Source organism: Anopheles arabiensis, chromosome 2 (assembly GCF_016920715.1).
Source record: "Anopheles arabiensis isolate DONGOLA chromosome 2, AaraD3, whole genome shotgun sequence".
In the NCBI taxonomy this organism is placed as follows: Eukaryota; Metazoa; Arthropoda; class Insecta; order Diptera; family Culicidae; genus Anopheles; species Anopheles arabiensis.
In genome coordinates this window covers 53,519,186-53,641,081 of record NC_053517.1, presented here as the reverse complement: position 1 = coordinate 53,641,081, position 121,896 = coordinate 53,519,186, and the positions used below count along the sequence as shown (strand labels likewise).

Sequence of the window (121,896 nt, the reverse complement as noted above, 5' to 3'; positions counted from 1 at the left end):
TGCTGTCATGCAATACATGTGTAACTTTGCTGTCCCTGGCGCAGATTGAACGAACACGCTGGGTTTGTTGCTCTGCATCTGTAGTTTGATTGCTTGTATGCTGAACATTTACTAACAATCGTTTTATCGTTGGCTGGTTTTTGTTGGACTTTGTAAATATGTTTGCTATCAATTAAATTAGTAAATGAAAGAAAAATGGTCAATTGATACATGAATCCTACGAAAGCATGACATATGTAATAGTCATGGGTTGGTTATTTGTTTATGGTTGTGATTAGGATCGTCTATCCTATTTGGGAAAGGGTTCTAATTTTAACGGGTAGAACATACATGTTACGAGCCCATTTGAATCTACATGTTTACATTGTAATAATTGCAATTTTCGAGAAGAAATACGTCATAATATACGAAACCTTACAGGTATGTTAAAGAGCGGGAAATTTAACGCTAGAGATTATTCGTCTACTGGCAACCAGAGCAAACAATATCGTATGGGCGTGAGAGAATGGGATAATATTTGGTGCGAATGAGAGTTGAAGCTGTTCAACGGTGAGATTTTGTAGCGGGAAGAGTATAGCTCTTGACCTACTAAACCATATCTGATGCCTCAAACGTCGCAACGCAGGTCCCACTGCACCGTTGATAGTGGGAATATGCTGCTTAGTATTTGGTGTGGTGGTATTGGTAACAAGATGTTTACCGGAACGAATACCAAATTGATATAATTGAAGATATATTCAACAAAACCTGACAAAAGAGCACATATTACTGTACAATTTTTAATCTGATTGTTGCTTTTGAGGTTTTTGAAAAGTACAATTTGATCTTAATTTTATATGTTATGCTACTTTATAGTAATCTCATTACTAACTATCAATAAATGTGTCACTGATGTTTTTACATAATTTTGTATATTGAAGAAAAAGGATAAGATGTCTCAAGTCAGAATGTTCAGGAGTTATATTCTATTCACTTTAACACATTAAAACGGTATATGTTTTTCATGCTTCGTTCGGGGTTTATGCTATGTTTACGCTAGGCAATGATTTGAGTAGAGTCAAATAGGGAGGGAGCCCATTTTATACCACACGACGTTTTGTGATTCTTACATATGCAACCAACTAAGCTACAAGCACAACGAAGTGCTGTAGACATATACACTCTCTCTACTGCGTACTATTTGTCATGTGCGCGCCAATATGTGTGCGCGCGCAAACTCACCTTGCGTGAAACTGAAGCGAAACAAACCATCGTAAAGCAACCGCTCTCCCCTCAATCCCTGAGCACGATGCAATAAATACATGGTTACATGATTGAGGAACTGATTTACTCTTCCTCACTTGTCCCTTGTTTCAGAGTATTGATACCCAATTGAGAAAGTGTTTTGAGTTAAATTTGTTATGTCGAATTCGTTAAATGCCATCACTGAAAAAGGTTCTATTTTTTCTTTTAGTCTCTCAGTAATATTTTCTCACGATTATTGCTAAATGTAACCTAGGTCAACGGCAAATCTAGTTTTCATTAATAATTGTACCCTCTCATATCATGATCGCTCTCCCTCTCTTTCTCCCTCTGGCTGGTGTTAGTGAAACCATACCCAACCGATAGCACTTCTTGCACGTCACAACGCACTCGTTTTATGGTTAACAAGTGCATATCATGGTATCGCACACATGAGACACGGTAGAAAGCCACCGTTGGATTACCGTTAAAACGACACAGCAGCTGAACTTCATTCATTATTTACTGTGGCAAGCGAGAAAGAGCATTCGCACGAGTGGAGTGGGACCAAAACGGTGACTGACGGTGAAATAAAACACTGTTATATTATGTGTTTTGTACGCCGTTCCTTCCCGAATCTACTCCCAATTCCCACCCATCGCATCAGCCTTGCGGTGTACCGTGGATAAGGTTCATAAAACATTCACCGTCCGAATAAAAAACAACAAAAAAAAAACGGGAAAAATCGTCAGTGTAAAAACACATATGAAGAAGCTCCGTATCTTTTCTTTTGCTGTGCGGTACGAGTTTTCTTCATATCGTACTGTTGTTGTTGTAATAATGGAAAACTAGGAGATACGTTTCGACGATACAAAAAGGGCTTCCATTTCGGCGAAGCTGGTAAGACAAAGCTGGTTACACTCGTAAGCCTGGCAAACACACATTAACGTACTGGGGTAGCAGCAGCATTACAACGCTTGTCTGGTGGTGACTGCGGATTGATGAGTTTTCTTTCTCTTAATGCGGGTGAAAAACAGCGCGTGGAAAGGGTGGTCTACCTACCACTCCTAGCAACCGGAAAAAACAACGGTGTTGGCTTCATCGTCGGTAGGCAGCAGGCCTCCTCCCCTTGGCCGTTGCCTCGACCTACATTGGCCACATGCGCTGCGCTCTTTCCTGTCGATCTCTTCGTGTTTGTTTGCGTGATTTGGTAATTTTCACCGATTTTTCACGTGCATTCATTTGTGGTCAAAATTATCTGGGCTGCGCGCTGCAAACCGCACTGGGCGAGGAGGTAACTTGCGTTTTGTAGAGGCACAGTTCCGGCCCGTTGTTTCAGAGGATAATAATGAAAAAAAGAAGAAAAATATTGATGCTACGTTTTTTGGTACGTTTTTCCTCTGTTTACTTATACGTTCTTCCGTATGCAAGATTGTGATATGTTGTATGTTGTGATTGTTGTTGATATGTATTTTTGGAATAGCGCTTACTTGAAGGGTGCTATGTCTGTAGCTGCTTGGTAGTATGGCTATCCAAAAATCGAATAACCCCATGTGAAGGGTTTCCCCCTGCAGAAGAGGAGATGGTGACAGTTGTAAGAAAGGTGCCTTTTTCGACTGTACCTCGCACCTTCGTACATTGCTCGCGTCGTCTTAATTGCCGACCGATCGTTAATATACCGTGCCAAAAGTGACAACAATGCAGCAGTGTGGTGGCGTTCACTGCAATCGTCACACACAGGGGAAGGGCCTGCACAAGTGCATTACGTCATGCAATTGAACTAGGTTGGCTTCCTAGTTGGGAGTGAAGTGTGCTGCACAACACCTTTGCTGGTTGGCTTTTTTTCTAGCATTTGCTTGTTTACTTGAAAGTTGAATTGAAGCTCTATAAAACTGTATTGAAATATAGATACTACTTTTTGACTAGTGGGACTAGCTAAAATAGTCGTTGTATTCAATTGCTAACAGGTGCATACAAGCTTCACCAAAAGCAAAATACGCACCAGGTCGTATGATGTTGGACGTTACTTGTGTGTTACTCAATGCGTTAAAACTCGGAGGGTTGTGAAATGTAGTGAAATGCATGATTAATTTCCACGTCTTGCCTGCTATACGTTCAGCTACTCGAGACGGTTGTTTTTATTGTTTATGATAAAATTGATTTTGAAATTGCAATTCATTGTTTGCTTAATGCTCGAAAACAATGCAGCTCAATGCAATGCGCACCACAGACGTGTGATGGTAGCTATTTTTCCACCTGTACGATTTGCGGCAACACAGCGACGTCTGTGCAAGACATCAACTTCCTAGGCAACAGCTGACTTTTCTTGGCAACTTTACGTTGCCGCTATCATGCGTTGCCCTCTACTTGCTGTGATGGTATGCGTGAGTGAACCTTGTAAGCGGCCATCGCCTCCAACAGTGCAGATGTGTGTTGCCCATGTTATTGTTTTTATGAATGGGGTTTTTAGTGCATAAATTATTGTTTTAGGTTTTTATGTTGATTATGTGTGGTTAAAGTGATTTCTAATGTTCAAAAGAGATTTTTACTTTATTTAAATTAACATTATAACGGCTTCGGCCGTATTTTGTTCAAAAGAGATTTTACCCCAAAAAACTTGATACCACTAATTAGTAGTTTTTACCATTGTGATTGAATCGGTCGCGTCGGATGATCCCCTTCCCTTAGCTACAGGACGACTTTTTCACTATAAATAATCACACAATCAACCTGGTACTTGCACACCCCCTGCAGCATTGTTTCACCAATACTAGAACTCAATTTAAATCACCGTAAGCCGCTAGCGACACGAAATTGAATTGGGGAGGGTTGATATTGATCGGTGGCAGTGTGTGCATCTTCATGCGACATGCATGCAGTTTACCAACATTCAAAGCGAAACGGTGTCACCCGTCGGGTACGTCACTGTATCGAACGCGTGATATCCGACAAACAGGCGAACAAGAAAATGAGTTGGTGCAAATTAGCGTCCCCGACTGATTGTATAAATCGATACGGTGTTTGTGTTCTAGTTAGCAAAGCTCCGCCATAATCCGAATGTTTCTGATAAACGCGATAAGGATGTGTGGTAGCTTGGTGCTGCGCTTCGTCAAATAGCGTTGTATCATTGTAAAGCTATCAGCTAAAAAAAAAAGAGTAAAATGAAATAAGGTCACAGAGAACTGAACGACGACGGCGTAAGACAAGGGAGCTGCTGGTGTTCGTAAGATTAGCTGCGATGGCACAAAGAGTACCTTCCTTATCGAGCTCTCATCTACACATTTGCATCAGAGCAAATCGGGAAATTGTGTCGAGATCAACGATTGGTATGGTATGCTGAGCATTGAACTGAACTTGGCCCAATTTGTTGAACCCAGTCTTGTTAAGCTCAGTTTCGTGGTTGATTTCGGTTCGCGACGACGTGTGCGCCCGTCCCTTTTACAGACGCGTTCGGTTGGAACTGTATCGATTAATGGTATTGATTTGAGTCTTGAAATTCGCGAACAAATGCTAAATCATCGAATGTTTGGTTAATGTGTGAAATAGTTAAGGTTGATCGTGATGTGCGCTACCTAAGAACGAAATTTTGCGTCGCAGAAAATGTTTGATTGCTTCCACTTGATTGTGCCTTAGTTACGAAACACTCTGCTTACGATTCATCCGTGTTTGTGCGATTGTGCTTATTCCATTGTGTCATTCAAAAAACAGTTCTTATTTAGAATTCTCGTTCAGTTTTTCTGTATATCAAACTTTACTTACTTTGAATACTTTTTTTTTTGCTACAGGCTAAGATATTTGAACAACTTATATATGTTTTGATGTTTTTGTGAAGAGTTAGTTGCAAATTGCACATTTTGTTTATTTTAAAGCTCAACTAGATACCCTTCTGAAACAGCCAACGAAAACGTTAGTCTGCGTAAATCTTTAGTGATTTTGAAGAATAGATGACGCTGAGTTTATGATCATTTTGCTTATTTTGGAGTTATGTTTATTTTATTCTGATAAACCTTCCCAATTTGTTCTTTGTTTAGTTTAAGTGAACATTAAAATGGTCATCAAAGAGCATGTTCAAATAAACATTTTTTTTTTGTTTGTAGGTTTTTGAATTGTGTTTCAAAAGCAATTTCTGGAAATACGATACGCTTTTTGATGGATCGACGAATGTAGTCTAACGTAGGCATTATATGTTTCATTACTTCGCGTGTAAAGACAAAGAACTTCATCGTGTGAGTGACAGATCAATAAGAACGTGCATTGAACAGTTGACACACACACAGTCACACATATAAAGAAAAGGCACAATCGCAGTGAAGAACATTGACGTTAAATAGATTGATTTTCGTAGTGCAGTTTTCGTAACAAGTGATATTTGAGCAAAAAGAAGGAAGTACACGATCAGCTGCTAGTGCAAATCGGACGTTTAAAAACACTTAGTTGTGAAAAAACGCTACCAAAATGCTGTTTGAATCGGAATGTGCATTTTTTATGTCGGCTGCCGTTGCTGTGTCTACGGCACATTCGCCAGCGTCTCAGTCGGCGAAAGCAACTCAGCAGATACCCATGTCACCATCCCTTTCAAAAGATGGTACTTTTTCAAACGGCTTTTTCGATATAGAGCAACCTCACTTGTTGGTAACCAATCATCGAGAGCCGCAGATACAAAGAGAATATCCCTTGCATCTGTTACCAAATCAAACACTGCCGCTACAAGAAACGCCTCGACCTCAACTACCACTACAAGAACAGAAGCTACCAGAAAGAGAACACATTAAACAGCGGGAAGAGCAGCAATTGATCCACCAGCAGCAGCAGCAGCAACCAGATCAACATATACAACAGAAAGAACGTCCACAGCAGCATCATCAACAAAACCAACAACAACACCAACATCAAAAACAGCAGCATCAAGAGCAACAGCTAAAACATCAGCAGGAGCAGAAACAAGACATTTCTTCATTTAAAAAAGATTCTGTAGAATATACCATGGAATCTAAAATAGAGCAATATCCAGAACAGCTATTACAAAAAGCTACAGCAACTCAGAATGAACAAGAGCAAGATACGAAAAAGAAACGAAGTATTCTAAAACCAAAGCAACAGTCCGCTGAAGAATTGTCCATGAGCTCTAAAACGTCAGTTGGTCAAGAGCATCCCAAGTCTTCCTCTGCTCCAGAAACAGCGGCCCAACGGAAATCTTCCACCAAATCAAAAAGCTCGACCAACGGTAGCGGGTCGAAAAACATCAGCCCGAAAACCAGAAAGTTGTCCCTGAAGACGATCATCTACCGGCAGTTGATGGCCGCAGGTGGCCAAGGCATTGGCGTAGGCATCGATAAGGACCTGCCGATTCCGGCGCGGATACGACCACCACTACGTATTCCAAAAGCTGCTACGGATGGCAACAGTGTCAAAAAGACCTCCAATAAGACGTCTTCCTCTTCTGCATCGAAGACCATCAGTTCCGATTCTTCGAGCGATGCTATACCTGAACATTTCAAATCGGATATTGGAGGAAGTTAGTAGTGTGTCATTTTCCTGTTTCTCCGTCGAAGGGATGTGGCAAGGTTTTGCGAAGGACGCTTTTCAAGCGACCCTCAAATAATAGAGCGAAAGCTAAAGAGTGTGAGGGGTTAACAAGAGGGAGGGGGGGGGGTGGAGGTTTGGCAATGTGATGAACTGTCCTCGGGCACGCGCGTACCTTGCACGATTCTGTATGTCTGGAATGTTGTTTGGCTGAAAGTGTCGTTGTGGACGTGCATTGTTTGATGTATATTTTATGTCACGAAACGACAGATGCATGGGAGTTTCGTGTTGTCTCAGGTAATGGTACAGTTAGTTTGCATGTCCGTTTATATAGTATAAGCTAACTAAGAACTCTCTGTCTTGAGTTACGATTCGAAAACAGAAACTGCGAACCTAATCTTGGGAAGGCTTGGCAGGTTTTCGATAAAATGTATGAAATTTGATAATTGCATGTTTGTTGCGTTGATACGTTTATTGCATTACATGCAATAAAAACAGCATGATAATGCTTCCTTTTTTCATCCCGTGTTTCGAATATTTAGTCTAAAGTAAATGGAAAGCATTCTCAAACGTCATTGGCTTTACGAAGTATGATCGATGCTTATTCAAATCAACCACACAAAAAAACCAAAGCATTTTCTTGCTGCGAATCGTCACTTCCAATGCCGCACATTCAATTAAATAGTGTACAATCGACCTATTCCATTTTGCTGTATTAGAGATTACACCTAGATGCATTTATAACGTTACCTGTTCGTTGCGATGTTAGGTCTTTACCAGGTCGGTTGGTCCGATAATTGATTGTCCCGTGCGCCTGTCCTGAAAGTGGTTGCATATGGTTAAGTTTGACGCTAGTAACTTATTCGTGCGATGAGAGTCTCGCCAGATGGGAAGAACTACCGCAATTGATAAAATGATTTATTGATATAGGCAAAAAGAGAAAACTGATAAATGGAAAGTTTCGTTTGGTTTATTTTGTTGTTGGCGGATTGACACGTCGCACTTACTGGTGTAGGAATAACGGGCAAATTTAAAGTGTGGATCAAATGACACACCGATACATAGTGACAATACTACTCTTGTCGGCAGCCAGGTGCTCTATTCGATAGATGTTTCGGCTCATACAATACCGAACAGATTCCATTCCCAACCGAGTCCGTCCTCTCCTACCAAAGACTGATTGTTCGACTGCGTGGTACTAATAATAATACTCAGATGCCGGTAAAGACAATTATAACCGCGTAGGTTATTACGCTAAAAAGAAGAAGAGAATGTACCCTGTACAATGAGATCTGTAGCTTCAAATATATGCACAGAAGTGGACATCACAACACTTTTGTAATTTCTTCTTCTCATGTGACGCAACAACTGTAGCCACTCTAGATGTTTAAATTATTTAGTTAATCTTAGAATTTGAACTAGTTTGCCAATGATTCGTTCGTACGTAGCGCATCCTATGCAAAGATGTTGTTATATATGTTGCTCCTATACTAGCTGGCTTGAAGAAATGTTTATCCTTATCGAATATAATGTGGTTAAAAGAAAGTCTAAAACATAAGCAACATGTTCAACTCGACGCTGGTTAACCGCTACGTCAGGCGCATGTCTTGAAATAAGAAACTAGTCCAAACAGGGTGCTTCATTTTCTCCGCATTAGTGCTTGCATACTGTCCGCTGTACACTGTGTCAGACCCCCGCCATAGGCGTGTAGGCGGTCAGCATGCTGATGGCTAGTAGTTCGACACGGAGTGAATTCGGTCGGCGAATCCTTGCCACACTCACCTATAAAGGATAGCTGGAGCAACATAATGGAACTGATATGCTTTGCTGGTGCTGTTGCCATCTGCTGTGGCTTGGATCCGATACGACCTGATTTTGCCATGCTGCTGCCTTGTATGTTGACATTAATGTGTCTATGCTGTGTGTCGCCTTGGCATGAAGCAACTTTGCGTGGACGTGGCAGGAGGAACGAATCTCATGCTCTGTGCGGGATAAAACAGTGTTGGCGCCACCAATCCTATGCTGCGGTCCTTGGAAGTCTGGATAGTATGACAATCATACGGTGCTAAATTGTGCTCTGTGCGGACAATCACTATCTCTCGAGTTAATGTTCATTTGTGCATTGTTTCCTGAAGTTTTTCCATGCAACTAGGTATTTGTGATGCCTAATAGAATTTTCAAATGAATTTTTGGTGAATTATGGATTAGTTTTAGCTTTTCTAAATAGTGATCAAAGCTAAATTGTGTTAACTCCAAAACATACTCGTTAGCAAATCAAAATGGTCCTTATTGTTGAAACTATCGAGTTGACCTTCATAGGTAAGTGCTAACATGTATTTGGAAAATATTGTAGGCGTAGACAAATGTAAACGAATCTGTGCAATCTATCTCTAGCAAGACGTGCTGCAAAATCTCCGCATAGATTTGCCTAATGCTCTTTGTGTATATGAAACAGAAGCTCTATACAGATTTCTGCATAAGCACATTTTATGTGACGAAAAACATCACCTCCTCTTTTTACTCCCGACTTGTTCAGCACTACCGGAAGAGGAGTCAGATAAATTACTTAACTTATTTGCGTTATCGCCCACCACCCAGTTCGGGTGGTGCGCTCCTTCGCTCCATTGTCATCATTATCCTCGCGACTTTCATCAGCGTCGTACAAATCCAAACACTTAGAGGTGGCGCTTTTGAAATCTGGAAAAGCACGCGGCTCGCCATCCTCCATCGCGCGGGATTCAGAATCAGCGCTTCGGCGCTTTGAATTATTTATAACATTTCTTCTTGCATATATTCATACCGGTTTAGTTCGGTTCGCAGATACGTCATCCGAGGGAACGATCGTACACACACACACATCCATACCCAATTGGGTGCTTTGCTCGATACGAAAGCAGTACGAAAACAGTGGCCAAGAACCGTCCCGTACTACCCCAACACCCACCCGCTTGCTAATGTTTAAAAGATGATACAATGGTTCGTGAAGGGCTGGGCAGGCAAATAAATAGGTGAAAGGACGTATCGTGAAAAATAGATTACTATCAACATAGTATCATGGCGAATGGAAGTGCTTGGGTCAAAAATACTGCTATCGAACTCAGATACGGCAACGCCGATGGGAATACTTCCTTCGACGGTGTTACGTTTAAGGATAGAGTGTGCTTCAATACTTGAGGATTTTTATTTCACGGACACACTATCGATCAGTGTTAGCTAATCGTTGGCTGTGATTCCAGCAAACTGTAATCTGTAGTGAAAGGTCGTTTTCTTCACGTTAGTTTTTTTTCATTCCTTACATTGCGGTCTACTTTGAGTGTGAAGTTATCGTGTACATCCTTACACAATGGGGAGTTATTTTCTCAGCATCCATTCTGGCAATCGTTCTTCTCCCATTTTCATAGTTTGTGGCTTCTTCAAATAGTAACGAGCGTGAAAAATGGTAATGGTCCAAATGTGTGATCAATTGACTAATTTGAATGACACGGTTAGAGATTCTCCAGGCATTTTATACACCCGTTTATTTTCCGGAACAAAAAACTGAATGAAAACGTGAAACTTATAACATCTCAATGGTTGGAAAGAGTGGAAGTTTCACAGCTATTACTGTGGTAAAAGCCTCTGCATATGACCTAACATTCACTCATGAGACCTACCGTGACCGGCAGAATAAAGTGGCCACTACTTACAATTTTACATTTTTTTACATTTTTTCCGTGAAAAATGAAGTTATTGTACTCCTTTATTTTTTGAAACATTGTTCCTGATATGCTTAAGAATGCGCAGTACCATAGCATGATAAAAATGAAGTTTGCTTCAAGAAAAAATATTTTTTTCCAAAATTGATCAAAATCACTGTACATTCATTATCCGATATACGCTATCGCACGGGACCGAGCGCAATAGCGTATCTCGAGTTTTCGCGTATAGCGGATTCCTATGGAAAAATAGTTTACACTACCGGTTCGAGGGTTGAAATATAGCGTCACAGAGTTTTGCATTGAAGTTTTTTGTTATTTTGTTGTTGTTTTTTTAAAATATTTGCAAAAAACAAATGGAGCTGTCAAATTTAGAGGAATCGCGTACTGCGAATTCGCGTATATCGAGTATCGCGTACTGCGGATAATTGCTGTATCACTTTACATGTTCGAGGATCTTTGCCATAATTTATTTTGTTTTTATCTGCACATATTTGGCATTGGTTCTTCCTAAGAGTATTTCAGAGCTTTAACATATTTTGTTTTTCTTAATCACGTCATTTTCACTACATTTGCATTAAAATTTGCACACTAAATCTCAATTGAATTAAAATTAAGACTAACTGGGAGCCATTAAAAAAAATTTATTCGATTTGATTGAAAAAAATAAAATAAAAAATTCTTCGTGAATAACTTGAGTCGTCGTCTTCCTGTTGTAACATCAATTTATTTACTTACTCCGTATTTTTCACAGAAAACAGATAAATTCACACAGGATGCTTATATAGGTATAAGCTTTCATTATGCCGTCGATTCAAACCATGCTCTCCACTTCTCGTATAGAAATCCCCTCCCTGGTCATCACATTGCACTCTTCATACATATTGGTTTGTTGGATCGCGTCTAGATATTTTTGAACATCAGTTCTAATTTGGACTCATCTGTCCAAATATCAGTTTTTCAACAATCTAACGATATATCTGCATGTTCTTGATCATATTGAAGCCAATTGGCTTTGTTAGTCTTGCTGTAGCTCGGGCGAGGAACTTGAAGGACCCTATCCTAACGGGCAGTAAATTACGAAAATTGCAATGTTGCAGCTAGGGGGTGTTTCTCTTTAGGAGTAGCAGGAAAACTGGTGAGAATCGAAAGTACAACTATGGCTGATACCTTGTTTAACATTCTTCTTCACTACTTTGGGATATTTCTTTTAAGAAAATGGGGTTTGAAAACTAAAAACATGTTCCTACAAGCTAACACAATCAACACAAAAATCATTTCTCAACTAATATTGTATAAAACACCTTGCATATCCTCCATGAAGTCTTGGTTCCATCGAAAATTTGTGGCAGATTCTATGTGCATAGGTGGATAAACGGTGGATAAAAGCGGTTGTAGCGCCGGATAAGTAAGTAAGTAAGGTGGATAAAACTGGGGTCACAAACAAATAAGTTTAAATTTAAAGCTCTTGATAACGCTTGAGAAGAACCAGATGCAAAAACTAGATTCAGAACTAGATAAACCATTAAAAATAATAAAAAAAAACACTCCAAAGATCCTCGAACATATACAGAATGCGAGAGGAACTCATATAAATTATGAGTTTGGTGTTATATTTGTTCAGAAAAATATTTTCTGTAGAATGAATAAAGTGGGCACTTTATTTTGGCACAGTGATTTTGATCAATTTTGGAAAAAAAACATTTCTTGAAGCAATCTTCTCATTTTTGTCATGGTATGGTACTGCGCATTCTTAAGCAAATCACGAACAATGTTTCAAAAAATAAAGCAGTACAATAACTTCATTTTTCACGGAAAAAATGTAAAAAATGTAAAATTGTAAGTAGTGGCCACCTTATTTTGCCGGCCACTGTATAAAACAAAAAATAACAAAAGAAAGACCTATAAAACTAAAAATAATTATTAACTAACGATTATTAAGAATGATGTGGATCGTTTTAGTACCTTGGCAAAATTATAATTTTGGTTTTTACATATTTTTCTATTTTTTACCATTAACCATGTTTCACGTTTTTGCGCCTAAGCCTAGCTGTTTTTTAGTATTAATGGTTAAAATTAAACTTATAAAACATTAATTTTAGTAGGTAGCAGAGAGTGGTAATACATAATTTAACATAATTGTGCCGGAAATATGGTCATATTGATCATTAATATATGAGATAGTGAGATTATTTAAAACTATAAGTGGGTTGTGTGCGCTTTGGACAGTTTTATCGCTTTAACACATTTTCTTTGCCACATCCTTTCGCAATCCGTTCGAAAACCTGTAACTTTACCTGTAGAACAATTTATCGGATGCTTCTGAATATTATCACAGCTATCATTCCGGCCAGCAATCCACCGGCGAGGCAACGAGTTCGTCTAGATGCAGAACAGATCGAACATATGTGTTCAATCTTTATACATCGAATATCGCCATGTAAGCCTTTCTTCGTGTGTAAATCATGTATTGTTCTAATGTTTTTATTAAAGTACTTGTCGATTAACGATGTGCGCAATCTTTTTTTTCATGCACGTCGACAAACACTGATTGATTTTTTTTTCTGGATTCAACATATTGTCAAATATGGAAAAGTTACGATGGTTTTAAAATGATAAGCAACAATGAAAGTTTCGTTAGATTCGATGTTCGCTTTGCTTGAGTAGGAAGAAGCATAGGACCTATGTGACTTTGTGAATTCCACAAGTGTAAACATTGTAGTTAAATCGTTCGCATTCGTATCATCCTCAAAAACGTTAAAGCACGTAATCTAATCATAACTGCGACTACGTCATAGCAATATGATTGAATGCTTGGGAGCATCTGGAATGGTTAAAGATTATATAAAGCATTTTTATATTTGATTGAGAATAACATATTAGCATCTTCTTAGCCCGTTGCACTACTCAACATGCTTTGGAATTCTATATTCAATTTAATTTAATATTAAACATCGATGCTGACAAAACCTTTTTTATATTGGTTACTTTTACCTCAAGTTGTTCTACCGATGGTTACTTACAGGGCTTTCATAGCCAATACGATATTGTAAACTAGTTATTGAGTTTCGTGAAGTGTGACTTTGGCGTCGTAAATCCTTAATTGGGCGCAGTCAACTCTATTCTGATGTTTTGAAGTATGAAACTTTCGTTGTAAAGTTTGAATCCGGCGTACTCGGTATTTTCTAGGGTTTTATTGTTTTGGAACCTTAAAGCTACCAAGGAATTGTTAGGGTGGTTTATAAATAAATGTAATTAAGTAACATAACATAGTTTAATTAATTTTCTTTTTAAGTTATATGAAATATATTAGTGAAAAATCTATGTTTCCGGTATACCTAATCAAAGAATCCAGAAATTTATTTATATAGTTTATTTACAACATATTTTTAATTTGTAATAACTTTTTCGTATTTACATGCATAAAAATAAGTTTGAACTAGTTTACAATATTGAATTGGCTTTGAAAACCCTGTATCATTGCGCTCCTAACATTTTCACATAGCGCCTGAATGTAGTTTATGAAGAAGTACAACTGTTGCATTACGGTTGCATACCTTGTAGGCGTATTTTTTTACGCATACTGAAACGATGAATCGTTGAAATAAATGAACACATCAAACGATTTGCTTCGTGAATATTATGCATGGGTATCTATTTGTGTGTATGTAATAGAATGCCATTATGTATATTCACTAATATTTGATAATTGACTTCATTTTATTAGCCAATTTTGTTGCAGTCTTGCATACTAAGCACAGCTTTGATTGAAAAATATATCCGTGTGTATAATATACTCGTCAGTCAGGCCTTCTGCCCCGTAAGGTCCCAGATTGGAACAGCTCAAAGTTGTTGGGAAATTGTATCAGCTTTTGATAAATTTAGATGAATACACTCGATATCCAATATCTTTGTCTTGTCAATCAGAATACATACTGAATGAGAACAAGCTGTAAGTTTAAATCATTGTTAGACGTAGCCGTCAAAGAGGGAAAGATATTTGGCGATAGCACACCATAGCCTATCAGCCCAGTTTGGGCGTCATTGTTTGGCACTATTTCTGGCTTCGAACTGGTCCTCCAAACTGGCCGTAACCGATCGATCGTGATCCTTTAACCAGTATAAATCTGGAATAAAAGAGTTGTGTGAAAATTAGCTCCACTGAGTTCGATTTGTCCAGCCAATTAGCACCAATCGGTGAGAACAACGATTCTATCATGTGACAGCAATATTCATCGCAGCGTGGAGTATTTTTTGCGCGTAGTATTGTGGTGCATAATCTGAAGTACAAAGTACACAGTACCACAATGCTGATACTTGGAATGGAAACTGTACATCTCATCCAGACTTCGTTATTGACCTCCTTCCGTAGCGTACTTCCATCTCTGAACTGTTTGCTACAATCGTTATCATGTAGTTTTTTTTTCTTTTTATTATTATCCTTGTGTACTCAGCTGAGTCGTGAAATACTACTCTTTGACCACAAGACCTCCGTTGTTGAGGAAATTTTGTTGAACAATGGTTTGTTTTGCAATGTAAAATTAATCTAATGTGAGGCTTGTAATAATATTCCATAAAGAATACTAATAATACAATTTAAATTGCAATTCTATGACAAACCACTGTATTTGTTCGGTATAGCAATGCCATGCCATAGAGTTATACTGCTATTTACTTGCAGGGTTAGCATGAATATGAATATATTTTTGTGGCTAAGCTTTAATGCACTGTAAGAATCGGCATTGACCTTGTTGGAATGTACAGTTTGCCTCAGCTAAACAATGGATAAGCTATCACGAAGAGGAATAAATAAATGACCATCTACGCTAGTGCTCTGGCTCGTGCGCAAGGATGCTCACCTTCAAAGAAAGAGAAAGAAGTTACATGTTGAGGGGCGTATGTTCTAATGAGCCACAAGATATTCTCCTCCACCAGAGAAAACAGAGAAGTGTTAGGAAGTCAAAAAGAAAATGGATAAAACTGAAGGTGGCGCCCAGGATCGTTGCCAAAGGCTTCACTACTGCCTACGATTCTGAAGTAGTGCAAAGACGGCAGGAACGGAACGTTGAAGTGGTCATGAACAAGAGGGCGAATTTGCTGACAGTCGCGTAATAGCGGATGTGCTCCTGTTGGCACGTACATAATGCGCCATCTAGTGGGCGAACTTGGTGCTACGGCAGTATCCACGAGAACAGAAATAAAAACACTTTTCAAAATGACTGAAGAATGTGTGTGGTGTTAGTTTTTTTTGTGTGTCTTACTCGGAAAAGGCATTTGGAGGCAGAAGGAAATAATTCTGTATCTAAACAACTAGGATAAAACTAATGCAGAACGGAGATAATTTTAAGGGACGACAACGATACATCGTACCGCCTTACCCCAATGACGGTGTTTTGGGGGATGAAATTCGCTCTAGTTTGCTTTTGCCCCAGTGCACCATAGTGCAGTTTTCTACTGCAATCAAACATTCTGTCGTGTCCTCTTTATCGCTTCATTCAAGGTTCAATTTCTGCAAGCACATTGCAGCCAAAACGTGAATAGAAATGCATGTGCTAGAATTGCAGAAGACTTCTCGTTGTTTGATAACTAACAGTACCTCTGTTGATTTTTTTTCTAAATTCAAATAGACATATGTTTATATAAGTAATAATTTAACTTTTTCTTTTTTTCTCTTTTCAGGTAAGTTATTACTCTACTGCCAGTTTGATTACTCTAAAAACAAAACAAATGCTTTAGGCACTTGCATCGCAAAGGTAACACATGAGATATGTCTTATGTTTTTGTTCAAGAATTAAGAGAGATGAACTATTTAATATTTTCATCTGTTTGCACTTTAAAACTTCGTTGCTGTGTACACTGCTGTTGTACAGCACTGTTTTAAAGGTATGGCTATTTGTTGTACATTGTTTGACTGCTAAACTACTGATCTCGCATCTGTGGTCTGTGATGGAGTTTTTAATTTTTCTGTACTGGAACATAAAATGACCTATTAGTGAAATTGGGTCCGTGGACAATCACAGGGAGGGATAATATTACATAATTGTACTGCTAATGCTGATCATAGTAGATTGTAGTGACAAAAGCATCTTAGCGCAACAAATCCTCTCTAATATTTCAGCCAGGTATGTAGGTGCGTAACTTTGTATATGGCCGGACATGGACTTTAACAAACCATTTTCCATTTAGACCGTCGCCTTTCGCCATCAGTATCCGGCTAAGTGATAAACATAAATGCCTATAAGACTAACATCTGTAGTCTGACTAACAGCTGTATAAAACTAACATCTCACCGCGTCGGTCATACATAAGAAGAATCCTAATCGTGTTAAAATCATTTATATATGCTCAATCAGTAGAGTTAAACAGATTTCAATCAGCAGAGTGCTAATTATTATGTTTAAGAAAGTGCAACAGTTCTGCAGTTGGTCGCTTGTCAAAAAGTTTAACTACTGATCGGGCTGCTGCTTACCGCACGTGTGAAACAAATCAAACAAACAATATGTTCTCTTCGAACTTGTAAATTGCATCCAGTTGCAAACAAATCGATCATACTGTAACTCACAGGTGCTTTCTTTGCACGATCGTCAGTTAGATCAGCGGGAAAGTTTCACCCTTATCGAGCGCTTCATCTACTTCTGCGTGTTGTGACCATGGACGGAAGTGAAGCGTTCATTTTCGTGGGGATATTGTTATGCATCAGATGTAACCTCGATGAAAATGTGCATGGTATTGAAATGCGAAAATAAAACGGCGCTCATTTCACTTCTTTTATCATATATGTTTCCTGCCCTTTCCATGGGTTGGCGTCAAATGAAGGTTGTCGAACATGATTAAATAACTGCTTCTCACTACCATTAACAAAAGGAATTGCGTGTAACCTTTTTATTACATGGTTTTCCAGGGGTTCTCATAGTTGTGGGACTCTTAGACTTCTTTGACACTTTCCTATTGGAAGTGAACTTCATGTGTTGGAAATTGGACTATATGTCAGCCTTTTCGGACAGGCTCCTTGGAAATTCCTATTAGATTTGTCCAACAAGGGTGCTAGAGAGTCAAATTCCCATTACATTCAGTTCATTTCAGGGAAGAAAGAGTTCAGCTATGAGAACTCATGGAAAACCCTGTATTTGCGGTAACATTATTCTGCTTATCAATCACAGCTATTTTCTTTTAACATTGTTTACCTTTACGCTTTGCTACTTGCCTCAATGCATCTCTCCGTGGAAATGTCGCTACGTGAAATTATTATAAAAATAGAAGCAAAGTTATGCATTATGTCGAATTGTAATGGTTAATTCATGAAGGACTTATGCATACCGAGAAGGAATCTATTCAAACTTCCGGTGCGGTTTCTGTTCTTTCTTGGCCAGCTAGGTCGTATAAACTGCAGTGTACAGGGCTGTGAAAGTAAATTCTGGACAAGGTCAACGCAGAGACCAATTATTTAGAGTTTGCAGCCGTCGTGGAACGTCGATTGTAGGTCAGTACATTCGGTCCCGGTGGTGCACTCTGGAGTCCGTAGGTGTACTATTGGCTCCCGCCCGTTGGGCGTATGAGTTTTGTTGTATCTTGTTGTACACCTTTAAGTTTCGGTGGAAAGCTCTTTAGTATTTCAAAGAGTTATCGACATACTGTACCGTCTTTGCATCGGCTCACGAACGTTCCAGGAAACGAATTTCACAAATTGTTTAACCTGAACTTTCGTTGGATGCCAGCATTCGCTTCGTACGAAACGCTGCCTCTCTCGCCGATTCTCAGCTCGTGGCTCATTCATTACGACTCTCTTTCATTCTTGTTTCTGGTTCGATTGTCTCTCAAGTCGTTTTGTTTGGAAACATTTCGTGCAATTTAGAACCTTACAGTATTTATCAATGCCTCATTATATTGGCGAGAAATTTTACCACACCGTCAGAGCAGATCAATTGATGGGGGGATAATTGAGTGATTGAAGTTCCATCGCACTATCGACCGCGCATTAATCTCACAAGCAAGCTTCACGTTGACGGGGGTTCTCTCGTGCTCTCCAGTATGTAGGTCCGCGCTATTTCATGCACAGCGGTGAAACAGCGTTTGGTCTCTCTTTTTCGCTCACGGTTGGCCCATTGCTTGGAGCCCTGTCTGCTCTTCAGGGGGGAGTCCATCCGGTCGGAACATGGCGAGAGGCGATGGTGCGGTTTCGTACAAGTTCGTACGATTCTTCACTACCCGGTTTCTCTCTCACCCTCTCTGGGATGCGAATGTCAGAGCGAAAACTTCGGAGCGGCTCACGCGAAGACCCCGAAAAAAAAACGACCGAGACCACCGCATAACCGGCGGTGTGTGGTGTCTTGACTGACAACACGGTTCGCGGTTCGCTCACAGTTCCAACGAAGACACGCGTACGATAGGAAGTGTTTCGCGCGCGCGGCCTCTCTGCCTACTAAGCAAGCCGCCCGGAGGAAACAGTGAACCACTTTGACCGCGCATACAGCCACGCAAGTTTTCGTGAACAGTTTGCTTTTCGTCAATGTAAAACGTAAGGTGGCATTAAAGCTATTCAACTTGGAATGTCGCGATTTGATTCGATGTTCTCCATCACAGGGACTCGCAGCAGTACCGCGTGCGTTTGCAAAACTTTGTCGCCTACTTTTGTGGGTTGCAATTTTTCTGTTCCTCAGTTTTTTTTGTTTTATCTAGTGTCTTATTCTTCCTCCTCCTATCGGCACTCCACCGATTGCGATGGGGGAGTGGGGTGAATGGGGAACATTCCTGTTGCCGCCCCAAAAGAAGGCAGCGTGAAAGAGAACGCGAATGCGTGTGATCGAGAATTAATGTGTGATGTAGCGTGCGTGCGCTTGTGTGTGTTTGTAGATGGAAGGGTGGTTGGGAGGTGGAATGGAAAAGCGAAGAAAAAAGTCAACGTCACATACCCCAGTGTCGTCGACGCAGCAGTTTCCTGTCTCTCTTCCACTTGCTCCGTGTGTGCGTTATCCATAGGCGGGGCGCGATGGCTTAAGTCTCGTGCGCTCGTTCCGCGTGCATTTGAAGCGGTGTGCGTGTGTGCGTGACTTATGTGGCGTAAAAATTGGCGATAGAAATGTTCCTTGTGCCGGCGGCTCACATTCGCGTACAAATGTTAATGTCCATATGCCACGATACTGTAGAAAACGTGAGAAAAAAAATGATTAAGAAGGATTTCGAAAGTGATTGATAAGATGAATGAAACACCAAAACAAACTCAATTCTTTTTTGTGTCTGTGCTACTTACCCATCAGTACTTGAGCTTCTAGAAAGATCCAAAGAAGAAATCGGTTTAAATCGTGTGCTATGCTGTTCCAGCGTATCGCACGAAACGTTCAGAGTAGGTCTTATAGCTTAGGTCTTATCTTGCGACTCTCGACTAGACTCTCGTAAAAGGTCACCAAAGTTGGGGATTCACTTGCAACATTCCCCGCGCAGGAGGGTGCGTACATGTTTGTGTGTATGTGTGTGTGTGGGTGGGGAAATTGTTAAAAAGTAAGCCAAAAAATAAAAATAAATGCACGACACGACATGTGGCCATCAACTGTACCGTACCACAATCCTCCGCAGTTCGTTGTGCTAGTTTACTTCTTCATTCTATCTCTTTCCCTCCGCTTTTAAACGAGTCGCTTTACACGCGTTCAGTTTTTAGTGCAAGTGTCACCACGAGAAAAGCGAAAAGTGTTTGCTCCTCGCGATCGCGACATCGAGCAAACGTGCAAAGGTGTGTGCGTGTTCTCTCCGCTACGGCGACGATTACTTCTAATTGTCAGGGGTGTCGTTATTTAATCGGATCGATTTTGTGCCTACTTCATTCAGTGTCGACCGGTTTTGAGTGGGATTCACGTGGAAATGGGAATAGTGTAAACCAGCCGCGGCTACGCAATGAAACAAAAAAAGGGGTTTGTGCGCCAGAGACAGTTTTCACGCGCACATACACATCCGGGGGTGACTCAGCAAGCGTGTGTGCGTGAAATTGGAGTGAACTTCTCTACGCTATACACACCCCACGGGTTTGTTGTGTTTGTGTGTGTGTGTGTGGTCATGTGTATACTATACGGCAATGTTATCCACCACCCGTTCGACCGCAGCGGTGGATCGTGCGGCGTTTCCATTGTTAAGTTCATACATTCTTTCATACGCATGTGTTGGTAGATTTAGGAAGGGGTGATATGATACCGCGCTTGAACGTGGCCTGTGGTGAAATGCATTGAAATGTGCAATGGTATTGGTGATCCGGTGGTGGTTGCCTCACTTTCACTATTCGCCGTGTGAATTGTGCAACGGTTCGTCCTTGAAATAGAAAACAGGATCAAAGGAATATTGATAATTAAGAAAACTCGGACAGTGCCCTAGGAAAACTAAGCATTTATCAGGTTCGAACGAAACACTCCCTCGGTATTACAGTTATCAGTTTATATCTATAAAAAACCCATGATAAGGCCGCGGTTATCCAATCAGGGATTGGTCGACTTTAATGACAACTGTGCAGTCGTTTCTTCTAATGTGCCGTGCGTTATTGACCGAAATTTTTGAGTGATGTAAATATTATAAAAATTAAAAAATGAAATCTCATTTCCGAAAACTTTTGTTCAACCATCTTTGACAGCTAAAAACAAACATCCAACTTACACAAGAAAAATGAACCTTATGTTTCGTTCGCTTGTTCATCGGCAGCTGCAATTCGGCAGGATGGTGACAGGTTTGACTAGGTGAAAAGCAGAGACCCCCATCGCCTATCTGCGTTTAGGTTTTTGGGCTATTTCTTGTCTATTTCATAATCATGCTGATGATTGTAGACGTCTTCCCGTGTTGATGGTACGAGTCACGTACGCACCACAAATCCGTTATTAAGTTGTCGAAAGCTGTGTAGTATTCGGCAACCAAATGTATACCCTAGCTGCTAAAACACCGATAAACGATAGCGTGAATTGACCTCAGAGTGTTTCCTCTTTTCGTCATGAGCACCTCATGATTCGCGCTGCCAGTTTGCAAAGCGATGGGGGGAAACTCTAAATTCGATTTCCATTTTTCCAACGGAACTGAAAATCAATCAGCGCGAATCACATCGCCATTTCTCCCGTTCCTAGGTACACACAGTCCAGGGTGGTTGTGTGTTACCGGCACTACTACCTAGCAGGAAGACCTCAATCAACCGAATGATGGAATAATTTTGCATCAATTTGTGCCCACGGTCTCGCTGCTTGGGAGATATGCCGGGAGCTCCTGATATTGATGTTATTGGCACGATAAGAGAAGTTGGTCGGCAACCTTGAATGCTGCCATAGCTTAGAGCATTTTTGACGTTCGGTCATGACGATGGGATGGATAGAACAATCCACTTTATCTGTCATAATGTCATTTGTAATTCATTAACGAATAGCATCCTGCTGCTTGTGCGGAGCGCTTGGGCTCTGCAGAGTACATTTCTTAAAGCACTGATCATCACAGACTGGCAGGCAGCATTGATCGCTTTTCGATAAAAAATGTTTTAAATTTTAAAACACGATTAATGCAAGCTTTCATTGAACGTAGCGTTTACTTATTTGCACAAAACTGATCTGTTTACCTTCAGCAAAGTCCACAATAGTTTTCTGAAAATTAGATTATTTTGTATTTTCCTGCAAATAACTCGCCAGTAAATCCTTAGTTAACTGATTGATATTGATGAAAAAAAAATTAGTGTGACTTTTTTTAGATTGCCTGGTGTGCAACGTAAGATGTGTTGAACAATTGAATTATCTTCGAAATCTTCCACATTTTCACTCTCTATTTTCATCAAAATGTTAGCAATTGGTTTGAACTAGTTTGAATTTTGTTGTACTAAAAGCCGGTCCCGTGGTACAGTCGTCAATAAGTACGACTTAACGATATGTCCGTGATGATTTCAAGTCCCTTAAGGACCGAGTTCCCATACGCACGAATGACTGACTGAGGATGTTGTATCAATTAGTAAGCTGAAGATAGTATTGAATTCCTCTATGCCGCCTTACGTTAAAAGAAATGCCTTTAAATAGTTATTGAATTTAAATAATTATTGGCCATTAAAATGTTAACTTGTTAACAATACTTAACATTAATATTAATATATCTTATATACACAGCTTCTATGTGACATGGTAGAAAATTCTAATGTACCAGTTAGTGGTTCTATCGGAGATCGTTAGTGCCATTCCATTTTCATCTCGTAAAGCCATTGATGACGTTTAGTGGAATTTCATCATTTATATCTCACTAGCTGCAGGGTTCGGCAAAGTCCGTTTGCACCGAATGTCGCATGACTGGTCCTCTCTTGGGAAGAAAGTGTGTTCCTTTTTAAGCTTCAGACGATCCATCGTCCCACGTTCCACAGATTGTCGTCTGTTTTTTAAAATGCGTTTAAATGAGTCATCCTTCCAGTTTCTGTTTTGAAAGATTGCGTATGGGGTACTCTGGTTTTACATAAAATATATTTTCATAGCAAAATAATGTAGAGTGTGGATGATAAAACATAACCGATATTTATTTATTTATTTATTTATTTATTTATTTAAATTTATTTAAATTTAATTTTATTCGGGCAGTATGCCTAAATAACTTAATGCTTACAGAGTACAAGTTTAAATTATGGCCCTAGAACTAACTTGAATATGCTGACGCAGCTGACTAACGGATTGATTGAAATCTGCTGATAACCCTAACCTATTATACACATCAATCATTTTGAGCAGTGGATCATTGGCACCAAAACCAGTCGATCTAAAAGGGCTTCTTAGTAGCTCTCTACTTCTAAGACCTCTAGAGGGATATGATATGATCGTGTAAAATTTCCCCACGATAACAAAGTACCAGTCACTAAATGGAATGTCTAAAGCATGACGTATGTTTTTATTATATTTCGTAAGATTAGGACCCAATTAATGTAGTTTTTAAATGTCTTCTCGAGCGCTTCTCTCTGCCCAATAATTATAATTTTATGGTGGTGTAGCATCGATTGGTAAACAATTATTTTTCTTCAATATACTGTGCTACCCTATGCTCACCCATCATATAACATTGCTGAAAGCCGGAAATTTACAAGAAGCTAGAAAGAGTACAATGAAACCGCACAATGCATTCACTATTCATTGATAGCACACTTTCCTTTTACTTCGATCATTCGAAGAACAATCGGAGGAGGAAAACATACGATGTATTCTCTCCTCCTTCTCTCGGTTTCTCCTTAAGGCGGCGGGGTCAGTTCGTACAGCTCGAAGTAGTAGCAATAGATGTTGAAAACGAGCGGCCGGAGAGCGTGAGGTTGAGCTGGTGAGAGTTTAAAATAAATCATTCGGCTTGTGGCTGTAAGTGGTGCTAAAAATAGATCCACGGACTGCGAAAATATGTTGAACATGTTTTATGCTCCACCAGGAATGATGATCACAACGGTGTATGTGCTGCACGAGAGAGAAAGGGCGGAGAAACTTTCATGCTGGTGCGATGGTTTGCGAGATTTGCTTGAGATTCCTCTCCAACTTTTGCAACATGTGTATGCGTGTTAGTGTGTTTACGTATGGCGATAGTTTCTGTATTCAATCACGAAAAGCATTTTGCAATGATCAACAAGACTTGATGCTGCTTGATCATCCATTTGAAATCAATTTTCATCGATTGGGTGATCTTTTCATTCAATCCATAGTTTTATATGTAACGCATGATGTTATATAAATGATATCGTTATTCACTTTGATGATGATCTGTCATTGTTGTGACACTTCCCGAGAAGAGAACTTGTAGTTTCGAACAGATAGCAACTATTTTGTCTGTCTAACTCTCTTTCGCTAAGCGTAAAAAAGAAAAGCGATGATCGTTTGTGTCGTTCGTTGACCGCTGCGACGTGTGACGTGCCAAGTCTTACGCATTGAGACACGGTGCATCAAATACGCTTCTGTACTCTTGACACCAGCGCTATAACAGAGTTAAACGATGCTGTTTTAAAGTATCGAATTCTACCATGAAGGTGGGTTGAAGGAGTGGCCCAACAATAACACTGTTATGCAACCAAATGGAAATGGAAACACATTTTCATTATCTACCTGTGGTAGTATAAATGATTAAGAACTAAAAGAAGGAAGGAGAATATGTAGTTCCTTTGTCGAATCGTTACTCTATTAATATTTATAGAAATTTATGCCGTTCTTCATATGCACACCCCTCCGCACACTGTCTTTAATAAGTTAATGATTTCGACATCTTTGTCGAGGTTCGATTTCCCTTATGGCTGAAAACATATGAAGCATTCAATCGAGAGCTGTCGTTTCGTACCTTGCCATGCCATGCAATCGATGATCGCGTATTTTATTATTCGTTAAAGCTTCGTTTTGTTTTGTTCCTTTCCATCGTTGTGTCATACGCGTTTTCCTATTCCGAATGTAAGTTAAGGTGCAGCAATGGTGGGCAACGTCACTAGATTGTACACATTGCTTTGCGAGCAGAGCTTCTCCTTTGTAAGCGGTGGCCACGACCAAATTTTGGTTGCATTAAAGTACAAGAAACTTTGAACCTGACTTTAGAGGCTATGAAAGAAAAAAAATCCTCAATAAAAAAAAGCATTCGCCTGGAACATTCAGTATGTACACCACCACACACCGGTGAGTTTGCTTTGCCGGTGGTGAATTGACGAGCGAATTGTGCCTCCATCTATTTTAAAAAAGCGTAAGAGAAAGGCCCGGACGACCATTTATAAAACATTTAATTAATTTTTCAATCATCCTGCAATTCCACCTGGAACACGGCAATTCGTTGTTATTTTATTATTATTATTATTATTATTATTTTGTTATTATTGTTATTATTGTTATTATTGTTTAGCGCCGCTCAGGTGGGTCTACTTGTCTCGGATCCTGTCAAAGAATCGAAAGAGAGAAAAAAAAATAATCAAAAGCGCGAATACAAGTAACCTTGACGGAGGATCGCTCCATTCGGTGTACTGTGCTGGGACGCACGATGGAGTGCTTCCTCGTCATGGCTCACTGGTCGGCAATCTCTGCCATTTGACGGATACATTGCGCCGTTTGTTCAAGCTTTGTTTGGTGGCTTGGTGCCTTTTTCACCGTTTGTTCAATTCGTCAAGCCTAGGAATTTGGCTGATGCAATCGCGTAACGCCATTTCATCAGTTTATCAGCTTGGCTGGTGTATCACTTAGCATGTTTTATCAACGCAGTGAAATTAAACCCATATACCCTTGCTCAAGCGTACGTGCTCTTGACACTTTTTTTTCATTAATGAGTATGTTGAACTCTTCCTTATCATAAGCAAAGACATCAGGTTGCGGACACGAGTAAGTTTGTGTATCAAGTTGAAATTATTGAATAATGTTCAATATTTACTTTGCATTCTTCATCTGTCGATGATAAATTACGTTACACGAGATAAAGTTATTTGACTCCAAAGAACGACTGCAAATCCTCAGCTTGTTGCGTGCTAAATGTTTTTGATCTTACGCAAAGATGATCCTGCCATCGTGTAAAAGGATCTCGTCTTTCTAACGATACACACACACCGACACATACAGTGGACAATCATCGAAAGACGAATCGCCTCGGATAATAAGCCTCACTTGTTATAAACTTGCTCCTGAGGTGACGATAGAACCGGTTACTGATACATCGTTACTGGGAATAATTAAACGGTCGGTCTGTTGGAAGTGAACTGAAACCACCACCTACCGACCCCCAAACCGTGCCGGACTTGCTCTTCAAAGCGGCGCCTGCTGACGTAGATCGTCGTGTTTTACATAAGCAAAATGTATCATCACTTAGGAATGCTCAATTTGCGGATCGGCTTCCTAAGTTCTGGTTATTGATCAAGGTGTACGCCATAACCTTTACCTTGAATTGCGATTTCGCCTTCTTCGTTACTGAAGTTTTCCAGAAAGTTCGTAAGAAATAAGATTATGTAAATGACATTTTTAATTATTACAAGCATTCAATAATAAAATATATTGCAGCAACATACACTGTCTTCCAGGTTTCATAAACAATGACAGCTGTTGAAAAACATCTTGATAGTTTTGAACAATGCTGTTCACATTAGAAACTGTGCCGGAAAACAGTGTATTGTTTTGTGCAATGCTCTACGACACATGATAAGTAACGTCACTACGATACTCAGAAATGGAAGAGGGTTCTGTTTAATATTCAAATATTTGGCTGAATTGCTCCAAACGAATCCACACACGTATTGATTATACACTTCCTCTCGTACATTTGTTGTGATTTTTCTCTTCGTAAACAAACAACGTTCTTTTAATATTGAAGAGCAGTAGCCCTTTGCGAAGAAAACGGCAATAACAGTGTCTACGAAATGCGTGTCTGCTATGCTGCGCAAACAGCCTTCGGGTTGCGCCATTTTAACGACAGGTTCCGCTCATCCAACCTCATATACGTGTCTGGAGCGAGTTGAAAAGATCGCCTTTTGAAGAGAGCCTTTTCAACGATGAGACAACACACCTTGTGCTTCATTCAGCATCAAGCATCCTTCCTCCCTTGCTTGAAGAGTAGGAGAGCGGCGCGATTTTATGGCGCGTAGATTGATTTAAGACGCAATTTCTTGGTTCTCATTTTTTGGCCACTCGTTTTGGACCGGGGGGATGAACGCCACTTTCACGACAGTGGCATGCTTTGGGCGCATGCAGTGTTTCGAGTGCGGCAACTAAGGTGATGTTGTCTGTAGGCGGGGCATGGAGCTCGCGCTGCTTTGGAGATTTTTGCGTTGTAATTTTGCCAGGTTAAGGGAGGGGAAAAGTTTTTGGTTTACCGTACTTTCCAAGCTATAGCCGAGACCGGCCTTGTCTCGGAACAAAACAGTCGGTGCAAGAAGTGCAAATGGAGCAGTCAAACGTGCCGACGTTTGCCATTTTTGTTTGCAAGCGTTGCTGGTGGTTTTTGCCCGAGTTTCTTCAACTCTTGAACCTTTGAGGTGGCTCTAGCAGATGGTCAATGTTGTTGATGAAAGAAAATAAATTTATTTATTTAACTATTGTTATATGCACGTTTGTCATAGAGTCGGCCGAGGGAGAGTAATTATTGAAGTAACAAGTAATATCAAGTGTTTCGTTCGTAAACCCAATAAATGGACTCCTAGTTTCCGAGTTTTTTGTACTGATAAGTTTGTTATTCCAACGCGCAGCGCAGAGAATAAGTGTGTTTGCTTGTCTAACCTACATACAGTGCGCTGAGCAAACGGCAAGCTACACCGCGAAAAGCTTCAGAAGAAGAGTGTTCGTTGTGGTTCAAATAATCTTCAAATTGGTGCCATAGTTTGCTATTACGGCGGTAAGATGGCAGCAGTAGCGGCGACCGCGCAAGAAATGACTGACAGTGTAACGAGAGCGGCTGGAACGGCCGGGTCATCAACAGCGATAGTACCAATCATTACGCTCCCGGGAGTGTTCCGACGGCGCATGGAGAACCTGAAACACAACAGTGAGTGTGAGAATGATGAGCAGCGTCACAACCAAACACTACCATCGTTTGCCGACGCCAAGATGGCCGCCTCCGATTCGGGCGTGTTCCTCTCGATGCAGGACATCGATCGGGATCCCCGGGCAGTGGCACAGGAAGCGTGATAGGCATGACACGTCTGCTGTCGTCCAACGGTGGCAGCAGCTCCGGAGCACGTACAAAGGAACCCACGCCTCGGTTGGACCGCGATCGGTGCACGACACTACTGGCAGGCAGCAGCAGTGCCACGGCCCACGGTGGTGGTGAGCTGCAACGAAAGGTCGTGCAAGAGGAAGACCCCGCCATGGACGGTCACGATAACGATGTAGATAACGATGATGAGGAAGTTGGTATTACGATTCGGCTTGGCAAAAAGAAGCCAGAACTGCGACTGATGAAGGATCGTACCTGCCAGAGTCTGCCCGACGTCAACAGTGCACGACCGAAAGCGCTACCAAAGGTAGTGACCGCCTGTGATAGTACTGACACGGATGGGTTTGGCGAGGCGGACGACGACGACGACGTGGACGACGACGAGCTCAACCAAGCATCCGCTCCGGTGAGACCTTGTGATACGGGTGGCACATCCACGATGGCCCCTATAGTGGAGCAGCCGGTCGGTAGCAGTGGTGAGGAAGAAAATGTGAGTTCTACCACTGCCACCACCGTTGTCGTCCCTCCTCCGAACAATCCGCTAATGAAGCCAGCCCCCGTACCGGGTACGGGACCGCCAATGGTCGACCCGAACGTGCTACAAGTGTTTGCCATCGATCCCAAACTGATCAACAAGTACGATGGGTTGGAGCAGACGCTCTACTACATCGACGAAAACGGCAGCCCCAAGATCCGTGAAAAGTACGCCTTGCAACGACAGCTGGCCGAAGAAAAGCGGCAACGCAAGCAGCAGAAGAAGCTGGAACGTGCGGCCAAGTTTGGCGGTTCGCTCGACGGGGAACCGCCGGTGCAGTGTTCCTGCTTCAGTTTTAGCCGACTATCCCGCAAGCTCAAGGAGATGTGTAAGTTGCCTTGTTGATGATCTGTGGGATTTTCATTTAAAGAAGAAAGAACAGCTCGCAAAATTAAGGCGTAACACAAGGGGAAGAACCAAGGGGTACATTTGCGAGAAGGCGTCCGAGAGGTGGCAAAACGTCCGCAGCGTCCTAACCTTTGCGATAAGAGCGGTCAGGTGTTGCGCGCCACGGGGTTTAGTGATGTCTGTGTTGCTGTTGCTGTTTGTTTTCGTCATCAGGAAGCAATTATTAACTTCATGTCTTATCACACACATGGCTTCTGTTTAGAATAGCACGAGGATTAAACACAAGTAGGTTGGCTTATACGTCTTTTTGCAGCTGAATGTCGCTAAACGTGTGTAAAACAAACAGTACGGATGAACTTCAAAACTCCTTTGCTAATTCGGCACGAGAAGTGCTATGCGCAAATAACGATTCGAGATGCGCTTGAAGCGTTTTAATATCATCTATGATTCTCCAACTTCAAGTGAGTGGCGGTACATGCATTCAACTTGTCCGTTCGTTACCAGTTCAAAAGGAATAATAACAGTTCTTAAACATTTTATACCGAGTAAACCAATCAATAAAAAAAGGTTTTAAGTAGGAATACTATTCCAGTTCTCCGTCGCCAATTGTGCAGTTAAAGAACTTTATATGGCTGTTAAAACACTGACCAGCTCCAGAAAAAGTTATTGAACGTTTTGCAGTGACTGTTATTTTTACCAGGCCCATAATGTCTACCTTAGTTGCAGTTTGTTTATTGTAAGCGAAGGTTTTTTGAAAGTCAAGTTTCCTCTCCAAACACCGCCCCATTGACGTCAAGCAGTACGCGAGTTGATTAATGTGCAAATAAGTATGTAGGAAGAGACGACATTACGATTGGTCAGAGGTGCGGTGTTCTTGTCCCTTGTTGAGTAGTGATCGCAAATCATGTAAACATCACTAATACTTCAATGGTGTGTTCGGTGTGTGGAAATAAACTTTTATGAGTGATATTCAAACGTGTATCGTGAAAAGGCGGGAATTAAAACTCAATCAGTTCCTTATAAGATGGATTATATGAATATCCACATCTTTCTACAAACTATCGTAAACTTAGTGGTTAAAACAAAGGCAAACTTTCTGCTTTGTTGATATAATGATAAACCTACAAAATTGCTATAAGTTTAACGGTGACCAATGTTTGTCCATTTGATCTTGCATCAAGCCTTGACTCATCAATTTGCAAGTAAACGCAAATTAAAAATCCCACAGTTGAGGGGGGGATATGTAACCAGTCAGAGCTAGTTATCGACCGACTCGCAATCATTCCGTCATCCATCGGAAAGCTTTATCGGTGTAGCGGCAACACGACAGTCCGTCCAAGTCATGTAACGGCTTTGCGCATGTTAATAATTATCAACCATTTGGCATGTGTCATTTGTTTGTGTGCGTGTGGTACTGGTATCAGTTTTTGTTTGCTAGAACTGTTTACGGGAAGAAGTCGTAGGAGAAGCTAATTTCTAATATTTTTAAACAATGACTAATACATTTCAATGCTCAAAGCACACGCTATCAGCAGCCTCTAAACTGTACCAATAAGTAATATTTATAAATTGCACAGATACATAGCTGTAGCCATTGCGCGAAACGCTGGGAGCCTTGAAAGTGAGACCATATACCGCTGCAAAACCCGTTCAAACTTTACACGGAAAACGATCGATTGCAGCCTTTACCATTGAACTCCGACCACACATAAACGGCATAACCGGCATGCAGTGTTCTTCAATGAAACGCACGAGCAACCTATACGTTCGATCTCCTTAGCGCCAGGGTTCAGTTTATGGTGAACCACCGCTACTAAAAGGAAACACACCAGCGCCCACCACGATCGCACACGACCACTCACGATCTAGTTACGTGCTAGCCGCGTGATGTCTAATTCCTACTTCCGCAACTAGGGGTATGGGGCCCGTTTCCCGTCTTTTCTTATTGGAGGTAATTCCGCTTTGCGCATAGACTTTTGGTCAAAATTATAACGGAGTACTTCCGGCATTGGGAAAAGGTCGTCTACAAATGGAACACGGGACGCTGTAGTATAACTATGACTAATTACCTATGACTACTGCTAGATTAAACCTGTTTGTGTTTGTTAAGCATCACCGAATAATTGTGATGTTTGTTATTCACTTTTATGTTACTGCGTCATGTTTTGGTACTTTTGCGTAATGGTGTTTGTTTTTCATCTTTGCTCTGGAGTGTATGGAGTGACCAAAATGGTTGCTGTCACGACTATTTTGCGTCGATTAATTCCCCTTCAAGTTGGAAGCTAAGTAAACATCGATGTGCCAGATAGAGATGAAGGCATCATCCTCGAACTGTGGACAGAGCGATGTAAATATGGGACGACTGCACAATCATAGGGTTCAGGGCAAAAGAGGACTGACGAAGAGAAGATAATGAACATTCTAGGTGATAGGAGCTAGCAACAAACATACAAACAGCCTCAGCAATGTTTGACTGAACGCTCTCGTAGCTTCTGTGTCAAAGACAGATAAGTCTCGGTGCGTTTCGGCGCTACAACAACACCTGATGCGTTTCCCTGTCGTGAAGCGTGCGTCCAGCTTTAAACATACTTTTGCGGAAGTCGCTCTCTTTGTATTGCGTTGTGATTTTGGCTAAATGAAATGCGTGTCACTATCTGCCATACGTTTGTTTTCAACTATCCTCCTCACTAAAGCTAACTGGCTTACAGCCGCCAATCTCTACACAAAGCTCCCCGTTAAACGTCTGTAAGTTTTATAGAGCATGCAATGGGAGCACACCATAGGTTGCACTTTCTGTGGCTAAATCACGCGCTACTCGTAGCTTTATCGCGAAAGTCAATCGTGTTACGGTTAGCAACTATTGACCACTGTTTTCGCGATGGTGCGCGTGCCCCGCTTTGCTCTATAGAAATGCGGCTTATCTATCATGGTCGAAATAAAACAGTAAATAACGAGAGTCACACAAAAAATTAGCGTCGTTTTTACTGATACAGCATTTATCAATTCGTGTGAACTTTACATGGTGGAGGCTCGTCATTATCGTAATATCATGACCAGTAGCTTTTCCTCGCTTCCATTGCACTTCTTATCTACGATCGCTAAACCTTACGATGCCGATGGGGGTTGGTAACAAACGTCGATCAACATTTTATGAAAAGCAGCTAACAGATTGTTACTACGATCGATGGTTTTTAACAACTATTTAGCAACAGTGCAGGTAGTCTCAGCTATTCTAAATTGTGTATTGAATCATGTCGTTTAAATGATGAAGCAAAAGTTTCTGCTCAATTTGATCACATTAGATGAATTGATCACAAACACTAAATGTGATTGATATAAACAAATATAAGGACATCCCACTACAAGGTCTCAGAGGACGTATTGTGTTTATGGTAAATTGTCTAACTATTCGGACCCAAGATAACCTGCTGCTATTTGTAGGCTGATAACCTTCACCCGGTATGCTTATTTTGCACTGCAACACGCGCTTCCTCTTGTATGCTATGTATATTAGAACAATTTTAGACCTTTCAACTAATTGTATTTTTTTGTATATACTTCATAGTCGTGTGCCAGCGTGTATCAGAGTTGAACCGGTATTTAATTAAGGATAATATTATTTTACCAAGTTATCAAAAGTCATAGTTAGCTGCAATGATAAATGTTGCTGCTCGTTGCACTGTACCGTTTAGAAATATTACGTTATGAATGCTACCCATTTCTTAGTGTACTATTTTGTAACATGTGTACAACGAAATAAATTTCGCGAAAATAGGCTAATGTTTTGCATAATTGCAATTCAATTTGCCATAGTGGAGTTGTGCATACGGTCAGCATGATCGATCTTAATTCGATTGCCCTAGTTCCGGTTGGCAGCTTAGGTGCTGTTTGAAGTTCAACCCCTTTTTTCCCCTACTTATATAGTATTGGGCATTCTGATGGCTCGCGTCTGTATCGATGCAATAGTTTTCAAATCAGTGCAAAATAGTAAGAAAATTTATATTAACATATTACATAAAATTATTCTCCAAACTCAGGTTTTAAACCTAGAATATTTTAGCTATTAAATCAATTTAAGGCATCAAGATTTCAGCCTAGATAGAACCCGAAAAATGGAGACATACCCCAACCTGTCGCACGCCACTGTCATTTTTAACTCAAATGAGAACATTCTTTTGCACCCACAAAGCACCGCTGCCTTAACAGTCCAACGCGAACTCGATTGGCATAAATTATACAGAAGTTCTCCTAATTACCTCTACGGTTAACGACGGCAACATCGTCAACCTGACCACCGCCCGATGACCTGAATGCGTTTTGCGTCACTCATGTCCAATAAAATATGATTCAATCGATTGGGGACTTTTAAGAAGCTAGCACCAACTAGAAAGAAACCTAATCAATTGTGTTTCAATTAATGGAAGCAAAGTGTGTGCCGGCATGGTTCACGTTTCGCCAATAATGTGTGTGATGGTTGATGGTGTTTTACATTGGGCCATGCAAATAAATAAATCATGGCGTGTGGAACCGGCATCACGGGCCACGGGCAGAGAATTTCTCCATCCTCAAAATGTGACGTATCGTTCATGAAGCTATAGACCACTAAAAATAGAAACAAGTAAAGGTGCTTACAAGATTGTGGTGAAATTATAATTTTACCTTCAAACGCAAACCTCCAACTGATGTATAGTTCGACCGATCGATATTTCGGCTCCCTGTAAAAAGGCGTACGCAGTAGTAGACCAATGTTTTTTCAGTCACGGTCACAGGCAGAATCGATGGAAAATGTTGTGTTTCAAAGCTCCCGTCAAGATGGTATACAACTAAGACTATCCACCAAAGCTTCTCCATAAGCTTGCAAAGCTACTTTACCTTTGGGCCAAGGCCAGACAGACGTTAGCTGCACAGTTTGTTTTTTTGTTATCAACCTTTTTGTTTGCAGCTTCTGCCACTAATTAGGGCGTAAACTAGGAAGAGCTGAAGTAGAAAAGAGTGCAGACTGCCTTATACAGGACCAATACCGGAACCGGTCGCAAGGGAAAGGCGCTGTGTAAAAACTCTTTCGCCAGTTGGTTTGCGCCTGACTGTCACCGAGCGTTGTAGCATCGTTACAAAGTTCGCGCTCTAGCTGGTTTGATTGCAGCACGCTCACCTTAACACCCCAATCATATTTCTAATCGTATTTGCATCTTCTCTGTTTCTTCCTTCTCACTCTCCCTGCAGGTAAGGACGGTTCCAAAGTGACGACGGTTGTAGCTACACCCGGACAAGGCCCAGATAGACCACAGGAAGTATCATACACAGATACTAAGATAATTGGCAATGGAAGCTTCGGTGTCGTCTTCCAGGCGAAACTCTGTGATACGGGCGAGCTAGTCGCTATCAAGAAGGTGTTACAGGACAAACGATTTAAGGTAAGTGTGTGGCTGAATAAGACGGAAGAAAAGATAGTCCACCACCGACGGATGTGACCGCACATGCTTCACTAACATGCATGCAATAGTGTGATAAGCAACGAAGAAGGGCGTTGCTAATATGACTATCATTAGGATGTTATTAGCGGCGATTGCAACAGCGGGGAAAGCGACATGAATTCAATTATGCTACCTTGGGCCGATTAAACTGCATGACAACACGGCAGCCTGTGGGTTTGTTAAACGCGGTGGTGGCATATGGTTTGCTATGTATTTTTTTTTTTTATTGAACTGTTACATCTTAATTAGGCCATACGGCCCGTTGAAGATTAATAAATAATAATAATATGGTACCAATGCAAACTATTTCCAGCCGACTGCTTGTACCTGTGTACGGGATAAAGGATACTATTAAATGGCACAGCCTAGCGAGATATGGGATGCACGATAGGTGTTGTTTTGTTTCACCAAGTACAAATTTATTTATTTCCGTCTCACATTCACAGCGATATGCGGCGGTGTTAAATTGTTTTGAGTTGTTAATTAGGAGTCTCAACAGGATGCCCTCGTTGCATCATTCATTCGCCCAAGCGTGCATGCGCATTCATGCGTTGCAGTTTAGCGGTTACATGTGAATTAACCGCCGCATACACAGAAAAAAATCCTTGATTGTGCATATTTCTATAGGATGCCTTTATAATCGATTAATCAAGGTAGAGGTAGAAACACTTAGCAAACATTTTATTTAGGACAATTTTCTTTGCTCGCAACAACACTTGTACGAACTCAGAACGGGTTATTTGTGTCCAATACATTTATACCATGTTTTTCAATGCGTCAACACGCTAAGGAGACAAATAAAGATGACTCATGATACACCTCTCTCCATATAGTGAGCACCACGAAAATAGGCGAAACAAAAACAATACCAACAAAATCCACTAATAACTACCTTTAACCAACGGCCAATATAATGTTGTACGGCTTTTGATCACCCAACATAATTCGGATGATCGTCTTCAGTTGATCCAATCGATTGTGGAAACACAGTTCTGTCTGTCTATGTCCATCATCGATGTACCTTCTAATGTATGCCGCTGACGGGTTAGGTAGAATCATTTTAGACGTCATCGGAAGCCTAATTGTTATTCTCACAGTTAGTTCTCCACACCGTCTATCGATTGGAAATAGCTCAAATGAAGATATGTATGTGTGAGTGTAAGAAAATATTAGCCGGCATCGCGAATAAATGAACTCTTTTTAACAGTCGTTTAATGTTCATTTTGGTTTAACCGAGTTCATTTGTTGTTCATTCCTGTTAAAATAAACGACCGTCAAAACAGTTAACGACTGCTCGATATCGCATATAGGCAAACACGGGGAAAAAAATCGAGCAGTATAATTAAACGACTGTTAATTTGTATCGCATACGCTCTTGACAGTCGTTTGTTTAACGGCAGCATAGGACCAGTCGTTAAAATTAACAAATGAACTCAATGCGTTCGCGATGCCAAATTCTAGCAATTTTTAACGACTCTGGTTAATTTTTAACGACTGTTAATTTTAAACCAATTCTTTCGCGATACCAGCTATTGTTAAAAGTTATCGAGTACAATATGAATTCCGACAATAATTGGGCTTCCAGCGCTAGATAGGTTTGAATTAAATCGGTGGCCATAAAATTGAATGCTTTCAGGTATTTTATTTGGCTTTTGTCTGTTGTAAACAGAGGCATTGAAGGGTTTGGTATTGAATTATGATGATTGTCATTATTGTTATTGCCATTGAAGGGTTGCTTAAGCAATTGGTCCGTTTTAGCTGAGTCGTGTTCGTTATATTCATCGCAAGCGGTACCGTATACAACGCGTGAAAAAATAAGGATTATTGATTAGTGTTACAGAACTTACACGCAAGGCAAAGCAAAGGTTGGTTTCTTTTGCCCTGCTAATCGGCCATCTGTCGTCGACCTGGGCCTGTATTAATTATTCACCAACATAGCATTCCGTTTGTTCTATTATTTTCTAGACAATTCTGCCACCTTACGGAGCAATCCTAGTTAACCACACGTGTGTACTGATGTGTTAATTTGTCTTTCTCTTCCCGTTTCAGAACCGTGAACTACAGATCATGCGACGACTAGAACACTGTAACATCGTTAAGCTAAAATATTTCTTCTACTCGAGTGGCGAAAAGGTATGTATTGAGAGTACAGTGGCAAGTTCACACAGTGCGGCGGAAATGATCTGTAGCCCTAGGAGAGCGTCGGAGTTTCTAGTTTCTGTGCTAGAGCCGTTAGACTATTTTATTATTTTCTTTCTCACATTTTGGCAAAAACCATTGCTGGTCAAAAGCCAAAATCCTGCTAAAGTTGTACTTTTCTGCTTTAAATATATGTACAATTGAAGGTATTTGCGCAAAGTTGAATGTTATTGGATCCATTTCTACGATGAAATACGTTGTGCAAAGTAACATTTCGTCCAAATGAAAATCGGTTCTTCTTACAATTCCAAGAAAAGATTATACGTCATAGCTACCGCTTTACAAAGACTAGCTATTTAGCGCTAGTATAATATGTGACTTCGCAACCCTGCGAGGCTAATCAATGTTTCTTTAATATGGTTCTCTTCGTTCGTCTCTTCTTCTGCATTATTTAAACCTCCATCTTATAATACATTAGCTAGCTTACAGACTTATGACTTTTACAGTGTAGCTCTGAGTAACAGCTCGACATTTTTTTTTATTGTTTCGAATAAAATTATTATTATTCAACGGCATTATTCAACAATCGAGGGAGGTTTTTTTATAACCTTTTTATTATTTCACCAGCGAATAGATGATTCTAACGGATAATGTAAAATAAAAAAACTCTGGCCTATTTGATGGTAATAGTACCATCATACATACTAACATGAGTCAGTCTCGATAACGTACATTCACTATCTCACTATCCTGGTATTGCCTTCTGAATAGCTGTTTTGTTCCCCTTTTTTCTTTCTTTCTCTTATCCGTGCTATTTGCGTAAAATCTTGCTCCGATAGCTTCAAAAAGGATGGCAATTGTTTTCCACTTTCGTATTAATGATATTCTTTTCTCTTTTTTTATTTCAACTTGTTCTAACACTAAACAAACAACATTTCATTGAAAATCGTCATTATTCGTTTTAAAAACTAAAATCACCTACTTCCATTTGGATCAAATATCCCTGATTACCATCATATCCCGTTCATGTCCAAATTTCATCCTCCATGCAACATTTTGAATCCACACATTCTACAGCGTGATGATTTTCCCTTGGACATGGGACTATTCGCCGGTGCCTTGCAGACGCAGGTAGAGAGACAAATGCGAAAATCGTATGAACGAATGTGAAAAAAACGAATATGCACACCGCTAGCTCCCCTCAGAGAAGTGCGAACTGCAATAAAATGCAGCTGATGCGGAGTGCTCGTGCGTGTGGCGCCCCCACTTGTATAATGCTCCCCATGCTCCGTGTGGCAATGATTGGATCGTTGTTGATAAGCAATGCTTACCTTTCCCTTCCTAACATCCGTTGACTGATCAGTATGCTCTCCTGCAACGGAAAACACGGAGATTAGGGCTAGTAAAAAATAGCCCTAATCGAACACCACGCACATATCACACACACATTGTTGATCACTTTCCGCTCATTAGCTCCCATGTGGAATGTACTGATGCTACTTTAAATCAAACACAACCGCCAAGTAAAACCTCTTTCCCGTGTGCTAATGAATTTTATTGTGTGGTTTTGTTATTTTACTAGTTAAATACTCCCTTTCGATACGATCATTTAATTTACCCTGCAACACACGATCATATGTGAGTTTCTATTTTTAAAAGTAAAATCCATTCATGGCGCGCGGTTGCTAGTAAATAAACTTGTTCGTCGATGTTTTATCCCCCGTCCTGTAATGACAAAACCTTACTAGGACTTTTGTTTTAAGTTTCAAAATTTGTATGCTTGTTTTTACTTTGAAAACATCCTGCGGGCGTGTGTATGTCCGTTTCGAGTGTGTGAATAATAGCGTGTAAAAATAAATGATTTCATTATATAACCTGTTTTTTACTGTCCAAATATGATGCCTCTGTAAAAGTGCAAATTTATACTTGTCTTGCACTAATCTGAGTCTCGTAACGATTTGAAGCGAACTATCAACATATTGACTCCAATGCTCTTATGGAAGCTAATTTTCAAACGAGAGATTCATGTCAATTTTGTTTTATCGACGTCACGATTCTCTACAGTTGTTTGCACAAATGGATGCCGGTATTCAAGAACGTTAACGTATGGACTTTTTGTACAGCGCACGAACCGGTTGCGTGATACTGCAAAATAGATTCAGGCCGCATGAATTTATACAACCAGTATCAACCGGATCATAAAACACTCAAATTAAGTTTTCAAAAATGTAAATGAAGTGTGCATACCATATGTTGGATGCATTGTCAAGTACATACAAAATACAAAATATTCTGAAGATATAAAACCTGTTTAAAAAACATATATACTACACTACGATACAAACTGAATGTATCAACCCTAATATTGATTAATATACTTTCTTAATGGTTTGAGCTATTTTGGTCACAATTGTGGTTATTTCCTTTCAGCAACACAAACGCTTGCTTTTTTTTGGTGATAATAGTGCTGATGTGTAGATTGGTTGATACATTTCAAAAGTGTTTGAAGTTGTGCGCTACTAACAATTTAAAAAAAGTATTTTGCTCACAAACAAAGCCGTTCTGTGTACACTAATGATTGTTTTTGCGTCTATTTCCCCCCTTACAGAAAGACGAAGTTTATCTGAACTTAGTGCTCGAATATATCCCAGAAACGGTTTATAAAGTCGCCCGTCACTATGCTAAGAACAAGTTAACGATACCTATCAACTATATCCGAGTAAGTAGTGAACCAGAGACTACATCTGTCAGCAGTATGTAGGTTACTGACCTATACGTTTGTTTGTTTTTGTTCTTCTATTTCTCACCTTCATCGCAACTTCGTCACCCGGCGGCGGTCTATTTCTGGCGTGCAGATTTACATGTATCAATTATTCAGAAGTCTTGCTTATATTCACTCGCTTGGTATCTGTCACCGTGACATCAAACCACAGAACCTGCTGCTTAATCCTGAGACGGCAGTGCTAAAGCTGTGCGACTTTGGAAGCGCCAAGCAGCTGCTGGACGGTGAGCCAAACGTGTCGTACATCTGCTCCAGATATTATCGAGCACCGGAGCTGATATTCGGCGCTATCAACTACACCACTAAAATTGGTAAGAAATGGATATGCCTTGTACATGTATGTTACATTGTAACACCTTATTGATTTATTTTTTTCTCATTTCATGACAATGTGAAACGACGATGCTCTGCAACAGACGTATGGAGTGCAGGATGCGTGCTTGCAGAACTGTTGCTCGGACAACCAATCTTCCCGGGAGATTCTGGCGTCGATCAGCTGGTGGAAATCATCAAAGTCCTCGGCACACCGACACGGGAGCAGATCAAAGAGATGAATCCCAATTATACGGAATTCAAATTCCCTCAGATCAAGAGTCATCCATGGCAAAAGGTACGCGCTGATTGTGGGAGTGCTTTTTCATCAGCAGCCAAACTCCTCAGGACACGCTGCTTGTTTTGAGCATTGAGAATCAACTTCACAGCATACATAGAATCTTTTGTCGTTTCCCGCATTTCCATTCCCAGCCTTATCAAGCCATCTGATGTGAGAATGTTTCCTCCCATTTACGGATCATTAAAGATCGCACATGCAGATTCATTCTTTTGGATTGAGCTTGCCACCCACTTGTTTTTTCTCCCTCTCTCTCTCTTCTATATCCATTTCCTGAAATTGTAACACACCAGATACGAGAGGTTTTCGCTTAACCAGGGTGTATATTTACATCCAACTCCGAAGGCTTTTTACTTCCTACGTTCATTCCCCTTAAAACCGTTTACGTGAACGTTTCCTTCCCGTTACTCGTGTTTCCTGTGCTTTGAGAACAGTGCCACGTGTGTGCTTGTTGTGCAATCAGTGGCCAATCAGTTGGTTGCTGTGCAATGTAATGTTATGCAGTATTTAGTCGACTTCAACAGTGCCAAAACGAAAATCATTTTCCGTCCGATTCGCTTCGACTCATTTCAGTTAATGCTAGAGCGAATGTCTTTCCCTACCACGACCAAGACCGACCACCAACGTATTAGAGTAAGAAATGGAAGTTTGTAGTCGAAAATAAGAAACGAACGAACTTACCGCTAGCATACCGTTTTTTTTTTTCTTACTATACTTACGCTCATTTCGGCCACTACCAACACTACAAAATACACGACAAGCCAATACTACTCTACTTCTACACCATGACCAAGAATGGGTTTAAAATTACTGCCGCATCCTGTTCGTTTACAGTTCATTTCCGTTTATCTTATACAAGTAGCCAAGTAGCAGTTAGACAATGAACAATCTTTTACAATCGTTCAGTGTACATCGAATGAGCGCACTAATACGAAATTTTATGAAAGCACAGCTACAGACCCTTGAGAACATGTACTCCTACATATCCTAGACGAGGGCTAGTATGCGGAAAGATAATTTGTTTATGTTATAACATGTGTTGATTTTCTTCTTCAGTGTTATTTTCATCTGGGTTTTATTGTGTTTTTAAATGTATACTTTTCTGTCAGCACTTCATTTATTCACTCTAGAATGTTTTTTTTTTGTCTCAAAATGGCATAGCGAAAAAATGGAGTATAGCTAACTACTGTGTTTGATTTTGTTTTATTCTTAAATGCCTTTGTGTATGCATATGGTGTAATTTTCTTACAAGAACACAAACAATATGATACCATGCGCACACAAACACACACCTACACACGCTCAAGCACGCACACACACACACTCACAATCACAATCTCCTTACATACTCAGACAACCAAGTACAGCCGCGCAACCATTCTACTAAACGCAGTTTTCTGTTTGGTCTGGTGAAGTGTGATTGTCTGATAATGTTTTCTTTTTAATCAAGATTTTTAATTCATTTATCTGTTTTAACGTTCTGAGCTGCTGCTTCTCCCTTTGAGTAGGGATTGAAATTGAAATCAGCGTAAAATCATTCGCTTCGGGGACGTGATCAATTTAACACAGCACCTTTAATCGCACAAATTGTGGTTTGTGTCCATTCGATCTTTCATCGTGACGAAATTTTACCAGTAAACAAATAATCAAGCCATTGAAGTATCATCATCTCGTAGATTTTTCGTCTGTCAACTATAGACCATTGTTTCTTCAAAAGTTTGCGTTTCGTTCTTGCGCTGCACTGCAGTGCTCGATTAGAGCGTAATGCGCTTGGATTTTGTTTTCCAATGCTTCAAATCCATACCATACCGTTGCACTGATTTCATGTCACTCTGTCATGCGCGCTCTATTTATTTTAACTGAACAGTGAGTCGAATCGAGTCTTTTAATTGAACCAATCCATCGCTTGTTCGTCGGTTAATGTAGGCTGCTTCAATGGGTTTTGTTAATCGCTTATCCTTTTTTTCCTACGCAACGGATCTCTATTGCTTTCCTTCTTCTCCGTGTCAGCATTTTCATTCTGTCAATTCTACGACTGCGTGTCTTTGTGGAAACGTTCTTCCGCGGTTGTAAGCATTTTTAACGAGTTGCAAGAGTTCTGTTTCTTTGTGTAGTTTTTTTTTTCACTACCAGCTATTTACCACCGGTGTGCCGAACGGATAGCCTTCTGTTCTATTTCCTTCACGTTTAATATATCCTCCCTTTGCTAATTTGTGACGCCTCCTTCAGTTCTGACCCAGTTTGGCATAATGTGTCCGTGTTTTCCCCCCTGCTAGTCACGCTGATGGGACTGCGACGCACGCAATGCAATGCGTTTCTTTCGATCGCTACTCGACTTAAGATGACTAATATGTTCCTAATGGTTTACACTCTATTAAGGTGTTCCGGACACGCACCCCACCGGAAGCGATCGCACTGGTTTCCCGTCTGCTGGAGTACACGCCAGGCACGAGAATTACTCCGATGCAAGCATGTGCCCATCCGTTCTTCAACGAATTGCGAGAAGGCAGCAAGTATCTGCCGAACGGTCGCGAATTTCCACCGTTGTTCAACTTCACCGAGCAAGGTATGGTGTAGAGATCAATGCTGCTGAATATGTGAAACACGCTCATAGGACAATTTTATGGATTTTCGTTCTTCTTTTGCTTTGGAACCACATTTTTAGAGCTTGCCATTCAGCCAAGTCTGAACCTGATTCTGAGGCCCAGAAACCAAAACGAGGCCGCTTCCAAGGCAGGACAATCGTCAAGCGGATCGATGGAAGGTGGCAGCGGCAGCAGTGGCAACGGTGGTGCCGGCAGCTCGTCTGGCAGCGGTGGCGTTGGAGGTAGTGGCGGTGGAGCTAGTGCCAGTAGCGCTGGCGATGCGAGCAACTTGGCGCAGCAATCCTGTAGCGGTGCAGCTGGAGGTAGCGCCGGCGCTGGCGTTGGATCGGACGATATGGCAGCCGCAAGTGGGGGTGATGCAAACACCTGTCAGCCTTCTGCTGCCACCTCATCGATGGGTTAGCTTTAATTGTGTACGAACGACAACAACCAGCCACAAGGAGCAAAATGTGCTTTAAACCTAGAGGAGAATAATAGCATGCTCAGAATAAGAGTGCAAGGAAAAACTAAAGGGAAAACAACACTTGTCCTCTAGCACTCGAACTGGGCGTTACTGTCTGACGTAGACACTAGGAAGCGACTGTGTACAAGTGTTTGCACGCAATTTTGAGAACCACGGCCAGCAAACGGCACACAAAATCAATGGAAAGTAAAAAAAATTAAGTAGTAAAACCGAAAGGAAAGGGGATCATCGCACTTGCAAACGCAGCGATGTTGATCGATAACAAGCAAAACTAGCTGTGCGTAATGTCGGACATATGGGACTAGTGCAGAAATAGCGGTTACGCAAAGTAACGAGGTATGTGTGTAAAAGTTTAATGTTAAATTTATTTTTAATTATTATTTAAAGCATCGGGATCGTCAAGAATGCTATACATTGATGTATCGCTGTGCAACATGAAAAAATCATTTAAAAAACATGTTAAAGAAGCAACACAAAGCGACGCGTGGCATGTGCGGATGTTCGTAATGGTATGGTCCAAACACAGAAGATGTAGTTAATCTGTTTTGATCGTTTTGTTCGACTTTTTTGTTTCTTTATTTTTTACTTCGAAGCAGTCATCATTTAGACGGAAAGTACCGTGCAGAAACGTGTGTAGTGTGATGCCCTAGTGTGAGTGTAAAATCATGTAAAGCCCTACGAGTGGTGTGTATGGTTTGCTAAGGGTTATTAGAGAATCACTTATGTTCTCTAAACCAAAACCCACGCAAACCATCCACACTTACCTTCTCTTACACACAAAATAAAAGTTGTACATTTATATCCACGAAGATTACTGCAGCGCGCGCACTCCCTTAGCTGGTGGGGGCACTTCTAGCAAACAGGGTGGCCGTTGAAAAACAACACCGTTCGATTGCGGTGTGAGAATGCCGGTAGTGTGTTAGCGATGAGTGTACATTTCACATAGCTTTGTTTTAGTTTCTTTACGATAAAATGCAAAGTGAAAGAAACATAAACTAAATGGTTAAACTGAATTTTATTACTGCACACAAGTACGCATGAAACAAAAATCAAACCACCCCCCAATATCTGTATGCAAAAGGCATATGAAGTAGAACATTGTTTGCAACAGTTCCAAACAGCGCGGGGATGTGTAGAGAGGTATTTAACATACTTTTGTGTTGAGAGAAATCTTCTAGAACCGAGCAGAGGTGCTGTATTGCAACCCCTAGTAAGCCAGCGCTGTGAAAACACACACGCGCACGTTTTAAGACCCAACGACGATGGTGAGTGGTAGACTTATTTTAACGATTCAATAGTACCTTGCTGGGTTTGTAAATCGTTTGTATACCTCCATGTGTGAAATTTGCAATTTTTCGGCTATTGATTAAATATTTAATTTTTAGTATGTTATCACAGAGCAACGGTTCACCCCAACAGAACAACCATTATAGAAAGGAAATGATGATTAATATATTGTTACTAAATCACGCCAAGTCCAATCAATAAACAAACGGGTCTTGCATGACTTGAAACAGAAGACCGTTTTAGGTAAAGGGCCGGACCGATACGAGATTGCGAAAGATGCGCGTGTGTGTGGCGTTTGCGTTAACGTAAACCATGTTCAACGATATGGCGAACCGTAAAATATGTAGGAATCTACAATAAAAAGGCCAATAAATCAGACCCGACGCGCGAAATGCAGCTTGGCGTATTTGATCGTGCCGTTAGTGCTGTAAGCTTACAGATTTTGGGGCTGTTCCGATGAGTCAACCATCACACACACACACACTCTGACATTGCAGTGGGTTGAATTTGTCTTACACATCTTTTGTCTTCTTTTTTTTTTAATTGGTGTGATTGCGCATTATTTGCTATGGCGCATTATCAAGCAAATTGTGCATTATGTGCTGTTTGCGGTAAAGGGGGAATGCACACGCTGTCACGTCGTTTCTGTAATCAGTTTATAAAATCAGTATGCGATATACATCGACGAAAGCTCTTTTCTTTTGCCCAAAGCATAAGTGCAGCGCGACGATCCATCCATCACACGATTTCGATCGATTTTGATGAGAGGTGCGTTTGGTGGCTATATTCTGCTCTGGACAAATCATTGTCGTTGGCAAGAAGAAGTCATTGTATAAAGGAGGCGGTTCTGCTGCAAATCTAGCACACAACCACCACATACCGTAGATGTAAGATTTGATGCTGTCGCATATCTACGTTGCTGACGATCTTGTCGATCTCACGCTCGTTCTGCAGCGAATCCATGTAAACGCCTAGAAAACAGGCAAACTACCGGCGAACACGTTGCTGTTCAAGTTCGCGTTTCGCATGTGAAATATACAAAACAGTCACACCTTCCTAAGCTAGGAAAGGGTATACTACTGCAGTTTGCATACTGTGCGCCTGTTACACGCAGCAGCAACGGAAAAACGCGTATGATTGTTAAAAGGCGGCAGGCAAATGGCTGCTGATTTCTTTTTCTTTTTTTTTAAAATACGTTTCGTGTGTTGTTTTCATTAGATTTGCGCGAATGAACGGGAAAAGGTGTAAGAAATGGCTTTTTCCAGGTAATGATCCATTTTTGCTGTTAAAAGGTGTAAAATAAAGTTAGCTTTTGCTGTTAGGAAAGTTTTCTCAGACTAAGCAAATTTAATGGCGCACTTTATGACGTGTGTGTGTGTATGTGTGTGTGTGTGTACGAACATTACAGTTAGGACGAGAAAGTTTGCTAAAGTTTCTTTTCCGAGATGAGCTAAATGATGAAGCTCTAGAGTAAATGGGAAAAATCATATACATAATATATACACACTCACGTACATGCATGTGTCTGTATGCATGAGCAAGGCTAGACGAGCAAAAAAGTATATGTTTAATCATCTGATAAATTATTTTAAATGAATGAAAATTAAAAAAAAATCGCAGACAGAAGTAGAACAGATGAGTAGTAAAAACACATAATATATAGAGATAAACATAGGAAGACGTATATGACTAAAATGATTGTAGTATATATATATAAATATATACATATATATATAATAAAAATAATAAAATGGAAAGGAAAATATACATATTACAGCATAAGTAATTTAAACGCAACTTCTAATTGGACTGGAAGCTAACTGGCAAGTGGCTGAGCTACCACACTTTATGCATGCAAAGTGAAAACAAAAACTGGCGAGAAAATGACTAACTACAACTGATTTAAATGTTGATTTTGGTCTGAACTCTGTATGTCGTTCAACAACAACAAAAAAACGGATTAATGGGCGGGCAGGTCGTGTTGTCAAAAACGATTCCGTATTCGCTGCTAAACAAACTCCCGTGCGATGCAGCGACTGTATGGATACTGTTTTCTTTTTCGTAATGTTAAATTACATCGTGCATCTACAATGAAATGAGGTAAAGGATTGTGCCCTATGTGTATGTTATCGGTAGGGCGTGGACCAGTGGTTGATTCATTCCCCCCTTCCACACGCGTCACTTGTGGTTTCGTGTGAGGAAAATAGGAATGGTGTGGTTTGTTTCGTAGTGTAGCTTATCGTTGGAGAATCATGCAATCAGATCGGATTTAGAGCTATCCCGCAGAATCCATACCCTAATTCAAATGAATTCAAGAAGAAGCGGCAAAGTAAACAATTAAAAAGAAGAAAAAAACTATATATCATACATATGACACTTCACTTCACCACTACAGGTCCGCGGCACAGAAAGCAGTGAACTTTATCGTGTATTATAGGCATATTAGCTAACTCTAACACTCTTATTTAACGAACGAACACAAAACTGATGCAGCAAACATTGTTAGATTGAACCTTAACAAAAGGAAAAAAAAGGAAGAAATAAACAAACCAACAAACAGCAGAGCGCAGGATAAACTCGTAAAAATCCGCTATAGGGCATTTCACTTATACTCAACAAAAGTTAATAGTAATAAACGCTAGCAAAAGATTTATAAAGAGGCAAACAAACACGAAAATTCGTAGCAAAATTTTGCAAACATGTGACCAGAAACGCTGGCCCAGCAGCACGAACACGAAAAGTAAAACCAATACAAAACAAAACGAACAAGACAGCAGCTGTAAGACATATAGAAACTGTGTTGTAAGACATATAGAAACACTGCGTAACAAAAGTGAAGACAAAAAAATGTTTCCCATTGTTCTAAAACTAAAAATATCTAAACACACACACACACACAAGCACACAGCAACACACACACCCTCAGACTAAAGGAGAACACCAAATTTGAGAATAAATGTGTGTCGTAATCACATATGCAAAAAAAGGAAAAAAAAATCCGTTTTCTCTCTTAGTAACTACACAGGCACAAACAAAAGCATGCGTAATGAAAAAAACAACAACTAAACAATTGACACATAATACAATTTCCCATTTTTAAGACAAGTCCCTTGAAACCATAACAAACCAGACCGGAACCGTACACTTACACAAAACACGAAACAAAACAACAAACGTATGTGCAAAACAAGTAAAAGTGCATTGTTAGCAGACAAAAATGAATTCAAAATGTGACGAATAAAAAACATACATAAAACAATACAAAAAATCTAAGTAATCTTTACAAACTACATATAAACTTATATATTACTTTCACATGCAATCATACACACAATCAGAAGTGTATAAACGAAAGCAACAGATCGGTTGAAAAGGTATACAAAAACAAACTACAGGAAACTGGACAGACAATTTTGAGGAAAGCGAAACCAACCGATCATTCATTGTTTAGTTCTTTTTGTTGTGATTTATATTGTCTAAAAGAATCGTATTTGTCATAAAACTGCTTTGTTTAATACGTGTTTCGCTCTGTTTCTGTCACGATTGTATGTTGTTTTTAGTTCAGCAAAGAAAATGTTGAGAAAAAGGATATTTTATTGCGTTCTGAAGAGAGAGGGAAGGAGCTGAAGATTGTGACATTGGTATAGAATAGTAAACGAACGTTCTTATCAAAATCATATCCAGCTGCCAATGGAATGGTAAAGCGGTTAGGGGAGAGAACATTCAACACAAGGTCTTTCCGATCTCATAGAGCAAAACAGCAGTAGCAGAATGAAGGACCGATTTAATAACGCAGCACAGAAGCTGGATTGCGTACGTACGCGCATGATACTCTTTAGTGGTGGTGGTAGCCGAGCAATGTGTGCCGTTAGTTTCCGGATAGTAAACGGCATGGTGGTGTGAAGCAAGCAGACACAAAAGAAATGAAGCAAAGTAAGATATAAAGCACGCAAAGCAAAACAATCTTATTCGAACAAACAAGGAAACAAACAACACACACATTTATGCTATTCATATATACGATACAATGAGTCGTGATGTCGATCGGCTAGCAATAGATCGCAAGAAGATCAGTTGAAAGAAGAAACACAACTGCACATCCTTATACCCGTAGTTACAGAATTCCAATGCAAAATAATAAAAGTCGAAAAGAGCATCTATAACACAATAAGAACAGCTAATAGAAACAAACAATGTCACAGTGTGTCACATTCGTTTGCAAAGATGAAAGCCGAAAATCGATCTGCAAAGGCATCGGAAAATGGAGCATGAAATCTCCGCATCTAATCAAGAACACAATGGCAATGGAGTCTAAAAAGGCAAAAATGTGCTTCAAGCCTATGCTACTTTCCAAGCGACAACAAACAATGAATGGAAAGCCACAACTATAATGGTGACAAAGATGCAGGATGAAACAAATACCACACACAAACACTCACACAAAACACCCACAAACACAACAAAAGGAAATTGCAGTTCAAAATCAATAGTTAAACAAAAATTATTTCTTGTAGGAAAGTAAAGCTTTTTCTGCTGACAAAGAGAAGGAAGAGAGAGGAAAAGAAGTAAAAAAAGCCTAGCGACAACGGTTGGTCGCTATAGTTTCCGTTCGTTCTGGCCACGTGTTTTATGGCCATTCTGCGCATTAGCTCTGGGCGCAAAATCTATTGCAGTTTTATCCATATATATAGAGCATGTAACGAGCATGTAACGGTTTTGCGAAATCAAACAACAAAATACTAACAAACAAAACTGTTGCTAAAATTAGCTAACACTTCGTAGAAAAAAAACAAAGGTAATCACAGTTTCTCACACAGTCAGTTCAGTCAGTCAGCCAGCCAGAGTGGGGGGAGCGGGAGGTTATGTTTAAAAACGATAATACCAGTTCGTTTGCCCGAGTGCTTTTGAACGAATTGCTATTTGGTTGCACTCTGTCCCTAGCAAAGAATAAAATAAAATATAAAAACGTAGTGCTTAAAAGGTCCTCTTAGTGGGATAGAGGCAAAATTAACAGAAGAAAGAGAAAAAAACAAACAAAAACACAATAAAAAAGAGACAAAATAGAAATCAGAAACTGAAAAGGACCAGACCGCAGTTATTCAATCTCTGATGCAGTGGAATAAGAAAAAAAAATAAAATTTTAGCTCGTAGTTATTGTGAAGGGTCCGTGTCTTGAATTTGTGTCGTTTTGTTTTGTTAATTTATTTAAACACTATATCAAGCTCTATAAATAACTGCAAACGAAACAAAACAACTGAAACATATACGAAATGCACATGTTGGAGACGATTTTTTCTGTTAACAATTGATTATTATGGTCCCATAAATACTAAGTTTTCGTTTTGCGTACTTATCAAGTTGATCGTTTTCTATATATATATATATGTGTGTGTGAGTATGAATGGGGAAATGATTTGAAGAAAACAAAACAAAAAATAAGAGAAGGTTGATAACAATACAAACTCAGAACGTTCATTCGTCGTTCGTTTCCAACTCACTTCGAAACGATCCGTACTCTTCTTGAATCGGTTTATTTTTATACATTTACCTCTACTGTAACTTGATTCAAGCTAGTAAAATTGACTAAGTAAAGAATGATAGATCAGCACTAGGGCGTATTTTAGTACAACACGCATCTGATTATGGATTATGGAGACGAAGCATAAGAGAAAGGGAAATGGAAAAGGAAAAGGAAAAAAAAGCATCGCGAAAATATAACAACAATATAGGGCAAATCTTCTAAAAAAAGCGGCAAAGGAGGCAAAGTTTAGAAAAACTAAAATACTAAAAATAAATAGAAACAGAGGAAAAAAGAACAAATCAAAGTAAGAGCAGACGAGTAAGAAAGTAAAACCAAAGCGCATATGCCGCAAAACAGGGCTAGAAACATCACAACGCAGGAAAACAAAGTGTTGCGGACGAGTTATGAGAGAGATGGAAAATGAGATCGATCGGGAAAACCATAAAGCGTGAATCAGTTTTGTAAAAACTTGTATGTTTGTTATAGCTTATAGTAAAGACGAACCAGGGAAGAATAGTAGGCGATGAGCAGATGATGCAAGAGCTGCTAGAGCTGGAACAGGCCACAGTGTTGACAGATGTCATAACAAACTGCAAGAAAAAAAAACACAACTGAACGATAGAGAGAAAGAGAGAGAAAAGAGAGAAGAGAGAAAGAGAGAGAGAGAGAGAGAGAGAGAGAGAGAGAGAGAGAGAGAGATAGAGAGAACAAGAACGAGAACGGGAACGACCAGAAAAAGAGATTGAGTGAGTGTGTGAGTCGGAAGAGAGTGATGGGGGGAGGGGGTTATAAGGGTGAGAAAGAAAGAAAATAGATCAGTCAAATTGCAGTGGAGTTGAGCAATTTGGATGGTGTACTGTCCTGGCAATTATTCAAGTATAGAAATAGTGCATTTCCATTACATTCTGTCGTCTCTTACCACACCACGAACGAAGAAATTGAATGAAAGAAGAACTGTGTAACTGTCAGTGGAATGCTGGAAGAGAGAAGCAAATGGCCGATGTTTGTTAAAACAAAAAAACGCAAGATAGAAACAGAAGACAGAAAATACAGCCGGGCGATAGTCAGAGTAAAGAAGAGAGCGAATGAAAGAGTAATGGAGAGTATGGATGATGTGGATCAAATGAAATGAAAAGAAATGATTCGCTGTAAAACGATAGTAATGGATTATGGTAATGATGATGGTATGAGCGTAACAGATAATTGCAATAAATGTTATAACGAAAAACCTGTAAATGATAAATTTCAACCACTTTCCATCGTTTTGAGTAATTTATATGGACTTCTTTTCGTTTTGGAAGTGTTTTCTATTTGCAGGGCAGTGCGTTCTTGTTTAATATTATCAGCCGCCTGGAGTATTCTGCAGCCTTCAACAATATAATGATGAGTAAAAAGCTACATCTACTTCTTCATCTACAATATCTTGAGCGACAACCAAATCCCTTACAATATCCAAATCAAACATACAGGTGTTTGTAGAGTTTTCATTATTTTGGGACACTTTCTTGACTTATTCTTAGGGGAAGTGTGTTGGAACGCAGTAAATGTGGACTGTTCTCTTCAAGTGGTTAAAGCAAACTAACATTAATTGAACACACGACTATACACGACTATACACGACTACTATGATTAAATTCAATCCTGCATGCTTGGTTTCCTTCACTCCTCCTCAAGCTGCAGCGATTGAAGTCCCATTTTCTTACGGCATTTATTCAACTTCACTTTCGACAATGGCTTTGTCAATGCGTCAGCGATCATAAGTTCGGAAGGGCAGTATTGAATCTGTATAACGTTGTTATTCACCAGGCCCCGGATAAAATTGTACCGAGTGTCGATAAGCTTAGTTATTCTACATCCTCCTTCGGCTCGCAACATCGCCAGGTAGCTCTGATTATCTTCACGGATAACGAATGGTCCAGTCGTCTTCTCACCTACATCTTTAAAATGTTTTTGCAACCAGAGCAGCTCTCGACCGGCCTCCGCTAAAGCGACATATTCCGCCTCGGTCGACGAGCCACTGCACTGCACTGCTTCCGAGCCGACCACGAAATAGGTCCACCTAAATGGAAAATGAATCCCGAGTTCGATTTTCGATCTTGATGGTCTCCCGCGCAGTCAGCATCAACGTTTGCTTCGAGCTGCCCATCTTCACCAAGTTTCAATTTCAGATCTGCTGTTAAATTCAGATATCGCAATGTTCTCTTGGCTTCCGTCCAATCAGCTCGGCAAGGATTGCTCACCTTGCGCCTCAGGATGGATGGCAATGTCGGGCCGCGTGTTGACCGCAACGTACGGCAAAGCACCCACCAAGCTTTGGAAATCGTCCTTCCGAGGCATTGGTTCCACCTCCTTTTCCTGTATTCTCGGGTAACCGGGGTCCATTAGGATTCGGGATGGTCTTGCATCTGCTTGTCCGAATCTTTTAGCAATCCTACGAATGTACGAGGCTTGATCTAACAAAAATTGCCCATTCTGTTCTCGTTCGATTCGAATACCCAGATAATTCCTTACATCGCCCAGGGTGGTTATCTTAAAATGTCGTTTCAAAGTAGTTTCGATGTTTTCATACTCTCTGTCTTCAGAGCAAACAACAAGCATGCCATCCACATACAACAGTATGAATGACCATCGATCACACTTGTTCTTCACAAACAGACAAGGATCTACTTCTGAAGAATGGTACCCCAAACTCCGAAGCACTTCGGTTATATTTTGGGTCCATACTAGTGTTGGGAATTTCGTTAAAAAAAGGAACGGAACGGAACTAGTTCATTTTTCAAAAAGAACGGAACGTAAACCTGGGGTGCAAAAGAACCGACCCAGAGCTTAGAAGCCAAACTGTTATCCAGAGGGGGGGGGGGGGGGGAGATTTTGTTACTTGTTACAGGACATGAAAAGGCGTTTCTTCAATCTGAAATCATATCTGACACCAAATCTAGATGGGTTCAACCTATGCCCAGTAAGCTGTACCAGCTGTGCTAATATAAAGTATCAAAGCCTTCCTGTACCACTAATAGGCTTGGCTATCAATAACTTATTAAATGCTCATAGCAGGATAATCATCCCAGCGTATGGGGGCACGATCCATTCGAGGCTTTTACCCATGCCGATGTTATTGAGTGGTACGAGTTGACGATTATATCACGAGATTGACTAATTATTTCAATTTCACTTACTATCTAAAACAAATAGTTTTATTCACATAAATCGTTTACAAGATCACGGCACTCAAATGGTTGTCGAATGGAACAGAATGCTTCGAATCAAATGGTCAAATATTGGAATCATGCCGAGTGCCAAGATCAAGTGGATATCGTGGCATAAAAAATAAATACATTTTATTTTTCGTTGTTCATACTCGCATATTATAATACATCTTTTCCAACCCGTTCTGCCATATGAGTACAGATTTTAATTTTATAATAGTTATTTGTCTAGTTAAGACAAGCTAAATTATAACAAAAAGTATAATAGATGTTACAAATTGCACCAAAATACCAAATGCAACATCATTTTTGGCTTCGCTTATCACGATTTTTATAAACGATACGCGACGAAGTGCGATGAATATTCCTGTGAGCATGGGAGAGTGCACAGGCAACACATAGGGGAAAGCGGGGCAAAATGGGCATGTGGGGCAAAATGGGCACCCTCTATTTAAGCATTATTTGACTACAAAAATACTTTCCAAACCCAAAAATGTATTCATTAGAGTGTTCTATGAACACCATGTAAGTTTCATAACCCTTACATAATAAATAACCAAGAAAAATGCAAAATAAGGTTTAGTAGCATATTGATATAATTTTTGCCACTTCAAAAATAAGCTTAAACCATTGTCACAGGGAAGTGTTGATGTTTTACATGATATGTTTTTAAAGATATTTTGTCAATTTGTCTGAAGAAATCAAGGCGATTGAATGCGTATTTTTACTAATATAACAAAAAATACAAAAATGCTTCACGTGGGGCAAAATGGACAGTTACGCTTGGGGCAAAATGGGCAAATGCTTTTGACATACGGTGCTTGGTGAGGCTATGGTGTTGTATTTGTCGCCTCAATAATGATAACAGGCACAGCTTCAAAAGATTCAGTTTTGTAGATTTAAACGTGTAAAAACTGTTTTAATTTTGATAACATATTTTTGGAAGAATTTGAAGGGCTTTCCTGACCAGCAAAACAAAAGATAGAACGAAAATACATTTCACGAAACGTGCGCAAAAGCATAGACCATTACCTAAGCGCAGTTGTTGTGGCCCATATTGCCCCAGTGTTTTGACGTTTCACAGTTTGTTTACATATGCCCATTTTGCCTCGGGGTTCTCAAGTAGGCTTAAGAAACTCTATTTGATTATTAACAGTTTTTTAAAGCCTTTAATAGTCAAATAGAGTTTCTTAAGAGAATATGACATTTCCCAGCGTTACATCATAACGACGTATTCCGTTACACTCGTTTTTTTCGATTCGGGTTAATATAACACACAGTGTTTGTCAAATTTTATCTACACCATTTCCAATTTATTCAATATTCGGAAAATCATTTTTCATTCTTATTTATGTAATAATGCGTATTTATTTTTACACCAAACTTTTTTTTATTAACTGTTTGAAAACTATGTGTTTTCTTTTATTCTTCTGTTTGAATCTGTGGTGATAATAAAAAAAGAATTAAAAAAAAAATAATATTTTCAAATAATACATGTGAAGAGTTTGATAAAGGGTATGCAATATTTGCAGATGAGAAAATTTTTCAAAAAATGTATATTTTCTTGGGCAAAATAATATGCTCTTGATGACGATAATTTTTGAGACATACTGTACAAGGTCACGTACATGGCGCCTCCATTTCTTATGTCAAAAAGTTCGTCAAGCTTCGTGTGTGTAGCTTGTGTGTAGATGGCAACAAAACCAAGCGTCTGCGACAATTTCTATCAGCTATTGTTTAATTTGTGTGTCATCATGATTTTATAACAGGTCAGTGTATCGATATTACCATTATCTTTACATGAGCTACATAAGTTTTATATTCCGCAGCATTTTTGATTGGGATAGCGTTTGGACATCATGTTTTTCGTCCACGGCTGCAGCTGACCTCCATGCTGATATAATGGAAGAAACCATTGGAATGAAAGAAACTTATGTGATACAGTGACAATATGCAGTGACAAAACGATGAAATGTCGAATAAAAGTATTTGTGGTGAATTTATGCATTTATTCCATGAAATATTACCACCTGTTATAACTTAACGAAGATCTAGAAAATACATATAGAATGAGACAGTAATACAGCCATCTCTGTCGATTTGTTCGTTGAGTTTGACATTTTTCATTAAAAATACCGGCAAAATTTTGATTTTTAACGAAGCATTGACGAAGCCAGGAAAGCGTTACGCAGTGTTTTAAGCCCTGAAATTACTGCTGTATGGAAAGCTAAAAGTAATACTTTTAGGCATACTTTTAACGGTTTCTTAACAGGATTGTGCTACTTGGGTTATGCCCATTTTACCCCGCGTGTCAAAAAAGCTTCTCGTAAAACATCAACTTTTATTTTACATTATTTTCATCTATTTAAGTTGTTTTCGTTCTATGTGGCAATTTTAATCCATAGATAAATGGTGGAGGCATACAATAATGAAAGAAAAATTGTGTTTTGTGGCATATTCATGTGGCATGTGGAATATAAGGGATATTCAGTAAACTGCTTAACATGCCCATTTTGCCCCGCTTTCCCTTACTAGCTGGCATCGCGAAAGAATTGGTTTAAAATTAACAGTCGTTAAAAATTAACCAGAGTCGTTTAAAATGCTAGATGTTGGAATGTAAGGATTATGAAACGGTCATTTTGAATTGTTTGCGGTTGTTTTGTCAATTGGGAAATAAAGGTTAAATGTATTTTCTGGCAGCACTGCCGATCGACAATTTCTTTGATCAAGTATGTGTGCGAATAAAGCGGCACTAGCGCATGAAACTCGATACGAGCCGGACGTGTTCTTTACTTTGTCTCCTTTGGCGATCGAAGACGACACAACAAAACACAACGTAGGGCGTAGAGGCGTCAAGGGGGAAAGGAACCAACAAACCATGTTCCAGAACGCAACATTGGTGCCGTGACCAGGATGGTCTAATATTTGCGGTTTGGTTTGACTGGTTAAAGTGAAGAACTTTGTGTGATTTCTTTTGGCAAAAATCGCGTAACGCGTGTGAAATCTGAAAGTTCCGTATCGAGCGTTGGTGGATTTCTGAATAAGAAAAAATCGCGAAAGCGTGAGAAATCATTGTGCTAGTGGGTGTTCTTTGCGTGTGTATGCATTTTGTGTCGCGTATTAGAAATGTCGGTTAGTGAAGATTTTGCCGGTTTCTCTGACGCGTCGGGTTCGAACAATACAATGCAATACACACAAGCAGAAGATCTGGATATGATTATCCTAAAGCGCGAGCGCGACCGAGTCGTGCAATCGTTGACAAGAATCGACACGTTTTTGGCGCAGTACAAAGAGAGTGATTTCCCAGAATTGACGCCTCGTCTCGATCTATTGAACGAGCGTTGGAGGGAGTTTCAGGCTTTGGCTCGAAATATTGGCGCAAAAGATTACAGTGAAGATAACGATGTGCTTTATGGTGAGATCGAAGACAAAGTCATGCTGTTGAAAGGAAAATTATTGGGAAAGCTGCGGGCTGGAGCGGAGATACCGAGTGTGAAACAGGAGCGCGTGTGCGATGATTATAATAGTGTTCGTTTGCCTCAGTTGACGCTTCCTCAATTTTCCGGAAAATATGACGAATGGCTCCCGTATCACGACATGTTTGTTGTTACTGTTCATGAGAACGAGAAATTGTCGCAGGTTGAAAAGATGCTTTATTTGAAGGGTTCTCTGAAAGGTGAAGCGCTGAAGGTGGTGGATACTTTGCAAGCCTGCAATTCGAATTATGACGTAGCTTGGGATGCTTTGAAAAAGCGATATTCTAACGAATATATTTTGAAAAAGCGTCATGTTAACGCGATGCTACAATGGCCACGGATGAAAGTCATGAACACGGTGGGTATTCATGGGCTTATCGATTGTTTCGAAAGGAACTTAAAAATTCTAAAGCAGTTAGGTGAAGTGACCGAACAGTGGGGATGTTTGATTATTCAGATAATCATTTCAAAGTTGGACGAAAGCACCCAACAAAAGTGGGAAAGGCACGTTGAAGAAAGTGAGCAAAAAACGGTGACGGATTTGTTAAACTTTTTGCGCACACAGACGCGCATAATGGACGCGTTTGCAGTGGATAGGCCAATGGCGGCGGGCAAATCTACAAGTGAACGTCGTGTTGCGTCTAATGTGGCTGCAGAAGCAAAGTGCGCAAAATGTGATGGATCGCACATGGTGGAAAATTGTGACTCGTTTCGGAGTTTAACGTTGCCGCATCGTCGTGAAGTGGTTGAAGCTAAGAAGCTTTGTCTTAATTGTTTGAGGCAAGGGCATTTTCAAGCCAAGTGTTGGTCACGTGCACGATGCAATATTTGCAATCGTAAACATCATTCCCTTCTACACGGTGAAAATGTAAGTGAAACGATCGGTCCGTCGGTTCGTGAAGAACTTCCATCTACCAGTGGCACGCAAAATGTGGTGGTGAACGCGTCATCGAACAGAGAGTGCACTTCTGTGTTATTATCAACGGCGATAGTGAGTGTGCGAGCGTGTGGTAACAAATGGTTGTCGGCAAGAGCATTGATCGATAGTGGGTCTCAGGTGAACCTGATGACAAAGGGCTTGGCTGCGCGGCTTAAGTTACCGCAATACGAAAGTAAAACGGCATTATCGGGAGTTGGACATTCGAAAGTGGACATAACGACGTCGGTAACGACTGTCATACGTTCCAAAAGTTGTAACTATCAAGAACGTATGCAGTTTCTAGTGTTGCCGAGAATTTCTAGCTACAGGCCGGTAACTGGAAATCAAATTAGCAGGCAGAATCTCCCGATGAATTTTGTGCTCGCGGATCCTAATTTCGATAGTGATGCGGAAGTGGATTTATTGTTGGGCTCCGAATTTTACGCGACTTTTTTGAAACCGGACAACCGTGGTAAAATTAGGCTCGAGCTACCAGCGCTCCCAACATTTATTAGCACTGTTTTTGAATGGGTTGCAACTGGGAAAGTTCCGCTGGCTTCTGAAGGTAGCAATTATGTTACTTGTGGCACGTGTACTAGGTTGGACGATTTAATTGAGCGTTTTTGGATTATTGAAGAAATACGTGAGCCGCTTCAACATAGTCAGGAAGAAAGGGATTGCGAAGCACATTTTGTGCAAACTCATCAGCGGGATAGTGAAGGGAGATATATAGTGAAGCTGCCATTTAAGTGTGACTTACAGAACCAATTGGGACCGTCCAGTGCGATAGCGAGAAAACGGTTCTTGCAGTTAGAACGACGTTTCAATCGGGACCCATGGTTGAAACAAAAGTATACGGCGGTTATCAACGACTACATCGACAAAGGGATTTTAGTCAAGGTGGCTGCGAACCCTGATTCTGAAGAAGCTCATGGTCATTATTTCTTACCGCATCATCCGGTAATCAAGGCGTCCAGTACCAGTACAAAGGTACGACCTGTATTTGATGGATCGGCCTCTACCGACGGTGGTAAGTCTCTTAATGATTTGTTAATGACTGGTCCTGTGATTCAGGAGAACTTGTTGGCGTTGTTGCTGAAATTTTGGATGAGGAGCGTGGCATTAGTGGCAGACATAAAACAGATGTATCTGCAAGTCAAGGTGCATCCCGACGACACTCGTTTTCAACGTGTATTATGGCGAGGCTCATCTGTTGAGTCCATCGAAGTCTACGAGTTGCAGCGGGTCACATTTGGACTTGCACCGTCCTCCTTTCTGGCCATTCGAGTACTGCAGCAATTGGCAATTGATGAAGGGGAAAACTTTCCCTTGGCGAGACAGGCGTTGTTAGAGGACTTCTATGTCGATGACTACATTGGTGGTGCCTCTAGCGAAGAAGAAGCAGTTAGGTTGCAAGCTGAGCTGACGCTATTGTTGAGAAAGGGCGGATTTCATCTAACTAAATGGAATTCTAACAAACCAGATGTTTTATCTAGCGTTTCAGCGGAAGACAGAGCAACATCCAACGTTAAAATGTTTGAAGTTCCAGAGGAGCCAATAAAAACTCTAGGTATCGCGTGGCTACCAGAATCGGACCAACTGTACATAGACTCGAACATTCAGATGAACAACGAGAGCTGGTCCCGTAGAAAGGTTTACTCTTTGGTAGCACGTATATACGACCCTTTGGGGCTGGTGGCTCCTGTGACATCTTGGGCCAAGATAAATATGCAATCGTTGTGGTTAGCAACTGATGACTGGGATGAAGAAATACCGGCTGCCATGCAAGAACGATGGTATGCCTTTCAATCACAACTCGGGTTGCTGAAGGAGGTTAAGTTTTCGCGCCATGCTGTTGTGCATAATCCTGTTGCTGTTCAACTACATTGCTTTTCGGATGCATCTGAAGCGGCTTATGGGGCATGCGTGTATGTTAGAACGATTGGTAGCAGCGGGGAAATGGTAGTTGAGTTGCTTGCTGCAAAGTCTCGTCCTGCGCCGTTGAAAAGAGTCAGTTTGGCCCGGTTAGAACTTTGTGGAGCATTACTGGCAGCAAGGTTGCAGAAAGTGGTACGCCAAGCGTTAAGAATTCCAGACGTGGAAACCTTTATGTGGACTGATGCGACAATCGTGTTGCATTGGATTCGAGCACCATCCCATTCTTGGGCTACGTACGTAGCGAATAGGGTATCCGAAATTCAGGAATTGACGCATGGCTACAAATGGATGCACGTGAAGGGCGTTGACAATCCTGCCGATATTGTATCGCGTGGAGCTATGCCGAACGAGCTGTTAGCATCGAAGCTGTGGTTCCATGGTCCCGGGTGGTTACAACTATCAGAGGAAGAATGGAAGAAGAATGCCAGCGGTGTGTTGGCAATTCCCGAAGAGGAGTTATTGGAACGAAGGAAGAGCTCATTGGTGGCCGCAGTAAGTAGCGAGAGCGATGATTGGTGTGATAGGTTTTCCAACTATGACAAATTACTGCGGATCACTGCGTATTGTATGAGATTTATTCGTTGTTGCCAACGAAAGCTGGATCCTAAACACAAAGGTGTTTTGTTGGTGAGCGAGCTAGCAGAGGCGAAAATTCGACTGGTGAAAAGAGAACAACGGATATACTTTGCGGCTGAGATCAAGGAGTTGTCTGCTGGACAAACGGTACGTCCCAAATCATCACTGAAGACATTAGGAGCTTTTTTGGACGGTGATGGTTTGCTCCGAGTTGGTGGCCGCTTGCATCGCGCTAAAGCCATGCAAGTTTGTAGCAGATTTCCGTTGGCGCTACCCAAGAAGTCACGATTTACTATGCTAATGGCAGAATATTATCATCGATTGGCACTTCATGGTGGGCCAACTGCAACATTGAGCGCACTCAGGAGAGAATTTTGGCCAATTCAAGGACGATCTTTGGTCAATAGTGTTTGCAGAGGCTGTCTGGTATGCTTCAGGATGAATCCCGTGTTAGTTCAACAACCACCAGGACAGCTACCCGTGTCGCGTGCTATGCCAGCTCGACCATTTTCGATCGTAGGGGTTGATTTCTGTGGACCCATTTACTTGAAGCCGGTGCATCGCCGAGCAGCAGCTGAAAAAGCATATATTTCAATCTTTGTGTGTTTTTCAGTAAAGGCTGTTCACATCGAGCTTGTGGAGTCTCTATCAACTCATGCATTTCTAGCGGCGTTTCGTCGGTTTGTGGCAAGACAGGGTTTGCCCAGCGAGGTCTATTCCGACAACGGTCTCAACTTCCAAGGAGCGAGTAAGGTGATCGATGACTTCTACACGTTGATGAACAGCGATTCGGCGGTGGAAGATATATCGAGGTATGCTGTTGGCGCTGGCGTTAAGTGGCACTTCATCCCACCCCATGCACCGAACTTTGGCGGCCTTTGGGAGGCAGCGGTAAAAGCGGCAAAACGCGTCCTACTGAAGGTTGTTGGTGATCGGCAGCTGGCGTTTGGGGAGATGTCGACGGTACTGGCACAAGTGGAAGCTCAACTCAACAGCAGACCGCTTACACCGTTGTCGGAGGATCCGGAAGAACTTGATGTATTGACGCCGGGGCATTTTCTAATCGGTGCTCCAATGAACGCTCTACCGGAGCCTGACGTGGGTGATGTACCAATCAATAGATTGAAACGGTATGAGGAATTGCGTAGAGTGGTACAGAATCATTGGGCGCGTTGGCGTAGGGAATATTTTAGCGAACTACATAACGAACATCAACGCGGCAAGGCAGTAGTAGAGCTAAAGGTAGGACAAATGGTCCTGTTGAAAGAGGATGGGAAGACTCCTCACCATTGGCCAATGGGACGGATTGCTGAGGTATTTCCTGGCCCAGATGGCGTAGTGAGAGTCGTTAGTATCAGGACTAGGAATGGCTTGTATAAGAGGCCAGCGAATAGGATTAGTCTTCTTCCGTTTGAGAGAGTGAATTAGATATCATAAAGGCATTTTGTGAAGTAACGGCAAGAAGTAAATTTGGTAAATTTAGGTGGCCGCTATGTTGGAATGTAAGGATTATGAAACGGTCATTTTGAATTGTTTGCGGTTGTTTTGTCAATTGGGAAATAAAGGTTAAATGTATTTTCTGGCAGCACTGCCGATCGACAATTTCTTTGATCAAGTATGTGTGCGAATAAAGCGGCACTAGCGCATGAAACTCGATACGAGCCGGACGTGTTCTTTACTTTGTCTCCTTTGGCGATCGAAGACGACACAACAAAACACAACGTAGGGCGTAGAGGCGTCAAGGGGGAAAGGAACCAACAAACCATGTTCCAGAACGTAACACTAGAATTTGGCATCGCGAGCGCATTGAGTTCATTTCTTATTTTTAACGACTGGTTATTTTATCAAGTTCATTAAAATTTTCTCAAAAGTACCATTTTCCGCAAGTAATACGATAATACGAGTAAACGATAGCACCTTGCTAACAATATTGAAGCGGCAAAGACCGGAACGGAACGGAGTGAACAGAAAGAACGAATTGAACGGAACGGAATGAACGGAAAGAACGGAATGAACGGAAAGAACGGAATGAACGGAAAGAACGAAATGAACGGAACGGAACGGAATGAACGGAAAGAACGGAATGAACGGAACGGAACGAACGGAACGAACGGAAAGAACGGAATGAACGGAACGGAACGATTTTGTATAAAGGATCGGAACGGAACGGCCTACATAAGGAACGGAACTTTTTTACTAGGTTCGGACCGGAACGGCCAACACTAAATCAAACATCAAGATTAACTCAATCTGTAGCATTACCGAACGATCACATCATACCTGCCTCTTCCAAATTACCCACTGCAACTTCACGCACTTGATCATCCAATGCTTAAAATCCAGCATTTTTTAGCAAACTTACCTTTCGCCGGATGATTTGCCTCATCACATCTCGCTTAGCTGCGGACGTGCGAGCACTTTGTACGGCGATCCTATGCGTTGCACAGTAATTTAAAACCTTTCAGCTATTAACAATTAACATGAGTACCCATTTTCTGTTGATTTTTATTCAAAATAAACAACCAAATTGAGCACTTCCATTTCGTATCAACCACCAAGTTGTATACATTTGTTCGAAGTGCATGTGCGCGAAAGAGACGGCACGACAAAAAGAGCGAGAACATACACACCTCGGTATATGATGCGCGTAGATTGTCACCAACACAACGAAAGGCTTTTGGACAAAGGTTGACGAAGTGTGTAGTGGAGTGTAGTGGGAAAGTGGGCACAGAAGCTCACATCGAAACGAGCACTGTAAGCCAGTAAAGGACGGCTAGAGAAAATGAGCGAGATGCAGCTATTTTTGAACGTCAAAAACTCTCGCCTTGCCCTACGTAGCGGTTGCAAGGTGGATTAAAGATACCAGATGGTGAAAAAGGGCCTTTGGGTGGTTGAGTTGAGGAACTTTGCGTCATTTTGAAACCGTTAACTATTGGTTTCCGCACACAAAGCATAGCACAAATAAAACAGATTTCTTTCTTACTACGTGCATTTTTGTATGTTTATTTTATCGAAAAAAAGGGAGATATTAACAAAAGAGTTGATGGTTTATTTGGTCGCAAAATTTAAAATCATAAGAATAAGAGTTCTAATGTTATTTAAATTGTCAATGGGTCGGTCAATGGGTAGATCAGTGGTCCGTGGCGTAAACGTAACAAATGAATTTAATTTTGAAAAAGAAAAGGTTATTACTATACATATACATACACTTCAATCTATGTCTGAATGTTAAATAAGAACTTGCCAAGCCCAAAATATATTTTAAAAGTATGTAATCGAAAAAATGTGGTAGATAAATTAAACGAGCAAACTAAAAAATGTAAACAAAGTTTGAATCCTGGGGACCTTACGTCAAGTGACGAATTGTCAACATGCTCTATGTTCCATCACCTGATCTCTTGAATACACCTTGGGCGGATGACATATTTACCGCATGGCCGTCAAAACAACGTTGTTTACGAATACCGACTGCACGCCGTCGAAACTGGTGATCGTGATTGGAAGGTGAATTTAATTGAAACAATAACTATCGGGTGAGCGCAATTAATTTAAGCATTACTAATACAGGACAACTATGTTACATATTATGGCAGCAGAAATCGATACAGTCGGCTGCCGTAGCGGTGTACCTTCTGCGTTTAACTGATACAGTAAAGCATCGATGTACGTACATATGTGGCTCATTGCGTTTTCGTTTTTATCGACAGTTCTTTCCAGTAATTTACCACGAAAGCCTTCAGTATGGTGCGCCGATTAAGAAAAACCAAGAAAAACCAGAAATATAACTACAACTGCAATAGAAAGCGCTTGGGCAAGAAAAATCGTCGAAATGGACACATCAACGAGTAAGTCGACCACGGAAACATTCACTGAAATGTGCCCTGTTCCTGTCCCTACCGTAAAATTTGATTTGATTTTCTTCCTATCTAGTCCCGAAATTCGTGCGGCCTACGACGAGAAGAAGAAACCAGCTAACAACATTCGCGAAATGGGCCTGGCGTACGATGTGAACCGTGCCATACCAATCCCGAACGTGAAGCAGCAAATCAAAGCGATGGAGTTGGAGCTATCCGGACAGAAAGCACGCCCGTCCAGGGGGAATTCGAGCAAGGAACAGCCGAAACAATACGTGGCCGCACGTCTGGAGGAGGATGCGAATGAATACGCCGGTTCGCGGTTCCGCATGGCTCGGTCGATGGTGCGCGTCATCACGGATATGATCGATCGGCACGGATTCAACTACAAAGCGATGTCACTCGATTGGCGCAACTACGAGCAGGTAACGTGGCGCCAGTTTCGCACCAAGGTTCGCAAGTTTCTGCGCATTCCGGAGCAGTGTACGCCGTACCTGGAGCAGAAAGGTTGGCTCGACTGCGACATGAACGATCCGAACGATCCACGATGGAAGGAATATAGTACCGATGATGAATCGTAGTGCGTGCGATGGTAGCTTATAAGGTTGGAACAGTTGTCAATAAAAAATTTACAATTCATCGTAATATACAGCAGTTGATCAAGAAGTTAAAACGCCGAGCTGACATGGCCAAGTTTTCGACCGTTCGACAGGTTGATGGGTCTATGGGTGTCCTGCTAAGAGCCCTATGTTCCTACCCAATATCCCAAACAGGCCCTTGGCCACCTGATCCAATCCAATACAATTTTGGTCATATTTAATAGTTTTAGGATACGCCCAAAAGCTTTTAGTAGAAAACGCAGAAAGAAGAGAAAATGACGAAAATCCAAACGATTCTGGAACTGATCCGCTGTATTTGCTGGAACTTTTACATAACTCGTGCTGGTGCTGAAACTGATTCCATGCCCTGTCTTATAGCTGGTCATGGCTGGAACTGATCCTGACCCCTTCCCTCCCTCTCTCCTCTCTCTCTCTCTCTCTCTCTCTCTCTCTCTTTCCCTCTCTCCAACACACTCTTTCTATCTATCACTGTCTCTCTCCCTCTCACGTCCTGTCTTACAGGGTTTACTAGGAGTTCTCATAGCTGTGGGACACTTTACAGTTTTCCACGATTTATTGGTCAGTTCCCATGATTTTTTGGTGCGTTCCCACGATTTTTTTATCGTATCCCATAGATTTTTGGTTCGTTCCTGTAATTTATTGGTATTTTCCGATTGGATATCAATACAATTGGACCAAAAAATTCTGGGAAACGGCCAACTAATCGTGGGAACGCACCAAAAAAATATGGGAACCAACCAAAAATTGATGGGAACCAACCAATAAATCGTGGAAAACCCTGTATTGACTCTTTCTTATATGAAATGAACTTATTGTAATGGGAATTGGACTCTCCAGCACCCTTGTTGGACATATCCAATTAGAATTTGCAACGAGCCTGTCCAAAAAGAGTGCCATAGAGTTCAATTTCCAACGTATAAAGTTCACTTCCAATGGGAAAGAGTCTAGGAAGTGTCCCACAACTATGAGAACTTCTAGAAATCCTGTATATTAAGGAATCATGAAAAAAAACTGATACTGCACTGATAGTTGGATCGTTCCCACCATTTATTGGAATCGTCCCATTGGCAATCAACACCATTGATCCACAAAATTATGAGTAGCATCCAAAAATGTTCGAAAAACAACCAACAAACCTTGCAAACCCTGTATTCAGTCCTTGCTTCGAGCCACCCTACAAACTAGTGATGGGGGGGGGGTCCCTGAACTCGTGAACTCGTTGCACCCACGGGTTGAAGTCGCATATGCTTTGCTGAACCTACTGAACCTACCGAACTCGTTGCACCCACGGGTCGGAATCGATTCCTGACACCGCGTCCGATCCGTTTGTGGAGTAGTATGACCCATCACTAGTGTGTGTCCTATCCGAATTTTAGACAGAATCGCATTTTCTTGTTCATGGTTCTGTTTGCGACCCTTGTTTGCGTCTTCGTTCCCTTTTATTTTACCTGTGTCCTGGAATCCAACAAAAGATTGTTCATGTGGAGGCCGGAAGCTTTTCCAGTTTCTGAATATACGGGTCTTCTGCGCTCAAACGCTGCCAATACACAAGCGCTATCTGTAAAAATAACGTTAGGTTTGGATGGAAATTGTTGCTTCTTGTGTGGCAATAATTATGGCAAGCGATTCTGCTGAAAAGATGCTGGTGTAGTTCGGTAGTTTAATGGAACGTGTATTGTTTATTGATATGATTCCACATCCTGTCCTATTTTCGGCGACGGATCTACTTTTTGGATTACTCCCCCATAGCAGGATAGTCAAGTCCTACATATGGCGGCACGGTCTTATTTGGGGCTTGAACCCACCCATGACGGGCATGTTGTTAAGTCGTACGAGTTGACGACTGTACCACCAGACCGGCTAACCGGAGGGACATGCACACCAAAACAAGAACAAGCTAACTCACCATAGAAACAAGCTAACTCAACATCGTAATTCAGCTGACGTGATTCTTACATGTTTCGAGGAGGAGTGTTGAGGTATCGAAACAAAGTAGTTTATAAATGGTAGTACAATCAAAGTACACATATAGATACTGTTAAATAAAGTTAGTCCACTGTTTTAACTTGAACGAGCAAGAAGCTTATTCCTTCATTCTGCTTATAGACCATTGATTGTAAAACAGTAACGGAAAAGAGGAAGGGCGATTTTTTGAAAAGAATATAACGAAACAAAAGAAAGACTAGTAGGGTAAATGCTAGTGTTGGGCAGCACATTCTTCCAGCATGCACGCTGTCATAGTTAGTTATACCTGGAGACATCCAAGTGGTGATTCAAAGTCCCAAATCGACCACGTTCTGATTGAATGCGTTCCTTCTTCTGGGAACAGGAGGAACTACCGGAGGAGTGGAAGCTGGGTGTTATTCACCTAGTCTACAAAAAGGGCGACAGGCTGGATTGCTCGAATTTCCGAGCCATCACAGTCCTGAATGCCGCCTACAAGATCCTGACCCCGATCCTGTTCTGCAGATTTGCGCCCCTTGCTACAAATTTTGTCGGCAGCTACCAACCTGGGTTTGTTGGAGGCAAATCCACCACCGACCAAATTTTCACTCTACGGCAGATCCTCCAGAAGTACCGAGAGCGCCAGATTCCAATGCACCACCTGTTCATCGACTTCAAGGCGGCTTACGGCACCATAGACCGGAAGGAGCTATGGACCATCATGCAGCGGTACCACTTCCCTGGGAAGTTGATCCGGCTGTTAGAGGCCACCATGAATGGAGTGCAGTGCAAGGTGAGAGTGTCGAACTTGACGTCGGAAGTGTTTGAATCTCATAGGGGTCTGAGGCAAGGTGATGGACTCTCCTGTCTGCTCTTTAACATCGTCCTGGAAGGTGTCATTTGAGGCGCGGGGCTAAACAACGACATCCGTGGCACGATCTTCTATCGGTCTCTCCAATTTCTTGGCTTCGCGGATGACATCGACATCATCGGCAGGAAAACAGCGAAGGTGCATGAGGCGTACACTCGACTTAAACGCAAAGTAGCAAGAATTGGATTGAGGATCAATCCGACTAAGACGAAGTACCTGCTAGCCGGAGACTCAGACCATTTGGGAAGCAGTGTAGTAGTTGACGGCGACAGTCTCGAGGTGGTAAAGGAGTTCTGCTATCTCGGGACGGTCGTTACTTCGGACAACGACATCAGCAGCGAATTCCGGAGACGCATTGTGCAGGGGACTCGTGCATACTACGGGCTTCACCGACTGCTGAGATGCAGAAGACCTCGATCCCGCACGAAATGTGAGATATATCGCACACTGATTCGCCCGGTGGTCCTCTACGGACACGAGTCCTGGACCATTCGAGCGGAGGATGCAAACGCTCTGGGAGTGTTTGAGCGACGCATCCTCCGGACCATCTTTGGCGTTGTGTTCGAGCATGGAGCGTGGAGGAGAAGGATGAACCACGAGCTTGCTGGAGAGGTACGGTGAACCGAGCATCCTGACGGTGGCGAAGGCTGGCAGGATACGATGGCTGGGGCATGTCATGAGGATGCCGGACTCATGCCCCACCAACAAAGGTGTTCGACAGCGATCCCCAGTTCGTCATAAGGCGCAGAGGAGCGCAGCGAACTCGATGACTGGACCAGGTGAAGCGAGACCTGTCGGAGATCGGGTGTCTGCATGGATGGGAAGCTGCAGCCAGGGACCGAGCATCCTGGAGAATGATTGTTGACTGGACCATGTCAAATCGACGTGCATCGAGAGAGAGAGAGAGAGAGAGAGAGATCTGAAATTTTTTTAGAGATTCACCTTTCTGAAAAGATGCATGAGAATCTTCAGAGATTTCTTTTGAGATTCGTTTCGAGATTCGAATCACACCTCACGATTCATCAGATTCAGATCGATAAGACTGAATCTTTGCGAAAGATTCACGAAGCACAACACTAAGTGAGGAGATGGAAAGACAAGGTAAATAAATATTAAGAATTGTTAGCTTTTTATTTTAATATTTATTCCATTTTACATTCGACTCGCCCGCACATAGGATCGATCTGCTAAAACATACATTCATCATCTATCGACTCTAAAAACTTGATCAAACAATAGTGGCTACATGCTAAATACGTACCTTTTCTACGCGTATTATACGTCTAGAAACTAGTGCCATTTTGTTTAAAGACTGTTCGCTAACATTCTGCTGCAGTAAGACGTGCAAATATAACAACAGAGCTACAGATTACTAACTAATCCATTAGAATACGATTGATAGCGCTGCCAATGTTTCCTTTTTTTCGTGTTATTTTTTTTCTTGTTTTCCCTTATCTCTTCCCTTTAAACCTAAATTGGATGCTTTGCCTGTTAGCTGCACACAAACCTTCACATCTTAGTTCACTAAAAAACACATACACGATCTAATGAAGGGACTAAATGAACCGCAGCATGAACAAACAAGCAGATAAGAGCGGTGCGCTGCCGAGAAGCGAAAAGTTTACGATAAAATACAGGTTTATATATATAAATGATGCACTTTTGCTCATTGCCCATTCAAATATAACGGATAACTAATATGAAACGGTTATTTTCTAACACACGGCGCGCGCGACACTTTGCAATAAAGGGCATATAAAAACAAAACAAAACCTACATACTACATACGGCAAATGTGTGTGCTTTTATGTATGTACCATTTGTGGCAAATATAAATGAAGTTCCTTCTTGGTGTACACAATAATGAAGGGGGGCTTTTCCTTCCTACTTGGCTAAATAACGGGGGAAGAAACCCGAAACCACTTTTAAAACATTTTTAACGTCTGATTTCTGATTTCTGCTCTACCTTTTCCCTCTCCATCCTTCTTCTAACTCGAGTTTTTCGACTTCTTTTTGGAAAATATTCTAAAAACTCCCTTCTTATCTTTGCCGCTTCCCTCCTTGCCACCCTTAATGAAGCTAGCTTCACTTTCGCTAGAGCTTTCGGCCGAATGGTGCCGTCCGCCAGTGCCGCTGCCGGAAACGAGTAGACCAAAGTCCTGACCCATCGAGGTGCTGCTGCCGCCACCGCTCGTGCTGCTGCCAGTACCAGTGTTGTTGTTGTTGTTGTTGCTTGCGGGAGGCAGCGAGGTCGGTCGCGTAGAGTCGAATCTAGTCTGACCCCAGCCTGTACGGAAGTGGGGAAAAGAATGTGTGAATCAGATGGGTTGACAAACATAGAACGAAATAATGAACTGAAGTCCACCACCGAGCAGAACTGCCAAAGACCTAATGATAGTATCGGTTATCGTTTCGAATATATTGGATGGAAGTCGACCAGCTGCTACAGATTGGTTCAAATCCCCATAGTCAAGACTTCTGCTATCCCGGATTCCGGGACAATCGTTGTATTCCCTAAGTTTATACCCTAACAAATGGTAAGCTACATTAAATCGAACAAACAAATAAAAAAGGTTCTTCTTAAAACGGGTTTTCTTATAGACCGGCGATGAAACATCATTAGAATTGAATGGAAAAAGAAGCTTAATTCAGTTTTAATTGCACACATGAATCAAGGGCTGAGTTAGAAATTTAAAACACGCTCATGATCATGATCACCAACACACTCCGCAAACTCCGTTCGAGAAATCGTTGGAATACAATTGTTGAACCAATTTTTAAGTCGAGTTTTTGAAACTTGATACTGGAATAATATATAAACTAGTCGGAAAAATACACCGTATCGAAATCGAATGTGTTAAATGTTCAACTAAAGACAACCACGCTTTGGAATCAAACCAAAATAGTATCCCACTAGTTAGAATACGTCCGAACAATTAGAACGAGAGACACCAGGTTAGCAATTAGGATTGAGACTGTTTACAACCAAAGAACTCACAACAAGCAACCAAGACCGAACATAAGTAGAGTAGTAGTAGGGAGGGATTGGGGTTAGAACATTGTTAGAAACAAATTAGCCAAGTAGGAAGGATCAGTTGGATCGTTATGCATTTGCTGCAGTACCGGTGCTGAAGCCGTCCAGGTTGATACTGTTGCCAAAGGTGTTGCTGCTGTTGCTATTCATATTCATATGAGGTGGTGGCTGTGGTGGCGGTGCCATGTTTCCTTGCACATGATGATGCGGATAGTTGTGATGATGGCCATGTTTGCCACCGTTGCCATTGTTGTGATACACCGGATGGTCACTGTTTGTACTGCCGCCGGATCCATTGCCGGTCGTCGGTTGCGTAGGCACCATTGGATGATGCCACGTCGTACGGGAGGTCCCATTGTTTCCGACCGACGCAGTCGACGGTACACGTTGGGGCGAGGAATTGCTTCCACCATGCTGTTGTTGTTGTTCCCGTCGAATGAACTGATCAATCTGTTGCTTTTGATGTGGTTGCTGCTGTGAATGAGGATGGAAGGTTGATGTCCCCGTAGATGATGGCGTTTGGTAGTGTTGTTGTTGCTGTTGCTGTTGCTGCTGCTGCTGCTGGTGCTGCATCGAATGCTGATAACCTGACGGTGGCTTTAGCGGTGTAAACGTGCTCAGCGGTGGCGATGTTGCTGGGAGAGGTGGAACTGAATATTCTACAGCACCAAGAACGCCATTCGATGTAGGGGAATGGGGGATGATATTGGTTTCGTTTTTTCCAAGGATTGGGACAAACATACACGGTTGGGGTTTTTTTGTGGCGGGAAAGGGGTAAGACACATACATTAGCAACATATAACATACAATTGACACATAGTGCACTTTCTGCCCATTTACTTTAATTTAAAGAGAGCGTGTATAAGCATGAAATTGAAAGAAATTTTGTGTGGTCTTCGTGGAACGAACCTAAGAACCCCGAAATTTTGCTGCACGCGCGAACAAATCAACATATAATGTAAACATTTTGCTAGCTATAAGATACCGCACGTAGACTGTAACTGTACGCTAACAATATCTCTTGCGACAAAGATCAAACTAGATAGTTTACTGCAACTTTTATGCGGCTCCCTTCTTCCCTTTACGAAGGATTACATGCTACTCCACCTACCTGACGTGCGTATTTCACTGTTGCGCAGCCACACATCCTCGCCAGGCACGTTACCATTTTGCGATCCAGCTTGAGGAGGCTTGTTGGGCATCGCTCCCGGTTGTAATGAATAAGGTCGATTTACACCGGTAAGGTTGGCATTATCGTAATCTGAAATGTACGTAACAAACGAATACATTATACACGGTTCGATTGTTCGCTGCAAGAGTGACATTTTCATTAAAGCTACTCACCACTTCCGTTCGGACTACTGGTAGTGCCTGCCTTGGAACGCATCTGCACTGAACCGTTATTGTTCAACACATTGTCCGTACTGGATTGGCGTTGCGGAACCGGCGGAGGCATACCACGCGGTGGGATCGGTGGCTTATCGGCTAATCCAAACACTTCCGGCACGGCTGGCCCTGGTGATGTTGGTGAAGGCAGATTGCTATACTGTTGTTGGCCGGAAGATAAACGTTGATGCTAAAGCGAGAAAGAGCAATTAGATTCGTCCCCACAGATTCCAGTCCACAAATAGGAACCAAGAGCGCCCAGCGCCGCCGTTCGTTATCTACCTGTAGCTCCTGCTCGCGTAATTCTTTCTGTTTCTGCAAAAAGTTGGTCTGCGGTGTGTGGAAGCTACCGTTACTACCCGATCCTGATTTGGCACTGTTTAGCGAAGTCCGTGAATCCCGACGCTGACTATCCGGCGATGACGTGCGTGAGCTTATCGACGACGCAGCATCACTTCGATCGGGCGTTGGGGATTGAGCGGAGCTGATCGACTTCATGTCCGGCGCACTGTTGTTTTGCTACAATAGAAGAAGGGAAACAAAGTATGAATAAGATTCATCAAACAATAAAATCAAATATGCTCAACACCACCGTACCTTCATCGACTCGTCGTAGCTCAGGAGTTGCAGGTTTGGTGGCAGGGCAGCATGGAAGGCCAGCTTGTTCACCCATTCACTCAGCGATTCCTTCGAGTTGGTCATGAACAGGAACTCCGAACCATCGAGCAACACCAGCCGGAACACGTTCTTCTTCTTGGTATAGTTTTCCGCCCGCTCGCATTTGGCGTTCAGTATGTTGACGGGGGCAGTGGCCGCCTTTTGCATCGCAAAGTCTTCCCCATCCTTGAAGAAGCACAGCAGCTGACCGCACAGCACGGTGTAGAACGGTTTCCACGAACGTACCGGAGCTTTCTTGCCACCGGATTGCAGTTCGTGCTTACGTTCCAGCATTCCCTGTATCTCTACCGGCGGCAGAAGCGAAGCGTCCGACTCGGATCCTGGCCCACCGGCCCGCTGATTCTTGCGGAAACTCTGCGCACGCCGGCGTGTCGTGAACGAGGGTGCACGCTTGACCGGTTTCAGGCCCATCTTCATGCTCTCTGCCCGCTTGATATTGCTATCTGAGCCACGTCGCAAGCGCTCCTGAAGCATCGTTGCGAACGAGTTCGATTTCTGCACCGGACTGGTTTGGTCTGCACCGCTCACATTGCCGGCAGTCATACCGCCGCTAATGTTCATCATGCCGCCCGACGCAGACGAGTCTTTGCGATCAGTCATCACACTGGCTCCGACAGGCGACAAAGGACCAGACGGACTACTGACCATGCCCGAAACCGGACCGAGCCCGTCGTTGTAGCCATTGATCGAGATCGGTTCCCGACGACGCCGTTCTTCCGTGATCCTTTGTACCTCCTTCTGCTTAAGAGCTTCATGGCGTTCGCGCTCGATTCGTTCCTTCTCGGCGATGCGGGCCGCCTGTTCTGCTTCGAGCTGCTTCTTAAACTTCTGCTCGAGCAGTGTGATGCGTTTCAATGCCAACACTTTCTCCTCCTGAGCGGCAACTGTTTTCTCGAAATCTTCGTGCTTTCGTAGCAAATCCTCAACCTGTGCGATTGAGTCTCCCAGCTTCGATTCTTTCAGTTGCATTTGACGACTAATGATCCAGCTTTCCATGTCTTCCGCCTCTTTTAGGAATCGCTGCGTATCCAAATTAAGCTCGTACATCTCCAAACGTTGCACGATCGTATTGTCGAGCAAGCGTTTGCGCTGCTCCAGAACGGCAATCTTGTCCTGCACTTCGTTGGCCAGGAAGTGCTTGTCTTGGATCAATTTCCGCCCAGTACGGTTAAACACTTCGAACGCTTCCTTTCGAGCGTCCACTTCGGTTCGATGCTCCTTGATCTTACCGATCAGTGCCTCTGCACCGGCAACATCCTTAGCCAGATCCGGTGCGGTGATCTTCGCCAGCATCTCATTGATCCAAGCCATCAAATCGCGATACTCATCAAAGTAGGCCTGCAATTGCTCGGCCTGCGTAAGCTTCTCCTTACGCTGAACTGTTCGGTCTTTCAGCTCGGACCACACCTCGATCGTTTCGTCACGCTTCACCTCAATATGTTCCTTTGCGTCGGGATACGTGTCCGCGAGCTTTTGGGCTTCATTTACAACCGACTCCAGCTGCTCCTTGATCGCGCCCAATTCCGCCTCGAAAGCTTCGTGTGTACGTACGAGCGATTGTATCGTCTCCAGATCGTGGCCATAATCCTCCGACAGCACGGACGATATCTTCTCGTTGATCCAAGCGATCGTCTCGTCAGCAGTTCTATCAAACACGTGTACCTGTCGGGCGCCGGCCAACGCTTCCTGGCGGGCCACCACCAGATCTTTCAGCTCCTCCCACAGCTGCTTAGTTTCATCGCGTTTCGCCTTGATTGTGTCGCGGTTGGGATTGCCCTCGCTCAGCAGTGCTTCACCCTTGGCTACACAGGCCGTCAAACGTGACTCATTCGCGTTCAGGTTCGATACAAAGGATTCAAACTGTGCCGTCAGTTGCTCGACGTGTTCTACATCCGTACCGTACTCCTCGGAACCGGCCGTAGTCATCTGGACTTCGATCCACTCCTGCAGATCATCGATCTCACGCACAAACTCGTACAGCTTCTTTCATTTCGGCCAACTTCTTTTCGCGCTCCGCTGCCAACCGGTTCAGCTCCTGGAACTGGTACTGAATTTTATCGTTTTTGCTCTTGATCTTCTCACTATCGAAGTGTCCACGAGCTTGCAGACCACTGGCAAGGGTTTCAATTTTCTCCACCGTCGGCTTGAACGCACCCAGTTCACGCTGAAGCCCATCCAGCTTCTTCTGCAACGAGGCTACGGAATCTTCGTCCTTGCCATAGTCCTGCGATGAAATGATTGGTTTCTTCTCGCGCAACCAAAACTCTGCCTCGTTTGCTTCCGCGTAAAACTGTTGGCTCTCCACAGCGTCCAACAGTCGCAGCCGCCGGACGTTGGTCAGATGGCGCAGGTTTACCAGCTTGCTCTGCAGTTGACCACACTGTCGCTCGATTTGCTCCACGGCGTAGTGATTGTCACGGATCATCTGTTGCCCACGCTGCACCAGGGCCGATATGATTGGTTCCTGAATCAAGATCTCCGCCTCAAGGGCCTGATGCTTCTTCTGCAGGCTCTGTACCGCGGTTAGGCTGCTACCCAGATCCTTCGATGCTGCCTGCGGTTCTTTCTCGTTCAGCCAAAGCAGCTCATCTTCGGCATCGCGCAGGAACTGGTGCAACTGAAGCGAGTCTTCCAAATTGTCCCGGCGTATTGTGGTAGGTTCGTGCAGCGAATGGAAGCGTTTAATCGTGACCATCGCACTCTCGTGCAGTTCGTCCTTCAAGAAGTGGTCAGAAGACAGCATCTTGGCGTCCGTTGCCTTGATCTGTTCGCATGTATCCGCATGGTGGGCAACGTCGGCCTCGAGCATGTCGTGCTTCTTCAGCAGATTGTGCACGGATGCCAAGTCGCGGCCATAATCTTCGGAAGACAATTGCGCCTCCACCTCATCCATCCAGTTGTTGAAATCTTCCAGACTGCGCTGGAACAACAACGCTTCATACGCCTCCGCCAGACGCTCTTTCTTCTCGCGAGACGCTTCGCGCAGCTTCTGCCACTCGTTCTCGACTATATCCAGCTGCTCCTGTACCAAGCTGCTAGCGTAGTGTTCGGCGTTAATCAAAGACTCGCCTTCCTCAATAACGGCCGTCACACGGCCGGAATTGGCAAGGAGCTCCGCGTCGAAAGCGGCATGCTTCTGAATTTTGCTCTGCAAATTGCTCGGCTCCCGATAGTTCTCATCTAGCGCGATTTGCATCTTCTGATTGGTCCATTTTTCAACCTCGTACAGCGATCGCAGGAATTGCTGTAGCTGCAGACTTTCCTGCAGCTTTTGCTTCCGCATTTCTGCCGACGCAAGTAGTTTGTCCTTGCGGCTGACCACTGCATACAGTCGCTGCTTGATCACGTCCGCTTCGAATGGACTTTCGGCCAAAATTTCCTCCGCAAATCGCTCCAATTCGCCGATGCGGTTTGAGTGTAGCAGCTTTTCAAACGCTTCATGCTTCTTGATCAGTGCCTCCACCGCTGTGAACGACTCGCCAAGATCATCATTGTTCAAGAACGCTTCTTTGTTGGTTAACCACTCCACGATCTGGTCGGCCTGCTCTTTGAACAGCTGCAGCTGGTGGGCCTCCTTCAGACCACGGAAACGGCCCTTCCACGAATCGTGCAGATGTTTGTTCAGATCTTCCAAATTGCGCAACGCCTTTTCCACATGGTCATTGCGCACTGAAGATTCGCGGTTCTCTGCCACCAAACGCTCGCCGTGTTCTTGCAAGTCCCGGAAAACGAGATCTCGTCCATCGATTTCCGCCTTGCGCTCGTGATGTAGCTGAATCTGTGCCTCGCAATCTGCGATAGTGGCTGGGTTGCTGGCCGAGTCCATGCGCTTAATCATTTCATTAGCCCACAGCTCCAGTTCTTTCACGTTTGCGGTGAACTTGTGCGCTGTGTATCCTTGCTTTAGCATTTCAGCGCGCTTCACACTAGCGTTCTGGAGCTCATTCCACTGTTTTCTAAGCTCGTCCAGTTTCTCCACGATGTTGATTGCGTTGTCCGGATACTTGTCGGCCAGTGCCGCAGCGCTCGTTTCATGTTCGCGAATCTTTTGCTCCACCGCCGTCATGTCTCGTTCGATAGCTTCCTGCTTACGTTTCAGCGCTTCGACAGCGATGAGATCGCGCCCGGTATCGTCTACGCTCATTGCAAGCATCTTCTCAGCAATGCGTTCAGCTGTATCGTCCACGTCTCGATTGAATACGTGTATTTCATACGCTCCGGCAAGCAGATCGCGATAACGACTCAGTGCACCTTGCAGCGACTTCCATTTGTTGTTAAAGTTTTCTCTGCGTTGTTGCACATTCTTTCCTTCGACTTTGTCCTGGCTAACCAACTTATCCGCCAGCTGGTTGATATTCTTGATGCGCTGATCATCCACGCGCATGTCACTATCCACGTCGTCCAGCTTCCGTCGCAAGGCATTGCAATGCTCCAAATCGCGTCCCGTTTCACCGGCATGGATCATCATTTCCTTGTCGCGGATCCAAGCCTCGAGTTTATCCAGCTGTGTATTGAACTCCAAAATATCTTGGGCCTCCTTCAATCCGCGGCTTCTGGAGGCCAGCTCGTTCAAAAGCACGTTCCAAGATTGCATCAACTTCACCAACTCATCCTGGATCTCTCCAGCGCATTCGTGCTTTTTGGCGATCAACTTCTCACCCTTGTCACGCACCTCCCGGATTCGGCCCTCATTGGCGTTTACTTCCGCATCGAATGCCTGCAGTTTCTTTAGCTTTTTCACCTTATCCTCCATGTTGCTGGCACCGGCGTAGCTGTGGGCATCCGCTTCAAGCTTCTTTTGCTTTTCGTTGATCCATGCTCCAGCCTCAGCACAGTCGCGAATGAATTGCGCATAGAGCAATGCATTTGCCAGCTTCTGGCGGCGCAATGCGCACAAGTCTTTCACCTTTTGGCGCCGTTCCACGATCTCCCGCAAGCGTCGACGAATGTTCTCGCTGTCGTAGTGATTCTGTTCGACTAGCTTACGACCGTGCTCCTGCAGTATCGCAACCTTTTCATCCTGTGTTTGGATCAGCTTCTCGAATGCTTCATGCCGCTTAACCTGATCCTGCACTACCTCGACCGTTTGCCCAAAGTCTGAGCTGGATAATGTAGCTTCCTGGCCGCTGGAAATATTGTCGATAACCTTCGCATCCCGCATGAAGCAGAACAGGTCGATCTTTTGTTCAAGCAAGATTTTCTTCTTGTTGTACGCGGAATGCAGCTTTGCTCGCTCGTCCAGCAGGGCGGAACATTTTTCTTCTACCTCCGTCGCCGCGTAATGGCCTGTTTGAACCATGGAATCGCTGAGCTCATTCAACTCGCGGAACGTTTGCTCACGGGCCTCGATTTCGCCGTATATGGCGTCGTGCTGAATCTTCAAAGCAGTCGCCCCTGCGGCATCGCTCACATGTTCTTCAGCTTGCAGCGCCGCTCGTAAGTTGGTTGCCCACGACATCAGATCGCGTACCTGCGTTAGGAAGTGCTGCAGATCGCAGCTTGCGTGCAGTTGATCATTGCGCAGAGCCGACTTCTCTTTCAGCACATTCCAGTACTGGATTACATTTTCCTGCTCAGCCGCTATGGCCTTTGCGTTGTCGCCAGGATATTTCGTTTGCAGACGCAATGAGTCGTCCACCAACACCTGCAGCTGAGCTTCGAGAGGCACTAGCTCGTTTTCAAATGCTTCATGTTTGCGGGCAAGCGCCAGAGCAGAGTTCAAATCTTTTCCCAATTCACTGGATAGAGCAGCATTCTTATCCTGCGAAAAGACAATCAATCATACCAACTAGTTTATGACAATGTTTTTCAAATGCGCATCGCATTGTAGGCAACTTACCTGAATACGGAACAAAGCTTCGGCTGCATCACGATGGAATCTGTGAATTTCGCCAGCAGCGTGAAGTTTCTTTTCACGAGCGTCCAGCTGCTCAAGGAGATGTTGCCAAGCATTGCTGTGAAGATGTCGGGATAATCATTAGTTTAATGAAGCCACACACAGTTGTGCCACAGTTAGACACCACATCATTTCTATCTATGAAAGCATTGTATCGAAAATCTAGAATTGTCGTTAATTATGGACACAGATATTTCCGTTTAGACACAAAAATACATATAGTTTAAAGCTTTAAGTTGAAATGCATACATATTAGCTGTCTTAGAGAGTACGTACAAATGAAAATGCAAGCAGAACTACAAATTTTCGAGATTGAAGATGAATGAACATGGATTTACTAGAGATATTCATCACACACACACACACACACACACACGTTAGCACAACGATTTATTAGCACACAATAACAGAGAACGATAGGAAATTCACTCATTTACCGTAAGTTGTCATACATATCGACGACATCCAACTGTGCTTCGGAAAAAGATCTTTACGAGATGGCACATTTTTGTTATTGTTTTTTTTTTCATTTCAAATAGAAGAAACGAAAGGATATACAGTGAGAGAAGCGCAGTAGAAGAGAGGGCATGCACGAAAAGAAACACGTATACCGGAAGAGGGAATAAATACAAGGAGAGAATATTTTTGTGAGTTAGTTTTTGTACTGTACAGGCCAAATTAAGGGTTTTTTTTAAAGACACTAACCATTCTAATGCATCTAACTTACCTTAAGAGTTCTTGCCGTTTTTCAATTTCCGAAACATACGGACTATCTCCACCGATCAGCTTTTTTGCAAAGTTTTCACATTGATTGAATCGCTCCGCTCCAACTTCGATGCGATGTTTCAGGTCGTCGAACTTGTTTTGAAGAATCTACGATACAACAATAGTTAAACATCGTTGGCTGCAATGCCAACCACAACTACTAAACTTACCAGCAAGTGTTCATAATCATGACCATAATCCTCCGAATTGACTGCCTGTTCTTGCTCCTTAATCCACTGTTCCAGCTCGGCAGACTCAACGAAGTACTCGTGTCGATACAGACTTTCCATCAAGCGCAGCTGCCGCTGGCCGGCAAGCCGCTGCAACGATTTAAGCATCTTCTCGATCAACTGTTGTTTGGCTGCAATGACTTTGCTGTCGGGATGTTTCGCCGCGATCATTGCCGATGCTGTGTGACCCATCTCGGACACGATACCGGAGTAGGTGTCCAACTCTAGTTCAATAACCTTGTGCTTGGTTAGCAACTTGGTAGCAGAGTCTCGATCACGGCCGTAATCCGACGAACGTAGCACATTGTTGCGTTCTCCCAGCCATGTTTCAATTTCACCCGCGTCGGACAAATACTGTTGCGCCTTAAGCGAGAGTTCCAGCTTACGCGACCGTTCCGCAGACTGTTCTTGAAGATCGGCCCAGGCTTTCTCAAGCGAGTTGCACAGTTCTTTCACTTTAGCCCTCTCCGGATGGTTCTGGTTGATCAGGTTTTCAGCCGATGTTAATGTTTTGTTAATCATCGGCTGATGTCCCTCGATTTCCGCTTCCAGCTTTTTGTGCTTCTTTGAAAGACTCTGCGCTTGGTGAAGATTTTGGCCGATTACCTCTGATTTCGCGGCCGGAAGGTGCTCATTGATCCATTGAAGCTCCGTGTCCAGCTCGAACACAAATTTGTGGAAACGTAGACTTTCGTCCAGCGCATCGCGACGTTGACGCGCCGGTGTCTTTAGTCCAGCGAACTGAGCTTGTAGCTTTTTAGTCTCATTCTGAATGTTGTTGGCATCGAAGTGGCCCTCGTGCGCCATCTCCTCTCCAGTTGTGACCAGCTCCGCTACCTTCTGCTCCCAAAGCGCAATGTCATTTTCCAACACTTGATGCTTGTTCATCAGCTCTTTGCAGCTACGCAAATCGTTGCCCACCTGCTTGCTCTGAAGTGCATGATCCAGCTCCTCGAACTTACTCTTCGAGTCTTCAATATAGCGATTATGTTCCCGCTGCAGTGCAGCCTGTTCTAGTCGCCTTCCCTTGTCCAAGGATGTCGCCACCAGGTCCTTCCAGTTCTGGTTGATGGCCGCAAGCGTTTCGCTCACCTCACTCGCTCGGTTGTTTGTCTTGATCAACGACTCACCCTCCTTGTTGACCATACGCAACTGACCCTCGTTCGCTCGCAGCTCTCGCTCGAAGGCCTTGTGCTTCTGCAATTTACGCGGCAGGTTGGAAAGGTCCTTGTAGCTTTCATCGCTTGCAATTTTCGTCTTGTCCGCCAGCCACCTATTCAAATCGTCCACATCTGACGAGAACTTCTGGAAATCTTTCGATGCTTGCAGTGCATTTCGCCTCTTCTGGGCGAGCTCCTTTACGCGTTCCCGGCGAGCCAGTACCTGACCTCGTCGGTCATCGATGTACGTCGCGTTGTAGTGATTGTTGCGAATCAACCGATCGGCACCTTCGGAGAAGTTCTTCAAAATCTTGTCCTGTGCTCCGAGAGAGTTCTCAAAATCAATGTGTCGCTTCATTATAGCTTCCACATCGTCTAACGAGTTACCCAAATCATCGTATTCTAGATAAGCCTCGTGACTCTTGGTAGTTGCATCGATTTTGTCTGCCTCACGGTTAAAGATTTGCAGCTCGATGCATTGTTGTAGCTTCTTCTCCTTCGCCAACCAGGCACCATGCAAGCGCTGACGCTCTGCCTCCAGTTTGGCTATCTTGTTTGCCATTTCATGATCTTCTGTCAAGCCAGGATTGCGCTCAATAATCTGCTGACCAAGTTTGGCAAGCTGTACAAACTCATCATCATGAGCGTTAATATCCTCGCCCAAATCTTTGTGCTTTTTTAGCAACTTTTCTGCCGTCTCGACATCCCGTGCAGTTTCTTCGGCGGCCAATTGGTTGTTACATTCCGCAATCCAGTTCAGCAGCGCCTTCGTGCTGTTGTTGAAAATTTGCTGTCCGACGGCATTCTCCAGCCGTGACCGTCGTTCTTTCGCCTTTTCTTGCACCTTTTGCCACAGGTTCTGAATATCGCGTTGCTTTTCGCTGACGTTGTCGCGCTCCGAAGGGTACGAATTTTTCACGGTATTGCCGAGCAGGTTCACTCGACTTACCTTCTCCTTCACTGGAGCCAACTCGCGTTCAAGATTTTCATGACGACGCTGCAGCGCTTGTACGGTCTTCAGATCTGGGCCAACCTCTGCCGTATCGAGCTGCGTCATCTTTTCGTTCATCCAATCGATCGCTTCTTCGCACGTGCGATAGAACAATTCCACGCTGGATGCTCCCTCGAGACTTTTCTCCTTCTGTCCCTTCAGGTAGTTTAGATGTTCCCACATCTGGTGGATCTGTCGCTGACGAGCTTTCACCTTGTCCAGCTGCGAGTGACCCTGGCGCACGAAATCTTCCACGTCCGAATCGATCGCTTCGACGCGCTTGGAAGACGCGGAAAGATCATTTACAAATGTTTCAAACTGGCGTCTCGCGGTCTCCACACTACCCTTCGGATCGTCGGTACGAAGCATTTTTTCCTTATCCTTTATCCATTTTTCGAAATCATCACATTCGCGATAGAAACGGAACAGACAGATCGAGTCCTCGAGCAAAGCGCGACGTCTTTCAGCTAGATCCTGCAGCTGATCGTACGTACCGTTGATATGCTTTTGGCGCTTATCAACGCTATCGTTACTATCGACAGCCGACGATTCGTCACCTTTTGCGCGACGTTTTACGAGCGGCTTCATCTGACTAACCTTTGCCGGTCGCACACGCTTCACCTGTATCACCTCCTTTACCAGGATAGTTTTCTTCACCTTCTGCATCACCTTTTACCTTTTCTGCTTTGCGTACCAGACAGGGAACGGGCCGTGGTTCGATTTCCTTCACATAATTTGCCGGCACAAATCCTTCCGTACCGTCAAGCTTGCGAACGTTCCACCAATCAACGTTGTTTTTGTTTTGCAGAATCATTACGTCCCCTTTGGCCACTTTCATGTTTTGACCGTCGAAGCGATACAAAGCTTGAACGTGCGGAAGCAACTTGTTCTCTGTCACTGTGCGATGCTCTAGCCGCTCTACAGGCTCATCTTCCCACACCTCCTTCGGGACCAAACGCGTCTCATTGACCCACTCTTCTTGTTCCATTTCTTGCACAGGTTCCGGTTCGGCCGACAAGTCAAGCGTGCAAATTCCTGCCTTGATCAGCTTTTCCGCCTGCTGATTCAAATTCAAAATGTCGCCCGAGTAAGCGTTCAGCTCTCCTTGCAGGTCCCGATGACGCTGCAGCAGTGCTTGGGCCGAAGGTTCATCTACGCCAAAGTCATCCGAAGCAACCAATGCCATTTTTTCATTCAACCACGAATCTGCTTCATTCGCGTCGGCATAGTACTGGTAAGCTTCAGCAGCGTCCTCGAGCTGTCGCTTCCGCAAGTCCACCAGATCTTCCAGTGCTTTCCAGTGCTCCTGGAGCGAATCAATCTTTCCTTGCACATCCGACATACGTGAATGTTTATCCACTATCAGCTTCTTTCCTGCTTCGGTGATCTGATTGGATTTTGGTTTTCGTACTTTCATCTCATCTTCCAGCGCTTTATGCTTCTGCTGAAGTGACATGACAGCTCGCAGATCCTTTGCCGTGATGCCTGCCTTACATATGCGCTGCTTATCCACCAACCAACCTTCCTCGTTCTCGTGATCCTCCACGAACTGGTAAAAATCGCGGGCTTCATCCAAACGTGCACGCCGAGCTGCGCTCATTGCCAAAAGTTCCTCATACAACTTGGCCAATTCGGCTAGCTTTGCGTCCAGCTGACTCGTATCTTTGTAATCTCCCCTTTTGAACGCTTCACCCTGCCGCACATAGCGACGCTGCGTCTCTCCAAGCGTTGTGACCTGTAGCTCAAGCAAGGAGTGAGCCTGCAGAAGTTCTTCCACCCCCAACAGGTGCGGCCCTACATCCTCTGAGGCAAACTGTGCTTGAAGTGCCTTTATGGTTGTCATCGTTGCGTCGATCTCCCGCAACAAATTCATCAAAGAACTCATCTGCGACAGCTTCAGCTTATGATTTTCCAGCAGCTCTAGCAACTCTTTCCACTTCGTGATGACTTCCAGCTCGCGCTTCTTCACACGATCCTTACCGTGATAGTTCTCTTGGTGCAGTTCGTTGCACATATCGGTCAGATCATTGAACCGATCGGCACGAGCCAGGATATCGGCCGAGATGGCTTCGTGCTTTTTCACGGTGGCATCCACTTGCCGCAAGGCAGGGCCGTAACGAGGATCCGTCAGCACCTGTATCATCTCGTTCAGATATCCTTCACGCAGGACGGACTTTTTCTCAAACTTGAAGTTTAGCTGCTCCAGCTTCTCTTGTCGCAAAAGTTCGTCACGCAGTGCGACTTCCCTGTTATGTTCCGCATTTTCCAGACGCTGCCATGCTTTCTCGATATCGTTTATCATCTTACCATCCTGCGGGGTATAGTGCGGTTGATTCAGCGATTTAAGAAGCGTATTCACATGAAAGTAAAGGGCCTCGATCTCACTGCGCTCCTTGTACTTGGGTGGCTTTTCTACCGTACGGTACTCCTTGAACGCAAGCAGCTCACCCTGAATGCCCTCGACAGAGTTGGGGAAGTTGCGCTTCTCCAACTCCACCGTCTTGGCCCGTATCCAGCTCAGCAGGTTCGTTATCAAGTGCTCGAACTGCATTTTCTTTTTGTCCGCATCCATCAGTTTGTTGACAATGTTTGCAATACGCTTTCCGCCCTTTTGTTCGCTCTTCATCCGGGCGAACGTATGATAGTATGAGGCAACGTACGTGAGGATCGATTTTTCGTCCGGTCTGGCTGTGTCGATATCTTCGGCGTCCAGCAGCTGCGGAATACCAAGCTCCCGCTCCGCAACATCAAACGCATGGTTGAGATTTTCAATGTTCCGTCCGGGCATGAGGCTGTTGTAATCGAACAAATCAGGCCGATGTGAGTGAATAAGTGCATTGAAGCCGAGACCCGAACGCCACGAGTTGGTAAAATCGGTAATGTGCACATGTTGGTATCCATGGGTTTTTCGCTGGCACCACAGCAATAATGCATCTTTGGCGGATTTCTTTTCCGATGACTCGTTTTCTTCGTCCTGCAAAACGACATTAGAAAAAATAAAAATCATTACCTGCCGTTGACAAGAGGCGTAAAGGATCAGGTGGATGGATCAGGATCAGGACAATGCCTGCGACAGACCGATCGGCTTATAGATCAGATTTATTTTTGCAACGACACATATAAGCTGAGGTATGAATACGACACACATTTTGTAAGTAGTAGACACTCATCTCAAAACAAGCACCGTTTAAATATTCCCTGCCTCATATAAATACTAACCGTACACACAACCGAGCAACAATCTATAATCTTGTCTAAGCACACGAAATGATCGTTTTAGTGCGATTACATTCGTGAACCTGGACGGTGATGATAGCTACTAATAAATTACTGATTTTATTAACATAATGCAACTTTATCGCTCAATGTTCATAGAGAAGCCCCAGTTTTCTGTTTTACATAACACACACTTACCACGTCGATTTCGATCTCCTGAATCTGGAAACGAAGAATGATCGTCCAAATCAGGCCGAGAATAAGGCGGGGATTATGGTCTACGATGTCTTCCGCACCGATCGATTCCAGGCGAACCTACAAGCGAGAGGAATGTGAGAAGAAAGAACCGATGATTAACGTAACTCTGCAAGACAATCGACGGGGTTAATGGCGCCATTTCTCATAACGGCCGATACTCGTTCGGTCTCCCGAATTGATCGTTCAGTCAAATGAACCTGTGGAGGATACACAAAACTTACTAATAAAAAACTAATCAACTCTACTCTCTTTTCCTACAGGTTTCGACTACGCGTTTCGATCAAATTCTTTTAACTAATCTAAACTAAAGCGAGGAAAAAATTTGCTCAATGTCCGATACACACACCCCAACCGAAAAGAAACTCAAGCAGCAGGGTTTGCGTTGTGTTTTTTTTTCATCAAATTTGTGGTTGTTAACTGTTCACTGAAGGTGATGTTGCGCGGTTAGCCTAATTGAATTAGCTTCATTCTTCTGGCGGTAGGAAAAACCCGTTCGACTGCTGTTCGTCGACTCGGATCCGTCCTATACCGCAGGTTTTGGTCTGCTGCTGGCTTCAACGAAGCTAATTTATCGCATACATCACCTGTTCGCATGCTTCTTCGCTCTTTGCTGAGCGCTCTTTAATTGAAAACGCTGCAAGCTAGCCGTCGACGAGAAAAGTAGCATCGCAAGCAAAGAAGCACTACTTGAACTCAACGAACCGAAAACCCAAAATGTTGCTGACTCTCACTCTATACGGGCAACAGAGGTATCGGTGAGAACTGAATGCTAATCATTCTTCATCTCACTGGAAGTATCTTGAGATACATTCCTAACAACTAGCGTGTGAAACAAATAGATTGTTGTATAACCACCAACGGGAATAGATTTGCTTTGGAAACATGTTGTATCAATTGTTTATTGATTTTAAAGTTAGCAGTTTTTTTATTCTTAATTCTTGCTTGTTTGTTACTATTTTGAAAAAAAACTCGTTTTTTCTCAGTGGTATACTACGATTGTAACAACGGATATAATTTTATACGGTACAGACATTTTGCACTACACAAAAGCAAGACATTGTTATATTGTACTGAATATCTGTATATTTTTACAAAATATCATGACCCACATTTAACAAAAAGAAATCATGATTTCATCGTTTTTACACCTCAACTCTCGGACAATCCAACCACCGTTGGATTAAAACAAAAGCCCGTTTGCTATTCCACATTACTGTATACTTTTTTGTCTGTTTTTGACTGCATAGCGCACATTCATAAACGTGCTTCAGTTAACGCACATGGGGCCGAGATTGTCTGCGCACAAAAGTATCCATGGCCTGTGCCGAATCACTAATTCAATTTGGAATGGATAAAATGCAAATCGCACTCAGCGAGAAAGCGTTTGACAACAATATCCCCGTTGCAAAACACAGACACTACTACCACCACTAAAACACAATGACTGTGCCGCCGCCCGTACAAAATCCACAACTAACACACGTCTAACCGAACCAAAGTCCATACGGAGGAAGGTAAGTAATGGCTTTCGTCAAGTGCGGAAGCGATGCATTAAGGCGATTTTGGCGGAATTGGCGGAAACTTGAGTAGTAAAATGGCAAGTCGCTTAAAAATGGTTGCGTTTAAGAAGGGGTTTGTTTGCGGGTACTTTTCTTTTCTTGTTTGCTTTTGACTACTTAGTATCACTATAAACAACAGAGTTCACGTGCAACACTTTCCTATCACTCGGAAAGGGAAAACTACGTGACCATAATTGCATTAGTCGTTTGGGTCACACATTACAAACCAAACGTTGATCCATCAACAAAGATTAAGACATTGTGCAAGAGCAAGACAGTCGAAATGTTGCCTCATTTGACAACACATGACTATCGCACAATTCACACTGTACTTTTGATAATAATGATGTACGGATAGTTTTATCCTTTTTATGGCTTTATTTTTTACGCAAAATCATAACTTTACCTCTGTTTGAATGAAGAGTAAGGTAGAGTTCCGCATTCCGCTGCCGAAAGAGGAAAGTAACCGATCGCTTAGCTTAAGCAGCACCGTTCACGCATTGCATAGCGAACATTTGAATGAAATGGTGTTGAGCTATCACTTTGGTTAATCAGTGGCTCACTGTAAGTCGCACTCATACTTGGTTCCGACCGAAAGGGGTCTTCCAATTTCGCTAGGTGTATCAAGTGCATCGCATCGTAGAAATAAGTACATAAACACAACACTGTTGTGCTCTAGTCAATTGTGTTAGGCTTGATCGGTTTCTTTCTGCTATCTGTGTTGCCGGATAGCCTCAAAATAGCAGCCTAGTAGAGAAATGAAAGTTGGCATTTGAGGGCTGTTCGCACATAGAATAAGACAGTTATTTTCAATTGAATCAGCTACTTTTCGCTACAACACGGTCTTGAAAGTGAAATCAACTTGACCACTCACCAAAGTCACGTCACGCATCAACGATACTCACGGATAATACACCGGACGTAAAGGAAAACGGAAAATTAATAGTGTTGAGGTCAGTGCTTTGCTGTTTAGTACAAACTGCAAACTAGCTAGTACTCTAAAAATAGTTTTTTAATTCATTTCGCAACTAATTAAAAATCACATTTCATTGGTTCCGTTATTTCCTGCGCTAATCCGGTAGAGAGACAACAAACCACTGCAAATATTATCCATGCAATATCACACACTATGTCATACTATCTAATACATTATTCAACAGCTGTGAATAAGCCAGCCGTTGTGCATGGGCGTAAAACGGAACCTCACTATAGCTTCGGAACGTGATCTATCGCCAATAAACGTGGGTAAGCGATTGTGTTAAAACCACTTTAGCATTCATAACTTGATCTCGATTGTGATAGAGTGAAATTCATCGACCAGGACCAATCCACCTACTACACCCTTCAGCGTTTGTTTCGCGTTTCGTCGTTCCCTTACTGTCACGGAAGGGATTTTCCAATAATAATAAAAAACGTGACCCTCGTTTTGCATAGCACGGTAAGCGTTTTACATTGTCTCTCAGTCATTGTAAGGCACAGAATAGTACAAAAATCGTGCAACCGATCTACTGTGCGGTTACTTGATTTCATAGCTGTTTAGTTGTTAAGTCTTAAACTGATTGAGGCTAGTCTAGTAATGATTTTTTAAATGAGGTGAAAAAAGATGATTTAGAAAAAAGCAACAAGTAACAACGAAAATAATTGAATAATTTTCATCATTCAATCATCATATCATTTAGATATATTTTTAACCTTTTTGACACAATACATGTACTACATATAACAGTCACCTATCAATCGTATACAACCAGCGGTCCCAATCCGACACGCGAAAGGATTTGACTGATTTTGAAAGATGGGAAAAAACGATTCGTACACAAATTACTGAAGATATTTTAGTATACCATATTATACCATCGTACTTTTTCAACTTTAATTAAAGTACTATGGAATGACGGACCGTTCAGTATGTTCGAACTCGAGGTCAATATCCCCGTGACTTTTGCATGAAAAAATATGCCATTTTCGGCTGGCTGTAGAAAAAAACTAGGAAAAGATAACTTCTTTACATTTACATCTGTTAAAAGGGAATTATTTAAGCTTTCTTGCACAAATAAATTCAAGACTTTGCGAATTGCCTTTAGTTAGTTATAATGAATTTTCACAATGGTTTACGAAGACATGCATGATTTAAGTTCTACGCATGCGAAATGTTATGATTAATTTTTTTGTATATTAAAAAAAAAAATAGTTTTTTAAACTAAATAATTAGTAGGTATTATCGATTTTGAACCATGCTTGGATGAACCAATTATAAGAAAACAGCAATAATACCAATCACATTGCTTGATATCATTAATCAATTATTTTGTTTCCAAAATTTTATAATGTTATAATTTAAGCACAATAATATAAAAAAAAACCGCATTCTTCTTTACCGGCCCGCTGCTTTAGATCATTTACTAAATTTGGCCCTTTGCCTCAAAAGTTTGCCGACCGCTGGTATACAAACATCCAACAAACGAGCATTTGTTTACATTTTATCAGGCTGAATAAAATTGATTGGTTTTATATGGGATGTTGTCAAAATAGTCGTCAAATGGTAATTTCCGTATACAAAATAAACTTTCCGTCATAGTAAATCATCCCCAATATTACATACAATGCATCAAATGCTCATGTCTAATGGGCACCTAATCCTTAAAGCTACACATCGTAAAACAATCCAAGTGAAACACGATTATCTCTGTTTTGTTTACATCTACTACAAAATAAAGCATACAGCAGTGTACGATAGTCCTATGACAATACATTTTTCCATGACGTGTTTTTGGTTGAGGCGGGTCTTGGATTTTTTTGCCATGACGAATTCATCGATACAATCACAATCGATTCAACGATTGGCGTATTATTTCGCCAATGCATTGTACTTCCAGAAAAGAGTGATTCGTGCGCGGTTAATCTATCCTATAAAGCCATTGCCTAGGTCAAGGCTGAGTAATTCTGGTAGCCAGTGATCAACCACACCACTGTGGTCGTGTTGATGTTTACACCTCAAATTGGCTACTGACCGACGACGCGCACGCGTTTCTTACATCACCGTAGGGTGTTACAAGGCAATTGTTAAACTGAATATTCGGTAGCTCGCAATAGGTGTGAAATTAATCATTTTAAATCATTGTTTGGAAACCCACCGGCATAATTTAACCACGGTTAACTATTGGCTTGTAAACCATATTGCTATTGTATATGACCTAAATGTTCACTGACCCGTTGCAGTGGCTATAAACATGTTGTTTGAAATTGCTAAGGATGGTGATTTTTTGAAACTCATTTTAACGTACAACAGTGCTCACCAGACAGTTTCAACAGATAACCATAAATTATACAATTATTATTTGCGATGTTTTGTAACACCTGATAATGGAAAAGCTCTTTGCCACTTACCTTCGTGTGCAGAAAGGCCAAGCTTTTGTTAACATTCTCTATTTTATGTACACGCATGCGGCCACTGTTTGGCTTGCCCAGCTTCTCACCGGAGATGATTTCCAGCAGCTTCAGAAGCTTTATACCGTCTGCCAGATCGATGAACAGGTCGTCGACCTCCATCTTGGCCTGTGAAACAAAGGTGTGTAAAAGAAAACGAAAAGGGTATTAATTAAGCTCCAATCAAGCAGAACACTAAACGAAACAAACTACTAAATAAAACCACTGTTTGCTAACGCATTCCTAACGCTGATGCTAGCGAATCTTGAAATCTTTGATTAACTTTGCATCACTAACTTGTGGCATTAGTTCATGAATGAAAGAATGTAATAAATCGGACCTGGTTTAAGGCAGCAACAAACACTAAAATGAACGGAATATAACAGCGTATAAAATGGTTTTGAATATTTCGAATTAGGCTAAACAACGCTAAAACCAACGCGCCTGAACAACATACGACTTTCACCATTAACAAAATTTGCTCGTGATTTATGATCTCCAAAGACATAAACCAATACGAGAAACGCCGATTCAAAAACAACAGTCGGTAGTACACAAAAGGCGTTCGAAAAAGATCTGTTCAGCCTCCCGCTGGCGATAATTTGTTTCGTCACCGTCGAAAACTGCGGACCAATAAATTGCACCCAAGAAGCATGGAAGGCGTGATTCTGATTTTCGTTCCTCATTAGCAACACTCCACGGGATGCGAATGCGAGTGTGGCGGGCTCTCGCAACCGGAACTGAACCAGGGAGTGTAATAGGTTTCGCGCAGGGAAACGAGGAACGACGCACCGTCCGTTATTCATTAGCATGGGCCGATTTGGAGTTGAATGTAGAACACGCATTCGCACCATTTTGCGGCCGTTGTTAGCCTATTTCATTTCCCTTTTGCTTCACGGTGGACTGCGCGCTCCGCGAGAGGAGGCTTAGCAGCATGACTCACTGTTGCTAGAGGAAGCCGGCTTTGGAGAGGCACATGTTTTTATTTTTGAAGTGGTCAGCTCCTATAACCTCAACCATTGCCACCCCTCTCATGGCTGCTCTGCACACGCCTACGCAACTTTTTTGTCTCTCTGAGAAGGATTTATTTTACGGCCCCGATGCCGTAAGTGCAGCTTTACCAGCAGCAGTAAACACCAACAACACCCAAGCGCTCGTAACACTAGAATGTCACACTGTGAGGCACATTCAAAGTCAAGTGTTACAGGCGTCGGACATAACAATGGTAATAAAAAAGTACAATTACACTTTTTACCCAAACGGTTGAGCATTCGCACAGTGTGGCCCACTAACCCACACGGGAGCAGTGGGAGTAGCAGCATGTTGTCGCCTTCCGAGATCTGACCCATTTGTTGCTTTTAGCTCGTGGCTTTCGTGCCGGCATTGAGTTTACCCCGTCCGGTTGCTGCTTCCAGCTGTCCCCTTTCTGATACATTTAATAAACAAACAATGACGCATTCGTGAGAAAACGCGCCCATGCCTGGGAAGGGCTGCAGCAGAAGTTGCAATTAGCGATTCAAGCATAGCGAAATCGCGTGAAGCTCGGTAAGAAAATAGGTGAAATGAAACTGCATTTGCTTTACCTCTAACCTAGTTGTGTATTCATGAGAGAATGCATACTCCAGCATACTTCTACTGCTATCTATTCTGATCGAAATCGGTTTCGGTTTCTATAATGGATACACGGGGCGGTCCCGTGGTACAGTCGTCAACTTGAACGACTCAATACCATGCCCGTCATGGGTTCGAGCCTGAAATTGACCGGTCGTCCCCCCGTTGCAAGGATTGACTTATATGTGGCTGCGTAATAATAATATTCTCCAACATCCGAAGGTTCATTCAATGAAGATTGACAAAATCTATTATTCTAATCTTGTACTATACACTTACCTTCACCAGAAACGAGTTCATCCATTTTGTAAACGTTTTCTTCTGGATATGCAAACGCTCCTCCTGTAGCGTTTTGATACGCTCATTTTCAAACTTGTGAATGCCCTCCCGTTGAGTCATGTTGGTGCGCTGTTGTACCTGGAACGCATAGCCGCCTGGTTCATAATAGGAACCTAGAATCAAAATCAAGAAAAAGAGAGAAAATAAGTATAAAAAATGCTTAATATCTTGTGATATCAAGAGTAAACAGTATGTAATCATTTTCTTCATAGATAAGGCAAGAGCTTCCTCTCTTGACTACATTTGGCTGCATATTAATAAATATTTTAAGCGTAACCTTCACTTACAAGGTGGTCTATTTGCCGATTTTGCAAACCTCATAGTTTAATCTCGCGTACCAAGCAAACAGCATAGTACCTCTACTTATCGCCAATGTTTGCCTTTACACAATCACGGCGGGCCACCATCAACGACGGCATCAGTAGCATTTGCCGACCATAGAACACTGGCCCAATTGAACTTCAAACGCTTTAAAACGCCGCTAAATCGCTAGCTCTGGCTCCTATGCAAAGTGCGCGATGAAAATCTAGATTTTCTAGATGGTAAGGCGTAGTACTAAACAGCTGTGACCATCACGCGGATCGTGACATTCATGGCGTAGTAAGCGAAGCAGAGCAACAGTTGTTATCATCTAAAGTTATTTCGAGATAAGCAGTAACTTGCTGTTATCGTTGGTCACGATTGGACCGGTGACCAGTGTTTCTGTGCACCCTCGAAGCGTTCACTCAGAAGGGCATCATACATGGCTGAAATAATTCTGTAACAATATGTGTGGTTTTGGCAGTGTGCAGTTTGCATTTCTGTATCAAAGGTTGGTCCGCGCAATTCTGTAGACAAACACTCGGCGCAAAACCGATAAAATGGTAGGATCTGCTTTGCAATAATCAATTCCTGATAAAGAAGCGACATTCCACTTTCGCTCGTCTTTTTCACAGATCCCCTTTATCACACACAGTGGAATTTGGTTTAGTATTCTACCAAAGCGATTTGCCTTGCGGCTGTGCCTACATAAAAATGCCTAATCTTTCTTGCTCATATCTTAAATATCCCGTACAATGCATTCCTGCCCTGGTAGCATTCAAACGCTAAACGCAATTACGCGTTCATGGTACGCTTATATCATACCAAACAGATAACGACTAGAAAAATATACACCCAACCCATTTGACCACGCCAGTACTTGGTCAATGTCACTAGCTCGCCCATCGGAGTGTTTTTCACATTGAAAGGTAGGGCTACCTATTATCACATTCCACGTATCCAGGGCCACATCATGTATTTCAACAAAATTTGTTCTCCACTATACACTCAGGTTACAGCAACATCTTCCGCTAGAAATTGCGATAACGGTAATTGAGTCATCTTATGAAGATCCTCACAAGAAACGTGATGTCACTTGCGTTGCACGAGTCGAGATCATTCTTTCGTGATTCATGAGTTTTTACACAGTTATTAAGGATATTTAGTATGCATTGCATGCTTTGAAATTAAGTAACGTTCATGAGATTTTAATTTTACAGTAAATGTAAAATCTATCAGCCACTGGTCCACTCATCACACTTCCTCAAAAAAAAAAAATCTTCAATTCCATCATTACTCCTTATTTCCATTCCACTTACCGGATCTCCTATAAGCTGTATACTCGTATCTGGACATGGTGTATACAACCCTTTTGTGAGTTTTTTATAACTGAACCCACCAAACGTCTCTTAGCACAATTCTTATGGCGTCACTTTTGGACACAAATATTCTGATACTCAGGTCTTAAATTTGCACCGTCTTGATTGCGCCTGTTCAGGCGAGTTCTCTTGCTTGCTCGAAAAACACACCACGACTGAGTTACATCGTGCGCGAAACACCTCTTTGGCCGGCACCACCTTCGGGTTTGGCGCGCTTATCAGCACTTACACATGCATACGAAGGTGTCTACCCAGCAAAGACTGCAGATAAAACTCTGGACTGGTTGAAATAGAAAACTGGGACAGTCGATCCTATACTTCTGCAGCCAAGCACAAAACGAGGCTTTGGAACGTGAGCTTGCATATCACCGATGGGCACTGCTGCGGTGCCTTCGGAGGGAATACAATGGCGGAAGGAAGCTGGGAAGATTAACACCACCAGCCCAAAATGTCACACCTTCTTACTTTTTTACGAAACCGCTAAATGGCGGAAGTAAATCACAGAGCCGCAAAGTATCAGCATCTAATCTCTAACTTAATACATTCTTATCTATTTTCGTGGAAATTTAAAATGAAAATACATCTAAAAAAAGATATAAAATGATATATAAGATTACTTCTTCCATAAAATGCTGCACCAAAAAACCCGATTCAGTTAATAAAAATAGCAACTCACGTTACATGCGCTAGAGTATAAACGCATTACCATTTGTTCCAACTTTAGTCATTTTAAATTATTGTATGTATATATTCATACGTTATTGCTACACCATCAACGTCAAAATTTATGCGGAAGCACATCATTTTGATAGTTTGTGTTTGTTTTCACTATTCATTTCGTAATTCCATACAACGCTTGAGAGCCATAACTTCCCGAAGCAAACTAATCACACAGCTGTACATGGATAGATGGAAGATGGATGTTGTGGGATGACCAGAATGATTACATGGGGTCAGTGTTGTACCGTGGGGTAAATCCAATTTGCCCAGTATTTATTTGTTGGGTTTTTATCCAGTTTTAAATATTATAGTAATTAAATATTATATTTCTAACGATAATATCATTCCACACCTTTGACCATTGACGATGCCGCAAAGCCAGATCTTGGTCTGTAAACGATACGTTCAATGTTTTCCAAAGGACGATCTGGTTACTCATAACATTTTAACTTCTTCAATCCTTAAGAGCAAATACTTTTTCCTCAAATTGAGAACATAAAGTTTAGTTTAGTTTAGTTTAAGATAGGCAATTAGGATCTAATATAAAATTATTTTGAGTAATTTTTTTACATAACACGGTCGTAGGTCGTAAAAATTGGAAACTTTGGAAATATCTTTCAGCAAGTTTGAGTGGATGCACAACAAAAAGGGTAACAGATTATCCACTAATCGAGATGGAAAATTGACGTGTTTGTCGTACAATTATAACGGCTAAGCCGTATTGCTAATTTCTTAATACAAGGATGCCTTTTGCAACACCTTTTAATAAGCATAACAACCTTGTGTACATGTTCACTTTCAATTCAAACCCCCAATTTACCTGGAAAAATACCGTTTTTACTGAATGACCCGCGGATTTTTTTTTTCCTGAAATTGAAAGTACCTGATTTGGTACATCCCTGTCTGAGATGATTGCGTATTTTATTTACTTTCTTTATAAATACCAAAATCAGTTACTCGAGAAGCGTTGGTATATCATCAGAACACCATACAAGAAATATTCGAATTCGACAAAGCTTATAATGTTAGACTAATAGGTACATTCCAATCAAGCAGGATGACGAGCATATATCTTCCAAATTTGTAAGCATTGATAGTGATTCGCGATAGTGATTGAGTCTGAGGACTGTTCAGACAATTTATGTATTTGTTTATTTTTAGATAGTTTATATTTTAGATAGTTTGATATTTTTTTTAGATAGTTTGATATTTTTAGATAGTTACTACAGCATTCACGTAGTGAAATGTTGAGACGCGCAATTAATAACTCGTAAATATACCAAAAACCGAACATCAATTGCTTACAAACTTATTAAAATATAGAAAATACAAATAATATATAGATGCTTTATGAAATACATAATGAGGCGTTTTTACTATTCAATACCATAACACGATCAATACAATAAAGAGCTCATCAACCTCATCCGAGACCTATACAATTTGGATTATCGGCACAAAAAAGACTATTGCAATCAATCACTTCAATTACAGCAGTTTCGGCAGTTCAGCTAATGTAAATGTATAAACATATGAATGATATCAATTTCGTACCCGTCATATCAATTAGAAATGATTAATTACCCAAGAATGATTCCAAAAACGCTTCCATCTCAATCAGAATTGCAAAAAAGAACCATGTCAATTAGATTATTTCATGAATTACTGGTCATATCTCATATGTCAAATCTGCTTCCATTCGATTCGATTCCATATCGCTTCGATTTCATAATCAATATGTATCTAAGTTTCAACAATATTTGAAATGAAATGAAATTAACTAATGCATTTTTGTACAACCGAAAATTAATTTAAAACAAAACTTTTCCTAAGGCCCATGAGATGACGAGTAAAGTTGAAATAGAAAAAAACATCTAGTTGGGTGTATATAGAGTAGTTTCTTTTTTCAAACAACCATTTTATCATTTTATCATAAATAAGTCGTTGAAGCAGGAGATTAAAGTGACTTGGCGACACAGATGACACAGTTCCCGCACGATACACATCTTCAAAGTAATAGCAATAGCTGTTTGCTGCACAAAGTTGCCAACAATGGCACTGTGATTCCCTAAATGAAACCAAACACGCGTAGTCTATTGTTTTGAGTTTCTTTCTGTACGAAATGGTTTCTGCATTTATTTGTGTACAAGTTTTTAATGCCATAATTATAAATTATTTTTCTTTCTTTCTTTTTTCGATAACTATTGCCCCAGCACCGATGAGAAAATGGGCAGAAAAAAAGCAAACCTAATACATTTCCAACAACACAATTCAACGAACAGCCGGATGAAAGGCTACCATATAAACGGTGTTCAGCTACAACAATAAAAAAAACTCTAATAATGCAACATAGATGTTCATTGTTATTGTTGCTCAAAAATGATGAATCAAATGTGCCTAGAGAAATCAACACCGAACTTTTTTTTTATATTTGATATTTGAGGTTTGTTTGTCTTTCTCATACGTCCAGCAACACATGCTTGCCAGATGCTCAACCTATTCTCGAGCAAGTGAAACACTGCGAGTTTCGAGCAGAATAAGCATATTTTTCGGTAAGCTCACATTTCATCAATGCCATACTTGTACATCAACCAGCGCGCTTTTGGTTTCTGTTCCGTTCAGTCGGGCTTAGTTACCAAATGACCTTGAATGAATAAGCCGAACTATTTAGCATTTTCTCGCTTCTTTTGGACAGCATCATTTTAGTTGCCAACCGAAGGAAACTAAATACAATACACATCGTTGTTTGCATTCGGACTGAGTTTTAAAAACGTTCCTTCAGAATAATTCCATATTTTCATTCCATTTATTGTAAACTAATTTGCTCCAGGCTATGTACCATATTACGGAAAGAAGGTGCCTTGTACCTTTGAATGTCCTATATACTATGGCAGACCTATAAAAGATGAACTTGTTAACAATACATACATCTTACTAGTCAAGCTTAACATGCTTCGGCATTCGTGCTCCGTCCGTCGTTGGAGTTAAATGATAAAAGAACAATATTTATATATTTAAAGACAGTAATAATTAATCATAGCAAAATATAAAAATTGTTTTCCGATTGAACCTTAAATGGAAAAAAGCATAGGAAATTTATACAACCAATCATTTTGTTGTTTGAAAACAATTCGACATACGAATTGGTAAAATCAACTTTATGATATTATTATGATTATAGCATATTATCATTATTATATTATTATAGTAGCAAGATTTGTATTGTATTGCATTGTATTGTATTTCTTAGTTGCGAGTCCGCCTTATAATGGTTACACAAGCTTTAGTAATAATAATAATAATAGTAATAGGTAAAGACTAAATGTTATACAAATCGTATTCGCTCTCTAAATTGTCGTGTCGTTTCATTAAAATCAAAATGTCCTGCAAGTGCATTAAATTCGCGCATCATTACCGTAATGGGTTCATTTGATCCGTACTGCGTATTTCTAAAATTAGTTCTTAATAATTGTCGATTTCTGGTGGTTGGCCTGTTTGCATTTAAATTAATTTGTTCCAATATTTCCGGACAGTCAATATTTCCACAAAGTAGGTCAGCAATGAACAAGGCTTGCGCATTTCTTCTTCTATCAGCGAGAGTCTCTAATCCTAGCAGTAAACGACGCGAATGGTATGGTGGCAAAGTGTTACTATCACTCCACTGAAGTCGCCGTATCGCAAAACGTGTGAATTTGCGTTGGATTCTTTCCATTCTCTCTTTCCAAACTTCTGCAGATGGACACCAAACAATTGAGCAGTACTCCAATATAGGCCTAACTAATGCACAGTACAAAGTTTTCACACACACTGGATCGTTGAATTCCACTTCAACACAACTAACACGTTGAACGTTGAACACAACTATGGAGTTTAAAAAAAAAATATACCCAAAACGGATGTATACAGTATTTAAAACAATGTTTATACGAAGCCCTAAATGGTACATGAAATTCAAGCGCCTAATGGACATTTATTTTTACTCGTAACAATACAACAGCTACCGTTCTGTCGGAAGCAAACGTAGAAGATTGTATTGTGCTATGATGAATTTACAAAAAACAAAAACTGAAAGAATAAACATCCTCATATCGTGCCATCAGGCAAACAATGTTTTGTTTTCCAGATTTTCCTTGTAAACGACGGCAATCGTGAAACGAAACATTGTGTGAGACAGGAACGAAAATATCAACAATAAACAATAGACTTCAACTATTGCATAGGCCAGAAAGCAGAATTCTCCAGATTTTAAATGTGTTAAAAAATGCACTTTTGCTGAATAACCAAAGTCCGTCGTCTTGTTCCGTAAAATCATGTTTAATGTGATTCATGGCAAATGTGTTTACAATGTATTACTGATTGTTTAAGTTATTTATTTAAGTTTCGTCCAAATGACATCAACGAAATTGAACACAGAGCGAATGTATGAATGAATTTTGCTATTCATTTTTCGCAGATATGTTGAAAACGATAATATCTTCATAATGAATTCACCTTTACAAATTCACAAAAGAAGAAGAATATAAACGCCCGTGCACCAACACGTGCGAACCATTCAGTTCAGCCGTAAACCACTTGAGCTTTCCTTGAGCTTGACTGAACATTTATGTTCACAGCAGTAAACATCATCAGGCTGCTCAAATATTGTAAAACCAATTTGCTCAAAAGCCAACCAACATACTGATTAAACATCACCATAGAACCGTGTTAAGACCGTGTTTTCAAAAATAGAGATATTAAAAACTCCATCTTAGCAAAGTAAAGACTGACGCACAAAAAAACATGCTCACACAGATATGCAACGACATACCTACAAACATGTACGGTGTACCGAATTTTATCATTCTGCACGACAAGCGGAAAAGTAAACATTTTATAATATGAGGGGTGCTCACATCTGTCGTACAGCAGTCAAACCAAAAAAATCCCAGCAGCTGAATGACCAGACACACATACCGACGCACAATAGATTCCATTGATTCATCCTTCTATGGGCATTCTATCATACACATCATATTATTATAATAACAATGAAATTCAAGGCCAATTTAAGAAATATTCTTTCAAATTTCAAATTCATCATAGTAACTAAGCAATGCTCATACAATGAAACATTCCAATTTTATACAATAGATTTGAAAAAAAAAAATACATTCAAACCTATTATCCGTGTAATTTTAAAATCTGAGAGGAGTAGATGCTCGAAAGGAAACTAAACTAAATTAAACGATGCTCCACTGTATACTGTTTAAGACTATTGTCTACACATTACCTACAAAACACTGTTGCCACTCACTTTAAAACTTAAATGCGATGCTAAATCCAAACGTTCAATAAATGCATAAACAATGTGAACTGTGCGGCAATTAATAATTTCTGCGAAAAATAACACTCCTAATTTTACACTGATGTGGGAAACGATGACTCTTCACGTAATGTAGGGTATAATCCAATCGAAATGAAATGATCTTTTAACTTCACTTGCTCGTATGTATGTCTGCTGGTAGTGTGTGTGGGATGGAACGTAGGTCACTCTCGAGCTTCAAACACGGTAATACCTGCCTACAGATGAGTCCATAAAAATTAGCACACTAGCGACCGTCATCAAACTGGTATGAAGATACAGATGGTAAACTCTCTTCCCAGGCCCAAGAAAAAGTTCCCTCGTTGATGTATAAACTTTAATGATCGTATGTGGATACTATTTCCAACCAGTTTCCATTCCTCGACAAACAGTATGGAGTTGTTCTATAGGCCAAGGGAGGTTCGTTCATTTGCATAAATTAGCACCACCATTACATACTACTGACACAGTACAGCGTTCTTGGACTTTCTACATTTTACCTTTCTTATATACAATCAATAAGAGTGCCTCTTTTACATTTCTAACCTATTAATAGATCTCCAATCTAGGTTCAAGCCATCAAGTTCCAATCGCCTCAATCCCATTCTGTTAAAAGCGTATCATTAGTACATGATTTAATATTAAAATGCATTAAATGTTACATACGGGTTTTTAATGTGTCTCCAACGAACACATTGCTTCACTTCTATGTTTACCGCATTCTATAGCAATTTAGAGCATGAGTGTACATCGTAAATAACGCATATATTCGTTTCGTACTTAAACACTTCGCTGTAAAATTGTAAAACACTCCTATGTAAATCAAAATATTACTTACTTACTCACTTACTTAAATCAAAATATTAGAGCTATAAAAACATAGCATCTCCAGAGCTAAATGCAAAGCAGTATTTGTCTGTCGGCAAAACGCTTTCAAGTAAGAAACATCTTCCAAGTTGTTAGAATCGATGCCCTAAAAGCAATTCTTTAAACACACATACACACTAAAAGTATTCGTCTACCGTCTGGACGTGACGCGATGCATTCCGCGTGACCTTGCCCTTTGAAACGCATCAGTGACAAATGCACTCGTGCACTCGTGCGCAGAACACCGTGCGTCGTAGCGGTAGTTACTGCCCCACTTCCTTTTGTCTCCCACTCGACCACACTTCAAACTAAAGAAAAAAGCGTAACCTAACCTTTCTTACGGGACGTGCTTTTACGAGCTAATTGTAAATACGATTCGCGCTGCTGCATTATGTTATGGCTGGCGAGTGCAGAACGATTGCCTGCTTTCAGCTGTCGTTTTTAAAACAACAATTTGCCTTTCGTGCTTCAATGCGACTTGAACTGATGCACGGATCGATGCATTCGCTGTCACAATAGTGCTTTAACGCGTGTCAAGAAGGAGCATGTACGTTTTAAAACATCCAGTTGGTGTTTTGCCTGATTTATAGCATTCTTTTTAATTTTTTTTATGCCGAACATCGCTTCAACGATTATACTGAAAACAATCTCTAAATAACTCAATTTAACAATGTTTACCCCATCAAAAGCCAACATGACTGTAGCAACAACATAATTTGATATCTATCAATTAATGACGGAGAATACAACCCGGTCCAATCATTGTGCAGCTAGACCAGGGGTAGGGTAAGTTTGGAACTGAAACAGCCAAATGCCATATAAAAGCTCGTAGGGGATTCTGAAGTGCCAAATCAACAGCAAAATTGCTTCAAAATTCTATGAAATATATTATTGTAAAGATCCACAATCTCCGCGGGCGGCTCGCAGTCGACAACATTACAATATTCGTAACATGATTTCCAACTTGTCTATTGATTTAAATCTGCACTTTTACTTAAAAGTGGCATGCTGCACCAATATGATCCTATGAGCATTTACGGTCCGCGACGTCATGTATCGCTGATATGGACCGAACACTCCACTCCACGAGAAAACATTCCACTTTTGATACCAACAGCACTCCCTGTTTTTTTTATAATTTTAAGAGTTCACTATCAGCTCGTTTATTGCGGTACTGCACACGTTGACGCTACACCACCTTGGAATGCATAGACACATCATTTTCATCACTTTTTTAAACACAACCCTGCAAGCGTTGGTGTATCGGCCGTATCAAAGCAAACACAAAGAAATTCCATTTCCCAACCACACAAAGGTGCCCCCCAAGCGGAAGGAATCGACCGTCACTTCCCTAATGCATATTTTTCAAGCCTCCACTGACTCTGACTCCTTTTTCTGACAGTGAGCGCTCGCCCTTTCATTTTCCATATCCAATTTCCACCCGGAAAAGGGCGTAGTCGTTGGAAATGGCCACAGAGGTGTGATGCGATGACCGATCTCGGGACTCGACATGACGCGTGGCGCATCATCATCGTGTGTCAGGAAATATAAGCAGATAGAGTGTGCAGTGTTCGATCGCAAGGAAGGGTGGTGTTTAAGCCAGATGGTCAATAAATATCTCTGTCATATGAAATTAAATCGAAGAAATGAAAAACAATAGTGTGAATGCCCTAAGAAACACACAGCCGTCCTCGAAGATGCATGCGTTTGGAACGCAAGGAATGCCATCGTCACGAAAAGGCAAACAAAAATACATAACGAAGAAGAAACAGAAACACAACAGCTGGAATGTTCATTCGATATTTTCTTTCCAGTCTCTTGCAATTGCTAGGCATCGAATTACATGAAAAATGGAGCAAAATGAAACCATTTTCTAACAACACCTTACACGTCAATTCAACGTCAAATGTAAAAAATAGAAGATAAATCTTATCAAACTGCTTCAATTATTTAAAATGAAACGAGCATGGGGGCTTTTCTGCTACCACACATCATTGTATTGTGCAAAACATTATCAAAAGTAACAGTAACCTAACAGATAAATGTGCCATTTTATTAGATTCTTTCTATTTTTAGTAATGATTTTTTCTCATATAGGAAAGTTGATGATGATGATGATTATATTTATAAACATGTCAAACTATATGCCTCTTATTCAAAACAGATTCATAAAGCAAAACTCATGCTGAAATTGCACATAAAGATTAAACCTATTAAAATAAGCGCAAGAGTTTTAGAAAAAAACACCAACATCAAGCATAAATAGATATTTCTTATCATTTTCCCTAAAACATCACGCGATCCATCGAAAAACAGAATTGAAATTGGAACCAAACGTGAATGCTTACATATGCTTGTCAAAGTCCCTCATTTCTATTCGATTTTTGCTGTTATGAGAAATAATATTCCAAAATATATTTAAAGCTGTGTTATTATTATTATTATTATTATTTATTTTTAATCTTCAACGGGCCGTATGGCCTAATTAAGATAAGTAAGCGTGTTGTCAATATGATTCATGCTATCCCCCTTCCGTACATGCAAATTATGCGTTGATGCGTTGCCGTATCACATACAAAACCTTGTAATGGAGCAACTTAGTCGTATATCTACAATTTTGTAACACTATTTTGAAATTTAAACCAGGAGTAAACCGATACGTCCGTATATGACCAACAAAATAAAATATTTGTTTACGCAATTCTAAACCAGCGTGTGCAAACAAGTCGATTGCGAACTAACCTTTAAAAGATAAACTAAAATGTGTACGATATTCTTCGATCGCGAATATCGCGGCGATTCGTTTATTATTTTAAATTCCTCTCCTTTTGTGAGCTGGGCCAAGCTTCTATCCTGTTAATAATGGCCACAACAGTGTCGGAAGGATAACTAAACTACACTTTGAAAATACACTCCCAGAAACTATGCATTATTGGCAGATATACACCGCTGGTTGTCGCTAGTACAGTCTACACTTTGTCCTGGAGGAATTCTACCCAAGCCTCTATTTCATTCCTTCGCGACATAATTGGAAGGGCGTCTGACCTTGAGTATGCACCTCCTTCAATAGAACACTACTAACAGTACAACGTTGAGCCATTTCAAAATCCTTTGGAATAAGTTTCCCGTTCATCTAACTCCATTGCCAGCCAGCAATGCAAAATACATACGATACACTCGATGCCGGACTACTCGCATGCATTGCCGAACCCTCCTATAACCTACTGGCATCCGATGACGTCGGCAGGCAGTAGTGCCGCGAAACGCGGAGGAAGGAAGCGCGGGGCCAGAAGAGGGGGAACGGTTTTGAAGTTTACCGGCCAACAGAGAAACCGGGTCCCATTCACCCACCACAAACCGGTCTTTTCCGTTTGCTCCGGTTTCCGTTCCGGTCACCGCAGTCACCAATCCGCCGGCGAACCGACCTTCACTGCTGGTAATACAAACCCTGGGTGTATTCCCTACCTCGGCTACTCTGTGCTGCTCCTCGACCGATGCACCCGATGCATCACATTGAATGCCAGGCCAGCGCTCAAGAGTTAGCAAATGCACGCGAGTGTTTTTAACTCTACTATGAATTGGACTTGCCGCCATTCGACCTTTCCATTCCAGCCATTCTGTGTTAGTATTTCTCTTCTACGTGTTTTTCTCTCTTTCTATTTTTAAGTCCGTCTCCTTCTGTAACGTTCAAACAGCCGCCACATCCTGCCAACATTGCACCATAGCCAGCTACCCTCCAGCCAGGAGTAATAACTGTAAATGAATTATTAATTGCATCCCCACGAGCTGCCATGCCGCATCGCCAGCCTGTAGAGTGTCTCTGGCCGATTGAATGGATGCGATTGGATTACTGTGAGTGAATAAAAACTCAATAACATCCGCAGCGTGGAACAAATAACACCAGTCACACCGCCGCTATACGAAGTCATATGGCAGTAACGTCAGCGACAGATGAAACCGTGCAGTGATTCCTAAGCCGCTCAAAGCTGGACACAGGACGACATTGCTCTTGCACTGCGAATGCGGACGCATTCTCGCCGAATCAGCCCCCCGCCCTGTACAGCAAAAAAGAAACAGAAAAGCGTGATGTCATACTGAAGCTATTTCACGCCAGTCACGACCTACTAACATGCTTCAGGAGGGAACCACAACATGTGGTAGCTGTACCAGCCCGCATTCTGTGGAAGCATACCGAAACACTTATCTTCCCATCGCCTAGGTTGCCCCACCGACATACCTACAAATGGGAAAATATTGGAGGTCCAAGTAGACAAATTTCTCAGACTTCAACGTGCTGTTTCCTAACGAGCAGTCGTCTTACAAAAGCAGTTAAAAAGAAAATAAAATTCAAATAAACCTTCGTTTTTACACTTGCAAACAACGCTCCCAAATGCAAAATACAGACGATACAGTGATCTTTAAAGATGTATGAGAAGCTCGTAAAGTTACTGTTGCACATTATTGCTAGCAGAGCAAAGTTTATGTGAGCTGCACCTGTGCTCTTGCTTCAATAAACAATGCAAAAACGACACACCGAAAAGGAACAACAACCCTAACAAGTACATTCACATTGGGAGATTTGCGATCGAGCCAATTGTCCTTCAAAAATCATGCGGCATCTTCGCAAGAAACACCGCTAAGAGATCATCTACCCGTTTAATTGTCTCCAATTGCGCGCTGAAAGGCAAAGACCTGCCCTTAGTAAGCAATTGCTTGATCCATACACGTTAACAGTCTAGCGATTGTGGCCGAGTCTAATTTACGTAGTACAAACTTACCCATAAATTAATTCAACGGGTAACTGTATTGCGAGTAAATTCCTATATGTTCCTGGCATTTTAGATACATGCACGATCGTGCTACTGCACTGAGCCACTTTCCCTACCGAAGGAGATAGTTTGGACCAAAGAACATTTGTGACGATAATTGTTCTGCACTTTCAATTGAATGCTCTCAATTGGCCATACCTATTGAACAAAAAGCGTGCGAGTTTCTGGACATAAATCGTTTTGCTTGATGATGTCGTTGCAAACCGCAGACCTTTGATCATTACATTCAACGATCGCGTCGCTGGCGATATCATTTTGATACGCAAGATGATGCGCATTCGGAACCATGGAGAATTTATTGATATGTAAATAATTTACAACGCTAAATAATAGTGACATTTTTGCTCAGCTTGCTCATGTATATCCTTCATAAAAAATATATACTACATAAAACTGTCCTTAAATAACAACAGCCAAACTTAACATTGCGCCATCTGCTGCTAGTGTGATACAATGACACCATACATACATTCCAAAGAACGCAGGGCTGACACACCTGACCATATACTATCATACCTTCCAAGAGTGAAGAAGATCTACTCAAAAGATATAGGATACCAAATGACGTAGATTGACAAACCTCGTATCAGTGCAGCAAGCTCCGACAAGTTGACAATGGCAGTCCATTTATCGCTACACAGAAACGGAACATTGCTGGTGGCTTACCTGTGGAAGAAGGGAACAAGAAGAAACGCGTTTGACTAAAAGGTGCCAATCAATCCGATTGATTTAAGTGCCACAAATTAGAACGCTACGACTGGTTCATGTCAAGAGTATGATAAGAATCTAGCGACGGACATCGAACAAGACGATTTTGTTATCTATTACAACTTCGATTCTCCTTCAAAAAAGATATTGGAAGAAGATTGTTTTCTTTCCATCTTCCACAATAGTACAATTTCCAAAAAGATGTGTTACCAGTTATCGAAATACAGTTTATAGCATTTCAAACTACACTATTATCATTTTTCGTTTCTTTAACGAAAATAAACACTTTGCACAATACAGAGGGCGGTTCATATTCTTCACTATAACTTAGAGTCAATCATTATAGAATTTTCTACGGCATTCACTAGCGAGACGGATTTATGATTAGCTATCTAATGACAGTAATTGGCTGCTGATGAAACATTATTGACCTCAAGATTCATTATGTGGTTTTATCATCAACGTAGCCTATTATCACTCTCAAGTGTCTCCAATACTAGTGGCTCAATGTCAATAGAAGTGGATGGGCACTGTCGAAATGCTTCCACGACTTTGAACCCTCGGACATCAATCCAATTTTCTAAATAAAACGCTACGTTAGAGAAATTACTATCTACTTCCACCGCTGCTTACGCGTTACCTTCAACTCATCAAAGAAAGATAATCACGACCACAAGGTACACTGTACGCCACAGAAAAGCCTTCGTCAATAAATGCATTCAACGGATTCTCTACACTGACAATCCCTAGCGTTTTAACGACCCAAGTACCTTGATTCGCACATTGGCATACTTTTATAGCAAACACTCGCTTAGGTCTAACGTGCGCCGCACTCTTGAGTGATAAACCTTAGCCTCCCTCGGCCGGTTATAATTTACCATCGATGCAGTCGCAAATATCGGTCCATTCGCTCTTTACCAACGGATTCGTAGCCTATCGCAAACCATTAATCAACAGTACACAGAGTGTGAAGGGATCATTAAACAGCGCTCCTGCTGCAGCACTCACACACCTCATGCTAATGGACAGCGCACCACTAATGGCCAACTGGCTGCGCATATGGAACGCGCGTACCAACGCCAGCGGCAATCAGCGTTAGTAGTTTGAGATTGAAGCTCAACCACCACCCTGTGGTCCGTTAGCAAACGAGACAGAGCATTTCTAATAGTTCTTAGATTTTGATCCGAAACTGGATCACTTTGTCGGTAGAAGCCACCCTCAACCATGAGTCGCTGATCAAAGACTTGCTGTCAGTGTCAGACATCCATAACGCTCTCAGCGACCAAAGGGGACCACCAGGGGCCACCAGTTTCCATAGGATACAATTTAAATTAATTAACTTCCAGTCTAATTGTCTTTGGGAATCGACCGTCACTGTTGTCTGTTAGAATAACAATTCAACCAATGGTGTTTCACATGAACGAACTCAAGCATTCACCGGCAAGACATTGACCAACCACGCACATTGCTACAATGTTAAATCAGCAACACAACTTCGGAAATCATCCTCTGTCGCCCTACGACTCCAATTGCAATTCAAGTACTACGGAGCGATTATCTTATTCACCCAACAGCTCAACCAAACTGGTTTCATTTAACACGCCTTTCTTCTCGCAAGGTCCCGGAGTGTCGGCTTTCCCTGTCGCGAAGGCAGATGGCAAGATCTAGGGTACGATCTAATTATATCCGAGACCAAACCTTCCGCGGCAGCACTGTAGCATCCACGCACAAGGAGAAAATTCCACACAATTAACATCTTTTATGACACCTCCCCGGTCCCCTGCCTTACATTTTACCGCACTCATGCAAAGAAACGTCACCGGGATCGAACGCTAAGTTGGTTCGCTTCCAGGGAACGGGTCGTGGCTTATCGCTGATGCAAGTGTCACCAACACTCGACCAGCGGGTTGTGCGTGTGAACCCTGTCAAGACCAGATTCGTGTGCATTAAAAGCACTGTAACTCGCAGCAAGCTGAAGTATATCGATCAAAGTCTGTAGCCAAAGAACACTACAAGCAGATCAGTTCGTACTGCATACATCACCAAGGAAGACACACCAAACATAACCAACAAGAAGTTACTCGTACTCTGCCCGGGTAAACGATCGCAACGATTCGCAAACATCGCATGGATTAAACTATATCTAAATATAAAAACACAACCCATAGCACTTGCATTTGAGAGTGCCGAATGCAACGGGATGCTGCATTCTCAAAAGACTACACGTACCACAACAGCTGAAACACAAACAAAGCACTCACGCTACAGGCATGGGAGTTCAGAAACCTCTTCGTTGGAATTCTTCGTTGAGGAATTGACCTCACAAGATCCGCACCCTAAACATCGCCATGGCGTCGGTCCGAGGCCAATGTTGAATACAACATTTAAGCTAATTGCCCTAGTCAATTAAGATCGATTTGAAGTGTTAAATGCTATACTCTCCAAACACAGCCTCGTCCCATCGGACTGACATGAGACCACCAATTGTATATATCTCCATACTACTACATCAATGATTATATTTCATCTTAAATTATTTGCTCACAAAACTGCTAACGAGCTTACAACCATTTGATTGTTTAGCAGTAACTTACTTCACCAGCAAGGAGGTCCAACAAAGCGGGAAGTTATAAACATCTACCTTAACATTAACATTTGCTACAGACATAACGACTAAACAACATAATTTACCTTTAACACTATAACGGTGACAGATGCTTAATTGTGATTCGAAAACAGTTTTAAAAACAACGTGCAAAGGAAATTTCTTGATCCGAATTGGATAAGCAAGCCAACGTATCGTTCGAGATCGTGGTCCCAGCATTAGATGCTTGTTGGGTACAATCAATTAGATCCGCAATTGATTCCCTCTTGAAATTAGTCCATTGCGAAAGCCACCAGTCACTCGAAATCTCTCTCATTTTACAATGATAGTTAACGCTTCAATTAATCTTCCCGCTAGTTTCCAGCACTTTCTTGTCCCCCGCTTTGTCCGCTTTCACCTCAAGATGTCAAAAACACTAGGCAGTTTGATTACTGGAGTGTAATCTTTCCACCTATACATCTACAAAGATGGATCTACACTATATTTTTTTAATCTTCTACGAACAGTTCCGATTTGACTTCTTCTTGGATTTATTGAAACTATAAACTACATCGCACCGAGAAGCCGTACAAATTCAACACCATTGTACGGTTTCTTCCAATATGCTTTGTACCGCTAAAGAGTTTTCACTTGTCATAAAAGAAAGGGCACAATAAATGCTTCGCTTTCTATTGGTGTTATCAAAACTACCTCTGCTTGCTGCTACTGTGACAAGCTAGACAGAGTAACGAAACACTTCGCTTTCTCAAACAGTAATCAAAAATTTGATCCATTCAGCTATGCTATTACGAAGTACATGTGTGTTAGCAGTGCCTTTAGCAGGTGCATGATAGTAGCGCACCTTCAGTGAAGAACAAATGTTGGCCAAGTACAACCGTGCTGACGAAAATGCAGCATGCGCATTGAAGCAAAACAACCCAACACTTAGTTGCCATCTTCTCGGATGATCTTTACACACGAGCATTGCATTCCTCTTGTATGATTTTACTAATTGTAGCCTTTTTTCATACATTCATTTCCATTTATTCAAATTTTCCTCTCCTCTGTTTAGATTCACGGTCATATCCTCGTTCCCATCGCTACCGTTTTTAGCACAAATAGCTCATGCAACGCAGTATCTAACCCACACGGCACAAAACAATAGTAATTGCTGGTACAATCAGTGTACTATTTTCTCATGCTAAAGTGGCTCAGTTTAGGGCATTTTCGCAGAAGGCACCATTTATCAGATATCCATGCAGAGAAAAAAATCAGTCTGGAATGCAACACCCATTGGAATCTAGAATGCTAAGAATTTTGCTTATTGGGATTAATATTGAGAGGAAACCCGTACAATTTAATCGAATACGATAATGATCGGTTTGAAATCGGATTACATTTCTAACATATTAAAATTACGGAAACGAAAGCTGAACGAACATCAATTCCAATAATTTCAGAGATTAGGAAGCACACAAAATCGAGCAAAACGTCCGATAAAAAAGGGTATGTTAAATCATTTAGTACCTTCAGTCATACTTTGATAAGCTTCTTGTTTTGCTCATCAAACTAACCAACAATATCTTTCCTCTTCTCACTACTTCTGATTAACTTCAGTAGCGCAACGAGCACAACACAACAACAAACCGCCGATTGCGCGGCATTCAACGATCGAGTCAGAAAACAATCCTATGGCGGAACCACTTCTCTCACCATTAGAGGCGAGCATACGGTTTTTGCCTTCAGAGGCAAATGGTGAGGTGGTGGTGTCGGTGATGGTGTAGTGGAAACAAAAACAGGTGAAAAGATGAAACCAGTTTCTACACACAATAGAAGCATAGTGCAGGCCACAGCTGTGATTAAGCGGCAAGTGGCTGCGCTTTGCGTGAATAAAACGCAGCATTTAGGCATAGAATTAGAAATCATAATAAAATAAAGCAAACGACGCGACCGATTGCCGTGAAGAGGATAGGGAATGGATGGATGAAAAAAAACAAGAAAGTGTACATTTGCCGAACACTGAACCAACACAACAACCACCGAGCGTGCGGTATTCCTCAGCGGCTTTCTAGTACGAGAAAGGCACAAGCAAGAGACGATCATCAGGCTTATTTAACAGGTAAAAGGTGCTTTCTTCTTCGTTGATGGGTAGCCGGTGTGCAGGTTTGGAAATAGCGACATTCGGTGTCGGTCGACGTAGTTTTACGAGTCTAGGAGGAATAATGATACTCGGCTATCCTTTCTTTTTCATTGCCGTTCCCAGGGTCGGCTTACTTATCATGTATTTAACGATTTGGTAGATCCGTCTTTTCACTGCGACATCTCTAACCCAAGAGGATCATTTTAAAATTTCGTTCTCCGCCTGTCGCTGGCAAAAATTATTTCAATCAAACATTTCACAATATTCAACAGTTATTTTGAACTTCTTTCTGCTGCCCTCTGTCAACTAGCATAAAATCGCGCAATTGTTACAAAAAAAGGATAATTATACCTTTTGCATTTGTGTACGAATCTTAACGTTATTCACAACCGAAATAATGAGGCAATTGTAATAAAAATCCGTTCCAGTATCCTTTTTTTCGTACCAACCAAAGTAGGAAGAGCAAAAAAATTCAATACAACAAAGTGTGTCATCTTATGACAACCCCAGGATCTTTGTTCTCAGACCACTCAAACAAATGCGCAAACATCACGTAGCATATACACTCTTCTGTACGTACCGTTCGGCAGCCTGCATTGCAATCATCGTTTCCATGCATTGAATACTTTATTATCGAAACACACGTATTGCTGTTTTTAGGTCGGCCTCAGTTAACATATTTACATACCTCGAGTAAAAAAGGTCAAACGTAAGGGTCCACACCAAGATGCGCGCAAAAAATACATCTTGATGACGCTTGAAGATTCTTCGAATTTTTAAGCTGGACCCATAGCTTAACCATGAAGTCATAATCGATGAGCGAATCTATTTGCTATTCTCGTAGGAGGCACTAGCTAGGCCACCTGTCGCATACAGTGAGCCTACGTGCTACGTGTTCTGTTTGCTTTAGAATGAGTCAGATCTGCGTTGACCACCTAGGGCACACGTCATCAATCGCAAGTGATATTTACACATACCGGTGTTATCGTATAAGGTGAATACTTCAATCACTTGCAGCTTTTCATCTTGACAACTATATACGATCCTCGTACCGTGGGTTCGAATTAGTGATGATGAGTGAGATAGCACACCGGAACCGCTTCCGTATCGCTGACTCCAACGCTTCCAAATGCAATCTGAACCATACTAACACGAGGCTCGATTACGAATGCAACAACAATATTTGGTAAAAAAGTTTAAGCTTTTAAAAAACCATTCCTATGCACAACATTGCTATGACATTTTGGAAATTGCCCAATAGGTGCACAACTACCTTTAGCAGGTCGTAGTGAAGAGCTTTGCTGTCAACTTTTCACCACAAAGCGAACGATTCATTCGAAAGGAGGCCACCAGTCCCATTCATCTGGCCAACTGCGATTCATCTATCATTCCCACCGGACCGACCGACCGCAGACAAATGAGTTCGTCTTCCGCTTTCCTCTTTTTTCCAGCGCTCTAGTCACAACACTAGATTCCCTATTCCGCTATTGAGTACACCGATTGATGACAAGTCCAGCCGCCACATAATCGCAAGAAGCGAACGGAAGAAGCCGCTCGTGTTGCGCACAGCCGCCCTCCCTTCTTTCATTCCGGACACCGGAGAATACCTGTTCCGTTTCTGGCGAATAACCGCGAGCCACCATACACACAGCGTCGAACGACATCATCCGGACATCCCGTCGTCGAGAAAACGTCGAGAGACATGAAACTTACACTACAAGAGAAATAGAAACACATCGCGTTGTTCCGATTACACAGCCTGTAACCCGATGCACCGTGAATGGGCTCAAATTTTACTCGCTTCCGAAGCGACACGAACAATCGCGCGCGCTATGTCTACCCCCGGCCTGTCCGATAATCGCAAGCTCTGGTAGGGCGATGATGGCTTAAGTTCCAACCCATCGGCCCCTTTACGCGCAGCGAATAGAAGGATATGAATAATATATCGCCACCGCTGCCTAGACACTCCGGTATAGTTGCTCTTCAATTGCAACAACGCACCTACACACCGCATCGCAACAACGGCGACGCTGCCATGTGAAAACACCATTAGGGCGGTGGTGGTGTGTTGCTATTCGTGGGCTACGCGTGAGGGAAAGCTAATTTCATTTGCCAACGCGGAATGCTCACTGGTGTTTTTTTTATGGAAAAACCTAAAGTGCCGGTGGAGCACTACCGACAGCAGTTGGGCTGAACTGTTGATGCTTTCGTCACTGTTTCCGGAAAACTAACCCAACCCTACCCTAGGCTCAAATGACGCCACCCGCCTATCACACACCAGAAGCGGAGAAAGTGAAGCTTTGTCGACGTCGACGACCCTGTGCCGACGACTGTGACACAATGTAACGGATGGGAAAGAAGTGCCCGAAGCCCTAGAGGAATGGCAAACCAAGTTATCGGTGGTTGTTTTGAGGTTTTTGTGGTGTATTTGTGTAATAATAGTCATGCCCTATCGCTTTTCCCGCACGTTCAACCACTTCTGCAGAGGGACTGCAAAAAAGGAAACCCACCCGAAGCCAAATGAAATTGTACAATTAGTTCACACTTTTTCGCGGTCCATTGCCAGCCAGTTTAACTGATGCTAATTCTATTTAAAAAAAAAATGCAGCAAATTGTCATTAGACGGTAGGGCAAATTGGAATAACTAAAACATTGAGATTTGTATACTTCCATGCCACATCAAAGCAAAACATGAAACACCACTATAAATGATAGGAAATGCACACAAAACCATTCGTTAATCGTGATGATTTACTAATCGAAATCGATCGATATGCAGATAACGACAGGCGGAGGTTGAACAACAAATAACGCGTCTTCCCTCTGCTGATAATCGCTCTTCCTACTCATTAGTGCTCAGAAAATTCTAATAGTTTGCGTTCCATCGATCTGTTTCCTATCACACCCTGAACTGAAGCAAGACGACACCCGCTCTCGACCGTTGCACATGGCACAGAATGGAATGTAAATATTACTGATAAGTTTCCCTACCCGGCGGCCCGCTTGCGTAAACACTTTGATTAAACAGCTGTCAGCTTAGGCCGCGGTTCACTAGAGCGATATCAGTGCTAGTGCCCAGTACACTAAACACTACACTACACTACTGGAAATTTGCATGTCAGAAAATATATTGCTACTGCAACAACTGCTGCTTATGATACCCTATCATAATGTACAGCTAGAGCCAACAACATGTTCGAAATGAATGAAAATTCTCTCCACTTTCTTAAAACCGCGAAGGTAGTGAAAGGAAGCGTCCAATACATCAATATATCCGTGCCGAACAGTAAACGTATGTGGCGTGGCTTTCAACCAACCGAGCAATCCTCTCACAAATTTGCATAAATAGAAGAAATCGCTCTCCAGTTCGAGCCGAGCCAGTTCAAATCCTCCACTTGTTTCCACCTGTTAGAATATGCGGTTATGAGTCTTCCAACTCGCTCACATTTTCACTCAGTCATAAATATTGAGTACATGCTAATCACTACACATTCAGCAAATCGATTCAAAAGGCTCTCGAAAACGGAAGGCGTGCGCAGGCTCTTCTCTCGGCACACCATTTAGGGCGTGTGATGCACACACATTAAGTAGCGACACGAAACATGCAAAGCACAGAGAAATCTTTCCGATGCTGACATTTGTTTCGCTACCACATTGTTTCCCATACACAACACGTTTGTGCATCTTTTGCTCAGATAAACATACATACAAAGATTTAATGGTAGGATTTAAATCAAAACGCTGGACGATCTGTCTGTCGATCACTGTCACTGGCAAGGCATAGGGCCTTCAAATTTCTCAATAGCGGCGCCCGAACCGAGATGCATATCTACTACTTTCACAATCAATTTATGCAAAAATTGATCAGTTCGAATCGCTCCTATCCCAAGCGGGGAGCGACAGAGAGCGAGGGAGAGAGCGAGAAAGAGAAGGAAAGCAAGAGAACGACCAGCGTCTAAAATCCTACCATTTTCGGAATCGTCGTCAGCCAATGTTGACATCTTTGAAAGTCATTCCCCTCAAACAAACTCAAAGCAAATAGGCAAAAGATCAATCTAGACAAACACAGAGCTGACAAACGGACTAATTTGTGCTATCTTAAGGATTAGCAAAAAAAATCACATGCCCCTTCTTACCTGCGTCCTTCGGTAGTAGTAGTGGCGCCACAGACCGGGGGCAGCAAAGAGAGATTGGGTAAGAGTGCGCTTAAAGTTTCTCCACCGGGCGGGAGTTTAATTAATACGGATAAAACAGACCGAAAGAGAGCAACAAGCGAGCTGAAGTGAAAAGTTGCACTCCCAACCGAATTGCTTTTGTTGCCCCAAAAAGGCCGGGAGGAAATGTCATTCCAGGCTACAGTGTCAACTCGTTCGTGTGACACAACACCGATATAAAAATACCATCTCGCTATCAGACGGGACACTTTCAAGCAGACGAGAAGAGACGATCGCCGTGTGTATGCAGCAGCAGGCAGAGAGCAAGCAAACTGATATAAAATATTGAACTTTCCCTTTTCGTCAATCGCTTTGGCCGCCAGATGGTAACACATCGTACAACAAACCGCTGCACACCATGGCACACACCCTGGAAGACCATCTTTCGGACACCAATTTACTGCACCCTGCCAAAACCGACTACCACCATTCACTGGGCCAGCATAGCACTACAGCCCCCTTCGGGTTGATCGATGACAAATCTGGTAATTGTATCAGCTTTCACCTGGCCCGGCTTGGACAGGTTGTGGCGTTGGATATGACACGATACTGGCTAGCTTGCTTTACAGTGATCTACTGCCCGTAAAGAAGAGGTCAAACTTTAGGATAGGCCACACATGTTCAATATACCACTGGGAAAACAGTTCTTTTAGCTTAAGAAATTCCTTCATTACCAGAGCAACTATTTTACAACAAATTAATCGATAAAATCGACTAGCAAGTCATAACGCTACACAGAAACAATACGTAAGTACAAAATATATTCCTATATCATTCAGATTGAACAATAAAACAAATTAAACGACCAATGCAATAAATGTCCACTGATCAGATGCACCCATTTTCGCAAGGGTTCTTGTCTTTTCCAGTGTTCCAACTGTTTTGCGAATTAACAGTAATGTACCGTTTGAACAGGTGCCGTATGACCTAGACAAAAAAAGCGAACGATTTTTGCCGAAAACTGTAATGACCGTTCTGTTTCGTAACAGAGAACAATAATCCGGTGTGTTTTATGCAATGTCGAAGATCGCGCCATTAACCGTGGCTTTCCCATACATTTCTAGTGCTGTTTCTCATGTTTTCCCCGCTCTTTACGTATGGAGGGAATCACCCAAACTGCGCACACACACACACAGATACCTACAGTCCACAGGGGTCACACAGGCTCGTTTTGCAACACGGGATGACGACGCAACCGTATTGTTTGTCGCTGCATCGCTCATCGGCAAGAAAAACGCTCAAAAACCGGGAACCGTGCCGTGACGAATTGCTCCCCACTGGGTGGTATGCGCAGCACCGGGGATTTTAATGAGATTTTCAACCGCCGTTGACCAACGAACAAAGTCAACCAACCCCAGCCAGTGGTGGATCTTCTTCACTTCTGTTCAGTGGTCAGCGAGCATGACACTGTTATGTACTGTTTCGAAAAAAGATCGAAAAAATCAGAACACCTCACTCCACAATTCATAGAGAATGTTGGTGACCGGAAAGCGTTTAATTCGGTACGCGGCAAAAGAGCGCTCTCTAAGCTGCTGTTAATGATAGTTCATTATAGTACACATTTTGTGTTACTGTTTCGCATCCACAAACGAATACAGGCATGCCCCTTTCATTGCACATTCGAACATCGCGGAGGTTGCTGTAATATGGCATGGAAATGTCACATATTGTTTTGTCAACTCAGATTCACATAACTTGCCAAATATAACCATAGCACTATCGCTGGCGCATCACTCTAATGATTGAGCGAGGAAGACTCGGTCCTACAAGTGGGTCAATAGAATGAATCGACATTAGTGGTAAGCTGCCGGTAAACCCTGTAAGGGTAGGTGGCTCTCAGTAACAAAACCAAAAATAAACACACATGTACACATTGTACATAAAAAACCTGTTCATTCCTACTCAACCATGTGCATGAATATAGCTTGTGTAAGCTCGCACTGATTGGAGTTCCGAATTGATTGAACTTGAAACTTTTAAAGATTCGAATGTAAATTGATCGAGTTTGAATCATAAGGTTGACCGAAGTTGACATACTTATAAACTTTGGATTGTTAATAATATTGTAACACAGACAACCGCCAAGCACATTCAAGCATGTAACCCGAACGGATGCAGTCACTTACAAACTTTAACACACGCGCGCCGCAAGCTTTCCAGTAGATAGAACTGAGTGGGCAAGCACGTCGACGATATGCACTGCACACATCAAATTGCACATCTTAAAGTTTTGCAGAGTTTTTCCCCTTCCTGGTTTGACGAGAGAACTGGATACCGATAGTTTCACCTGCAAATGCAACAAGCTACAGTGGTAAGGAGCATAGCAGTAAACACAATCAGCTACACCACTGAAGCATACTTATAAGTGTTTGTGCTTTACTATAGAGGGTACTGGTTGTTAATGCTCTTTACTTGTTCAAGAAGGCTGTTAATCGCTCCAATCGTTAAAGAAATCGTCCAATAAAGTAGCTTGATCTAGCTGAGTGAGATGATTAAGTCCATTGACATTCGACTATATTTGAGAAATCACAATACACGAAAGAATCCAACGAAAAACGGGAAACATAAAAAAATTAAGCCACCAATTATGTTCGATTGTTAGATAAGCTCACATCATGGGTCACAGTTTATTTATCATTCATCGCTTACACAGTAGGAATTTGGTGTGCTATCGTGGTATCTAAAAGACGACGAAATGATAGCTATATTTTACTCATACTGCTGACCTATCTACCACGCGCAGTGTGGTCAACCTGTTGCAGCAGTACTCGGGACAACCTGTGTCTTATACTTTTCCCACAAAACAGGAAGCTCCTTTCAAGCCCAGAATACCTAAGCTACCGTGTACCACTCAGCAAGCGATAAGCATCTCATCCTCGGCGTTGGTCACTTAATGGATCAGTTGGGGGTCTCAATTCCGTTATTACATACATCTTTCATAGCCCACCCACCCATGTATTATGGTGGCACGGGGCGGCACATTCCTTTCCCAAATTGATCTAAAATTACTCAACAATAACACAGCAGGACAGCAAAACAGCGTCTACACCATATCATTGTGAAGGGTCGACTAGTGGGTGATATGAGAAACATTCTTTAACACAAGTATTAGCTCGAAAGCAAAAAGTCGTCTGTCTACATCCAAGGCGAGGTTCGTCTCTTGCGCCGTCGCACAAATCTTTTGTCAGTCTGCAATCTTTTGCGCAAGAATAAAAGCACAACACTAAAAACCAAATGCTTAACTCGGCGTGATTGCTTTTACTACAACTAGACATTGATAACGGTCAGTTTAGCTTTGTTGATAAAGAAATGCCAAACTGTGGACCCGTGCATTGTGCTCAAAGGAGTTAGGAAATAAACTGTATGCCCTTTTTGGAGCTATATTACACCACCAAATTAAACTGGTTATTTTTTCGTAAATGTATCGAGGCACACAATCAACCGAATCGCCGACCAGCGCTTCCACCAGCGAGAATCAAAATAAGCTCGAACAAAAGAAACGCAGGACAAACAAGAAGCAAACACAACCGGCTGCTTAAAGCATTCTCGCAGATTCCAGTCGCAAGCAGTGATGCCGAAAAATCAAGGTGACATAAGCGCGTAAAGAAACCGGAGAAACATCTCAACGGGCGCGCCGCCACCACCAGGAGGAAGTGGAAGAACGAGTTTGCGTAACACCAACACCACACCACCACAGCACAGGCAGCACACATTCGGCGCCAAACACACATTCGTGGACGATGATGATGATGATTTGCCTTCAAGAAGAGAGCTCGATCTAGCGTGCACCGTCGTCTGCTACGGCACAGAACAGAAAACGCAGGCCACTGTGATGATGATGGAATGAGGGGAACGGTTTCAACCTTTGCATGAGAGGCTTTGGTGAAGTAAATAAAAGAATAACAGAAACCATCGCACACACCAAACTAAAACCGCGATCCATAAAACGGACCGCTCCCCACCACTCCCTCTTCCTCTGGCCTTCCTCGCTCTTCCTTCCGTCGAACGTGTTTATTTTTTCGTTCGGTATTTCTGACGACCGGCCCAGAATCGTTACCCAATCTCTTCTGAGTCAACAGTATAAACACACCCAAAGGGAGTGGAAAAGAAGGAGATAGAATGAAAGAAATAATAAAAAAAACGTCGCCATGTCGAGATTTTTTTTTTGTTTTTCTACCAACTTTTTTTCCCTTTTTTTTAATTTTGGTAGCCTTCTCCTTCTCCTTTCCTTGTCCTTTTCCTTCCATGGTTGCTTTGATCGCGTCATTCCGTTCCATGCGTAGCTTACGCAAAGAAATACGTAAGCAAACCCCGCACCGGGTCGATTGAAGGAACGAGTTTCCTCTACTACAGTATGAAACGAAAACAACATTCTGAATTTCGAAACAAGAAGGCAAAAGAGAAAACGTAAGACAGAGCGAAAGAGAGTAACAGAGAAGAACGAACCAGAAGAATTCAACACCCGTTTCCAACCGATGGCATTTTGAGGAGCTCAACCGCTGCGCGCTGGAGTTTAATACAGGAAGAAATGCGTACGAACGCGCTCCTTGAAGCCTAAGATCATAAGAAAAGCAGAAAGGGCAAAAATTTATGTATGCATCAGGAACGAATACGAGAGAGCTGATGAAAATTCACTCCAACCGGCCCTCAAACCCAGCCAGCAGGACGCAGTGGCTCCGCGTAAGGGTATGAAACAGTATTGGAGTTCGCGCAAAGCTGATGCGTAAGCATAACCGTTAACAGGAATATGTTGCGGATTCAGATCCATGTGGTATGAAATGGTTGGCAATGATTTTCCCTTCCATTGTGCATGATATTTTTTTTTAAATCGGAAAACAATGATATGATACTTTGTTATGACTGTTGAAGTGTAGTTGAAATAAGTACATTTGATTAGGGAAAATCAAACAACAACAAGTAATACCACAATTTAGTTTCCATTGCTAAAACAACTACGATAAACAAATGCAATAATTACACACATCTGGTACTCATTTGGCAGAAAGTTTCGCCCTTTTTCACCATTCTTGCACTGCATTGCGGCTTACTCTTGGCCTTAGTTTTCTAAACCCAAACGAAAACATCTGGCTCCAATATGTACTTATGGCGGAACTTGCGTATGTGACGGGCTGACCCCCGAGGAGAATTCAAAATTCAACAGCCATGCTTACCTTTGGTATCTTCGCCGAATCCGTAATCCAGAGTTGCGTTGTTATTTGTTCGGTACTTTCAAACAAATGATGGCGGCACTGTTGCCGCTCTCCGGATATTAAGCGTTCGTGCAAAATCCTTGCAGTCTGCTTTCCCTTATTCCAACTGCCTAAATATTGTGTTTTCGTAGCACAACAGCTCTTCGGGCTACATTTGAAAAGGCACTCTACCTCTCTCTAGCTCTCTCTCTCTCTCTTCGCAGCCAACACTCTGGCGTTTTGAAATACGCTTAAACACTTGATATAAGGATTCTTTTTACATTACACTAAAAAACAAAACACCAAAAACAACTTCAATCCACCAAATCCGCCCGGCACTAGGCACAATCACACATCATTTTTTCGGGGTGAATATTATATTCGTTTTTTTTTTTTTGTTTCAACTGTACACACACACTTGCAACTGCTTCGAACGCCTGCAAATTAAATTACACATTAAAGCTAACGTTATTGTACACGCATTGGAAAACCGTGTAATCCGATAGTATGAATTCACCGTACATGCAATCTCTTCACTCCTACGCACAGCCCACTTTTCTAATTGTAATAATACAAACGCAAAAGAGTACGGACGCGGGCAGGCCAATTCTGGCAATTCTAACGAAGTACCAAATGTTAATGCTTGTATCTAATCTGATTGAGATTCTATTTCGTTCCTTGGCTCTGCGTGCCCCAAGAACACGAAAGCGATCTTGGCCTCGAATGTCTGGACAATCAGGAACCCGTAATAATCACCACGTTTAACCCATACATACATACATACATACATGCATACATACACACGCGCATACACACATTGCACAGAACCACACTCTACACACTCGCGATCACACGCACACCATCAAAAATCATACTCCCAAAAACACACTGAAGCTATCCCGAGCGGGGGCAAAGAAAACAGGAATCACAAATGCTTCTTAATGCCAGCATAACTTGCATGTACGGATTATTCACTGCCTACGTTACACAAACAGAGCCCTAGTCCAGCCACAGCCAGCGCAGTTCTGCAAATGTTGTTTGCTGTGATGCGATTGGTATTCCCTCGCATCGATCCAATCTTGTTCCCAAATCTCATCCTGCAGCGTTGCCACGCGACGCCGTCTGGAGTGTGGTGATCGTCAGCGGTGATGATGATATTGGGCTGCGAGACAAATGCCCGCTGCTGAACGATCAGACCCAATTGCGATATAATATGGCGCCGAAAGATGCTCGTTCTACGCGTGTTCTATCCACAGTGATCACTGTTTCATTTGCGTGTTCAACTAATAATCGCAGCCGCAATTCGCAATTCCCTGCTGGGGCGATAAACGATCCAAGCTTACAGGGCCACTCAAACGGCAACTTATCACTTTCAATAGCTACAAACTAGCACGTCGCACCATTTCTTTGAGCTAGCTTTGTTTTTACCTTATCCTTTTGTTCGTCTCACTTGCAATAACACTCTTTTATCATTGAATTACCACGATCTGAATAAGGTACAAACTTACGCGTAAAAGCACTGCACAGGAGCGCTAACGAAACACGTCTGAGCTCCTCGGCAATCGGTAAAAGTGTGCGTGTGGTTGTAACACGTTTAATCGTATTATGCCGTATTGCTTGTAACATCCCATAGTCCATAGTCCAAAAACATTATGTCCATGAATCTCAATTGTTTGTCGAATCGTGTCGTGGTAGAGCAATGAAGGAATTACAACTTTAGTTGGGACATTTATTCCGTAATTACTTAATATGTTGTGCAAGCAAACATGCTTAAACATCTAGTTTATTACAATCATTAAAATGTTTAACAATTCAAAAAATCTACCACTATTCGTTACACACACTTTAAGCA

General features: G+C 41.9%; 4 protein-coding genes across 8 annotated transcripts; 3 read left to right on the top strand and 1 right to left on the bottom strand.

Annotated features, from left to right (window-relative positions):
- Positions 1 to 4,558: 4,558 nt before the first annotated feature.
- Positions 4,559 to 16,234, top strand: LOC120908452 (basic-leucine zipper transcription factor A-like). Its single transcript, XM_040319439.1, has 4 exons — positions 4,559 to 4,696; positions 5,319 to 6,736; positions 12,778 to 12,879; positions 16,119 to 16,234. The coding sequence occupies exons 2-4, from the start codon at positions 5,677 to 5,679 to the stop codon at positions 16,232 to 16,234; spliced, it is 1,278 nt and encodes a 425-aa protein (XP_040175373.1). The 5' UTR covers positions 4,559 to 4,696; positions 5,319 to 5,676.
- A 2,560-nt stretch (positions 16,235 to 18,794) lies between these two features.
- Positions 18,795 to 51,063, top strand: LOC120893758 (glycogen synthase kinase-3 beta-like). 4 transcript variants are annotated; one of them, XM_040295836.1, is made up of 10 exons: positions 18,795 to 18,954; positions 27,630 to 28,918; positions 34,162 to 34,352; positions 36,462 to 36,545; positions 39,160 to 39,270; positions 39,407 to 39,644; positions 39,750 to 39,943; positions 40,517 to 40,576; positions 42,323 to 42,509; positions 42,609 to 51,063. In XM_040295836.1, exons 2-10 carry the CDS (start codon positions 28,033 to 28,035, stop codon positions 42,950 to 42,952), a joined length of 2,295 nt encoding a protein of 764 aa, XP_040151770.1. In that variant the 5' UTR covers positions 18,795 to 18,954; positions 27,630 to 28,032; the 3' UTR covers positions 42,953 to 51,063. The 4 variants fall into 4 exon arrangements, with proteins under 4 accessions (XP_040151770.1, XP_040151771.1, XP_040151772.1 ...); XM_040295837.1 differs by having other exon boundaries at positions 27,589 to 28,918; XM_040295838.1 differs by having other exon boundaries at positions 18,795 to 18,959.
- A 12,272-nt stretch (positions 51,064 to 63,335) lies between these two features.
- LOC120893473 (nucleolar protein 16) lies at positions 63,336 to 64,436 on the top strand. 2 transcript variants are annotated; one of them, XM_040295393.1, is made up of 3 exons: positions 63,336 to 63,468; positions 63,643 to 63,780; positions 63,866 to 64,436. In XM_040295393.1, the coding sequence occupies exons 2-3, from the start codon at positions 63,677 to 63,679 to the stop codon at positions 64,368 to 64,370; spliced, it is 609 nt and encodes a 202-aa protein (XP_040151327.1). In that variant the 5' UTR covers positions 63,336 to 63,468; positions 63,643 to 63,676; the 3' UTR covers positions 64,371 to 64,436. The 2 variants fall into 2 exon arrangements, with proteins under 2 accessions (XP_040151327.1, XP_040151328.1); XM_040295394.1 differs by having other exon boundaries at positions 63,355 to 63,439.
- A 3,894-nt stretch (positions 64,437 to 68,330) lies between these two features.
- Positions 68,331 to 93,613, bottom strand: LOC120896096 (spectrin beta chain, non-erythrocytic 1). Its single transcript, XM_040299950.1, is given in 15 exon segments — positions 68,331 to 69,511; positions 70,348 to 70,917; positions 71,370 to 71,519; positions 71,603 to 71,834; positions 71,927 to 72,163; positions 72,242 to 74,308; positions 74,310 to 78,083; positions 78,162 to 78,276; positions 78,946 to 79,091; positions 79,154 to 82,030; positions 82,032 to 84,338; positions 84,779 to 84,895; positions 89,785 to 89,952; positions 91,714 to 91,886; positions 93,393 to 93,613. Coding segments are annotated over 15 exon segments (13,269 nt in total). The 5' UTR covers positions 93,430 to 93,613; the 3' UTR covers positions 68,331 to 69,212.
- Positions 93,614 to 121,896: the final 28,283 nt, after the last annotated feature.

Coding starts and splice junctions, on each gene's coding strand:
- LOC120908452 (XM_040319439.1), top strand. CDS start 5,677: ATGCTGTTTGAATCGGAATGTGCATTTTTTATGTCGGCTGCCGTTGCT. Junction 6,737..12,777: donor CAAATCGGATATTGGAGGAA/GTTAGTAGTGTG, acceptor ATATTATCACAG/CTATCATTCCGGCCAGCAAT. Junction 12,880..16,118: donor TATACATCGAATATCGCCAT/GTAAGCCTTTCT, acceptor TTCTCTTTTCAG/GTAAGTTATTACTCTACTGC.
- LOC120893758 (XM_040295836.1), top strand. CDS start 28,033: ATGACACGTCTGCTGTCGTCCAACGGTGGCAGCAGCTCCGGAGCACGT. Junction 39,645..39,749: donor CAACTACACCACTAAAATTG/GTAAGAAATGGA, acceptor GCTCTGCAACAG/ACGTATGGAGTGCAGGATGC. Junction 42,510..42,608: donor GTTCAACTTCACCGAGCAAG/GTATGGTGTAGA, acceptor CCACATTTTTAG/AGCTTGCCATTCAGCCAAGT.
- LOC120893473 (XM_040295393.1), top strand. CDS start 63,677: ATGGTGCGCCGATTAAGAAAAACCAAGAAAAACCAGAAATATAACTAC. Junction 63,781..63,865: donor CGAAATGGACACATCAACGA/GTAAGTCGACCA, acceptor CTTCCTATCTAG/TCCCGAAATTCGTGCGGCCT.